The 144,179-nt window shown below is 39.8% G+C and overlaps 2 protein-coding genes across 6 annotated transcripts in view; both read left to right on the top strand.

The window, feature by feature from the left end:
- Positions 1-31,183: 31,183 nt before the first annotated feature.
- On the top strand, positions 31,184-121,369 carry CHST9 (carbohydrate sulfotransferase 9). 4 transcript variants are annotated; one of them, XM_065668168.1, is made up of 6 exons: positions 31,184-31,389; positions 32,081-32,217; positions 37,372-37,431; positions 39,354-39,559; positions 101,019-101,056; positions 116,442-121,369. In XM_065668168.1, exons 4-6 carry the CDS (start codon positions 39,463-39,465, stop codon positions 117,537-117,539), a joined length of 1,233 nt encoding a protein of 410 aa, XP_065524240.1. In that variant the 5' UTR covers positions 31,184-31,389; positions 32,081-32,217; positions 37,372-37,431; positions 39,354-39,462; the 3' UTR covers positions 117,540-121,369. The 4 variants fall into 4 exon arrangements, with proteins under 4 accessions (XP_065524240.1, XP_065524243.1, XP_065524241.1 ...); XM_065668171.1 differs by lacking the exon at positions 31,184-31,389 and adding an exon at positions 31,519-31,586; XM_065668169.1 differs by lacking the exon at positions 31,184-31,389 and adding an exon at positions 31,533-31,612.
- A 13,413-nt stretch (positions 121,370-134,782) lies between these two features.
- AQP4 (aquaporin 4) overlaps positions 134,783-144,179 on the top strand; it is a 13,941-nt gene continuing 4,544 nt past the window's right edge. Inside the window, exons 1-4 of one of the 2 annotated variants that reach the window (XM_065669350.1) lie at positions 134,783-134,814; positions 140,013-140,427; positions 141,357-141,521; positions 141,891-141,971. In XM_065669350.1, coding sequence (XP_065525422.1) covers positions 134,783-134,814; positions 140,013-140,427; positions 141,357-141,521; positions 141,891-141,971 — 693 coding nt within the window. Of the gene's footprint in view, positions 134,815-136,857; positions 136,928-140,012; positions 140,428-141,356; positions 141,522-141,890; positions 141,972-144,179 lie in introns of those variants that run through there. The other variant, XM_065669351.1, reaches the window with a different exon arrangement.

Genomic DNA, 144,179 nt, shown 5'->3' with positions numbered 1-144,179 from the left:
ATGCTATTTAAGAAAGTAGGTGGCAGAGGTAAACAAGAGATATTTCATCAGTTGCTCCCACAAAATTTCCATACCCGGGCTGTATGCGTCTTGCTCAATTTAATTTACTATTTTAGACCATTTGGCTATATATGACATGCAGTCATTTTTGAGGGAAAGGATTGCTCCCATGCTGGCAATCATGCAAAACAGAATAAATCTGAATATTTGAGGGAATTCCTCTTTCTCCTTTTTCTCTTCCCAAGTGGAATGGTCTTCAAAGTTCAGAGATACACTATCAAACAGACAGAAAATGCATATTTAATATGCCTTATTTGGAATTTAAGAGAATGGAAAATGGGTCATCATCTTTAACAGCATACCTAAAAATTTCCACAATACTGAGTTACTTAACTGAAGTTCTCAAATACAGCTGTATTTCTTTTAGTTGTCAAAGACAGCCATACTGAATGATTTTGTATGCTGTTCCAAGAGAAAGTGATCGTGTCCTTCTCTTGAGAAAAACTTGTCCTGACAGAGGTGTCAGGGACAATCTACTTCACTCAGCTCAGTACTCAGCTCTCTATCCCTGAAGCCATTTGCTCAGCGGAGACAGATAACTCCAAGATGCTTCTCAAGAAAACTGAGCTCAAAGACTGTGAGATTGGCAACAGACCTGTCCTAGAATCATATTTGGGATGAAACCCTGCTCACCTTTACATGAATTGTTCTTAGGGCTTAAATAGGTAGTGTGAGCAAAGCTTAGACCTAGAAGGTATCACCTGAACGAAGGGTCCACGCTGTGTCGCTTTTGCAGACCGAGTTCACTATCCAAACACATGGGAGCAGAGGCTCTCAGGGACTTGCAATCACCAGTCACACTTCTCTGTCATTTTCATGCTTGCTCTGGTTGCAACACTATCTCTTCCCTCCCTGTGACTGTCTCAAAGGAAAGGAGGAGTGTTTGATTTCAGGCAGGCTGGGTTTCAGAGCTTTAGGTTGCTCAATTGTTCTGGATATTACAGTCTGCAGAAATTCTCCCTTCCTGCCAGCAAACACTCTACCATGTAACCCTCACTGACTTATTTTCATGAGTTACAGAAGAGCAGAATGACTGCATAGATAACTATATGTGGATATGGTTGTATAAATCCACCATTCAAATGCAAGTACCCAAGTAATGCCAGGGCTTATCAGGTAAACCCTCAAAACTCATTATTTGATTCTGACCCAGTAGGTGTCTTGAAACATTTATAAGTTTCAGGGTGCCAACTTCAAGAAGCTGAACTGAGTTAGACACACAGCCTCCTTCTACAGTCAATGAAAATGAGAAGCTACCCCCCCGAGAAGCTATCTCAAACCCTAACAGCACTGTTTGAGATAGGTCTGCAGGTGAGAATTATTCTTACATTACCTTCTCTATATTAGAAAGGACTTATGGAGATCAGCTGTATGGGCTTGTGTTGGAGTAACACAGAGTGATTACCCACAACAGCAAGGAGGAGCAGTCAGTGCAACAAAACCAAGGGCTAAGCACAAACACCCAGTAGCCCCCAGTGTCCCCAGGTTGCAGCTGGTGAGCTCTTGTCTTGGAAGAGGGCAGGTTGCAGGCTCAGCAAGGATGTGTAAGCTGTGAAGTGAAACAGGTGCTTGCCTGTCATTTGACCTGCAGAACACGCTTCACTTTACAGTGCTCATTAGGGGGAACTACAGTTTCCTCTGCCAGCTTGGTAAATCTGCTTTCACTCAGACTGCATGCTTGATAAATTTATTTGTCCTGTAATGAATACCAATTTAAACTTCTCATGCAAACTTTTGTATTGCAAACACATCCTACTGCATGGCTATTTTATGTGCCGTGTGGAAAGCATCTCTTTGCATTTGTGTTTGTGCAGCACCAAGAGCTAAAGTACTCTTGGGCTGGAAGTAGGGTTCTTGGCCCTGCAATAATGAAATGAAATTGACATTATTTGTTTTGTGGTGCTGCCTTTAGGCCTCAATCAAAACTGACACAAGACAACAGATGGATGCAAGTACGCAGGGGAAACACAAGACAAAACATTTATTCATTTAGTAAGCATCAGCCACAGTGCACCACCTGCTTTGGTATTAAATATTTTGTAGGCAGCATTGTATAGATATAAAAATCATAATAATTGTTGTTATAACCTAGCATATATGAGAGAAAGAAACAGTTTTTTATACTGTTGTATCATGGGACTGGAAAATGTGGCCATTAAAAGCAAACACCTCTGTAAGTATAAGCAGTCATTCTTCTGCTGTAAATATTACATTATCCTAGACTGAATCACAGCTGATAGTTGTGTTCTCATTTAGAACTGATAAATATCATATTGGAATTTTCTGACAAGTTTGCAGTATACAACTGGTTATACTCTGCACTACTGGCTAATTTTACATCTGTTCAGATATTTAAGCTATTCTGAAAATAAAATTTACCTCTTCCAAAACGCTCCGGAACATATTAAAGTGGCACTGGTATATGAAACACATAAAAAGGAAAAGTGGATGACAAGTTTCATTGTAGACAATTAAATTAGAACAATATTTTAAAGATAAACTTATGAAAATACAGAGATCATGACTGTAGATGTTATTATTTCAGTAAACACGTATTAACTCTTTTTGAAGCCTGGCTGAAATGGGAAAATGTTAGACCCCAAGCTTATCACTCATTTACCTTCTGAATGGCTTGGTTGTTTTGCTGAACCCATGGAACCCCTGTGAAGTTTTTTTTGACCACTGTGAAAGTTTTTCTTGTTTTTTCAGTTGGAAAAATCAAAGCTATAGTTTCTCAGGACAATGTCCCAAGAACGATTAAACTTTGCTCAGGATAATTTTCTCAGACTTTTAACATTATTCATGCTAGAGCTGAGTGGGAAGAATTAGGCTTGCCTAATTTCCATGTGTCTTTTGGTGACAAAGTTACATGCTGCATGCTGCGGGTGGCCCTTCAGATATTACTATTGTGTATTATTCCCATATAAAATCATAGAATCACAGAATAGTTAGGGTTGGAAAGGACCTCAAGATCATCTAGTTCCAAACCCCCTGCCATGAGCAGGGACACCTCACACTAAACCATTTCACCCAAGGCTTCATCCAACCTGGCCTTGAACACTGCCAGGGATGGAGCACTCACAACCTCCCTGGGCAGCCCATTCCAGTGCCTCACCACCCTAACAGGAAAGAACTTCTTCCTTATATCCAATCTAAACTTCCCCTGTTTAAGTTTGAACCCGTTACCCCTCGTCCTGTCACTACAGTCCCTAATGAAGAGTCCATCCCCAGCATCCCTATAGGCCCCCTTCAGACACTGGAAGGCTGCTCTGAGGTCTCCATGCAGCCTTCTCTTCTCCAGGCTGAACAGCCCCAACTTTCTCACCCTATCTTCATAAGGGAGGTGCTCCAGTCCCCTGATCATCCTCGTGGCCCTTCTCTGGACTTGTTCCAACAGTTCCATGTCCTTTTTCTATTGAGGACACCAGAACTGCACACAATACTCCAGGTGAGGTCTCACAAGAGCAGAGTAGAGGGGCAGGATCACCTCCTTCAACCTGCTGGTCACGCTCCTTTTGATACAGCCCAGGATATGGTTGGCTTTCTGGGCTACAAGCGCACACTGAAGCCGGCTCATATTTATTTTCTCATATCCAAAAGTTAACATGAAAGATGCTTCTCAAGAGCACATAGGGAAAGACAAGGAGATTTAGTTCAGGACAGATTCATTTAGGTCTAAAGTAAATATGTTTTCCCAGCTGCTTTTACTGCCAAGTTATTTTATTTGAAGCTTAAAAGCTCTGTTTACTTGCTATCAAATTTTATAACTAATTTTTTCATCTAAGATAGCTCTTGTTCCCATTTTTGTTTGGTTCTAAGAGACCCCAAAAATTTATGGAAATTCTTCCCCCCTTACTTTTCAGCAACAACCTAAAGCAATTTTACAGGAAGCATACAAAACAAATAAAAACATATGGAGAAAGGAGTTTATGTATGTAGCACATTGTATACTTAGACAACATATAGAATATTTCTTCTTAGTTCCAACTATTTCTTTCTTTTTTTTTTTTTTTTTTAAAAAAAGGGGAAGAATGACATCAATACTGACTGAGTCCACTGAATTGGTTCCATGTGTGTTAAATAGTCTGGAACTCATTCTCAACCAAAAGAACTAACCACCAACTCTAGAGAAGGCATGTCAGATAAGGAAGCAGACCTCAAATTTTTCCAGACACTAGAGAAACATGACATGAGATTTGTAGCTGCTTAGGCTGAGTTTTTTTCTCTCATCAATAAACAATAACTATCTTTCAGGTATTCGTTATGTGTTTTGACAGCTGACAGAATCTGTAAAATACAATTCCTTGGTATTTGGAATTTATGAGGTTCGGATGTACACTTTCTGTGAAACCAAATTGTACCCTTTGCTACACACTCTTTAATATTCCCATTAGCTCTTTTTTCTTCTGAAAGTGGTTATATTGCTAGGACAAATGGAAGTAGCGAGAACCTTGGCTGGTTCCCAATTGAAGGAATGTTTGTGTAACAAGTATGCAATTTATAAAGCATTTATAAGTACTTGAGACAGAGCATATATTATGATAAATCTTTTTTTCCAGTAAACCTTTTTTAAACTTCTTGTCTTACAGCTAGATTTAATATGTATTTTAGAAAACCTAAAGATGTAATATCTTAAGCTATCCCTCTTACAGTTTGTCTTGTCTCTCCTTCTGGTTAAAATCTAAACTAAATTACCCACCATAATGGCAATACCTTTCTTTGAATAATTGTTGAGAGAGCTGGGGTTGTTCAGCCTGGAGAAAAGAAGGCTCCAGGGAGACCTTCTAGCAGCCTCCCAGTACCTAAAGAAAGCTGGAGAGGGACTTTTTACAGGGTCATGTAGTGATAGGATAAGGGGGAATGGTTTTAGACTAGAAAAGAGTAGATTTAGATTAGATATTAGGAAGAAATTCTTCACTGTGAGGGTGGCGAGACACTGGAACAAGTTGCCCAAAGGAGCTGTGGCTGCCCCATCCCTGGCAGTTCTCAAGGCCAGGTTTGACAGGACTTTGAGCAACCTGGTCTAGTGGAAGGTTCCCCTGCCCATGGCAGAGGGTTGGAACTAGGTGATCTTTAAGGTCCCTTCCAACCCAAACCATTCTATGATTCTATGAATTGTCTTACTTAGTGCTGAACTTTCAGTTTGGAAAGACATTTCTGTAGACAATTGTATTCCCCATTAGTACAAACTGAAAGTTACACAAACTAACCTCTAATTTCCTCATGGGGTTTTTATGAACAGAGTTAATTAGTTGAATTACAGCCTCATGGTTTAGGATGTCACTACAACATGTCGTACAGAACTACAGACTCCTTGTATACCAAGAAGAGTGTACTATTGCTTATAGTCTGATATCTTCCAGTCATGGACTAAGAGCAGCTTTTGAATTTTGACCATCTTCTCTTCTCTGCTCTTGACAGCCTAAGATATCATACTCTTAGGAAGTCATTGAGATAGTCAGAGTCAGCTCTTAAGACCTTTGCTGCCCATGGTGGACACTTTCTTCAATCAGGAAGTCATTCTTCAGCAATGCTGCTCAGTTTAGTTTACCACAAGGGGTCAGTAGAAATCAGTGAGAGGTATTCCCTCCATCTCCACCCCAGAAACTATGAAATGCTCACAGCCACAATGCCATTCCCTATTAATTTCAGGAATTCGGTGAGGGAAAAACAGACGTAATTGTTTTTCTTTACAACCAGACAGCTTTCAATACTAAAATATATGAGTGGTTTCCTAATATTGCATAGAAGGTTTCTTTTTATCAAAGCCAGTTGGGGTTCAAAAGCTTGTGTTCATTTATTTTTCCAGGAAAATTTTGTCTCTATACTTCTTTATTACATTTGCTAAAATGAGTACTTTGAATGTGGCATAGATTTATGATCAGGAAGCAGATTTTTGTTTCTTCCGAACTATTCATGGAATTGTTTTTCTTTTAAAATTAATAGAATTAAATTGAAAATAATTTTAAAACTAAATCAAATCATGTGTTCTACTAAGCTCTGTGCAATTAAGCAAGAAGTTGGGAGCAGTTGCATATATTTTCTCTTCAAATGCTTATGTAACTAATTTCTATTTTATTCATGATTGCCCCATGAAGACTATTCATCACACTTGTACTGTTCTCTCTGTATCACATTGTTTTTGTCCTAGAGGATACTGGAGAAAAAAGATCACTGGCTTTAAGTTTGATTCTCTGTCACTTTTCTGACAAAGCAGTATGCCTAGGGACCCTTCCAGACATAAATTACTGCAAATTAAAGACCTGTATACACCACAGAGGGAACTGGCATCTCATAAACTGTACCAAATGTTATCTGACTAGTTTCCTTTAGGCAGGTAGTGGGTCAAGCTGATGTCAGTTAATCTTAAACAGAAGCAGTGCATTAGGTAGTGTTCCCAGAGACCTTGAAATTCCTTACTTTTTCTTGCCATAGCCTTTCATCCTGAACAGTTCAGATGTAAGGAAATGAAAATAATGCTGAGAATTAGATTGGGAAATATTTCTATTTTAATTTATTCAGACTGCTGCATCAAAGTGGTCAAAATACTGGTAAAAAATAAGTCCAGTTGTTGAAACTATCAGGAAATTATGGGATCATAGATTGAGTCACTTACTAGAAGTATTATTACACTTTGGTTCATTTTTATGATATGGACAGCATAAATGGTCGAAGATGGAACTAGATGGGATTTTTTTGCCTCCAACAAATCAGAGTTTGGCCAATCCTATTGACGCTTGAGAAAAAAAATCCATTGGTATCACTGTACATTGACTTCACTGTGCTTTGTTCAGAGCTGGGGTATAATGAATGTGTGTTCATCATGGCATGCAGAAAGAGTATGCACAGTGAAAAAGGTTGATTTTTCATGTATATTGCAAAACCAAAGCCACATTACTCTTAGCTCAGGCAGTGACATTCTTTAAGACTCTCACTGCTAATATGTAAGGCAAGGCAGAGCCTCTGAAACACCACTTTTCTTTTGCAACATTCACAATTCATTATGACTATAAAATGCATACTCATCAAAAATTGTTGAAAGAATCTCATTTCAATTGTAGAGCTAAAAACCAGTAGAGTTGGAGTTGCATTCTGTTCTGCGCATGGAATGTCACAGGAAATCCTCCTGAATATGTAGTATGAACCGGTCTCACTCTATGTTGGATACAGTAACCAGGGCACAGAGTGTCTGCTACTGCTGCACAGACTGCAAGATGCATATTAGCTGATGTCAGGTGAAAGTGGGATAATGGCATTGAGATGTTGGTGACACATGCTACATCCAGCTGAAATCTGCAAGACCTCTCTTCATTTCCTGTTTCCTAGGGAACCTGTAGAGTCACTGCTATGGATGGTGAGAAAAGAAAAGCAAAAATGAAACTAAGAGGCCCAGAGTTATTTGTGATGAGGGAAACCAGTGCTGCTCCTGCTCCTTGTCACCCAGAGAGGGGTACAGGCAACAGAATCTATGCCTTGGATTCAGAAGACAAACATCATCTGGCATTCAGTGCAAAGTGGCAAAAGCTATGTCACCACCAGTGTAAACCTGGAACATTTATGTGTTTCTTTGTTATCCTGATATGCAGCCAAACTCCAAAGAATAAAAATAAAATGTTTCAAACTGTAATTTCACTCCTTTTTTTTTTTTTTTTTTTAACATGATATCTTGGCAAACTCAAACCCAGAATTTTTGAGGTACTAGAACTCATTTCCTCCACTGTGCAGTGTCACTCTTACTTTGTTAGGAAGGTCTGACCAAAGTCATAAGGCTCAAAGAGCTTTTTTGAGTAATGGTTGTGTCTGAACACCTAAAGTGAGAATGGACCCTAGATGTGGCACATGCTGTAAATAAATATTGTTAGTGTACTGAATAAGCAAGGCAGAGATAAACTGCTACTATCCCCATGCAGACTTGGAGAGCTGAGATACTGGTAATGACTAAATGACTTGCCTCAAGTCACATCAGAGCTAGAAACTGAACTTCAATGTCCTGAATACCCTTTCTGACCTTTAAACATCCTTTCTTTATCTACTTACTCCTGCAGCCATGATCCAAAGTGACACATGGGGCCTGACAGATGTACCTTATTGTGGATGGGCACTGTGCCATGTCCTCAGGAATAAAGGTGGAAAAGGGCTTCTGGAATTGAGCTCCAACATGCCAGGTGCTCAGAAAAGAGCTCAGGTTGAAAGCTTCATAGGAGCTATGAGGAAAAGTTTATACTCAGTAGTGAGGAGAAAGGAAACTCACTTGATAAACACAAACTCAAGACATACTTAGAATCTGCGTATGCAAGCTGAACTTTCCCTGGGGCTAATTGCTGTAATGGCATGTTAAATAAATCCTCACTAAACTTGGTTGTACAACAGGAATGCTGTTTAAATAATGAAGTGCTCATGGACAAATTCTCAAAAGTATTAGGCAGAAACAGGCTCTTATTTAACTGGAATTGTAATACACAGGTTTGGGGTGTTTTTTTTCCATCTAGTTACTGTGACCATCACAAATCAGATAATTTTTTTTCTGTTCATCTGGGGCTGTCACATCCTTTGGCTATCCTGGGCACCTATGAATATAATACATGCTCCTCCTCTTCACTTTTCTGCATTGTTCCATGACAGACACAGGAATCTTCTTAGTCCATTACTGAGCAGTTGGTAACTTCTGGGCTTTTCCTTTTCCATTATGCATGTGCTCAAGACAAGATCAAGCTGCTGGGAAATGGAAGATATTTATGAAGCAACAGTCTCCACGGCCAAGCCTCTTGAAGAAGGGTGCTTCAGCTGATGAGTTAGAATGGGCTGTGCCTCATTAAATCTGAATGATGCTAGTCCACTCTAAGGAAATAGAGGAAAAAAAACAGAGGAGTAAAGGATTTTGCTAAAATCTAACACTCTTAAATCTGAGAAGTTGCTCTCAGTCTATGTATATAGAAACAGGTAGATACAGTCATAGATTTCCTGATATGTTGATCATAATGGACAAATTACTGTAAGAAGGAGTGGAAGGGCTCAAATGGCTAATTGAACTGGAAAAATATTTCAGAATATTATTTAGGGTTTTGACAGATTCTCCACCCAGAGGGCTGGAAACATGCCAGTATCATCATTCTGTGGTATTTTGGGCATTTCTCCTTCTTGTTGCATTAACTGGGATGAACATCCTCATAGACAACTAACATACTGCTAATAAAATTCCAAAACCTTTAGAAGGTTTCCCTTCCCAAGGAAATTAAAGCAATGGTTAACCTAATGAGACACCCCAAAGTGTCAGCTGCAAGACCACTCCGGTAAAAGAAGGTGCTTTGTACCTGATTCATCCCTATTCCTTATCTCTTCCGTGATCACTTGTGTGCTGTAAAGCAGCAGAATCACCATTTTAAATACATAGCACAGGTGGTCTTTGCAAGAGGTAAGCAGGAGAACCTTTTCTGAAATCCAGCCTCATGACTGGACAAAATGCAATCATATTGAAGTAACCTTGCAGACTCCTGCCTTTTAGTGTTCAGAGATGCCTTTTATTCAAATAAATATAAGATAAAGACAGGAGTTTAGATGTCAATTATGTGAAAAAGGTGCATTACATATTTGGTGGCTTTTTCTTTTCAGGGAAAGTACACGACATTTTATTTTATCCTTTTGATAAAATATTTCCTTCAAGTGTTTTCAGAAGAGAGCAGAAATAAAAGTACATGATTCTTCTAAGCCTTAGAATACTGTGTTTACATATTAGGGAATCTATTTCATAGAAATCAATATATTTTCATTTCATCTGGGGAAGAATAATATTAGACACTTGTTGGTTCTTGGCATTCTTAACGCTCTGTTTGCAAAGGGAAACAAAGAATTTTACAGCTGCTTCCAAGAGAGCACATTATTAGATCTTAATACTTAACTGCATTTCCTCACAAACATTGATTTGCTGCTGTTATTGTTGTGACTGCATCCAGGTGGTCATATAGTTTGAAAGAAATACACAATTAAATTGGTATCACAAAATTATACTCGGTATATTTGTGTCTGCCTACGTCTTTGACTCCAAAGCAAGTAATTTGATTTTTCTTCAGAAATGGAAAACTCAATTTCCTCTTATGAACTCCTCAAGTGCTAACAACCACCAAGAGTGATAGAGAGGGAGGCTTCTTCTAACCAAGAAGCTTGCCAGAGGTGTGGGAGGCTGTTGTGGTTTAAGCCCGGATCTTCCCACTCTTCAGCAGCTGTCAATAGTCTGGGAGACATCCCTTTTTAGATTCCCACACACATTCCAGAGAAGTGCCATGATCACGAGGTGGTGTTTGGGCTGGATTGGGGGAGAGAAGGGAGTGTGAGGCAGAGGAGCTGGAGGAAGGCACTGACCCACTCTGAATGGTACCCTCAAAGTGCTTCCCATTGAGCTATAGCAAGGACCTGAACCTTTTTATTCCTCCACACCAGTAGGGTTAGAGACCAATGGATAACTGGTGGTACATGTACTCTGATCAGAAATCCTTTACACACTGAAATTGTACATAAAGTATTGATAAGCTTTCTTTCACAAACTGATTTTTCTGTCTGAAAAATGTTTTCCTCTAAACATGCACAGCCAGCTCCGTTATGTATTTGCTAAAGACATGAATACATAATCATTTTGCTTCATTATTATTGTTTTTTCTTTCTGTTGACCTTTATTCTGTCTGTTTAACATCAGAATTATAAAGACCATGTGAAGTGAATATTAAAGTATCCTATCTAGAATACATTAAAAGACCCTGATTTTCAGAACAGCTGGTCCATGGTTTCCCAGCATCAGCCATATTTAAAAGTCTTGCTGTTTGTTTGAGCTTTTAGGCAACTAAACACTTCATGTATGTTTACATGTGCTGCAGCAAGGACATGAATTCTAATTTTCTCTAAATATCCCTGTGGATTTTAATTGCACAGTAGTAGGATCATGATATTCTGTCTTCTGAAAGGTTTGTTCTTACATATTAAAATTTATCATAGTCAGCAGAAGCCTTGTCCAAGAAACAATCATTTAACCCAAGCCTTAGCTCTGTGGTCTCTGAACGACAAGTCTGCTCAGGTGTATGGTTATTGCATCTTGTCTTTCATCTGTTAGTGGAAGGGATCTCCACTAGTGCTGAAAGGCATCAGGAGAAGATCAGTGTTGGCAGAATGAAAACTGTGCAAACTCTTTACTTGGTTGTTACTGTGGGATTATGCCCCTGCTTATAGTCCATGATCTGTAGTGTCACAGTGAATACTTAAGAGTCCATGATCAGGGATGGCTTACAATGAACAGCTGTGTTGGTACTACCCTCAGTTGTCCATCCTGACCATGGCTGCTGCTTGCCACCTGGGCCACTCACTAAAACAAGCTTCATGAGCACAGGCAGGTCACATGAGCTGAGGTATTGATGGCTGGGCAGGCAGATGGACAGGAAAGTTGATCACTCCTGCCCGTGAGCCTGGGCATGCAGCGAGCACACTTGCAGCTAGCTGGAGTACATCATGATTCCTGGCAGGGCTTCAACTTGCAAAGTTAACTTTACTCAAAAGAAAACTGTGCCAGATTCTGGTCTTTGAAGATTTCGGTAAGCTTCTTTTTGAGGGAAAAAGGATTGCCAACTGGGATTTTTCATGAGTTGACTGCTTTTCAAAGATCTCTGTGAAAGGGGCTTGGTTAAGGGCATTGCTGGGGGAAACCAATTATAATTTTCAAATATGTTAGACTTAAATAAACATTTAATTAAAATAAGACCAGCTCTTTCAGCCATTGCTTGTCTTCTCCTGTTTGTAGAGTTGGGGAGTTCTGGGGAATTCCTGATACTACATATTTTTTGACAGCGTCAGCAAACTTTCCAAACTAACCTTCAGTATTTTCTTTCCCTTCCTCCCAACTTCTTTTCTCAGATGCTTTAACCTACTTTTTAGTCTCTTATTTTTTCCTGGTTTTCCCTACTTCTTGCAACCTCCAGTTTTCTTTTAATCATTCTCTCCTTGCCCATTTATTCCCTGGTCCCTTTTCCATACTTTTTTCCCTGCTCTTTCTTTCCCCAGCCCAACTGTACCTCACCACAACCCAGGTTATCTCCACAATAGCCTCTGCCTAATGATGGAGAGAATACCCTGAAACATCAACTTTCAGCAGCTGGGAGTCAGGAGGGTATATGGGATATGGCTTTTCATCCCCTTGCTGGTTTGCATCACTCTTCTTCAAATGCCCATCTACCTTTGGAGGCAGCAAGAGATGTACCTGGGCTAGCAAGAGGCAGAATGGAAAAAGATTATATTTTTTACTTGTTTAGCAGCTCCAGCTGCTGCCAGGCAGCCCAAGAAGACCCATGGGGAGTAGAAGTGTGGCAGAGGGCCACAGCAAGGGCTGTGGGAGGGGGGGCTCCACCTGAATGACATGCAGCACACAGAAATCTGTTTCCACTAAGGTACAGTGCTCTATTCAGCATTATAACCACAACAGCACATGCAACATTGAATGCTGAGTGTGAATCTTTGAAGTTACTAAAGCCTATAAATATCTTCAATAAAAGCAAAGGGAAAGTGTTGGCCACACCGCGTTTTTATTTCAAAAACATCCAACTGATAGTAGTCTGCCCCAGGTTTAAAGTTCTCCCACCTCCAATATAATTTGATTTTAAATAGTCCTGCTTTTTCTTTTCCCTTTTTGCCCTTTTCCTCAAGGACATCCAATGCTTAAGTATGTTTTCTTGGTAAGAAATTATTAAGGAGCATGATATTGCATTGAGATACAGTAAATGTAAACAGTATTATCATCCCTATTTTGCAGAGGGACAAAGAAGGTATTGTGCAGTAGCTGGTGACACTGGCTGCTATTAGACATGCATTAATGCGATAAATTGTGACTCTTTTCTACACGTCTTCAACAATACAAAATATGCAGCTTAGCAAACAAGGGCAGCAAACAGACGTGTACCAACTTCAAACAAATAAACAAAACATAGCCTTAGCCATTCCTACAGCTTTGTTAGAACTATGGCATTATTTGCAAAATAAAAAATAATAATTAGTATAATCCAGTAAAAAGCTCCAATTCTGTTTAAAAGAATGTGACTGAATTCTTAAATAAGGCTCCTATGCATGTTTCTGCTCAGGCTTGTCTTTCTACTGCTCCATGCTAACTATAAAACATGATTTTTATTTGCTGTTTTAAACTATGCAAAATGCACAACAAAATCCTGTAAACTTTGCCTGTCAACCTTAATTTCTAGGCTTTTCTAGCTTTTAAATGTTTGATCTTATAAATCTTGTTTGTCAGTAACATCAGCATTCTTTGTCCTTTTACTGTAATGAAAGTTTTGGAGATATTCTGCTTTACATCTGTGAGTACTATGTGAAGAACTATCACCTTCTTCACTTATCAACTCATTCTCAAAAGCAGAAGAGCTTTTTAAATTTTCATAGTGTAGCAAAGTTAATCCAGGAAGATTCAACAGACTGGGGAGTCTAAATTAATCTGGATCAGGTGAGGAGATATTTCCAGAGTCACACCATGATACCCAGCCTACTTACAAACTCTGTTTCAGCTGTGAGCAGGCTTTTCAGACTAGAGGCATTTCAAAAGAAAGGAAAATATTTAGATCCTACTGAAGTTTAACAATTTCTAACAGTCCAGAAAAAAGTAAAAACATATTCACAGTAACAGGTTCCTCTGCCAGTTAAAGTTTTTAAACAGCACTGGAAAGATAAGCCTACGTGTAGATCACAGTCAATATCTTTTGTGTCATGGGTTTGATAATGGTGCTCTGAATTTTGGAAAACAGAGTTACTCAGAGATTTGACTGCAAGCACCTTTCTCTGCATTCTCATACAAAGAGTCAGTAAAAAAGTATAATTTTATTATAATCTTCTAGTAGATACATGTTTAGCTATAGTAAAGAAAACCAAAATACGATAGTTGCCATTACTCTTGTCCACACCATGGGACAACTACCAGTTTCTTCATAACTCCTGTCCCTCTGATAAGGATTAAATTCTGCCATCTGTTAAAATACAAAATGCAATGTGGTTTAAATCCTCATAAAGAACAAGACATGGAGCATAACTCCTGTTTTTCAGTTTCAAAGGTAAATTGATCTGTAATCAATGTGGAGATTTTAGTCACATTCATGGCTTTTCAATTGAATGAAAACAATCAGTCCAATTTTCTCTGCTTTCTAAACACCACTAAAATACAGATTTGGTGTTCTGTAAATACAATAAAATTTTATATTATACCCATTAATATACATATGCATTATCTTGACTTGCATGCATCAGTTATTCTATAGTACAGATGAATCACTAAATCCTTAATGTGTTTTCACCTACGGAAAATAATCCAGTGCATGACATTTACCGAACTACAGACATTTGACATACTAAGCATGTCTGAAAGCATCTCTCCTGTCTGACCAAATCACTAAATTAATGGTGCAATCATGTAAAACATCTCTTTCTACATAAAATGTTCATCATATCTTAATCGTCATTTGATACGTCAGGTCCATCATTTAGAGAGAATAATTTCCATGCAGGCATGAAGAAGAAAAAAATTCAAAACAAAGCCAAACATTTCTCCTGTATTTAACAATATATATAAAATAATATATATAATATTATATGTATATATAATTCATCTCACAGGGTCTACTTCTTGCTACTAGGAATTCATGCATGTGAGTAAAGAATGGCAACCTTACCATAATTTTAAAACTCTAAATGTCTTTCCCATGTAAGGAATTAATAGCCAATGGGATTTGCTATATCTTGAAATATGAATAAAGACACAGAGCTCTATCTGAGGAATTAGATCCTGTAAACCATGTATTTCTCTGATGTTTATATCATTCAGGTTTGTCATGAAAGTTCATAGAATGTTATATACATCTCTGAGGACGTGTTTTGTTTAGTTCTGCAGTATCTGCATTCATATTTCCCCTACAGCACTTTTGAAAAATACTGCCTTCAGCAATCTGACAGCTGAAGCGACCTTGCAGTGGCAGCTCCAATGGCAGCAACAGGAGTTTATTATGACTATCCCATGACTGCATTTCAATCCTCATCAGTCAGGAGATACCCCCTCTCCTGCCCTGCAACATTTTTGATGTGTTTTGCAAAGCTGTAAATGACACTACTATTTGTGAGTCAGGGCTTTTAGATGGCGAACACTCTGTTAAGAATTACAAAGGTATCTTTATCTATTAATGGCTCCACTGTTTGCCAAGCTGCATTAAATTTAATTTAAAACTAGATTCTGCCTGCTGGCAGCAAAACATCTCAGCCAGGGCTCATATGAGGCTAGGATTTTGTCCTTAAAAGAAAAGCTGATGTTGGTTACGTTTTGTCTTAAGCATGTACAGTAGTGGCAGATGTTCTTGGCAATTGTTAAATGAGCTCCAGATGGTAGCTTAGAAGTTTGACCTTAAATATTTTCTAACCTTCAGCTGTAATTATTAAATAAAGAGATGTATAGATGCATGGCTTGTTCAGTTTTTCCTCTGGATTTAGACAGAAGATAAAATGATGAGGTTCATCAAGAAGATGGATGATGATATTACCTTGTCTTGAATTCATTGAAAGTGAAGTTTGATAGAATCATCTGTTCACCATTATCTATAAAAAAGATTTTAAGGGGAAAGAAATAGCCTACTAATTTTACTCTTTTTAGTCCTCATAAAAACAAAAGAAAACCAGTTTTCTGGTTGAACCTTTTATTCATTGTTTGATAAAATTTCATCCATTTATGCAGATTGTTTCCTGCTAGGCTGCTCAGAGTAAAGCCTAACTTGATGTGTTTATCCTAAGAGAGAACAAATGACTCAGCTCTCAGGTTTAAACAACTCTTTTAATTTGCTTTGTTCTTCAATATGATGTGCGTATTTTTAGATCATTTACTACTCTTAGCAGAGTAATCACCACATAGTTTGCCAGAGACTGTAAGAAAGACCATCTCTATGGGAAGCTTTATAATTTTGAAAATAACATCTAAAATCACTGAAATCTCTTGCCTACTAGAATTATTATTTACATGCAGAGATAAAGGAGGATAACTCATTGTTCATTTCCTCATTAGAAAATAAAACAACCTGTCATTGCAGTAAAACTTCTGTATGCCACTTCCAGAATGGGTACATGTAGCAAGTAGGTGATTCTGAATGCACAATAGGCATATACTTAACACCACTGTCTGATTTTAAATTAATTGGTTTTCTCCATTAATTTCCTTTTTCTTTAATACACCCACTATTTTACCATTTACACATTTATTCTGAAGATGTATTCCTTCCAGCAGAGAGCAGGTAAACGTCCATCTCAGAATGGCATCAGGCACAGGACAGGAGCCAGGTCCTTTCAGGGCACAGGGCAAAGGCAGACCAGTGGGGGCACACCACAGCTGGGCTCTGCACACCGCACTTCCCTTCTGGGGAAGTTTTGGCAGTGGGAACGGACAGGGCTGTGCTCATGTCTCACCCCAACATGGGCTTGAAATAACAGGTTAAATGTGATGCATCCATGAACAGGACACCAAGAGTACTATTGCATCTGGTAATTTAGACATAGTCATAATAATAAAAACATCAGATATGGTCTGGTCCTGTAGACCTGCTTGACTGACCTGATGTCCTTCTATGACAAGGGGACCCACTTAATGGATGAGGGAAAGGCTGTGGATGTTGTCTGTCTAGACTTTAGATTTTGACACCGTTTCCCGCAGCATTTGCTTAGAGAAACTGGCTGCTTGTGGCTCATACTCTTCGCTGTGTAAAAAGCTGTTTGCATGGCTGGGCACAAAGAGTGGTGGTCAACGGAGTTCAATCCAGCTGGCAACCAGTCACAAGTGGTGTTCTCCAGGGCTCAGTACTGAGGCCAGTTCTGTTTAATATCTCTAGTGATGATCTGGAAAAGGGGATCAAGGACACCTTCAGCAAGTTTGCAGATTACACGTCTGGGAGTGTTGATCTTCAATACCACAGGCGTGGGGAAAAGCTTCTGGAAAGATGCCTGGTGGGAAAGGACTTAAGGGTGCTGGTCCACAGCTGGCTGAACATGAGCCAGCTTGTGCCCATGTGGCCAAGGCAGCCAGCAGCATCCTGGCCTGTATCAGAACTAGTGTGGCCAGCAGGACCAGGGAAGTGGTTGTCTCTCTGTACTCGGGACTGCTGAGGCTGCACCTTGAATCTTGTGTTCAGTTTTGGAACCCTCACTACAAGACAGACACTGAGGTGCTGGACAGGGTCCAGGGAAAGGCAACAAAGCTGCTGGAGGGTGTAGAGCACAGGTCCTCAGAGTAACAGCTGAGGGAACCGGGGTTGTTTAGCCTGAAGGAAAGGAGGCTCAGGGGGAACCTTATCACTCTCTACAACTACCTGAACGGAGGTTGCAATGAGGCGGGTGTCAGTCTTTTCTCCAAATAAGCAACAGTACATGAGAAAATGGCCTCAGTTTGCTCTAGTGGAGATTTAGACTGGATATTAGGAAACATTTCTTCAACAAAAAGGTTTTCAAGCATTGGAACAGGCTGCCCAGGGAAGTGGCTGGGTCACCATCTGTGGATGTTTTAAAAGATGTGTACGTGTGGCACTGACATAATTTAGTGGTAGACTTGGCAGTGTTAGGTTAATAGATGGACTCAATGATCTCAAACGTCTTTTCCAACCTAAATGATTCGACGATTCTATATCCTACTGCTTCAACCACATTTCGCACCAGAACTGCTGCACCGAAACTAATGAAATTTAGAAGGCAAAAAATAAGTCTAAAGAAAGCCTGAAAGTACAATCTGATCCTTCTAGTAGCAAAACACTTCTTTCTTTTTGAAGGAAAACAACTCTGGAAATATTGACTTGGAAATATTTAAAGGTTGCCATCGATCATATCTTTGATCCATAGATAAATTAAGAAAATAAGATCTAATAACATATCTTATTAAAGCTGATGAATGTAATCAGCAGCTTTCAGCCTGACTGAATATTGAATACTCCTTTATATAGCAATAATTCAAAAAAGTAGGAAGCCATTGCCTAAGGTAAATGGAAATAAAACCATGAGGCCAAAAAGGGTTCCCTAAAATTAACTGCAAAGCAGTCAGGCCGTGATACTGATTTATGCAAATGTGCCAGCAGGCAGGCAGGAGGACCCATCATTTAGGGACTGACCCTGGAGCAGGCAGAGAGGTTTGGGGACAGCCCTGGGTTGCTGAAACGGGCACCTCGCTGCCCGTGCCTATGCCCCATGGCTTGAGGGTATAAAGGCAGACCCACAATGCCCAAGCAGCACCTGGATGTATAATCTGTGTCTCTACCCCACAGACTCACATACCGGGCTGCAGCCAAATATTTCCAAAGTGCACAGATCTAAAAGCTATAATTAATCTTTCTGCTGTTAGTTTTTACTACACTTCACACATTGCCTGCTTCCTGCTGGAGCACTGTGCCCCATACACAAAGTAAAAGGTTCCTTACACAAGTATATAATCAGCACTGATATGATGTACCTATCTTTCATACCCATTACTCATATTTTGCAGAGTGCAGATTGATTTTCTTGTCTTTGATTAAATATATGGAAAGCAATTGAATTTTGATTTAAAAATACTAACAGTTTGCTATAGACTTATTTATCATTGTGTTCAGACAAACAAAACCAACTGTTCTTTTCTGCATTTTCTCCCCAGGGGGACATCATGGAGTGAAGCCTCAGTCCAGCTGACCACTCGGAGTGAGTGTGGTACAAGCTTATGTCAAGTTTGGGCTCTGAAGAAGGGAGGAAAAACAGTTTCTTTCTTTTTTAAGTTGCTGTAGAATAGAAGTTTTTATCTTGATAATCACAATGAATTCATTAAGTGTAATTTGAAACCAGCCTGATACAAAATTGTTCAGAAGTCTGTTAAAATCAATGTAACTATGGAGTGAGTAATTAGAATTCAGTCAACAGGGGAAGTTGCTGACTCTTAAGACAGAGAAATCAATATATATTTTGGCAGAAATCATAAATTGCAAGGGCTACATTCAGAAGGCAACTTGTTTTATACTTTAAAGATTACCAATTAGTTACATCTTTCACTTGTACTTCCTTTGTGGGACTCTACCCAGTGCCCACAGAGCTCTTTCAAGCCATACTGAGATCTTTTTCCTTAATCATGGAAATCTGGTTCATGATTAGCAATTTTAATGTTCTGATCAACTTAGGAAAAATGTCAATTTAAAACAAAGAAGAAGAGAGACAGAGACAATTTTGTTCATGGCATCAAAAAATTCACTCAGGCAGATTGCTTTAATACTCATGCTAATCATTAAGGTAAATACAAAGAGTTAGTCTGAAGATGTCATCTCACAAAAATTGTTTTGTTGGTATATCTGGGATTTGGAGCCTGGTCTAGAATAAAGCTGCATAAGGTTCTGTAACAGACCTAGAGGTGTGGAGAAGGTAGCTGAAGTGGTTACCACCTCACGGTACAAACTTGGGTGTTTGAAGAAAGAGGTTAGAATTTAAGTACAAAGTGTGCAACTTCCAAAGCTGTTAAGGTGGCTTCACAGTAAAGCTTTGACACAAACTTTGACACAAGCTTCTGTGTTTTATTTTTAGTTTTGTTGTTTGCTTTTAATACCAAATCCCACTTACAATAAAAGCACAGAAAAACAATGTTAAATTGAATGCAAAAATATTTTATTACCTGGCTCAAGCCTCCTCATCAAAAATTAGCATTAACAATTATAATAAAAGCATAGAAAAACAGTGAAACCACACGCAGATATACTGTGCTACCTGTCCTAAGCCATCTCATCAAAGATGAGTATTAATAAATTTAGCAAGCTTTCTGAGCAAGGCCCACCAATTTCAGTTGCTGGATTTCACCTCTGAAGCATGAGATAAAAGCAAGCAAACAACTTTCCAGAGTAAAATAAACAGGAAAGAGATGAGAGAAGAGAATGACATGCAGTATGTTGACCTAGAAAAAATGCTAAGTAATAGATTTTTTTTCTGTGATCTGTAGGAGATTCTCAGTTCATCTGCACATGGTCTTGCTTATAAAACAAAAAATCCTTTTCTCAATCCTGCAAGCTAAGCTTAGCAACTACCCCATCTGTTGAGCTATAGTAGCAGGCAGGGGCCATACTCTGTCACTGGGTGTTATTTGTACAAAGGGTACAGTGTAAGGTTGTTTTGCAGCAAGCAGTGACCTCCTTTTCAGCTGCCTGTTTGGGGATTTGTACTAGGCACCTCCAGACCAAGACAACATTTGTGTAGCTGCGCACTGACATCATTCATTTGTTCCCTGAGGACACCAAAAAAAAAGATCAGTGGGTTGCAAGTGGGTCCTGTATTTCTGTCCTGGGCTGGTCAAGTCTTGCTTCCCTTTAGGCCAGAGTACAAAACCTCACCTCTTTGCAACTCCTCTGTCCCATATTCAGGTCAGCTCTGTGACTAGAGGCTGGTCTGTGCAATCACGGGAACTTATTGCTGATCCCAGCATGCCCTGGTTTGGCGTTAAGAGTAAACCATTTTAATAATCTAGTGTAAATCTCAGTTTTGTGCACGTCTTCAGCTCCATCCTGCAGAGAAGCTCTTAAACTGTTTGGGAGCCTCTGCCATTTCATATTATGCTAGGTAGGCTCAGCTTGCAAAAAGGAAAGTACATTGGCAGCAGGCTTTCTTTTTTTATCACCGCTAAATATCAGGCTGACAAGACCGATAATCTTCCTTGATTACTTCCTTCACGTTTTATTAGAACATGTTCCTGCATTCATTCAGATATTTAATTTCACTATTGATGGCTGCTTCCTAAAACACAAACAATTCTGTCTTGGTTTGAAAGAACGTTTATATGATATCCAATAATTGCCTTAAGTGACAGCAACCACCAGTACTAGCTCAATCCATTCTCCAAGGTTGCTGGACTCAAGAGCATTTTCAACTACTAATTGTTTTTCTTCATGCTTCTTTGTTTTTCCCTTAGTCTGGTAATTAATTTCTTCATTCCTCCCTCAGGTTTTCATGTTCACACACTAATTTTCTTCCTCAAGCTCCTGAAATGTTTTTGTGTACCTTAACCTCCGGATAGAGCTGCTGCCCTCCTGAGCATGCACCTACTTCTTACATGGGGCTCTGCTAAATGAGGTAACTCAAGATCTGCCCTCAGAAGAGTCCCTGCAGATTTATGCAGGTATGGCTAAATGTGGGGTTAGTTATTTACAGATAAAATACCTTTTCTCTTGCAGGTCCTCCAAGCATGAAACATTTGACTGCTACATGTAGTGGGAAGGTCTAGACTTTTTGCACTGGCTTCCTGGCTGGGAACTGTCTTGTCAGAGAGATCCTGAGGAGCTGCTCTTTTGCTGCTTGATCCAGGGACAGACAACACCTAAAGGGATTTTCTAAATAGTCATAGCATCACCAGGAGTTACACAGATAAAGACCTAGATGGGCTCAAAGGGAAAGCAGCAAGGAATTGCTATGGTTGTCAGACTCTGTGGAAACAATGACTCAGCCTCTGTGAATACCGAGGAGGGTACTGGCTTGGGTGATGACAGTGAGCTGTCATTATCTTCAGCACTCTCAACCCAAAGCTTTTGGCAGCACTTGTATGAAAATTACTCATGCTCAAGCAGCAGAGCTCAGACATGCCAGAACAAAATGTGTTACACGTGCCCGTTATAAACTGTTAGTTAGCAGTAGGATCTCAGTCACTCAGCCCTATGACTATTTTTGCCGTGACATGCATTCCCCATAGATCTTGCAATAGTTGTGTGTAAATACTTTCAAATATTTACACTGATTTACAAGATCACTGTATGCAGTGGAAATCAGAAATGTGAAATTTGTTGACCTGCTCTGATCAAGTGATTAATATAATCTCAAATGAGAAAGTACGCATTCTTGGAATACAGGATCTTTCACTATCTCATTTAAAGGAAAATTTTGTGTTATGAAGCATGTAGGCCTGTTAAGTTACGGGAAAGATATTCTGTCTGACTGTTCAACCTACCCATATATGCAAAGCTACTATACATTAAAAAGATGGAGAACATATATGTATGCTTCAAGACATTAAATTGCATGTACTTGATATTACAGCTTTTCTTGTCAAAATATTCCATCTTTTGGTTGTGATGGTGATAGAGATAATAGTGGCAGTTCTGGCTTTCTAAGACTAAGATGGGGGAAAAAAGACCTTGCTAAAGCAGAAAGTGTGATCATAACAATGCAGAAATGAAAAAGGACGCTCAGGGGCAAATGTAATATCTGAAAGGAGCTGCAACTCATTTATTGGAAATTACTGGGTTTCATACTAGCCTCATCATCTTAAAGGATCACATTCAGTCCTCTCTGATGGCTTAAAAGTCTCTTTCCCTATATAATGTAATCTTTACAGACAGCTGCTAGAGAATGCAGCATAACGAAGGCAGGTGCTGAATATAAGATACATTTATGTTATAAGGTGAATTTCATACATTTTAGTTGAAGTTGATCCATCAGTTGCACACCATGATCTGATGTAGCTAAATGAGAGGCCCCATTTTGCTGCTAGGGTCGCAGAACGGAAATCATATGTATAGCCTGTAGCCCCAGCATAGTATTTCAGCACTATGCATACACTTGCAGGGGACAAGGAGACCTGAGCAAACACTGCTAACTCATTCACTCTGACCTTCTGTAGAGGATACCATAGCCTTATATTAAAAACACTAGTCTAAAAGCATGTTTGCAGATACTTGGAAAGAAAATATTATCTCAAGGCAAACTGCCTCTATCTCATTTGCTAAATATAACATAATTACTTTATTAAAGCATCTCTCTTGTCCCCCTCCCTCCACCCCACCATGTAAATCTGCAGTTGGTGATGGTAAGACTGGTGATTCAATGAGAGCCCGAATTTTTTTCCATCTTGTTAGTCCCTGCTGATAGTTTTGAGGCAGTCCTCCATAAAATCTGTTGTTTCGCAGTTGGCAGCTAGCAGCTGGCTATTTAGTCCACCTGGAAGAAAGGATGTGGCAGTAATTTTCTGCAGGTCCTGGGGTGTGAGAAGAGCAATCACAGGTGAAAACTCTAGAGTAGTCCAGGCTGCAGGCACAATGGGAGCCGAGTTTCAGGTTGTGAGGGTCTGGACTTCTAGGTTAATAAATCCGAACTGCAGCGAGAGAATGTATTTGGTTCTGTGTGGTGTACAGACCTCTGACAGCAGGGTGTCAATGGGATTTGCTGATAATGGTTTCCCTGTGAGCTACCTAACATACAGGATTTTTTTACAGCAGACAATCCTGAAAATACTATTTCAATTTATTTGCTTTTGAAAACACAGCTTGGCAGTTGGTTTTATTACACTGACACAAGCAGCAACTGTGTACCTAACACCAATTTGATGTCTGTGAAAGAGATAAAGGAAAATAAACAAAAAATTCCTGTTACTTTAATTCACTGCTGGAAGTTTCAATTGGTTTCATAAGCTTAGCTCTTTTCAGATAACCTGCAAATTTGAAACAAAGGAACATACAAATATATCTATAAATCAAAAGAGCATACAACATCACATATGCACATAAACTTACATGTCTTGACCTTACATATACAATCAAAAAATAGCTTAAGACAGCTGTAGATGGAAAATGTGGTTGATGACAACCCAAAAATGTCAGGTTAAGGATGTAAGTGTGTACAGGGCCCACATTCCCTGCAGTTTCTTCTCCTAACATTGAAATAAAAAAAACTTTAGTCACAACTGACAGAGAGCTTTGCAGTTTATAAACAACACAATAAATAATTTTATCTGTGCTTTACTTTTACTGACAAATATTTGCCTTGATGATTGTAAAGCTTTCCTAAACAATATATTTTGTACCTAAGCATTTAGCTTTAAAGGGGTAATTATGAAGCAGAGCACTTATTTGTAAAGCAAACAAAAGAATAACAGGCTGCTTTGTTTCTTCTTTAGCTGTTTTCCCATAGTAATTAGGATAACCCCCAAAATCACAAAACAGCAAAAACAGTTAAGTTTTTCCATTGCCAAAATTTTGTTAAATTCCTAAATACACATTAAAAAAAAAACACCAAACCCACAAAACAAACAAAAAACCCCAAACAAACAAAGAACCAACCAAAAAAACCCCACCAAAATTAAAAAAAGTATAAACAATCATCCTACTTGTGAAGCCCAGATGAGGTGTGTATTAGTGTACTAGGAAAGGCACTTGAGAATAGGCTACATTTCATTTGTTGTTAGCAAGTGCTTGATTGCGCATAGAGATGTTTTCCTACATAAAGGTGAGCCCTAAAATTATTTCAGATTCTCTCATGGAAGCGGTGTTAGATCACATTCCTCTCTCCAGATGTGGAATAAGTCTATAGCAATGAAAGCACTGCAAGAACGCACTTGAAGAAGTCCATAGTCTGTCTCAAGTTACTTATTGAGTATTCTTAAAGTTCATTCCAGAGATGGAGAGAGGGAAAATAACGACACCATCTAGAAATGGTGAACTGAATAGTCACAAATCTAAAGAAAGCCCTGGCCAGGAGAGTGGGTCATTTAAAGCATCCTTGAGAAAACTACTGTTATTCATCAGGTTTACAATGACATAGAGACAGAAAGAAGTTGGCTTACACTGAATTAATGAGTGAAAGAGATAAATTCACTGCAGAATTCAAACACAGGGTAAAGGATGATTGCTTCCTATTAAGGAAGGAAACTGCTCTAGGTCTTGGTTTCCTTAGGAGGAAGCAATGATTTACCATGTAAGAGCTTACCACAAAGAAGGCAGTAAGCTATTCTGTGTCCTTTGGGAGAAAATAAAGGGCATGAAATCAATGAGGGAAAACTAGATTGGTTATGAGGAAAAGTTTCCTAAAAATAAAGAAAAACCTTCCTGGGAAACCTAATTACTAGAGAGAAAGTAAGCCAAATCCTGGAGAGCATGGTTTATACACAATCGAGCTGAGCCGAGCCAAGGGAAATTAGCAGGAAACCTGTGAGATATGTTAGATTTTATGATTCCATGGCTCCATCATGGCATTCACTTGCACTTTCTTCTACAGCATTTTGCAGCAGTGGATCCTGAAGGCAGGAAAACCAGCTGTAGGTATGAGACAGGAGAGAAATCCCTGTAGCTGGAGAACTCTCTGCCATCACCCCTGTTTCCAGAATAGCTCTAAGCCTAGTTACCAGCCTGAGCTAAAATAATGCTTCCAGATCTCCTCTTTGAACAGTCAAATATTAGAAGCATACTTAGTTTTCCCAGGCTACTGTTGATTTTCGTGTGCAAAGTTATGCACTTTAGTGTTTGGAAAGCTTTATTATGCTACTATGAAGATACAAAGTTTAATTGCCCATGCATGCTGCTAGCTCCCAAATCCATCTCATCTCCCAGTCTTACCTAAAAGCTCTTAGTATGTGAGGTTGTTCCCAGAACAAGGAGCACACATAATTCCAAGTAATGATCCAGCTAGGAGGAGGGATAAGACAATGAGATGTGCAGTTTCATCCACCCTGCTAGATCCTATGCAAATCAGCACCACATAATAGTCACCTCCATCAAATACTGCCAACAGATCTAGCTACATTAGCATAGTAATTAAACTAAAAGTTTATAGATAAAAAAACATGGCCTAGCAGAGCAGTTACCATTGTCTCGGTGTAATATCTCCATCTAAAAACCCAGCTGTGTTGCCTGCAAACAGCAGGCAACAATAGGTTAACCTCTTGGTTATGCCCCCTCAAAAGCTATCTATTGTTTTATATGTATCTCAACCTCTTGCTAAGGGGAAGTGTGTAAAGAGCAGTGAAATTGCTTCCAAATCTCAGGCTAGCCAGCACACAACAAACTACACTCAGTACAGAGCATCTGACATTGTTTTCCTTAGACTGCCCTTGTAATGGTACTTTATGGAGCTACAAGGCATAGTACAATACTGACACTGTGGCCATATGTGAATTATTATATGATGACCAAACACTTGGGATTAATGCCCACACTAGATTAAAATAAATACATAAATAAAATGTAGTTCTTTTTCTGTCTCTTTCCTACTATACAGTGATTGATTGTCAGTCTGCCTAGTCCTTATTCTACTTTCTACCCTCATGTGCCCTAGAATTTCTCAGTAACTTTTTTTTCCTGGCACATATGAATACCATAATGTCATCGTTTGCTCAGTGTTTGAATTCAGGCTGTCAGAATGGGTTCAAAATATGTCCACTGGTTCTAGTAAGCAATGCAGACATTCAACATGTAGCACAATGCTGGCACTGGCTAAGAAAATTCTACACTGTTTTATTTCAATCTTCCTTTATCTGTGCTTCAGGGTGGCTGCCAGATTGTCATGTCACCGTATTTCTGTTTTTTATTCCAGGTATTTTAGGCTGGAAGAGAAACTAGAATACTGGAATTACATATTTAATGGTATGGTGTCTTGTTTCAACAGATTGTGAATCACTTTGGAGGCACACTCAGTTTCATGTATCAGTTCATTTCTCTGTCGATTTATATAGACAGCTTGTCAACAGATGTTGAATCAGTGCAGAACTTTCTACTACCAGGAGTGCTGTTGGGAGTAAGAGAATTTTGTTTGTCTCACATTCAGGGGATGTGTAGAGACCAGAGCACAATATTCAGATTTTACTTCTCTGACATTTAGTAGTTATGTAAAAGACGGTAAAATTGGTCTAAGAGGGGTTGGGGGGCAGAAGAGGAGTTCAGTCTGTGTATTGCCTAAGAGCAGTCAGTCTTAGCTGAGAAATACAGACTCCACAGTAAGGAGGGAGATGATCTGCTAAGATCTCTTCAATCAAAACTGAAAGACAAGCATGAAGAACATATCTTTCAAGATCTTTATGAATGCCTTTAAAGTATTTAAATCAAACAAGAAATTCACAATTAATTTTGTGGTGAACACTGTGATACCAATAACTGAAACACCAAAGAAATTGTCTCCCAGCTAGGCATTCTAATACAATAGGCTTTTCTTTTCCAGGAGGTATCATAATCTAGCATTATTTGGCAGAAAAAAAGAGAAATGTTTCCCCTTCTCTAGACCTAGGCAAACTAGAAATTACAATGTTACACAGATTTTACAAACACTGTTCAAAAGCCCTGGAAAAACAGACCTCTTTCAGAATCTTCTCATGGAAGTGATGAAGGTTTTCAGAGGAATTTCCTCCTTGCTTTACAAAACACATTTCAACAGAATCCTTCTGATGGTAGTTAAGGACTCATTCATCTGTGGCAGGGTAGCAGTCTTCAGATCTCATTTTTGGAGATGAGACATTTCTGGTAAAAGCATGACATCCTGATTTTTAGATGTCCTATCTAGGGAGACAGCACAGGGTAACTCACAAAGGATGCTATCACAGGAAACCCTTAGTCCGATCTGCAGCACACAGCTGGTCAGCCATGGAGTCAGGCCAGGTTGCTCAGGGCTTTATCAAGCATTGTCTGGAAAACCTCCCTGCATGGAGCCTGCAAATCTAGTACTTTGATCTAAGACGTAAATGCAGCATATAACAGCATGAGAACATACATACACCCTGATTATCCAGTGTTAGAGAAGAGGGAGTAAGAGAAGAGGAGCTAAGAGAAGGGGAGCTAAGAGAAGGGGAGCTAATCTTAACCTCCCATTCATATCTGTGGCTGGAAGACCTCACCAGACTTTTAAACACAGAATGAATTCACTTTTTCAGAAAATCAATTTTTAGGACATCCTGAGGCATTTTCCATCCCTGCAGCTCTTGACAGAGTAGTGGCTGCCATTTGAAGAACATTTTAGAATTGCAGTAAGATAATACACAAACCTTCAGAAAAAAAATACTGCAGCTACTGTTTTCTTTTGGCTATTTTTTGAGACAGGAGTCCATTAGAATAAAATAGCTTCACAGTTAACTCACTGAAGTCCTTAAGTCAAGTTGAGTTTGTTTTTAGGGACTTAAAAACAAAACTTTGTAATAGCTGAAGAACAACAGATACTCTGAATTGCCTAATATTTCTGAATGAGCACACAACTTGCTTCGAAAGGCTTTGATAATTACCCCAGTATGCCAGTTACTGAGCAAATGAATTTTATACTAAGTTGCTTGCAGTTTTTTTAAAGAAACAAGCAAATGCCCCATAGCAATGCTTAGTAGAGGCAAATTTTATCCTCCTAACTGGGAAAAGAAGCATGTTGTAGGCGGTGTATTTCTAGCTAATTAGCTGAAAATTAAAAAAGCTCAAGGAAATAAGATGAAACTACTTGCTGAATGGTTTATGCCCTGCAGCAAAAGACACCTTCATAATGATAAAATGCTTTTAATCACCAAAGGTTTGTCTGATCGGGTCTATATTGATATACAACACACAGCACTGAAACTGTGCCAGTGTGGCCCGTCCCAAAATTCACTGCAGTAAATGATAATGGTACTTGGAATGAATTTCACTAATCTAAAAAACCCTCTGAAGGTCTAATCCTTCCCATTTGGAATAGGATCAGGCCAAACAGGCACAGTTTTGTCCCAGCTGCTACCCAAGTCATGGTTTTCATATTAAATTATTCTTTAAACATAAGAATCACAGTTTCTGACTCTTTGAATGTGTGTATGTGTGTGGGTGGCTGAGCTAGCTTTGCTGTAAACTTTGTAAAATCTCAGATGGAAACCTGGGCTGTGTAGAAAGCTGAGCAAGAGCAAGAGGTTTCCTAATAGCTCACAGCAATGGCTCATGTGGTTTCCATCCCACCTCACACCAGGGAAAGGTCCGAGTGCCAACGGAGCATTTAGGGGACTGACACAGTGTGCACTAGCAGTCGCTAGAGAAGCACTTGCAAGCATCGGTAGCTGTAAGCTACTCTCCAAGCCAAACTTTCCTCCATGGCTGTTGCTGCTAAGCTGAGCTGGAAATCTACACAGAAAATGTGCTTAAGGAGCTTTAATTGGTCTTGCTGTAAAGTGGTTTTATTTCTACAAATTGACCTGTAATTTTTGTCAGGTTTCAGTTTCAATTCATGGCCTCTTACCTTTCTTCTCCAACTGCGCCTACTGCTCCTGTCACTGCAAGGAGGCATCACCACCCAGGCGCTGCCTCACTGCTTGCAAAAGGTGACGCTGCTAACTTTAACCATTGAGCTGCTTGTCTACCATGAGAAGCCATGAGAAACATGCAGAAACCTGCCAAGAATAGGGTTTCTGATGCAGGCGCTGGCTCTGTACCAACCCCCTGACACAGACAGACTGCCGCCGCCTTTTCGTAATTCATTTCTTCTTCGCTCCACGTCAGGCTTCAGAAGGTGCTGATTACATTTACGTAGCTGATGAGCTTCCTAACCCAGTGTCCAATTTCACCTGCATGTTGAATTTTTAATCTTGCAAAGAACTTAAATCCATAGCTGGAATATGCCCTCTGTGCTGGAAGAACCTGTGGTGGAACAAGTATTATACAAGCTAAATGCACAGAGGGGAGGAAATTGGAGGGGGACGGTATTTATCAAGTTGTAAAACAAGATTTGGCTTTATCCCAAAGCAATTAATTTATTCCTTTAACTGGAAAAAAAAAATATCAAGAAATCTGATCTTTTCACTGTTATATATAACCTCAATCAGTCCATGGGTACAGCCTGAGCAGATCAATCTGAAGAAATATGTTTGCAGCATGTACTTATTGAGTGAAATTAAATCTACAACACTCAGAAGGTTAATCTGTATACCCTTATTAGAAGCTTCAGTGACTTTCATTACAATCTTCTGAGTGTATTACCTCAGGAAACTAAAATTCAGTAGGCATGTTGTTTTTCTCTAAAATCTCACTGGCCATCAGGGACTAGTAGATCTGTAATTTGAATACGAGGGTGCATTATTTTTGTGAGGGCATATGGTTATCATAGTATCACATGCCTGCCAGGCTGTCTAAAAAGGGAAGCATGCTCAAATCTTTTGAAATAGCAAACAACTCGCATATTCTGCTGTTAAACTTACTTCCCTCCCTCCTTCCTCCCCTTTTACTTCTAATAGGGAGCCAGACAAGCTACAGATGTGAGGGGAGTAGTCTTTTCTCACCAGAACTTTAGAAGCAGATCCATGGGTGGCTTTAAATGAAAATAAGGAAAAATCTTTGTTCTCTGGGTCTTTTCTCAGCTGATGACCTCTATAATGAACTGCGATTAGGGAGATACTCAAGTGAGATAAAAGAGAGAAAATTTATAGCGCCACAGTGAAACTATACATACTCACACAACCCAACAAAAACTGGAGCAGGATGGTTTAGCGCTTGGATTGGAAACCCACAGGAACTCCCTTGTGCACAGGTCTTGCCTGCCCATGGCTGCTGCAGATCCTGGGGCACTTTTCAATGAACATGTCTTATCTCCAATGTCTAAGCTCTGGTGGGGATAATTACACTCTGCTTGGTTAAACCCCCTGGAAAGCAGAGCAGCACACAGCTTTCTGCTCTGCTCTGAAACACCGTCTTAAGCTGGTTGGCAGTGTTAAGCTTCACACTGAAAGTGACTGTTTTGCTGGCTGGAGAAGTGATCACTGTGTGCTGGCTATAACAGTGCGTGAGACGCTTTGAGACCTGTTAGGGTAGAATATGTAAAAAACATGAAGTGTTATGTTACTGTTATTCCAAGAAAGGCCTTTTGCGGTAAGTGAGCAATGGGGCAGTGACTTGAAGCATGTCAGAAGTGTGTATTGGGGTAATTCTAGGCATGTAGCACTGCAGTGAAATGCCTGAAGGGGAAGGGCTCGATAGAAGTGGTTTGAGCACAGCTCTGGAAAGTCCAGACTCCTCTGTGCTTACCCCATTTTAGCAAGAGCAAGAGATGCTTCTTCCAGGACTTCCTTGAAGAAACATAAGCGAAGCAATATGCCCGTTAGAGATAACATTATTTATCTACATGGCTAGTCTATTGTCAGAATAAGCTGGTAACGTTTGCAAGGCACATACGAAGTGCTAATAAACACTAATTAAGTATTTTTTCTATGCATCCCTTTTCCCACAGACGACAATAAAGTTTTTATGCCACCTGTTTCAGCAGCTAATTTACAGCTACGACTTGCCTTTACCTGGTAGCTTAGACACATTTGTTTGCTCGCACAGGGAGAGGCTACCTCCGGATCTGTAACGGCAAACAAAACCTGTTAGCAAAGCGCTTAATCTCCGGGGCGCTCAGAGACAAGGAGCGGCGAGCAGCAACCCGCGCCGCCGTCACACGAGCTCTGCAGCCACCGCGCCGCCGGGCAAACCCTCCCTTCACCTGCCCGGCAGGAAGGGACGTCCCCCCCCGCCAGGCCTCGGTGGGGGCTCTCGTTCAGGCCGGGGCCCCAAAAGTTTCGCGGTGAAAGTTTGAGCGCCGGCGCCTCCCGGGAGCGGTGGGCAGGTGAGGGGCTGCCGCGGGGGCCCCCACCCGGGGCGGAGGGAGGATGGGGGGGAGCGTGTGCGGAGCGCTGGGGGTTGCTGCGGGGTTGCTGCGGGATGTCCTCCCGGCCCCGCAAGCGGCGGCTCCCCGGGTGCAGCGCCCCGCCGGCACCGCCCAGCGCCGGGAGTTCCCCCAGCGGAGGCAGCGCCGCCGCCCCAGTACGTTTGTCGGGGACCGCCCGCAGGTAGACGGATCGAGGGGGTGAGGGGGGTAAAGCGGGGCCCGGTCCGGCTGTCTGCGGCAAGGGGCTCTCAGCCCCCGGGAGCCGCCGCCGAGGGTCGTCCCCTCTCGCAGAGGGCGGGCGGGGGGGGGGGGTGCCGGTCGTCCCCAAAAGTTTCGGGTAATACTGAGCCCCCCCGCCGCTCTGCAGAGCCACCAACTTTTCTGCTGACTCCTCGACCGCCCCACGCACCGTCATACTGCGGGAGTCGGGAATTCGGGGCATGTCTTCACAATTAAAAAACTGTCTAGTGCTGCCCGTGCGTTTTCAAGCAGTAGAGTGAGCGGCTGGGGCGGGCTGCAAGTCTGCTTGGCATGCTGATAACAGTTCTGTTCGCTGCAGTCTATAAACAACATCATATAAATGCACCAGTTTAAAAAATGTAAGATCTTGCCTTGACACAGGCCTTTTCTTACTCTCCCCTATCCTAAGAGGAGGAAGAAAGTCCACCTGCAACCCTGCCAGAAGATTGAGAGCTATCAAATTGCCTTCCTGTTAGCTCCAGCTTCCCAAAACACAGGTGACTTCCGTGGGGACTACTTGCTGACTTCTAGCAGTGCTTCAGGCAGGTAAGAGCTGTGTATGCCAATCTTTGCTGAGGTGCAGTGGGGTCCCCAGTCCTCACCGGGAGCTGTTACACAGAATAATAATGCTTTTTCCTTTTTTCAAAGCAAGATGTCCTGCAGCTGTAGAACGAAACCCTTGGTATGGAATAGTCTGGTAAACTGGTGAAGTTCCAAACCCAGCACTTTTAGTGCTGGAGTGTCTTCTCTGTTCTCTTTATATAAGCAAAACTTTTAATGACCCTGATGTGTTAACCTATGTACCCATGGACAGGACAACTCTGCATTTAGCTGTTGTTAAGACAAGCATACTTTTGTTTGTTTCTTTCTAAAGAATAATTAGTAGAACTTCAGCTTTAAATTAACCCACAAGTGGCTGAAAGTTGACATGTGTATTAAACTGTACAGCCTGAAGTCCAATAGAATTTATGGTTGAGGAGCAGGACCAGGTAAGTGGTTGTATTTGTGCATGTTCTCAGAAGCAGTGCATGTGCTATTGACCACTTTCAGTCACCTAGTATGAGCCCTATAGAAAAATTTAATGGCATCAGAAATTGACATATGCTTCTTTACTAAAATAAACCTTGTTTGAGTCCATTGTTTTGTTGAAAGGAGTTTTTTTCCTTTGTAAATATATTGAAAGGATAATGAGGAACTAGTGACTTTAATGGCCAAATCAAATGCAAACCATATTTTCTTTGCCACATTAATAATTTTGTATAGCATGTTGTGTGCTTTAAAGTGCATTAATAACAAAACATAATTGCTGTAACAACATTGTGGTCTGCAACATAACAAGGGAGAGTGAAGTCGAAATATGTTAAATATATGCAACTTGGCTGGGTGGGAAGTTACTTTGATGGTGTTGGTGTTTGGAATTTCCTGACTGCTCTTGAAATTTTAAATTTTTAAGCTCTATTTTTTTAGAGGGGTTTTACTGTTTCAGGATTTTCAGTGGGTGAGTGAAGGATGCTCGTTTTGTTTAAACAGTTCTCTCCTTTGACAAGAAATCCCTACCTATTAATACAAAATACTTAATTATTTTTTTTCTTACGGAATGCTAACAAGATTCTCTTAACTTGATTTGCAAGGTTGGTAGGTAATAATCTTCCATTACTGCTAGTGATAAAAGTTGTGCAGGCCAGATGGTGTCTTCCGTTACATCTTGACACAACCTTCTTATAAGCATTTCTTCAGGTGAAGAAGTTGCTGAGGTATCAGCAGCACTGATGTACCAGTGGGCCTGGATGCTCTGTATCTCCCTCTTTGTCACCAGGTACTGAAACACTGTCATGGGTTGAGAGAGAAGCTCATCGCTACATTGCGCTGTCTGTACTCAGTCCTGTTGTACTGAGGCCTGCCAGATTTTTTACCATACCCTGATCCGCCTCAGTAGATTCCTATGGACAGGAAGGGCTACATTATGGGAAGTTTGGTTTTTATTATTTTTATTTCAACAAATTTTCTCAGCAGCACTGAGTTTGGTTATCTTGATCTGGTTGCGCACTTAATTCAAACTTCTGGAAGGACTTTGACTTCACCCAATCATAATACTCAGTGTAACTTGCTGGACAAATTAAATGGCAAATATTGTATGTTTATTCCTAGAAAGCATTGGAATAAACTAGAATGAAGAGCAGCACTGCCTGACAAGAGGAACTGTGCAAGCATTGTCGAGAGCTGGAGCTGTGCCTTGTGTTAGTTGTTGTGAAGCCAGAAAGTTGAGATGTGGACAGTGGAAAGGTGATCCTGGAGGATCACTTATGCGTGAAGTAGGACAGAAGCTAACAGATGAGAAGTGAGGAAGGAGGGGGAGCGTTCAAGTGAGAAGATATCTGTGCCTTATTCTGCTGACTGAGCTAAAGTAGCATGGGCCAGTGTCCAGCAGGACATTCCTCGGTACAAAATTTTCTTGCTGTGATGCTCCAGTGGAGGCATCAGAAAACGTGTTCCTTCTTGAGGTGAGGAAGGAAAGAGGGGAGAAAAAAAAAGTGTGGGATTGCGGTGTCCTTTTCCTCCTTTTGCTTTCATTAATTCAGTTGCGTCTAAGGAGATGCTGAGAGGGTTTGAATTTGTGTAATATGAATGCTTTGACCATTATAAAGAACATCTGTTTTTTTCCCATTAGTACTCTGCTGGCTAAGACACGTATCTTGATCATCACTTTTTTTGCAGGTGAAGGAAGAAAGGTGGAGGGGGTATTAACAAAAATGTTTCTAAATTGTTTGAGGCAATCTAATGTTTTGCTTTTATATGGTTTTGATTTTGTGACTAAGTGATGGTGTGGGTAACAGTAACAAGGAAATCTTAAGTTAGCCAAGCATACTGCAAACAGATGCCATTGGTTTTGTGTAGTCTCGAATATGAAAAAGCCAGTAATGGTACCTCAGTACTGGAGGTGCCTCTCCTCAGCTACAGGTGTGTTTGCTTGCCAGGAAGAGAAGGGTGGATGATGTACTGAAATTAGGAATCATACCAAAAGCGGGAGATGCACTGTTCCCCATTTTTGGGTGGCTGTGCTACTTCAATTGCTTGTGTTGGCCCTGTTGAGGAATGTGAGTCTTCCAGCTGGACCCAAAACAGGCTTGGAAAAATGCAGGGGGTTTACATTAGAGGAATGTGGATTCCTGAAACTGTTAAATTTGACAGTGGCATTAAACAATTTGGCCTCAGAAGTTGTTGTGGTTTAAACCCAACCACAAACCTCTTTTACTCACTCCCCCCCTTCTTGCCCTCCCCCTGCTTCTGGAGGGACGGAGAGGAGAATCAAAAAGAATGCAACTCCCATGGGTTGAGATAAGAACAGTTTAGTAACTAAGGTATAACACAAATCACTACTGCTACCTCCAATAATAATAATGCTAAAGGAAATAACAAGAGGAAAGAATACAACACCTCAACACCAGCCAACCAATAACTCGCCCCACTCCCTCCAGCTGAGCACCGACCGATACCTTCTCCAACCCTGCAGACCCAACCCTTCCGGGTAACTCCAAGTTACATCCTGGGCATGACGTGCTGTGGTATGGAATACCTCTTTGGCTAGTTTGGGTCAGGTGTCCTGTCTCTGCTTCCTCCCAGCCCCCCCTCCTCCCTGGCAGAGCATGAGGCTCAGAAAGTCCTTGGCCAGACCAAACATTCGAGCAGCAACTGAAAACATCGGCGTTATCACCACTGTTCCAAGGCCAAAAGATCAAAACACAGCACTGTACTAGCTCCTAAGAAGGAGAAAAATGACTGCTGCTGCTCAACCCAGGACAGAAGTGAATGAATATAAATGTATCAAGCTTCTAAAATTTTGGGGCAAAGAGGTCTGTGTTGTCACCTAAGGCATGTAGTGGTTTTATCTGCCAAATTGACCATTTCTCCGTGATAAATAAGAACAATAGACAGTAATCTCTTTCCAGTACTCCAAAAGGACTTGAAGTTTTGGGGTGTTTGGGCCACTATGACATTTTCTGTGAAGGCTTGAGTTGAAACATGTGAGACATTGGGGTCCATACTTCCAAAAGAGATGGGAGGGAAGTCAGGCTAAAGTAAGAATCGAGTTCAGAATGTGTGAGAGGGATACAGCAGTTTCTTAGGCTACATTAGTTTCCCCATTGCAAGCATCCTATTCAGCAGGATGGTCAAGTCATCACGCCGTGGAGCCATGTTGCCCAGAACTGGAGGCAAGGAGAGATTTTCATCTTAACTAGGGATGCTGAACCTATGTCTGGATACAGCTGATCTCTTCTGAAAATACTTAGGTTGAAAGTAATTGCTTGTTGTCTCTTCCTTCACAGCCACAAGAGAGCATTCATCTTGATTAAAGAATATTTGCAGGATGCTAGAGTGTTATTCATGACCTTTGCTTTTTAATACTGAAGGAGCAAATTTGTCAGTGTTGTGCTGCCATTTTTCAAGTCCTACTAGAAGACTGCTAGACACAGACTTTTCTTAATGTCGCTATCGTTTTTTCATACGTGGGTTACAAATCACTACCTTAAATAAACTACTTATTCAAGCTGAAAAGCCTGAAAAAATCTGATAAGGTAGCAGAATAGCTTCAGATTTTGGATGGGTTTGATGTATTTAGAATAACCTGTGCTAAAATAGGTAGTCTTAATTAAAACTGATGTTACTCCTGTTTAAAATTAATCTTAAAACTTAGAGAACACAAAAACAAATAGTGCAGTTTCATATAAATTAAATTTAAATAAATTAATTGCAAGCAGCATGAAAACTCTTGATACAAAGATAATTGCTGTGACTGTGGTGGTGGAGTAAATTGGCTGTAGGGTTTTTGATAGTTAAAAAATGCATCATAAACTGCTGTTGCCCTCTAGGAATTTCTATCCACACAAAACTGAAACTACCCTAGTAGAGGAAACATCTGTTTTCTTACCCACAGATTAAATTTCTTGGAAGTGCTCTTAATTTTACTATGCATCTGATGATGCAGGGCTAATACATGGTGCTGCGTGCAACCATGATGGTGTTTGCTCAAGGTCAGCTGTATATTATGTGCTGTAGATGCATGTGATAGCTGGTATAGGTAAAGGAAGACCCATCAGCACTGTTCCTTAGGTAAATCCTTTGTGGACTGTAGTTTGATTAAACCAGCATTTTCTCACTTCCTGAGGTGGTAAGGTACACATTCCTTCTTCTGGGAACAGTTTTTAGCTGAATGTTACATGGCAGGTGTATGAGCCCTCCTGGTGGTAACAAGAGCTGGACAATAACGGATGAGGAGAGCAAGTGGCTGGGGAGAGCAGCAATGCCTGCCTGTACGTGTTGGAAAAGTTCATGCTTCATGGAGATGTGGTATGAGATACTTTGTTTTCCGCATCATCCGTGTGGCCTGAGAACAGTGTTCTTGCCCAGGCAAGGACACTAGTTCTCAGAAAGGAGGACTGATAATGCGACAGCTTTGTGTAGTCAGAGATGGAAACAAATGATAAAATCACAAAAGTGGGCTTATTCGGAAGAATGCCACTATTCATGGTTTGTGTCTGGATCACTAGCTTTTTTATTATGAGAATGTTATGAATCCCAAACAACTTTTCCAAAAGAAACTGATTCCTGCTTTCTAGTACCTCCAGTTTGATTAATTTCTGTCAAAGATACTCATTCAGACATCCATGTCTTATTTATTTGGCTTTTTTGTTTCTATTCCAGATGCTGTCAATGTCCTTCTACATGAACAGCACAGCTTTTGTCTGGGGGAAAACAGAAGAGGTTTGTATTTGTTGGTCCTTTGACTAATGGTTCTTGAAGCATTGCTTATGCTGGGAAGTGTCTGTCTTGTCAGACATTTCTAAAGACATGCAAACAGTGCATTTGCTGCATGACTGAAGTTAGGTGCAAAGACCTAAGTAAACCTTTTGGCATAAAAAAGGAAGACTGCAAATCTGAGCGTGCTGAGAGCATTGTATTAGAAGATACAAGAGATAACAGGAAGTGAAGAGCATTTTCTTTGGTTTTGCCCAGTCTTCACTGCTTCCTTCCAACCCTGTGCATCATCACAGTAGCTGCAAACAGGTACATGTATATAACACATAGGTAATGCCATCTCTGCAGAATCAAGACAGTAGCCGTCTTCCTTCCATGGTCCAGATTGAATCCAGATACTTCATGGCCATACAAAAAACTTCAGACAGAACATTTACATTCTGTTAATGTCTAGCTGTCTTCTACAGAACAATTATGTATAAAAGCATTAATATTTAAACTCTGGTTTACAGTTTTTGCAGGCTAGTGTATTGCTTTAGAGCAGCGTATAGTCTTAATGGCACAGAACTGGGGAAAAAAAAACCCACTTAAAAGCTCTGAATGCAGTTTTGTTGTTCTTGAAATCTTTTGTCTTTTGAACGCAGTTACTTTGTTCATTCAACAGCTATTTTTTAATGGGAGTTTCTGCTAAGCCTTATGTGTGTGTGTGTGAAACACAGCAATTATAGATGTAACAGTGCTGAGTTACTTAAAAATACAAATTTACAGAACATGCAGGACTTGTACTCTTCAGAATAACTCTTAGATGACTGCATTTTTCTTTTTCTGTTTATTTGGATGCTCATGTACTTTAGCTCTGTTAAGAGATTTCTCTTGCAAATATTTTTCAGTAAACTGTCTTCCTTTAAAAGCTTGAGTTTGTCTTTGCATTCTTTGTGTGAGTTTACCAGACACTTCTATCCAATATGCACTTATAAGGGTTTCCATTTTGTTCAATTTTAACACTTTTCCTTTTGCTGACCAGGTCAGTTTCAACAGCTGCTTTTCAGCTTCTAGTAACATCCTTTCAGCATTCTGATTCAGGTTAAGGTGTTGGCTTTTTTATGACCCACAGTGTTTTCTAAGTTCTGTTGTTATAAACTTCATTTTATAGCCTTTTTTCTGGCAGGTGCAGGGCATCAGGCGTGCTACTTCCTTTTTCTGAGCCCTCTGCTCTGCAAGGAAGTAATCTTTTTGGTGAGGTTTCATATTCAGTCTCATTTCTGTTGAACTTGGTGGTGAGAATTGGGTTTTTGCAAGTCCTCCCCAGGTTGCAAAGTAGCTGAGTAAAAAGTTGATCCATTCATTTCCTTTCTGCAGCATTACTGATATCATCTTACAGTGACATCTGCAAAACTCAACTTAGATTCATGTTTGAGGGTAAATATAAACATATGACTCCCTGAACTGATACCAAGGCACTGTGATTAGAATTGTGTTATGGGGGTGACTGCAGACATCCTTCCTTGGGCACACAGGGTCATGCAGTCCAGAAGCAGAGGCGCTGGGTTGCCCATCACAACTGGCAGCACCAGCTGGCCACCCAGGATGCCTCCAGCTGCTGCTGTAGCTGCTCATCTGTGATAGTTGGTGGGTACTGGTTGACTGGTGTGACACCTGGGCATCTCACTGTGGGTGTCACCTCCCTCCATTAACAACAGCAGGTGATGTTTGGTGGTGTGGAGGTGGAATGTTTTCTGCAGCCACCTTGAGAAACACTTGGACCTCATCCAGGGGTAGCAGGAGCATTGAGATTGTGAGCAGAAATCTAAGCATTGAAAGCAATAGCTTGTAAAAGTTCCAGTTTGTATATAGTATGATGTTTGCACAGTCTCTGATGAAGAATTAAAATGTAACACAAGAACTAGCTCCATTTCTTGTTGTTCCAGGTTGGTGTCTCAGGGGAAGATGCTGAAGAAGATGCAGGCATGCTGAAGATTTCAGGGAAGTGAGACATGTGTCCCTCTGAAAGCTGAAAAGTAGCTCCCTGCTAGGGTCATGAACCTAAGACAAGTTTTTGTGTCTGTACTGATGTTTGGAGTAGCTGGTCTACTCCTTTTCATGTATCTGCAAGTTTGGATTGAAGAACATACAGGTACAGTAGACTTTCTCACTTTCTCTTTTTTTTTTTTTTTTTTTTTAATGTAGTTGTGTCTTTTTATTTAAAAGATGACTGTAATGTCTGTTGAATGCATGTGGGCAGTTGGGGGATTCCCCGCATTTGTCAGTGGAATGGCACTGGAAACAAACTTGTCTTAGTTTGCACACTTCATAAGCATTAAGAGACTTCTTGAGTCACATAAGATGCCCCCAGCTACCGGATCATATTGTATCAGCTTCATTTGCAAAGGCAAGTGATGCAAAAAGCATACTGTGTATGTGTGAAGCCAAGCAAGTCCAGTTTAGAAATAGTTCTGTATGATGATTTCTGTGGGTCTTGTACGTTTACTGTGGCAAAGCAATTCTTTGAGAATTACTGCTATGTCTTGTAGACAAAAGTGGTCTTTACAGCAACAATGCTCATGTGGAATCATCCTATCCCATTTTTTCTGTTATTTGAGACAGAGTTAGATACTTAACTTACAAGAGTTTTTTTATATATAGCAGCAGAGTCATATTGCAACTTCCGGTAAATCTGTGCTAGTACTCAGAATTATGCTTCCGAGTTGAATTTCTGTTATTGCCCATTTACCGGTTTTCGGTTTGCACCACAGCTTGATCTGATTCCTTTATGGATGAAACTAAACTATGCTATTTATCTCAGCCTCTAGCAGATGGTTAGTTCACAGGGTCAGCCTAAAGTTAGTCTGAAGTAACCCCCCTGGAAATGTGAGTAGGATGGATGTCAGTAAGGTCCTTAACACCCATTGTTTTGCTCTGCAGGTCTACTTAGTTTGTGCTGTGTTTCTTGATGTCCTATCCTTGATTTTAGTTGCATACTTTTTTTTGTTCTGGGGTTGTTAGGGTTTGGCTTTTTGTTTGTTTGTTGTTTGTTTGTTTTCCCACATTAACAATCCAGAATATTCCCAACTTGTTAAGAAGTCCTGACATTTATGTCCTTTTGTCTCTGCTCAGCTTCCATTTCCTCTGTAAAACTCTGTAGTATGCTGATACCATTGTGAAGAAATACATCTCTAAAACCACATTAGTCTTCTGGCTTTATTGATCTGTGTTTTTATTCTATATGAGCTGCTAGGCTCCAGGATGTTTTAGAGAGCAGCAGTGAGGGGGAAAACCTAGTGCATCGCTCTCGCAATTGTTTGACAATGACCTTGAGGTTTTTTTTCAACTAAACTGCAACGTTAATTTCAGATCGTTAATGTTTCTGGGCTGGTCCAAGATATTTGCAATCTTGTGCTTTGTTAATGTATGTTAATTCTGTTAATCTGTTAAAAGAGGTAGCACAGACTCCCCTGGGAAAGGTTCTCTTGTAATCAGCTGTTGACACCAGGGTGCTGGCAGAAAGAGCCTGCTGCTCTTGGGGGGAGGCTTCCTTGAAAATCTCTACTCTTGTCAGGAATGTAAAGGGCAGATATCCTTGCTTTCAAGGTAGTTCAGGAATGTAGATGATAACTGTAGATTATTGATTTATTTACTTGCTGACATTCTTCACATTCCATGCATCTTTTCTTGGGCTGCAATTAACCTTTTTTTCCTTGAAGTGCTCCTTGTTCCTATTTCTCACTGTTTTTTCCTTTCTTTTTGTCTGTATCTATCTACCATTAGAAAGAAACAGGGAAAAAATATAATAAAAGGGGAGTTAGAACACAGAGTATTCTTTTGGGCAACCAGATGCTTTCTTTGGGGTTTTCTTTGATGTATTGCCATAATCTTCAGGAGAGAGGCTTCTCCTAGTACACATAAGTCATTTCCATGTGAAAACATTTCTGTAATAAAACGGAAACCTATGGAGAACAACAGAATGGTTAGAGAGCTTAAAGTGTGGCTGCAATTTTGTGTGTCCTTTTATCCTACTGGACTGCTGCTGGGACAGCACTTCAGCAAGATCCAAAAAGAAGAATTTTGGCATTGTCTACAGTTGCTAAGTCCTGCACGTCAGAAAGATTATGGTGAAAAATCATTCTTTGGTGTCTGCTCTTGCCTCTTCTTGCAATTTACCATGAAGAGAGCCATTCTTTTTTATTTCAAACACCTGTATCTCCTCTACACCTTCTGCAGCTCAGTTCTCTAATGTTGCCCCCTGTATGCTGCTTAAGAGCTGATATGAAATAAACCATATTTGCGTATTCACAATATATGTTAGTTCAGTTACGGGCATTTTGCAATTTTTATGTTTTTTCCCCTCTTCTGCTGTGTTTTTCATATTGCCATGTGTTGTGCACTGTGGCTTTTTTGGGATGAGCTGTGTCTAGAAAATCCCAAACTGACAAGTATCTTTACAAGGATTTTATGTGTTCCTATAATCGTATCACTAGTCACACAGCTGTAAGACAGCAAGATTTAATCTGCAAGTGGCTGAGCATGTGATTTGATGTTCTATTAAGAAATGGAAACTGTGCCTCACGCTTCTCAACTGCCATGCTATGAGCCTGTAGAGACAAGTGTGTGTTGTAGGCAGAACTATATTTATCTTCCACAGTGCCCTGCTCAAGACTTACAGCATTCGTGTTTGTATTTAGTTGCAGAAGGATGGAAAGTTGGATGTGTTCAAGTTCAGGAAAGTGTATGAGTGAGGTGCTGCTGTTTGCCAGGCAATTCTCTGAATATCTGACTTGGAGCGTTTATAAATCTAGAAGAGAGAGTACATTTTACTTGATTGTTGTTTGTAATGTTCATATTTCTCAGGCTTTCCTAGCTGTGGTGGGAATGATTCCCAGTCAGACGCAGATGTTGTAGGGAATCGGAAAATTGTATGGTAATTTACGATTTCCTTATTAGGGTTTGTTCTACTATATTAAAGTCAGACTTTTGCTTCCACATTCACCATTCTCTTTGCTACCTTTTCTCTTTCTAGCTTTTTATCATTTTTCCCACTAGACCTAATGCCACTTTTTTTTCATAGTTTGATTCCTTTCTCTATCTCTCTCTTTTTTTCTCTTTGCTCTTCATACCTCTGAGATCCTAACTGTGATTTGATTCCCCCATTTACCTTATTTTCTTCTAGACCTTATTTCATCTAAGCATGTTTTTTTTCCTCATTTACTTTTGCAAACTACTTCCCTCATCATTCAAGTTATCCAGCCCAGGAACACCTTCCTTAATCTTTCATCCTGTCTGTGTACTTCAGATGCACCTGCAGGCTCAGCAGCTGGATGCGCCTCTCAGCACAGCCACGTCTTTTGCTCCCTCCCACTGTGCTTGGACCCTTCAGATTATTTCTAATCATGTTCATAATCCCTATAAATTAAAAAAGAGAAAAATCCTTCATTTTACAGGTGTCTAAGAAACAGCTGGTTATCTGCACCTTGGTCCTCTCTGATGGCTTTTCAGAGACATTAGCAGACTGAGAGAACAGGCGAGTTTCTTGGTTTGGCTCTGTGCATGGAGTTTATGAAGACAGGATGATTTATCCTTACTCAGATGCAGAAGAGCCCTTCTGTGGGTGTCTTCCGTTCACCTCAGTGGAGCAGTGTGGAACAGACTTGTCAAGAAGAGTCCGGCATGAGTGTCAACACATACAGACTTCATCTGTCTGAAAAATTCATTGACATAAGAGCTGATAATGCAATATATATGGAGCACTTCAGGTTCTGCATATATAAATATATTCACTTACATAGAAACTCATATACATAGATAAAGCCTGATGTGAATTCACCTAAATCTCAAAGCTTTACTTGACAGTCCTCTATATGATCTTGCATTCTTTGGTGAAAGCATCAGATATTGCGGCACTGATTAGAAAGCAATTACTATTTATTGCATGCTTAGTAATTTCCAGGACTGTTAATCTTACACAGGGGAAGCGAACTGTTGGGTCTTCCAGAACTGATGTGGAGTTTTATACCATGAATCACCTGAATTAGGGGGGTGTGAGGTGCAAGGGACCCTTGCATTTTAATCCTGCTGTGTTATAGATGTGAAATTGATTTTACGTTAGGGATTCTGATTTTGTACTTTAAACCTCTTCTTTTTTTGGGTTGTCTGATGTGATTTAGTGTGACTGATTACTACAAAATAATCTGTAAAATCTTTGCTGTTTGTGTGGGTTGATTTTTATTTAAACCTTGCCTGAGCAGAGCAACATGAATGTGGCTTAAAGTTCACACATAATGCAATTGCAAAGGCAACTGTTTACACAGAAGACATAGTTTTCCTAGGCAGTCTTCAGTAAATACATTAAACTAACATGTTTGTAGAACCCAGGTTTGTAAGTAAAGGAGAAAAGGATACTTCTCAATAGTAATTATTAATCATGAATAATTAGTTCTTTTAGTAACCTTGAAATATTTATGTTGTCGAAGTCTTGTGTAGTTTATGGGAAGCTTCTCTGCTGGAGAATGCTAATATGCAAACTTATCTTCCTGGTTTGCAACGTCCAGCTACTAATGAAGCTGTTCTAATGAGGCTGGGTGTGTTTAGGTTTTACCCTTCTGGTTCAGAATATGCTGTCTTCTGTGTCAAAAAGTGTTTTTGTTTCTTCGCTTTTTTAGAAAGCTGCCTCCTTATTGGATTGAAGCAAAAAACAAACAAAAGCAAACAAAAAAAAAAAAAAGAAAAAAGGAGGATTCAGTAGGATCAATGAATGCTGCTTGGTGACCAGTTATAAAGTTGTTGAAGTCCCGGAAATACTGGGTGAATTTCACTATGTAATGAGTTTCCTTCCCCCTCTCTCCACCTCTCGCCTTTAAGCAGTAGCGAGAGAACAGTTGTCTGCATAAAAAAAAACTCTATTAAAAAACAGGTAGAGATTGATACTTTGTCAAACCATAATGATCTAAAACCATAAATAAAAACTAAATATAAGAAATTCCGGTTTTCAGAGCTAGTGATTGTAGAGTCTCGCACCATCTTTAGCAGCTGCAAAACCCAGAAGCTTTAAGAAAAATAATTTAAATTTTCATACTTAATTTTCTTCATACATACTTCATACATAATATTCTGTTTCTGAGGATGTTCTTCCTGGATCTGTCTGTTTAGCAGCCCTCAGTCTTGCATCTCCTTCACTTTACTTTTATCATTCCTGAAGCTAAATTGCATCTAATTTTAGAAATCCTTCTTTTTTAAAAGAAATTCTTGCCATGTTGGTTTTTTGAGGGCATTGAGGAAGAGCATGTCTAAGTTGGTGGTTATGTTTTAATCATTTGGTATTTAGCTTCTGTGTTCTAGTGGTATTTAAAAAAAAGAAAACTAAATGGGATGAATTTTCTGAGGCTCCTCTCAGCTATGGATTCAATGACATGTTTCTGCAGAAGAACGTAACATTTTACTTGTTATTGTGTATAAGCTTTTGACAACCCCCTCAGCCTTGTTCATATCTAGACCACAGAGATCTACTTCTAGAAAAGTGTAGCGCATACCTTAAATGTACTGGGGACACCTAAACATACTTTTTCTTGCGTATTTTCAAAATACAAATTTTGAAAGGGGCTACTATAACTTTATTATATCTATAGGTATGTAGCTGGTCTCACTTTAGAATTTGTATTGTAACTACTGCTGGAGGGTTTTGGGTCTTGGTATTGGAACACTTACATAGTTGGGTGCCCTCTTCCCTGGGAAGGTTGAGTGTTAGTCGTGCTGTCTTCAAAATGCTGGTTTGAGTTGGATATGAAACATGTATTTTCCAGTTATTCAGATCCTTGGAGCAGAACATCTATATGACATTTGTAAATGCAATTTTACATGGAGCTTTTAGCAATCATTCTTTCTATTTTGCAGCTATGCTTTGTTTTACATGTATATGTTATTCAACTTCTGTTTGATTTTCTAGCAGATGTGCTGTCAATGAGTGGTCAGTTTTCAGTTATTGTCCACCAGTGTTGTTGCTTTTAATAACTTTCAGTTCACAGCACCTCTTCAGTTCCAGAAAGTCCTTTGCTTAAAAGCTGATCATTCAGGCAATGAAGCCCTGCAGTCTTGTCTCTTCAGTGTGCTGACTGTATGACGCAGTACCGCTTAAGACATATATCTAGCTTTACACAGCAAGAATACCATAGAGGAAATTTTTACCTGGCAGGTCACTTAGAAGTAATGGTAGAAAAACTCTGAGGTGAAAGTTTCTCTGCTCCTGACTTGTTCCATTTTCCTTAAGTGTACAGGATGTTTTTAGAATAGCAAGTGGTTGCTGCTGGAGTACATTTAAGGCTGCTTACCTGTCTGATGTTGAACTGCTTTGGTATGTTACTTGATTACAAACAGTCCTGATAGAGCATGTGATTTGGTCTCTGCCAAAAACCTTTGTCTTCTTAACTACAATTAAATTAGAAATTCTGGTATTTGTTTTTAGTGTGAGTAAATGCATATATGTATGCATGCATGCTTACTTTTAGTATCCTCTTTATTTCCCTTCTTTGTGTGGGAGTAGGGACTGCTGGTGGGAGAAATATTTTGAAGAGAAATCTCCTCATGGCTGTCAGGTATTTGGTTACATGAAGATCAGTTTATATGGAAGAATTGTTTTGGTGTTCAGCCTCAAGGGCCTTCGCTTCTGTCATTTTACTTCCATTTTACTCATTTGGTGTTACTATAAACAGGTTATTGCTATAAATTAGGGATAATTCTTGATCATCTTGCAACATCTGTGAAATAAACACTTCAAGAGGCTGACAGGTTACAAGTAATGGGAGCCATTTCAGTATAAAAGGGATTAATGTCCTACAAATGACGTGTATGATTTAGCTGAAAACAATGTGATGTACATCTCGGAGAAAAAGGTTCAGGGAGGAAAAAAATAAGATTTCCTTAGAAAAAAATGAGTTGTTTATCTTTTTCCTGGTTGTTTGAGGTTTTTTGTTTGCTTGCTTTTATTTTTAATTTAAAGGTAAACATTATTGCATGGCAATACGGAGATTGGCTTTCAAGTTTGGGTTTCTGCTGCCTCAACTATCTCACTTAAATTTTTTTTGGGGGGGGGGTGTATTTATGTTAATGGCATATTCAAAGAAAAAGAATGTTTCTGCATTTTTACAGTATTTCTGTGGAAGGCATTTCACGACTGCCAGTTTGAAACTGGGAAGATTCATGTCACATCAGCATATAGTGTTTTCCTTTCCAGCTCCTCCAACTTTGAGCCTGGTGGCTGTATCTGTAGGAGTGAATGCTACTGTCCTCGGTTACAAAGGAGAATTAGTTGAGTATTATCAAATGCTATGTTTAAACAACAACAAAAAGCACCTAAGAAATGTTCCAAAGTTTGTTCACGTCTGTCCAAAGTCGGGGTGAATTACTGAGTCAGCTTAAAGGCTCTTCTTTTTGTAAAACTGTAAATATTCATTACTCAAGAAAAACTGCAAAATATGCTGTATTTTAAGCATTGCCCTGTATAAAGATGAAACTGTTCCCAGGCATGTATGAGTCTCACTTGATATAAAATGTTGGGGAATAAAATAGCACACATTCTGTTTGCTTTGGATTTTGATTGGTTTGATCTTGATTTAGCAAAGATGTGCATCAGTATCCTGTGCTGCCGTAGTTGGCAGCAAGTGGTAACAGTATTTTGTAACCTATAAAATATTACTCCCTACAGTTGTTCTTTAGGAACTCCCACTCTTTCTAGTCCCACTCATATCCACTAAAAATGATTGTTTCCTTACTACATTGAGAGCCTCCCCACGGTAACAACATCCAGCACTATCATTGACCTCTATTAAACCTGTGTGATACCTGCTAGCAAATACAATTTGTTCGTTGCAGCTTTGCTGTTTCAAATGATTTTGTTTATATTATAACCATGAAGCTTTCTATCACACAGTTCCTGGCAGAAATTCACAGGGCATAGCTCTAGCAAAATCAGTCTGAGTAGGCACAGTTTTTGTCTCTTAATCCTCTGGCTTCTTAGGAGCTATGCTTAGCAATATCTACAAGGGATGATGACATGAGTTATCAAAATGTCTGAGTAATGATAAAAGTCTCCTTTGGTTGGTTTTTTTTTTGGGGGGGGGGTGACTAAGAATGATAAGCGAAGAAAATTCAAGTCTTCACCTATTGAATAATAATAATTTTCCTGTTTCCATTTCCATTATATTCTAGAAATAAAAGCAAGGCATGGTCAAAGCTGGCCTTTTCCAAACTAATACTTTTGATTTGATTTGGGGATTTTTGTTGGCTCAAGGATGCTGCAGTGCTGAAGCTCCTGTAAAGGCAGGAGCAGGATATGGGGGTAACTGGTGTGAGGCAGTGGTTGTAAGGAGTTCAGTTCACATGCAGAAACCTGCTGTGAGCCAAGTAGACAACGGGATGGAAAACTTGAAGAAAGTTGTTGGCATTGGAAAATTGAGCTTCTTGAGAAACAGACATTACAAGGCACTACTTGTCTCCTGGCAGAGAATTTCATTGCCCTCAAATGTAATGAATGATGGCCTAATAGCCACGATATTTGACATGCACCTCGGGGTATGTCTTCTGCGTGTCATGGACACTGGGTAACATCCAGAAAAGTAACTGAAGATCAGCAGCCTAAGGTTAAGAATAATCAGAATCAATATTAAATTTCACTGTGAGCAAATGCCAGGTGAAAGAAGAGATGTTAACTGATTTTTATATTTAATGTGATTGGAATGGAGCAGGTCATTTCAGTACCAATTATGATTTAGCAATAGAAGAACTTGCCCAGCTGTATGTATGTGTGTAAGAGCATAGATGGAGGAAAAAGCTGTTAAAGGTTTATAATACTTTCTGCTACAGATATATTATACTCTAGGCTTAATACAAGCATGCACTTAGAAACAGCTCAAGTGAACTTGGGGTTTCTTAGAGTCTTGCAGTACCCTAGGTATGGGAATATTGCCTCTTGGTAAATTATCTGCAAGAGAAAAGAGGGTTTGGGGATTTTGGGGTTTGATTATGATCAACTAGGGAGATGTGGTACGTGAGTTCTGGTAGCTGCAGCTGGAAGCACTCAGTTGTATTAAATAGAAACGGGGAAAATAGCAATGCCTGATGCTTTGACATTCATCCACAAAATAGCTCTGTTAGGGGAAGAAAATATGTCCAATAGGAAATAATAAATGTAGTAAACATTGCTTACAAAAGCAATTTTCTCTCTGACTTTTGATCATACTTGATGTTCTTGCTTTAACTTTTGAAAAGAGCAGACACAGTTGTTCCTGCATTGCTGACAAAACCTCGTACTTTTTCTGTTGTTCAGATGTGTATGCCGTGAGAAGTTACTTTGACATAACCACACTGTGTTTTCAGAGAATGGTATAGATAGGAGATAATGTTATGTTTAAAAAGAAAAGAACGTTCCTGCTCTCATGTAGGATGGTTCCCAAACACACATATGTGCAAGTCTTAATGTGAGCATGTCTTGCTTTCTTGCTTTGGGATGGGAGCCATGGATATCCAGTGACATCCATTTGCTGTGATGTGCAATGTTTTCCCTGCATATCTGAGAATTGCGGCATGATTCCCACTGTTTTGGTTTGCTTGGAAAGCTGTCTGTTGTGGCTATTCTTGGCAGCATTCCAGTAGGACTGAAAATAGAGTGTCATGCACACTATGCAAACTTTGTGTGAGGTTCAGCTACTCCACTGTGCTCCACTGAAGGGGCCACAACATCAAGTTCATGCTCATGAGGGACACAAACTGTGTGAAGAAGCTGTTGTTGATGGGGATTGTCAGGGGAAAGGCAACCATACATGTCCTTTGTTGAGGGCATTGCAGGCAACTATGGAGTAAGAAAAAACTGTAGCTCTTTTGATAAAGGATGGCTGCTGGTCATGGAAGCTTTTGGTTCCTTCCACCAAATATCCTTATGCCCTATTACTTTTCAGATTTATTCTTCCCGACTTTGGACTCACAACAGTGGCAGCTAAAGGAGAGACTTTAGTTAGAAAAAGGTTAAAGTTGGGTCAATAGAATTTTACTTTTTGCTCTACTAATCTATGCAAAATTATGTCTTTATTCCTTGAAAAATGTTTAATGGCCAAATAATGCAATGGAATCTATGTTGCAATAATGTTATTGTATTAAAAAAAAACCCCTACTACAGCATATTAAAATATTACAGTACACTGTTCAGCCTGGAGAAGAGAAGGCTGCGTGGGGACCTCATAGCAGCCTTCCAGTATCTGAAGGGGGCCTATAGGGATGCTGGGGAGGGACTCTTCATCAGGGACTGTAGTGACAGGACAAGGGGTAATGGGTTCAAACTTAAACAGGGGAAGTTTAAATTGGATATAAGGAGGAAATTCTTTCCAGTTAGGGTGGTGAGACACTGGAATGGGTTGCCCAGGGAGGTTGTGAGTGCTCCATCCCTGGCGGTGTTCAAGGCCAGGTTGGATGAAGCCTTGGGTGAGATGGTTTAGTGTGAGGTGTCCCTGTCCATGGCAGGGGGGTTGGAACTAGATGATCTTGAGGTCCTTTCCAACCCTAACTATTCTATGATTCTATGACTTTTCAAGTGAAATATGGCAAGAAAAGTGAAAACACATACATGCGTTAATTTTTCTATTTTTCTGTCTCTTTCTTGCTCTCATTAAAGATTCATTAGTGCACAGTATGCCTTGTCCACTACTGAGAACTAATGGGATGCAGGCTGTTGACACAGGTCATCACACTTGAATTCTGTGTAAAATGCAACCTGTTACTTTAAGCATGTTATATGTACATAATTCATTAAATGTCGTTGCTTTAAGATGATGCTGTAATTATGGTCAAGAACTATGGTACACTTCCGAGAAAGGTCCTCATCTCTGTTGTTGATGTAGGGCCAAAGAATCAAGACTTCTCGTAAATTTCAACTTGATTTATAAGCTATTTAGAAACACTCAAGCTGAGTAACTCCACTGAACAGTTATTAATAAAGGCAGCACAAATCTGTTTTCCTTAGAAACTGAAATTTCCACAGGAATATAAGATCCTCAAGATGTCTATACTATTCTGTCTAAAGGCAATCTCTAAGAGGTCATTGAATACATAAAATACTGACACTGGTGAAGAAACAAATCTATCATGTTCTGTGATTGGAGGGAAAGAAACAGGGCAGGCACGTTGGTAGAGGGACTGGAATTTACTTGGATGTGGTTTTCTCTTTTTTACACTTTTGCTATGGCAGATGCTGAATTATTATGCAATAATAGAATCCATTTGATATGAATAGACTCCTAATCACTAAAGAAATTACTTGTAGGAGCAAAATCATTAGAGTGAGAGCTGGCTGACTGGCCCCTGATTAAATGATATCCAGTGAAGTGGCAAAATTTTTAAAATATGTATTTTTACAAGAATTATTTGATGATTTTTTTTTCTTCCTCTCTGTGATCTTATGTTAATGATTTGCTATTGCAGTCTGGGGACTGCTGGCAGAGAAAAAGAGATGATTAAAAAAAAAAGACCTCTCAAAAAACCCTGGGTTTTTGCCTGACTTTCAATTTAGTTTCACTGGACTAGGGGAGGCAATGCAACGTAACTCTGCAATATAAGAAATAATACAGGCATGAATATTATACTTTCTGGCTTTTTTTTTTTTTAATTTGCTTTATCCTCTTGCAGATGGCAAAATTAATTTCACCCTACTTCTTTTCTGTTACAATTTTTCACTTCAGTGTGTCTGTGTTGAAGATGAACAGGCAGATGAAACTGGGCTTATGTAGGCTGAAGTAGTTGCAGTGAGGTATAAATACTTCATGATTTATTTAACCTTTGAGCAGAAATTCCTTTCTGGTAGAATTAATCTGCAAATAGCTGTGGTGTGCTACCTCTTAAGTTATGATTGATCATGCAATATAACAAACCTCTATTGGCATCAGGTTTAGGACTGATGTACATATAAATATAACCCAGATAAAACTGCCAGATGCTGTTACTGACGGGTGGGTTCAAGGTATTCTAGGCAAGCAGAGTCAGCCTTGCCTCTCCTGATACCAAAATATGTATAGTATTGTACAGCCAGCATTAATATGCTGTGAATAAAACACGCTTGAGCCACAGCTGGGAGTCAATTTAAGTGAGGACCAGTCTGGCATGGCAAATGCCGTACACCAAATAACTAATGGACTTTCTTGAAAGTTAGAAGTTAATCTTGGTATTTTAAATGGGCTAATACATATTGACTAATATCAGCTTAAGGCAATCATATTAATTATTTGGGGAGGTCAGCTGTTTATTTTGCAAATTTTTGCCATCCTTTCAGCATTCATTTGTGCCTGAAGACCAGGTAGTTCCACTGGGTCAGAGGACTGCCAGAATATCTAATCAGAGAGCTGGTAGCACAGCACCTTTTTGGTTTCATCCCCCCTACAGGGGACAAAGATCCAAGGATCAAAAAAGGCTAGTTCAGTCTGTTCAGTAATGTGTTTCTTGAAGTTGACACATTCACTAACAAATGTGCTTTGCAAATGTTTACCACCTGAGGAAAGCCAGACAAAAAAAGATTCAAAAAACGGCAGAGAAAAGTGAATGCTTTCCTGATCCTCAATGGGAAAGGAGGGTAAGGCAGGTATAGCAGTTCTTTAATTCTAACTTCTGTTACAAGAAATGTGCTAAATGCATATTTATTGTACATGTTCATGTTTTTCGTGATTATGCCTTACTTTGGTCCAACATTTTTTGGTAGCTCCTATCACTGAAATATTTTTGCCCTTCGACAATGCTGTTTCTCACATAGCAATAATTAGTTAAATTCTCTATCATTAAACCATATTCCAGTGACACTGTTAAAAGACAGCTGTCATCACACAGCCGTTCTGAAAGGCAGGAATTAAAGAATTAATTTTGCAGGTACCTTAACCTGGACTAACTAACCCGAACAAAACTTTTTTTTTTTGCTTTGAGGAAACTTATGATAGTTCAGATTTTTCTAGAACTCCAGTTCTCCCTGCTGTTTCTTTTCCTGTCCTCCAAATATCAGGAAGACGCTAATGCAGCTGCAGTTTGTAAAGGCTTAGAATGAGTGGGTGAATGGGTAGGAGCATCACCTTTTCTTTATAGTGAGAAGTAAAAATATATTCCTCATGGGAAGATCACTCTGCGCTTCCAAGAATGATGATTCTTTTGCTGATCATTCAAGTCATCAGTAGAATTAACAAAGAATTTTTTCATGTGAGGAACACTGAAGTTTGACCACTTGAAAGTACATAAGTGTCTGTTCCTGCTCTCTTTCTAAATACTCTTTTTCTTTGGTTCTTGTTTTCTTTCCTCTGATGTGATAGTGCACTTGTGCACCAAATAGAGGCAATGCTTCAGGTAGTTATATTGCTACAGTCACATTTTGCTCTTAAATAAATAACAATAAAACTGAACAAATAAATATGTTTGCATTTCATGTAACATCAAATACTCTATCATGAAAATGTTAGCTCGAAACTGCGCCTCTCTAGGAGTGTTTTCCAGCTACTAATAAAACAAAATATTTGTTGTGGGGGAAGAAGTCCTAGCCTGTTGTCTAAACATATAATGGGAAGTAACAGGAAGCATTTTTATGTGGAGGCATTGCTTTGCAAAGTTGCTGTGAGATGGGGAATGAGGAATGATGGAAGGGAGGGACAGCAGAGCCTGAAAAGGAGGTAAAATAAGTTTGGTGGTGTGACATTCAGGAAAACACATGCCTGGGAGGGACAAGCTAGGTGGGTTCAAAAAACAAAACAAAATTCCCAAATCAGAGTCCTTTGAGTTTTCTTTTCTGAACAGGAAAGTTTAATCAAGTGGATCTGTAAGTAGTCTTTTAAATGAGGAATGCGTATAGGGCATAATGACTTAGCCTTAGACTGACATGAATTCCAGTGAGGGGAAGCATTCAGACTGCTACAAAACTGAAAGCTGTAAGTTTCAGAGAAATGCTACTTGAGCTAAGCAGAGGGTAGTAGTGTAGTGATGTGATCACCATCTGCCATATAAGATGTGTCACATAACCTCTAGCTTCAAGTATCTCAAGCAGAGGCTTGTGAAACCTCCCACACGTATAAATAAACTGGCTTTCAAGGAGTGAAATTTTGATAAGAGCAGGTCAGAGATCTGATAGACATTTAAGGGGAGAGCAGGTTGTGTCTAAAGCATTTTTTCCATAAAAGGAAGATAAGCATTTTTAAAAAGTCAGTAACAGGTAGAACTGCATTTCCCTGCCAACGAGGGACTGAAATAATGATTAGGTTTTGATTAGAAGGATATTTTTCCATGCTTTTAACAAAACATGCATCTCCTAGTGCTTAAGATTGAGAGGGAGAAAGAAAGAAGTGAGGATTTCTGTGGGTTTTATATGAAACATCGTGTCCTGAATGCTACATTTGCTTAATGTTGCTTCTACAGTGATTAGAAATGGAGCTGACAGTATGAGTCGGGCAAAACGCTTGCTGTGTATGGATAACAAATAGAATAGTAGGATAGCTTGGTTTTTTTTATCACCACGTAGAATGAAAGTTTAGTATATCAATCAGCTGCAGCACCTTTGGGAGCAGAATAATGATTAAACAGTGTTTGTGAAGCTATTGCCATCACCCTTGTGACTGCTTAGAGGAACTGATCTGCTGCCATTTCATCTCTGAAGAACTGTCTATCATTAGTGGAGATAGGTGCGCCAATTTGCTTCTTCAGCTTAGAGAAACTGAGTATATGACAGCATTGGAGGGTGTGCTAGCTATGAAACTGCTGGCTAAACTTTAGCAGACAAAAATTCAGTTTTCTTCTCTTAGCTGACAATTAATGAGGAAGGTGACAGTAGAGTCAAATGGTTTCTGCTCAATGAAATTATTCAGATGTGAGGAATGCATGAATGGAAAAAAGTAACTTTAATAATTTGAAGCAACTTAACTAAACACCAATAACCATCTTTTCTTTTTTTTTTTTTTTTTTTGAGGAAAAAAGCCCACAAGCTTGGTTGGGTCAAAGACAGGCTCTAAGAAAAATAATGCTAAATACTAAATAGATGTAAGTAACTACAGTAACTTTCATAAACATTTTCACTTGTTTTCTTGACAAGAGTTTACACTTGAAAACATAATAACTGGAAAATGAAATTATAAAACCTTTTTCATATTCTTGTGAGGAATATTTTTGTTTGCATCCCAGAAGAATAAGGATTAAGTAAATTAAGATTAAGGTTATGTGGAAAACTTTTAGAATAAAATTTACTGTGAAGTATCATTTTATCAAAGAAGGAAATAAATACCAATGAAAAATAGAGGCTTGTTTATTTTAAAGAAAAATGTAATAAAAATAAAAATTACATTATTTAATCTCTGGGTTTGCTTTTTAAGAAACTGTCTGATTCAAAGCAATTTATAGTGTATAGCTTAAATTCACTATCCTGTTAAACAGGGAAAAAAACTAGAATGTCAGGCTTTCCTTAAGAAGAGTAATTGAAGTTTCTACTAGCTGTAACAAAGGCCCCTTAAATTTATGCTGATATATTGGAGATGTATTATAGATTGCAATATTTGAATTTAACAGTGAGAAAACAAATTATAGGGTATCTATTTATTTGACAAAAGTACTTTGTTTAATTAGGTACGGTACTGCATAGACTATTAGCAAACATTTTGCAGACTGTCCTCTAAAAAATGATTTCTCATAAAAAGACCTTGCAACAGCAATAGATTAAGTTTTGATCTGAGATGAAGGGATCTCAGAATTTTGTGAGCAAAGTCTGCCTGTGCAGTTTGTTGAGGAATGAGTTGGAGAGTCTGATAGAGAAATCATTTTTTTCTGTCCTTCCTTGAACTTGTGGGGAGCTTATTTTAATTATACTAAATTACATTCTCTGATAGAAACTGTACTGTTTTGTTGGTACTGTTAGATAAAGGCTACATTCCTTTTTAATCGAATTCCTGAAGTGAAAATAAAAGGCAACATTCAGTCACAGATTAAATAATCTCCAAAACTGATCTGATCTAACATTTGAAAGCTTTCAGAAACTAATAAAAGCCCTCTCACTCTATAATTCCTTTCTTTTATGCAGTTTTTGTTCAGAGAAACCTTGTGTTTGTAAACAAAATATATCCTTCTTAAAGAGTAAATTTTCTTGGGGAAGAAGCCCTCAAGAAGTCTGGTTTTAGTAGCTGTCCAGTTAGGAGAGACAAGAATATGTATCTTACATTGCTGAAACTCTGCTGAAGAAGTTCAAACACTTTGTTCAGTTAAAAAGAAAATAAAATTATAGCCGCTGCCTGAGCACATGGCAACTGTTTTGGGCACATGACTTCTAACCTGATAGTTTCTATCAGCCTGTCCTAATGCATGCTATCCTGAAACAGTAAAGGCTCACTGTTGAATATAAAACAGCATTTGAGAAGGATGCAGAGCATCATGCCTTCTATATGTATAATGCAAATGGATAGGAGAAAGTGACATCTGCACTTGCTTTTCACTGATACAGTGACAAGCAATAGATGCGACTGCAGGTTTATGCATGCTTTGTACGTTGTTTTGGTTTTTTTTTTTGCCCGACAGTAGAAATGCCAGTATAGATTTGACTCCTCTCTTGCTTAAATTGCAGAGTGTCAGTCAGTAGTTGCAGTGGTTTATGGAAATGGGGGTAATGTCAGCTTACTTCAGTGTTACACTTTTCGCGCTTTAAGCAAATAAGACCAATATCATAGTTTACTTTTAGACTGAGAAGTTTTATCTGTTTTGGATTTGAGCAGTAATGCATTATAACGTGTTTCCCACATGGTACTGAACATGACATGACTGTTGTCACCAAGACACCTGAATGCTTTCAGCTCTTAATTTTAGAATCCCCAAATGAGCATCTCAAGATGCCTTTGCGTGTAAACCCGGGACGTTAGTATGTTATAGTTGTGGAGTCTTTTGACCCCCAATTTAGTTGAAGAAGACCAAGATTTTCCATTTCTCTGTTAAACCATGGCGATGACACAGGCATAAGGGGATTAGGAAAGGCTTTGTGAATTGTGCATAGAGATTCCTCAAGAAAGATGTAAAGAGATTTCAAGGCATAAATTGTATCTTAAGCCTAGGTACATGAGTCATGAAATACAACAGAAAGAAGGAGACATGATCTGAAAGAGGGAGTTTGAAAATAAATGTTAGGCTCAGTAGGCTGATCTTGACCACTGCAGTTGGTGGAGAAGGGGATGCTTCCCTTTGCCCTCCAAGATAACTTCAGATCTATTTCTCTCCTGTGGTGTAGTGCCACTAAGGCTGGTGTCACACACACTGGTTTGGACTAAGGCTGGCCAGAGAGTTGGTAATATTTGTTTGGAACATGGGCAGACTGGGGGGAATAGGAACATTTGTCTGGATAAAACTGAAAATGGATTGAGAGCAGACAGGTACAGTTGCAGTCAAGTTACTGGTTTGTTGTTTCAAAATAACAACGCTTTTTTCTTTTTTCTTGGGGTTTTTTTTTCTTCCTTTTTTTTTCTTTTGGTTGTAATTACAAATCAAGTTTAATTATCCTTTTCTGAACACCTCCTGTGGAGCTGCTGTCTTTCCTGGGGCTTAGGAGAGAGTCTAGAAAGAGGCTGATTTCCTCTGCCTAAAATTAGCCTTGTGAATACCCCTTAGAGGTACTACAGTTTGTGTTCTCTATATATAAACATCTTAAAGAAGGTATGCAAAGGAAACACAGCCATGAATAGAAAGAGGTTTCATGTTGCTAGGTTATATAAAACTGCAAAGGTTTGCCAGATTCTTCCTTGGTTATTTAGCTTAGTTAACGCTTTGTATGTTGTATAGTTCTGTCATGGTTTAATCCCAGCCAGCAGCTAAGGCACCCCATTGCTGCTTGTTCACTATCCCCACCCCCAGGAGGATGGGGGAGAGAACTGGAAGAGTAAAAGTGAGAAAACTCCTGGTTTGAGATAAACACAGTCTAATGGGGCAGGAAAGGAAGAAAATAATAATAACAATAAAAGAATTAGAATATGCAAAACAGGTGATGCACAATGCGATTTGTCTCCGCTTGCCAACCAGTGCCCAGCCAGTTCTTGAGCACCTTATGAACACTACTTAGCAACAATTAAAAAATTCAGTATGTTATCAACATTAATCTCATACTAAATCCGAACCACAGCACTGTACCAGCTACTAGGAACAAAATTAATTCTATCTAAACCAAAACCAGGGCAAGTTCAAGTTAACATATTAAAGATCCTTTTTAGAGATGAGTTCGGGTGATAATCAGTGAAGTGCGGATGCTCCTCTGTGAATATGGGAGGGTAACAATAATGCAAAATAGATCTGCAACATAAAATTATGCGGGGAGAAGGATTATTTTGTGTGCTGCACCTTTTTGCAGCAATTATACATTCAGGAAGCTTCTTTCTGTTTTATTAAGGTAGGTGGCTTTCATAGGAGAGGTGCTCCAGCCCCCTGAACATCTCCATGGCCTCCTCTAGAGTCACCTCAACAGGTCGACGTCCCTCTTTCCCTCTTGTGTTGACCTCAGAGCTGAACACTGTACTGCAGGTGGGGTCTCACGAGAGTGGGGTGGGGAGGCAGAATCAGCTCCCTTAATCTGCTGCTCACAGTTCTTTTACTTTCTTGTTTATCCTAGTTTAGGAACTGTCAGTAACTGGTATGTCAGTATGAATATTTAGTTTATTGCATTTAGAAAGCAATTCTGTTACTTGTCTCAAATTTTCTGGTTTTGTATGTCCTTTTATGTTTGGCCCAATGAAGCAAAATAAGAAGGAAAAAAAGAAAATGGCAAAACACCCCCAAGAAATATATATGCTTGGTTTAAAATAGTAAATGTTTAATTAAACTAATAAAACAAATTAAAAAACTCACATCTAATGAATTCACAATTGGACTTTCAATAAATATTATGTCATTATCTATAAGCAGCTGTCTATAACTTGAGTATTCACATATTAAACAGCCAAAAGGAGAGGAAAAATAAGATTTATAGTTCACTAACCTAATTTAAACTAGAAACACATATGAAGATTAGTCTTGTATTTCAGCATCCACTTCGTCCAAAGGAGTGGTGATAGAAGGTGTTTCAGAGTGGTTTACATTACTGTTATTAATGCTGATCACGGTGGTCTAACAAGGGTTGTTTCATAAGCCAGATATTTCATAAGCTACTTTAAACATCATAGATCTGTATTGCATGCTTACTTTGGGGAGAGAAGGTTAATGTTAATATTTAAACATTTTGCATCAGGTAGAATAAGTCTTGATACAGTCTGAATATTTCTGCATATAATAAGTTTTTACCGTGTTCTATTTCCCTTTCTGTTGCCTCTCATTATCGGAAGCACAGTGGGCGTATTTTTGGTGGGTTTTTCTGAGCCTAATACAGAAAAATTTACGGATCCATACTTGAGCTGTAAACTGTTTGCTTGAATAAAGATTTGTTATAAAGTGGCAAATATTGGAGCAAAGACAGTGGAAAATGCATCTGGCAGTGGTAGAGATGGTAATTTGTGGTGTTTAACACCTCAACTGGACAGATACTTCTTATTATCAAGGACGCACTTTCTCAAGACAAAGTTGTTAAATTTTATGTGCAGTGCCCAAACTATCACCCATATTTCTTTGAGAATTCTTTTTATCTGAGCTTGACAGATTCACTGTTTCTTTTTGTTCTCCAATTTCTTTTGCAACTCCTCAGGCAGAATATTCTTTTCTTATGATTTTAATTTCAACAGCTATATATGATAAGCTATATTAAAGAAGGCAAAAAAAAAAAATCAGAACCAATAAATAAAGAAGAGCAAGTTAGCTTAAGCACCTTAACGTCCTTTGCTTTTATGATCTGCACACAAAAGCCTCAAACTACCTCCTCCTTTTGCATAAATGTTGTAATATTTTGTTGCTATGGTGTTCAATTATTTAAAAAAAATGTTTATAACATAAGCTGAAGTGAAAAATGAGTCCAGTTGTACCAGTAATCAGAGTAGGGTAAAACTGTTCTTACTTGTAGTAAAAAATACAAAGCATGGCTATTTGTGGTTCATTTTTTCTCTGGTGGATCCATAATTTAGTGCTGTTCAATGATTTGTTTTATTTGTACTGGTTTTATATACAAGTGGATATAGTTCATTATCTTGCCATGCTTACTGAAGGAAAGTCTTTATTCCTTACCAAGAGTTAAATAGCTTCACCCATGCTTTTAACGTAGGAAGTGTTGCAAGTGATGTATGAGTTAGAGGTTGGCAGACAACACCCTCCTACACCCTTGCTTTATATGTGGAGCAGGAAGAACTGAATCTAAGAAGACACTTGTAATATTAAAAGATTAAACTTCAGATAGTTCAGTGCTTGTTTGGCTGACATAAAAAAATAGAGTACACTTTGCTCATAGGTGCTATGAAAATAATGAAGTATAAAATATTTTTGTGACTCTTATAAAATAAAGAGCAAAAAAATGGAAAAAGACTCATCCGCAGATGCTTTGTTATATTATACTGCATTCTTCATGGATAACTGATCTTCCCTGCAACTTCATATGAGCGTGAGTGTGAGGGGACACAGAAACAAGGAAATTGAAGTGCTATTCTTATTCTTTTTGTGATTCCAAATATAAATCGTTTATGCATTCAGTATTTTGGCATCTTAAAAATATGTAAATTGGGTAAAACATGTTAGTAGTGATTCGAGTTTTCCATGACATTTGATATCTAAATCATCTTAAAGACCATCCCCAGGTTTAAAAGAAACCTGAGAGGCAAAACCAACATAGTTCATGTTTTCCTATATATGGAACATAAAGTTGTTGGATTGCAAAATTCCTCACTGGATGTTGAAACCTCAGAATACAAATGAGATTTTAAGTCTCCCTCTTTTCTTCCTTTAGAAGATGGTGGCACACCCCTTTCTGGGGAACAGCTAAGCCATAGTAGAAAAGGTGGCTTCCTTGATGTTCAGTTAGTTGTTTTTCTAATTTTATTGTGTGTCCCCCTTACTTATTGACATGGTTTTGATAGTCTATAGGGGACTACGTATATTGGAAAATTTGCTTCTAATTTATATATATAATTGTTTTATAGCTGTCTTTTTGCAGTACTTTATTTTTTCAAAGCTGTTTTTTTCTGCTTCTAGGTCTTTGGGATTTTTTTCTGTAGTAGCAGTAAAAGCTCTTGTCTTGGCAGAATCTGCAGGACACTAAGAGTTTGATAACATCTACCCACAACTGATATATTTGATTTTCAGCAGAGTTTCAAACGTTACCTTAGGGCGGGTATTAACAATTCTTGATTCTTGAAATTTGCTTTAAAAGGCACTTTTAATCAGACTGAATCCTATTTTGATGTTTTTCACTTAATAGCTGCACTGATGGTTGGATGTTATTATAGCCTAGTACTTTCTACAGAAAAAAAAAAAAAAAGAAGGAAGTGAAATCTTTTGCTCTTTCTGTGTTGTCATTTCTCTTAATGAGTTATAGAATTGCTACAGAGGAATACTGTGAATTTGAAAAGCTCTGGAGAGAGAAAATAGTGGGAGAAAAACAGTGCTGCAGATAATAACCAATTAAGTTAGTGATCAGTGCTACTTTAATAAACATTTTGGGGATATATAGTCTGTACTATGACCTTCATGTTTTTCAGTTAACAATAATTGGATCTAAAGCTTGTTTCAAAGCATGTCCTAAAACTTGTAGAGTACTCCAGAGATAAAAATCTTTTTTGCATTCATTTTCCAGTGCAGGAGAGATCTGTTATATTTCTCTGCCTCTTAATAATGAATATTTGTGGCTTAAATTATTATCGTCAGTTGAGACTGCAATTATTCTGTTATGAACAGAATAATTAATATCTGGTGGTACATGGCAACCAGATATCAAATGCAGTATCTTGAGGCCAGATCTCTGGAGCCAGAGGAACAGGGGTTGTTTGGACAGATAGTACAGAAGGATGCTGTCAGGTGGAACCAGAGTGGAATTCAAGTGGAATGAGTTTTCCAGATGATGAGACATATTTTATGAGGGATGAAGATAACAAAGGTTGGGAAAGACAAACTGTATTTAAGAGAAATTGTTTTCCATTAAGGTAGAAGAAAAGAACCACTTCTCAAACTTGGAAGTCTGAGCAACACCAAGACATCTGGATGGTGCTGTAAGATAGGCATAGACTGTAGCTCTTGAAAATACACTTGTGTGTATTAGCTGAAATTTTACTCCTGTTGCAGGAACCTGGAACTTCTTGAGATGTTCATCTGCATGCACAGAACTAGCAAGACAAGATATGTTTGGGCTCTTTTGTATACCTGATTAAAAAGTGAAGGGAACAGACCTGAAGTATACTATATGAGAAGTGAGAATCTTTCAGACAAAGCCTAGATATAAAGAAAAGACTTCACTGCATGCATTGTTACTGGAAGCAGATTTTGTTTGATTGGTTAAATGGGGAGTATTGTAGTAAGCGTGGGTAAAGCCCTTCCCAAACCTTTGTTCGCGAAGCCAAGCCAAGCCATCAATCAATCAATCAATAAAGAGCAATGAAGTCAGAAAGATGTCTTGGTGATGTCTGTGAAACAAAAACTGTTAGCACTTAAAAAAGGGCAAGTCAGCATTTTAAGCTGAACATCAAAAAGTCAAATAGAAGTTGTAAAATGAGAAGTGCGTCATGAAAATAAGGCATCATTACTCTGAGAGGTGAAGAACCTCAGTGCAATAGGTGTTACCACAAAATTTACTTGCGGTTAGGACATTAAACTGTAGAAGTGGGCACTAAACCTGCATGCTGAGCATAGTAGTATAAGGAGGTTCATACTGCATAGATAAGTTTCTAGAAATTCAAGTCAAGTCTGGTCATCTAAAATACCAGCAGTAGGGGGATTACTCATTAAACACATTCGTGAATCATCCGATTAGGTCAAATAGTAGGTGTGGTGTTACAGGTTCATGAAGAAATAGCTGCTCATTAGGAAAGTAATTTCAGTTAGCTTTAAATCACCCTCACAGACACTTGATTGACAGATGTATTTTTTTTTTTTTTTGAGGAGCTGCTGGCTATAAACTGGGCAGTGCTGGAGAGCTGTACTCCAAAACTGTACTGTAATGTTCATGGGCTACAGGAGGCTCCATGCAGATGCTGTCTACAGCAGTGCTTCACTGCTGTGGTCCCCGTGTTGGGGACTGCCGGATGAGAGGAGCTTATCTTCTAAATGGGGAGGAAACTATCCACTACTTCTCGCTATTGTATTTGGAGATGCTGAGGCTACATCAAACATGACTTTTACTGAATTTGCCCTGCCTGGTTTAGTTAAGGTTCCTTACAACAAGATGCTACCTATTTAAAATACAGCCACAGTTCCAAATGCTGTCATAGAAATGATAGGAGGGACAGATGGCAATTAGGTTTTGGTTAGGATTTTTTTTCAAGCATTTAAAGAAGAACAGCTATGAAATAGAACAGAATCCATGTCTCTCTGCTTTGATCCCTTGCCCCTTTGACAGTGCTGCCTCTTGACAGAGTGATGCTTCCTTGGAAAACAGCTTGGGTATCACTGCATGTACTCTTTGAAGTGCTCATATCATCTCTATCTCTGCCATCCTAATAACTTGTTGCTGAGACAGCTACCAGCAGTTATAGGAAAGCATGGTAGCAGGAAACCTAAATTTAGTGAATGAGATATAAATCTGCATGCAAAATCTGAGGGTTCCTTTCTCCAAACTAGTAAATCTTTTCCAATAAAAGCCATGTTTAGCTCTTCCCACCCAAATAAGCACAGTGCGACTGAAGTGTGGAAGAGCAGCCACTAACTCACAAAGTTTTAGCCTGGATCCGGGTAGGTGTCCCACTGTAGTGGTAAGAAGACTGAATTGTTCTTCGGATTTTAAAGCTCAGCTGATCTGTGTAGTGGGAAAAATGGATGAGGCAATTCAGAAAAGAAAGAACAGGCCGAAAAGGAGGGGTAAGCTATCAAGTAGTTTTCTCTAAGGACAAAGTGGGAGTGGAAACTCTTGAATGATTGATCTTCTAAATGAAACTGAACTCCATCTTCCTTGAATGAATTTTAAACAAATGCTGTAGTGTCAGAGCAATTTATTTGTAAGATTTTAAACCAAATAATTCTTCATTGATGACATAGCTATGTGGTACACCATAAAAGAGAATGTCAGAGGTACAGGCCTTCATCAGTATGACTTCTAGTACAATGTCAGTAATGATGTATGTAAGTGTTTAATCAATAAAGTATTTTGAGGTTGCCATATTCCACTTTTAAAACCAAATCTAACATTTTTTTTTCAGTCTAACTGGTGGTAACTTTATATAATTGTATGTAAAATAGTTTTTCTATGGCACAAGTCACTTATGTGATTTGTATACATTTATGTTACTTCAGGCTGCAGAACTTATTTAAATACATATGAAGGGTGCAAAGCAACAGCCATGTTGTTTGGAACTAGATACTTGGCAATTACTGCATGCTCTAAATTGCATCTATAAATAGCAACGTCACTGTGTTGGAGACGCCTTGGGCTAGCTTCAAGCCAGGTAATTTGTGTATAAGTAGCAGTCTTGCTGCAGCATGAAATAATTCAGGGCTCATGACTTAGCCTACTTCCCTAAGTTGTAGTCATGATTCAACTTCAGTGTAATCTTTCAGTCTTAAGAAATTGCTGCTCTGTCTCTGTATATTCCAAGTAGGATTTTTGAGCTGCCAGAACTTTTTCCCCTGTTCAAGACAACCAACTTGTAAGTTGTTGAGCCCGTATTACATCCTCTTCGTCTTTTCCTAAAAAACTTAACAGGACATTGTTAAGTCTCCTTCACTAAACTGGCATGGCTTCTGTCCTGCTGGCCACATCTTCAGTGTGGAAGAGAAGCAGTACCTCACTATTCATGTCAGGCAGCCAGTCTTAGCTTTGTGCAAATGTGGCATGCTTTCACTCAACATTTTTGAATGTCAGTATCCAAAGTAAAAAATATTTCCTTTTTGTGTGTTTTTCATGCTATTTGCATCTGAGAATTTGACCATGGGATGATGTGAATACCTGTCTAACATTAGTCACTAAACATAGCCTAGGACAACAGATGAGTTCTTGCTGTGAATAAGACACCAGGCTAATGATTTTGATGCTCAATTTGCATATCTGGAAACTGGCCCAGGTTTCTAAAATTCTCCTTCCCTTAGGCTAGAGATTTTATAGTGTCATGAGCAGGACATTCTCTTCCTAGGTTTGTTTGCTATGGTTCTCCTTATTCTGCAAGAGCAGCTGCATTTGTGTTTAGGGATTCTCCAAAAAGTAGGAGAAGGCTTCTTCCCCCTTATGACAAGTTCTCATCTGACTTGTCCTCATATTTGCTTGCTGTTAAAAGCATGAAATAATTTTCTCATGCTCAAACAGTCAGAAATCTTATAACATCACCAGCACTAGCTTAGTCCCTGGCATTGCCTCTTTGGCTTCATCTGAGCCTTCACAAGGGAAAACATGACTACAATTAGGAATCATACACCAGAATTAGTGCCCAAAACATGCCTGCAGGCTTTCAGGTTTGTTGTGGACAACAACATTTTCATGTCTTTTTCCATGAAGAGTAAATAGAATTGAATATCAATTGAAACAAACTCATTTGAAACTAACCAGTAGATATTTCAAAACTCAAATGACTTAACACAACTGAAAAAAAAATCTATCTACTTAGACACTTAAGATTCCAGTGCTTAGTACTTCTGAAAATGCTGAATGCAAACTTCTCTAAGCCTGTAATTTTAAAGCAGAAACGAAAGGTAATTGGAAATTATTTCTTTTTAAAAGGAAACTGTCAAATCATTCTTCCATAAAACAGACATTTTTGTATTGTTTTCTGGCAAGACATGAATGCACTGCAATAATGTCTTCCAGAAGGATTTTGCATCCATTTTTCACACGAAGAATCAGGAAGAGAACTGTTTGCCGTTGTTATTTGGAAGGCACCAAAACATAAGGTAGCAGGAGTTTAAAAAAAAAAAAAAAAGAGTCCAATGTCATTGCTGGTCTCTGGAGGTCATTTTTTGGTTTCTTAATTCTAGAGATGGTGAAAACTACTTCCATTATGGGGCTGTTGATGGTACTGATCACAGCCATGTGTGTTTCCTGTGATAACCACTATCCAAGCCAGGAATCTGTATTGAAAATTCTGTAGCGCTGTTTACTGTCACTTTGTCAAAGCTCTGTGTTTGCTTTGGGCAAAACTTCAGGAAAAGGCTTACATTCCCCAGACACAGAGAAGATTTGGCACGGTACACTGACATTCAGAATTTTTGCATTTCAACAGAATGGATGAATTAGGATGTTGAGTGCCCGCTGTGTTGAGTGGGTGCTGCTGCTTCTGTTTATAAGGGCTACCACCCAAATTTCTAGATAAGCAAATATATCAGAAGTTGATACTCTCAAAGCTGATGCTTTCTGTCTTCAGTGATGGAAAGGGATCCTACAGAGATGGAATTTATTCTCATCCATTTGAACACCAGTGGGTATCAATACTCCAAAATTCTTGGAAAGTCATTCAAGAAGGTCATTTTTTTAGGCCATCCTCTAAGTAAGAGTGATGTATTTCAGCTGTGTATACCAGCTTCGTGTTGTTAAGTTAGTTTACGTTCAACTACGTGCAGACAAACTGGGGCAGAGTGGAAGGGAAACAATGTGGACTGTCTTCCTTCAGTTGATTAAGGTGATTTAAGCTGTAACACAGACAAGGTCTTTTGCAGAGTTTTAAATGAGGGAGCAGGTTGTATTAAAGAACTTGAGAGAGTCAGAGAACTTAGTCATGCTATCATGCAGTACAATTATACAGGGCCTTGTCTGTGTTAGAATTTTGCTTCATGTTTTCCAATTCACCTGAATGACTGCTTCTCACTACATGAAAAGAGCCATTTAAGTCACATCCCACTCTTGTGCTCCTCAACACCTTTTGTTACACAGAACTTTGTAACATGTAACTTAAACCCTAGACAAGTCATTGGTAACTCATCCTAAACATAGCAGATACGCTAGTAAGATATCTGCAGGAATGAGCGGCTACATGGTACCCCTCAGTGGGTGCATGTGGACTGGTGGGTATGGCCGGTGGGATTTCATCAAGTTGTTTTACTTCACAAAATGTGTTTGTGAAATGTGTATCTTGTGTTACTATGTCAGAAAGGCAGAATGAATACAAATTTATATGTACATAAACTTACATCAATAAACTTGTAAACAGTATGTTAATTTACTTCATAGATAGGGTATTTTTCTTCAAATTATATGTAGCATGTTTCTGTTCATTTCACTGAATATTAGATAGTACTCTCATCGCTAAATTATTTTAATAAAAGTCATGTCTTTAAAGCTCGTCCAGCAATTATGAGACTGAACTTTGGTTTTAATCATTATTGTATATCTTAGTTATCCAAAAGGTCCATGTTCCAAACGAAACTGTACTATGCAAGCTGTAGAATATGTTGGGGTTTTTAACATTATTTTTCTTGTTGATGCATATTCTGAAAGTCTCGATTTTATTTTTTGTTTTTAAATCGGTTTCTACAAGGTAGTTTTCTTGTCTCAGATTTGTGTGTTCCTCATGGCACTTTTTAACAAAGAGAAACATTAAGCTTAAATGAACATCTCAAGGTAGCCTAGCAACAGGATATGATTAATAATACCTTTCACCTAACTGTATGCAGATAAATGTCTGAAAGTGAAAGAAAATTCAGAATTGGTTGGCCAGAGCCTGGCAGTGAAGTGAGAGAGAAAAAGTAATATGATAATATCTTGTGATCTTTGTTAAAAAAAGGAGAGAAAATTAAAGATATATTTAATGGGTTGGATCTGCCTTACGGAGTAAAATACAGGGCATAATGGGTTTTTTAATAACAATTAAATGGTGTACTAAGAGAAAGTATAAATGCCCTTGCTTCTCATTATTGGTTATCATCACTAATTTTCCAGCCATGCTTTTTCATATGTGAGAGATAAGAAACAAATCCGTAGTAATTATGGGGCCATCACAGCTAAAATGAAATCTAGTATAAATGAAATGTAGTATAATTTAATAAACAGTCAATGGCTTTATAGTACCTTACCAGTGTTTTTAGGCCTGAAATGGACTTTCGTACTAAGTGCTGTACTTAAAAAATATACTAAATATTGGATATGGCATTAAATTTATAATTAAAGTTTTCTAGCAGAGAAAAGAAAAGGAAGCTGCTCTGGACTTTCTGTCTGAAATTACACTACATTATTAGGTTTTCCTTAAAATTTTGTGTATGTATGTATTAAAAAAAAAAGGGAATCTGAATTTTATTACTATATTTGAATTTTATATATTTATAAAAGATTGGAGATATTCAATTTTCAAGCACTCAGGAAGCATTGGAACGTGAGTTGGCCACACAAGCTTAATTCATTCCCATTTTGTATCCATTCTGTACAAAGAAGAGATGCTGTGGGAGTAGGGTGAATATGGGATTCATTGTATGCTCATTTTGTAATAGTGGAAAGTTGCTGTTTGTATAGAAATAAAATGGAGTAATGCATTTCTGTGCTGAATGTAGAAGATCTAGTTATCTTGAGACAATCCCATGGACTGGCATAAAATCATAAATATTTGCCTTTAGAGAAATAACCTATTGCAATGCAGAAATGACCTATTACAATGCAGAAGCACAGATTTCTGTCCTGCTCTTCAAAACCTGCAGAGCCCGCTTTTTTCTGTTTTCAAGTTACTTAATTATACTGATTGTGCTTTGTCTTCTGTGTGAAATCAGTAGAGATGTTTTTTTGAGTTCATCAGATGGTATACTTTTGTATTTGCAGCTCAATGACAAAGCAAACCTTTCAGTGTATGACAGAAGTTGCAGGGGAAATGCTGTGAAAGGTTAGGTGTTGATTGTGCTCCTTGTAACTCTCTTGACACATTTTCATGGGCTAACATCCACCAGCGATCATTCCAGTCTTCGCTTATTTTTTCTTTACACAGTGTAATTCTTTAGTGCCTGGTGGAATTCCAGGTTTTGTTGCTGAAACAGAGAGGGCAGATTTTCTGCGTTTAAGAGGAAATTTACTTTTTTGTTCAAATTCACTGTCCTACTGTCAAAATATCATTGTTCTTCTGAATTAGCGAGTAGGTCTATTTAAGCCTTGACTTTTCAAGGGAAAGTTGCTGCTATTTTCTGTAACAGCTGCAAACCCCAGTTATTCAAAGTTGTTGTCATAGGCATATTATGGTGTTTTAGGGGTGCAGTGGGGGAACCATTACCTCATACCTAAGAGGATTGCCCCTCGTTAGCTGAAATGCCCTCCTGTAACATGCCAGGCCCCAGTATTAGGCTTCTGTTAATTCTTTGCTGGAAATCTCCTGTAAGATTTCCAAAAAAACCCTGGCTGTGGCCTTATCTTACACTCCTTCCTTAGTTAACTGATGTTCCCTCTTTCATCTTTTAGTTGTCACCTGAATCCATTTGGCACTTAGCTGAGACCAGCAGCAGTAGCCTTTCCTGTACTGCCTGCTACATCTCCTCCTGTGAACATGTCAGTGGCTCTGCAGCTCCTCAGCCATCACGGCTGGTGTGGTCACAGGAGCATGGCAGACCCTTGTGGAAGAGTAGGTCTGTTTGCCTTTGGTTTGACACCGTCAGGTTTGCAGCTGCTAGCTGTCAAATTACATCACAGGACTACACAATGGGGCAAAAGACTATTAAATACTGCCTAGTATTATTCCTTGTGTCCATTTGAGTATGGAACTGGAAAACAGTGATCCTTTTATCGGTCACCTACAGCTACCTGTTGCATGGCAAACACTAATTTTGTTGCAGATCGTATGCAAGGATGTGGGCTGACTGCATGGTGATGACACAGGCTTAAAGGCACATCTTTAGTTTTTCTTTCTTTGCTTAAATAATGCCAAACCCATCAGTGTTGAGGGACTTCTCTAACATGTCTCTCTAGTATTAGTAGAGAGAATAATTCCTGGTTAGGAAACAAATACCATCCTTAATCTTGAAATCTGAGACTTCTATTTTTGAAATTACTGTTATGTTGTGCCACTGACTTATGTGAGATAAGATAGTGCCCTTATTTTGCAGTTCTGTTGAATGAAATCTTTTTAGATCTCTTCTTGTAACCTAACTAACTGGTTATGCAAACAACTCTTAGTGCTTTTACTTCTTTAAAGCAGCATTCAGCAAAGACTGTTCACAGAACTAGTTTGACTTGTTTATCGGGTAATTATATATTTTCTGAGAATTACAGTTTCTAGTCAGTGCAAGATACTCGTGCAGCTGTTCTTCAGCTTTACTGACCCTCTGTTTCGAGTCAGCTGTGTTTGCTTGGGTTTTCTACTCTGAAATATATTTGTAAGTTTTTGGTTGAAAACCAACAAACAAGAAAAGAATGAAGCTGAAATCCCCCTTTCTTCCTGGACTGCAGTTTCAGGATAGCATTTATTTTGCTGGTAAATCATATTTTCAGCTGAAAGAAGAGGGGCTTTCATAGGCAGTTCTGTAAACTTAAATGATATCCAAGGTGATTGTTTTCAGACAAACTTCATTTTCCAACCAGTCAATTTTAAGATGGAGTATAAGTAAGAAAACAGCTGCACGCTACAATTTTGCAAATGAATAGGATTTTGTTGTATAATGCAACTCTGAAATATAGGACAACTAAACAAGCAAAACAGTTCTGAAATTAAAAATTACTAATGCTTTAAAAAAAAAGATACGTAGCTTCACATTGACTAAAGCCAGATACAAAAATGTTTCCTTCTACTGTATTTGAAGAGGTGGATGCAATAACCATCAATGAAATAGGCTGTAATTAAACTGTATGCCCCCCGCGTAATTACTAATGAAAGAGTAATTACTTGTTTATTACACATTACCAAGTCTAAATTTTCAGAAGTTACGTGCAACCTGGAATGTCTCTGTCTTCTGTAACTCAACCAAGATACCTCATAGGAGCCTCCTTTTGCAAGTACTGGATGTTGAGGTAAAGTGGTAAGTGTGTGAAGCTGCATCCATTCTGTCTTTTCATGTGAATCATACTTGTGAGCCTCTTTTCCCTAGAGAACTGAAGAGGGTGAGGAGACCTGTTTGGCTTAGAAATGCAGAGGGAATTCTAAATGGATTTTTTTACATTCTCGGAGTGTGTGCATGTGTGTGTTTTGCCCCTCCTGCCCTCTACCTGAGCTGCCAAAACACATTAGCATGTATCTCTGCCTAGCACTAAAGTGCTCTGTACTTCCATCAGGGAAACAGGTGTCCCTGTGTTTCAATTGGCAACTGCTGTGTTACAAAACGCCCTCAAGATCCCTCTGCTGTTGACAAGGTCTTGCACCAGCCAGGATATCCACCGCCTAAATTGCTTGTTACCAGTTAGCATCACCCCACACTCCATGTGTCTTGAGTAGCGGGAGACAGAATTAGAGCTGCTCCTCTCTTTAATATCTCTCAAGGGTCCACTGGATCTATTTGATGGTGTAATATTTACAATGCAATCATTAATATTAATATTTTCATTCTTGTGGAGGTCAGTGACATTCACAGAAGTCTGAGCAAATCCATTTGTTCACTGAATCCTGTTCAGCATATCCACAGTGTTTCTAGATGGCCTTGCAGAGTTTTCAGTTTCACAGATGTCTGAAATGTTGAATATTTTATTTATTTTTCCTTGGAGTAAGCAGAATTGGTTTATTTAATGAACAAATGGGAAAAAAAAAAAAAAGAGAGGAAGTAAATACATTGGTTCAAATTGCTTCTGCGTCCAGTTCAGGCTGAATGCTGCTCTTTTGTTACTGCTTCTTCATCATCATTTGCTTTAGTATTCCTTGATTTCAACTGTTTCTGCACTTTATTCTCTTATATTTGGGTCTGTTTTCTTCTAGATCAATCCCTATCGTGATTATTTTTAATATAGTAATTTTTTTTAATGTCTTACTGTTAAGAGTCACGTCTCTTTTGACTTCATCTCTTCACTCTTCCTTCTCCTTTTCCTTTCCCAGCTGTGTTCACACATTTCTTGTGGTGAACATTTCCAGTCATTTTCTCTTGTTGCTGAAAATCCAGCTCTTGGTCAGAGATCCTCTAACTGTCCTGCAACAACATCATCCTTCCACTGCCAAAAGGAGAAGCTATCTTTTCACGGGAAAATGAATTAGCAAATGTTGTTACCTTTTAAGCCTATAACAAGTGATTTATTCCACTTATTTTTCTTGGCCATTTGAGAAGCTGCATCATGGTACTTCAGTGTGGTGGTGGTGGGTTGATCCTGTCTTGGACTATTGGGCTGGGGTGGGGATTTTAGTGGGTTTGAGGGTTTTGTTTGGAGGTAGCTTGTTTTTTGTTGAGAAGATACATTTTGGATCAAGGAAAATATACTTAAGAAAAAATGCTATAGGTGTACTCAGTAAGTCTCAATGTCTAATGGGACCTGCAAAGTAACATATGAAAAATGTAGTTCTTAACTATCACCCCATTTGACTGAATAAAGTTTTGTGGACAAAGTGGACATGCCTATTTAAAACAGAGCCCCCCAGTTCCTTTTTCTCTTTTTGATCTTTTTTTGGTGACTGCAGAACCTCTGGTCTGCCATGTACGGGATAACATCTCAAACCGTTTCTACCATTTGCAGGTGCAGAGGGGGATTGTGTGCATGTCAACTTAGTAGCAAGGGGAGAGTATAACAGGGAGGTTATAAAACAGGTCCTACCAGAGAATGGCAAAAATAAAGCTCAAGAACCCAAAAGTAAATAATAAAGAGAATGAGGAATCTGAGTGAATGCTGGTCTACAGCAGTGACAGAAAAGGGCATGAGAAGAACTGGCTTGTGCAGAGGGAGGACCTCAGAGCTCCTCAGCAGCACCAACATCCATGCTTTATATTCCCACTTCCTCCCTCTGCAGGAGGTAAGCCCTCAGAGCTAATAAATGAGGCTTGTGATTTACTGTAGTTGATTTTTTCCTTCTGTAAAGCTTGTGCTTAGCTTGTAACACTTGAGTAGACCCTGAAGTCAAGAGAGACTTTTCATGTGGTTAAAGCTAAGGGAGTGCTGAAGTGCTCTGCCTGGTTGATTTGTGCTCCTTGCTGCAGAACTGAGTTTTAGCACGCACAGTTTATTAAGGTCAGAGGAGGCAGATTTAGGAACAAAAGTTGCTGTACCTTAGGTTCTATTTCTGTGCTTCTTTCCACAAACCTTATCCCCACCATGCAGTGCTTCTTTTACCATGGCAGGGTCCATTTTTGCAAGTGTTTTGTGACTATAACTGGAAGAGCTAGTGAAATTAGAACCGTAAAAAACAGGCAAACAGTAAATGCATTGAGAGGTGGAGTAAAGAAGATTATTTTTCCTCAGCTTTAATAGTGGAACCATAAGCAGTAAGACAAATAGGCTTAGAAAGGATAAATCTAGCCAGATTGCTTTTTTTTTACCTTTCTGATAAGATTACAAAATAAGCAGATAAAAGGCAAGTGATATAATGCATGCATTTTAGTAAACCTTTTGATACCATCTTGCCAAAGCATACACAAATAACTAATACATATTGGCTTGGATAGAAACATGGTCATACAGACTGCAGATGAGTTGAAGGACTGTAAATAATGAGCAGTGATGAATAGTGATTAATTGAAACAGGGTGAATTGTACTAATGAGGCTCTGCAGGTGTCAGGATTTAAGCTTAAGTTTTTATTCTGTAACATCTTTATTATAGCATCTTTTCTGCATGCTGTTGATTTTGCCCTTGTCAAAATTACCAGTGAGACTGCTAAGTAAAATATTGGTACCTACATGGATTAGCCCTGGACAGAAGGCAAAATCAAGTAGTAAGGAAGCTAAGCAAAACTTTTCTTTTTTTAAATTTCATAAGGAGGGACTGAACTTGCTACTACTATTGATAGCCATAGAAAGGTGTAATGAATAGTGGATTAAAAAAGTGGGCATTCAGCTGGGTTCCAGGAATCCTTAAAGGGAATTTAGTTTTCTGTCAGCGATGTATTGCAAGTTACTTAAAGCTTTGCTGGTTGATTTGTCACATTCTGCAGTGGTAGAAAGCCATAAAATATGTCGAAGGCAGATGGTGTGAATAACTTCTCTCTCTGTAGTCTTTGTCTGTACGTGTAACCCCCCAGATAGCTGGCCAGCAGTATCCTATATAGAAAATGCTACCCCACCCCAGCTACCACCCCCGAAAGTCCCATCCTCCATATAGGAAAAAATTCTTTACAATGAGGGTGGTAAAATACTGTAACGTGGTGTTGCCCAGAGTTGTGATGGATGCACCATCCCTGAAGAGATTCAAGGCCAGGCTGGATGTGGTTCTGGGCAACCTGATCTAGTTGAAGGTGTCCCTGTTCATTGCAGGGGGATTGGACTAGGTGACCTTTGAAGGTCCCTTCCAACCCAAACTATTCTATGAGTCTATGACTCAATGTCACAGTCTGACAGTCTATAGCAGAGAGGTATTTGATGGTGTTCCCCTGGCGTTTACACCTTCTTTCTTGAAAACATGGAATGAAACTGAAAATGTCAGCATGTAGTTAGCAGTTCATACACGCTCTCTGCAGCGTAGCAAAAGTGTTCAGCTGTGTTATGAAGAATGACCAGGAAATAGCTTAGGCTAAATAACCGGTTTTAGAGTGCTGTTGCTTAAAGATGTTAACAAAAGTAATGTAGCAGAACATCTACAAAATGATGCCATACTAAATACCATCAAAACAGGCAGAAATGGACTAAATCCTCTCTGAATTATTTTGTCGTTATTTTCATAGAATCATAGAATAGTTAGGGTTGGAAAGGACCTTAGGATCATCTAGTTCCAAACCCCCTGCCATGGGCAGGGACACCTCGCACTAAACCGTGCCACGCAAGGTTTCGTCCAAACTGGCCTTGAACACTGCCAGGGATGGAGCATTCACAACCTCCCTGGCAACAACATGTTACAGTATTTTACTACCCTCATTGTAAAGGATTTTCAGTGGAAAGTGTTCTTTTTAAAATCAGCACGACTGGAAAAATATTTGAGGGGTTTTTTTTTAACAGATTGCCACCAAGTGATAATGATAATGATTTGAATTTTTCTGGAACTTGTTTGTATTTTCAAAATATTATTAGGTGATAGGTAATAATTCCCTTACAAATGACTTGACGTATCACATAAGGGGAACACATAAATGGTGTGTTACAAGTGGTCTAGGTCTGTGTGAATCTGTCAATGATACAATAATCAACACAGTACTGGCTTTTTTTTCACTTAAATCTGTCCCTCTGAGATTTTAATGACCAGTTATCACTTGCACCTAAACGTGAGATTGAGATGTCATGAAATAATGGAAATTTTAAATTGGCAATAAAAATTTTCTTTAAATTGTCATATGGAGTACTGTGGATATATGGGGGTTTGGGTGTTTTGTTTTGTTTTGTTTTTTCATTTATCCTCATTTTCCATGCCCAGAAGCCACCTTGTTTAAAGTTTTCTCTGTGGATGAAATTGTGTATTTCAACTAGTTCTGAAATGGCTGTTTTACTTTAGTTGGCATACAGAATATCTTGTCTATGTATTGGGAATTAAACAAGGATATCAAACGATATAACAACAGCAATGTTTTATATCAACAATGAATTTGAAGAAAAGAAAAAAAAAGAAAGGGAGAAACAATTACAGTTGCTGCAGAAATCCGAACTTGTAAACGCAGACTTTCAATTCCCTAACCATTTTGAGGAAATTCTACCTTTGTTATTACAAAATACATCAAACTAATTTTGCTATCCATTTCATGTGGCAGTTGTGATAAGTATATGAGCCTGAATAGCAAATATGAATCCTGTATGCAGGCAGTAAACAATTAATAGCATTTCTAAAAGTTTGGGAAACATGGTTGATAAATTTTCCCTACCCATGAAATGTTGCAGGTTCTTTCTGCCACTTCGTGTAATTAAACCTGTATGAGACGTAATTAAGCCCTGTTACATTTCTCATGTTGCTGCTGCTGTTTGTCTTCTTAAATCTAAGCTAAAAGAACAACAAAACTGTTTTCCTCTGCATCTTTTAGGTTGAGTTGGTGCAGACTTATCATAAATGATTATGAAATTAATCAGATGTGAAAGTATAGTTTTAGTCGTGTGTATAGGATGAATTTAGAAAAGGAAGAAAACACAATTAGAGTAGTAAAAGATGTGAATTGGATATAGATTTTTCATCACTATAATGGCACAAGGAAACTAAATACTTAGTTTGAAAGACTGGCAAACAGTGACAACTGTTTTGTATTTGAAGTATATCTGATAGTACTGTACACTTCTACCATTTCAGTTGTGAAACAAATTATTTGTTTTGTGATAATTTACATCTGCACCATTAGAAATAGTTTTTCAATGACTTTGTAATGCAAACAGCTTTGTGACTAATCCAATAAATCAGCATGAACATTTTGCTTTATTTTTAATGGATATTATGTGAATTATCATCCACTGTCATACCAACAGCAGAGTGTAACTGATGGAGTCCAGTTGTATATCTAACCCTTGCATCTTTCTGAATTCAGAAGAAAATTGCTTCTGTCTCATCCAAAGCTGGTACTGCAGTGTGTTGCCTATGATCCTATTCAAGCAAATGAAGCCCTGTCTTTATAGTTTCTGAACAATCTGAACTATACATTGATGCATAGGCTAGTTCTTTATTTCTCTAAGGCTAGAGAGGATTGTGAATGAGATGCCATGGCTCCGATGTACACCCTTCACCTGATCTGCTTTTGGTCATCCGGAAGGTGCCCTGGACATCCTTGAAGTATCTGCTTCTTTGCAGAACATGCTGCAGGGCCCTGACCAGGAACAGCATCTTCCATTCAGATCCACAAACTGTGCTGTCCCAGCTAAACCTGGATGTCTCGTGACCTGAACTGAGTGGTGGCAATCGACCCATTTGCCCATCCTGCCTATCTTCACTTATATTAAATCGGGTTTGGAAATTACAGGTTTATGTGGTCACCAGTAGGTTTTCCTAAAGGAAAAAAGAGTTTATTCAGAAAAGAGAAAACATGTTATAAATACGCTACGTGTATGCTTAGTTGAGAGCAGGTCACCTGTCTCCTACAGTGGGAGAGTTAATTAATACGTATTAATGCATATTAATTAATACATACAGAATACTATTCTGGGTATGGTATAGAACCCGCCTTTTCTGGTATTGGTATCCACAGCCTCCACTGATCACTTGTTCCTGCAGTAACTTGTCTTCTAGCCACTTACACAATAATGCAATCACTAACAAGCTCATATGTGTAACACTTTTCATAAAATTAATCCAGTAATCTTCAAATGTCTGGTGATTCCACAACATCTTGCATATAGTGCCGCTAGCCACACTGTAGTGTAGGTGCTTGAAAATAGTGCTGGAGAATGTGTTTTATCAGGAAGCCACAAGATGTACAGATTTACCATAATTCATTCTAAGCTATGAAGTGAAGATACAGGGCAAAGAATGCAGTAAAACGGGAATAACTAGGTAAAATTAGAGCCTTGATACATAGAAGCATAAAGCTAAAAAATTAACTATGATACCAAAAGATTGTTTCAGGGTAATACTTAATGCTGTTTTATATGTTCATATGTAGTGAATATCTGTTTTAGCAGTGGGAAATGAGTTCAGCTTATGCAGATGAATTAATACTTTGGATTATAACTAATCTTTTGCTACAGTCAGTTTGGTTGTCTATTTTATGTATTTTCTTTTTAAATACTCATTAATTCAGGAAATGAGAGAACGGAAAGAAGCAGGTAAGATGCTGTATTTTAATTCCACTCCCCTAAGTATTTTATACCTTTTCATGTCAAAGATTTTCGTCTCGAAGCCTGTATCAGCATCCACCCTCAGCTCAAGAACTGTACCTCTGTCTGCTTTGCCAGTCTTATCTTGCATGGCTCTAGCCCGTGTACTTTCTCACATCCTTGCCTCACAACTTTTAGTGGTTTTCTCAGAAATCTGAGCCAAGGTAGCACAGTTTTGCAACGCCGGCCTTGGGCCTGGGATCACAGGCAGCTGGATCCCAAGGAGCAGTGTTGCAGTACTTATGTAGAAAAACATCTTTTCAGGCCTTGATTCTCCTGGTGCTAAAATACAAGTAAGCACAGCGCCCTAGAGCAAGTCAGGGGTGTTTCTGACAGAATATTCTCCTTGAGAAAGAAATGCTGATCCAGTGCAATTGTGAAACAGTGTGTGGGGAAGAAAGTTTCAAATTAATTTTTTATTTAAATTCATTTCTTTGGAGAACTGTGTTGACATTATTGTTTTGACATCTTCTGAATAAAAGAATCCTTTCTTGGTTATTCCGAATTTGTCAGTCTCCAGCCTAAGAAAAAGGACAAAATGTTTTGAAACTATTTGGAATTTTCAGCTAGTCAAAAGTGGGGGTTTTGTTATAAAATGTGAGCTTAGACTCTTCTTCCTGATTTGAAACAGAAAAGCTTTTGAAAAACACCAAATATTTTTCCAGGATAAGAAAAATTACTCTTAGCTGTCTGGGTAACCTATAATTAGGAACATTCTTGATAATAATACTTTTATATATATATATATATATAGTTTTATATATATATATTTATATATATATAAATGAAGACATTGGATTTTTTTGTTGTTGTTGTTGTCTAGCAGATGAGGAGGCTATTAGTGATTAGAGATTCCTCTTATCTTAAAGAGGAAGAAGATGCAGCATGTATATGTAAATTCCAGAGGTAGGAGGCTCAGAAAGAGAGGGGTCTTCTTACGGTGATTGAAAGACAAAAGGCCAGCCATGGCTGTGCTCATTTTCATATTATAACTTCATCCCAGATCATTTCTGTCCAGCATCCTGTCTTTATTAATGGGTTTGGGTATGTATTCTCTTTTTGAAAATTAAGTTATGCTTTCAGGCTCACTTACATAAGGAAAAAGAATAACATGGGGCAAAGTGGGTTACCATGAGCCTATTTGTGACACAGAGACTGAAAATTGAGGAGATAAAAATAGGCCAAAAAAAAAAAGAACTAGCAGATTTCAATCTAGTCATGCCTGTCATTTCCCATGTGAGTGTGTGGGACTGTCTGGGCTTGTTTGTGCTGGACTGACCCAGCAAGGCTCATGGCCAGAAACATGACTCCAAAGAGGTATTTGCAAATGGAAGTGTGTTATCTATGACGGGGCTGTTGATGCGCAGGTAAAATCACTTAGCACAGTGTCTAAAGCCACTATCCTTTCACAGAAAAAAATCAAACCCTTTGTGGTTACATGAATATTGTAAGATCTATCCTAGATTATGAATGAAGTCTATGTAGACTGCAGGTGAGACCTGAGGCAGGGCTGTGGTATCATGCCTGTACAGAGAACTTGGCATTTACACATGCGTGTTTCTTGAAAGGATATCCTGTTATTACCTTTTCCAAAAAAACCAAAATGGGTCATTTTTCCAGAGGTCTTCAAAATCAATGAATTACGTATTTAGTCTTCAAAAGCTGAAAGTCTATACACCTTCAATGGAAAAATACACCCCATTTACTAACCTTTGGAAGAGTTACCAACCCAGCTGCAATCCTGACAAGTTAGAAAATGGGTCTTTAAAGCTATCCTCATAGTTTTACAATCCATGTGCATTGAAAGCTACCTATCAAGGAGTCTGCCTCTTAAGTTGGAGATGCATTTATGCTAATGCAATTTACTTCTGTCTAAAATAAATCTACAGGAATTTTGATTGTGATTTAATAAGAATATTTTCTTGGAAAGGTATGCATTAAAGGTCAAGTGCTAGAGTGTTTGAAAGAAACCAGAACCATTTGCATTAGCTTCAAAACAGTTTCTTGCAATACCTTGTGTGCTCTCTGCACCCTTTCTGAGCTTTCTAATTGGAAAAGGCACTTATTCCTGATATTAGGACATCAAATTTCTCATATTCTTTCTACCTTTGGCCCCAAAATTATGCCCCAATAAGGGATGTGCTCAGGATAGTGTCAGAGAACATTAGTTACACTGCTTGGGCATAGTGGGGCAAGCTACTCTGTCATGCAAGTCCTGAAGTCCTGAGATTGGACACCAGCTCAATTTTATCTGCCGGCTTTCTGCCAGGTAAAGGAATTAGATGTAATTGGTTTGGGTTGGTGCTAAAGAAGGGAAAGGCACAAAAGGAGGACAAATTGTGCATTTGGGTGCTGCAAGAGGAAAGACTTCATGACTCTTCTGTGAGACTGGTTCCCTGTTAGCAGAGTTTAGGAGGACACAGGCTTGCATGACAGGGCTGGGCAGATCTTCAGACTCCTTTGCCCACACATCCTTGCCTCTGGTCTTGGCAGCTCATACACAGTCTCGCTTGGCTGAACAGCCACTTACTCAGAACGAACCCTGCCTCTAAGAAGCTGAAAACCCATCCTGGGAGGCCCCGGGTAGGTGGTGTAGCCTCTCCTGACTCAGTTGTTCTGTGTCAAGGATGGATGCCACCCTGTGTCCCGCATCTTTTCTGTTACAGAAAAATAAGAAACTGTCCAAGCCAGTCCTGGACTTGACCCCTTCAACATCCATTTATGAGCTCAAAAGTAGGAAATTTGCTGAAACCATTGTTCAGAAACATCAGGAAATCATTGCTGAGACTGTCTGGGTTGTTTGTTGTGTGGAGGTTTTTTTGTCTAGTATTTCCAGCCCTTTTTATCAGATGGAAGGAAAATGTTATATTGCTTTATTGTAACAGCTGTGCTCTGGGATTATAACATACAGGTCTCTGTCTGCCTCTAATGGCCGAAACAGCGCTCTGTAAGTGTACTTTAAGGTAACAGATGTGGATTTTTTTTTGTCAAAAACATGGATCTAGAACACCCTTTGTTGATGTCTTGCCTCCCTGGCATTACATTGGACAAGCAACATCCTAAAATTCTTACACTGGGTGAAGAATTTCTCTACCAGGACAGTAAAAATTACATCTTTTTTTCCCCCCTCGTCAAAATGACCTCTTTCTTCAGTATCCAAATATAACTTCCCTTGCTTTTTTGAGTTAAACTATGCACAATTGCGGCAGAACACTATTCTGAGTTTTGTCATGCATAGTAATTTCACTGTAAGTACTTAGGATGCCTCCACACTTGGGTATTTACACGTTGATTAAATGCCTTGGTTACCTAGTTGCATAGCAGTTGTTACAGAGTTGCAGCACTTTGGAGGGAGGGGCGTTCTTGTTTCTTTCTGAAAACCTCTCTGTGCAGTAGCGAAGGTACGAATTTGGCTGCAGTGATGAACCAGGTGCGAGCAGCAGCTTTTTCTCTCAGCTTTGCTTCTCTAGTCCAGCATTTCCTTGCTTGGGACCTGAGTTTCTCTGCTCCACAGTGGCTGGGCTGTAGGTTGTGTTGGGCAATGCTCAGAGGTATCTATAGCATATGGTAGTATAAGATTGAAAGGGAAAAGTGGGCGCAGTGCAGTGAAGAGGCTCTATCAGTGCTTTCTCTCCTTCTCCTGCTGCGGGGGGAGCTCTGGGACATCCATACCACCCCATGGGCAGGTCTGTGTCTGTGCCACAGCATTTCAAAGGTCAGTGTGCCACCAGTTACAAATGTACTCTTCTGTGAAAGTGCCAGATCAGTTATCTGTCCCAAGTGAAGAAATGCAGGAGTGAAAGCCCGCTGTAAGAAATTTCACCTTCTGCTTTCTCTATCAGGGATTGCAATTCAGGCTTGAGAATGCCCTCCTACCTACTAGCCCCAGCAGTGCCACATCTTTATTTTCTTAGGAAGCGTCTCTCCTTCCCATAGAAACATGTAGTAATTGCTGTTTAAATGGAGAAAATATATTAGAAATAGTTCTCAGGTTTGAGAAGGTTTTATCTTGCTGCCCTGGGGTTTATATTGAGCTGATCTGAGAATCTGTATTTGTGCTGCCACTTTCTTTTCAAAATCAAATAACGCTGTAAGACTCGGGTTTTCTGTTTGTGGATTTTTTTTTTTTTTTTTTTTTTAATTTCTTAGGCTTTCAGTAGAATAAATGTCCCTTCCACTGCCTATACAGCCCGGCATCATTGTTCTATGCATTATTACCTTAATGTCTAGTTTACGATCGCTGAAGACAGAAGTTCTCAAAGTGTTACTACTCCCCTTGCTGGTGTGTTGTAGTCATGGCAGTTAGATGCTTACCCGGCTTGCCAGTGGTAAACTGCTTGCTATTTGGATTCATATGGAGAAATAGAGCAAAATTTAAGAGAATAGGGGTTTGTCACCTTTTTATATCTTCCAACTATTAAATTAGTAGAATTACTTTCACCTGTCTTTTTTATTTATGCAGGCGTGGACCCTTGGACATGTGTAGACTTGTCAGCACATTTTTATTTGTAGTGGGAGCTATCTGGACAATGGCATGATAACTGTTTTATCTGGTTTGGTTTTCAGAATGATTTATTCTCCCGAATAAAAAATCAGAAAGGTTTGTAGACATTTGGGTAAAGATTTACTGATACTGCTATGTTAAGGGATAATAATAGTAATAATAATAATAATACATTTTCCAAACCCTAAAAGATGGAATTGTTTAACCTAGTAGCTGTGAGGTTTTTTTCTGGCCCCGTGTGACTGATGAGATGTAGTGTTACTACAACCCCATTTTCGTGTAAAATCAATTCTTCACCCTGCAAATGGAAAAGTGTATACAGCTCTTTTGCCTCACTGTACAGATCATTAAAATATTTATTTATAGAGAAGAGATGATGAAGAATCTAGACCCGGTTTTTAGGGACATTGGGATATTCACAAAGAACTTGCTGAGGTTTCCCTTCTTTTTTATACCTTGACGAATGGTAACAGAAACAATGCGGAACAGCGTTTCAGGAATCATCAGCTGCAGTGGAATAATGATCTCCTCCTGCATCTGGTGGTATGCTGGAATAGCTTTCAAATTATTTTATATAAGCAGGACATAATTTGGTTGCTTGTTTGCCCCACAATAACAGACCACATAGGGCCGGACAGAAAATCTGCTGACTACAGTTATCTGGTCTCCAGAAGGTAACCAGAAGCAGATTGCAAAAGAAGAATGCAGGAATAAAGGAAAAAATTATGATCCATTCCCCCAGGGCTCTCCCAGTTCCACTTAGGTAATACTCTAATGAGAGTTAAGAATAACTTTAAAAAAAACCCCAAATTATCCTTCTTCCTTGGAGGGCCCACTGTGTAGAAAAGTTCTTGTTTCTGGGAATGGCACTGAAAAATATAGCAGGGCTTTAGGAAGGCTGCAGGCAGCTCCGCCTACGACATGTTGGTGTCCCAGGGCAGTGGATTAAACACACATACTGAGATGAGACAGGCATTGTAGCATCTAGTCTTGCAGGGTGTGCATGCATTTTGCATGGGGTCTATACCTCGGTGTGATTTTTTCCATTTCAGAGAGTGGGTCTGTGTCTGAGGCCAGCAGTGTGGATCCCCAGTGAGCCACTAAAACAGCTCAAGAACAGGGAAATGTGCTTTGTCAGTGCTCATTTCTGTGAATAAAGTCAAATCAGATGTTGCATAACAGTGGACCCAGCTCACAGCTTGTGATGTGTGCACCTCTGGCTTGTGAATATTGAGTCTGAGATGTAAAATCTAAATCTTAGCCATTCATTTTCATTGTAAGAAACCAATCCATTTCACTCAGGGTGCTTTGTCTCCTCTCATATAGGCTGTCCAGTTGTGTTCTGACCATTTAGGGCCTATAGAGGTGTTTGGTAGGGAGCTTTTGTGGTTTAAGTAGGTGAAGGAGTGGGGGAGACTGTCACCCTCATCCTATCATCTGTCACTTCAGTACTATATCCTGCAGGATACACTGTTTTTACCCTGCTTTTTGCTACAAGCAGTAGATTTTCCTCTGTGAGGACTTGACATGAAGTCTGTTCCTTGTGCTTGTTTAAAAGCATTCATATTGAAAGAACAACATTTTTAAGGCATATAGTTAAAATACAAGCTGAGACTTTTTTTCTTTTTTTTCATTGTTTTTCTGCTGGCTTTGTCTGGCATACTGGAAAAACTGTATAAGAGATCTGTGTCTGCAAAGGTTTCTCTTTGAGTGGAGTGGGCTACATTGCCTCTTTTATAAAAAGCCTTTTTTTAATTAAACCCCCCAAGGCTAAATGTGGCTAGTTGAAGGCACTATGGGATTGTAATCCAGAAACACAGAACTAATTTCCTTGTTTTACTTTTAAATTAGGGTGGGTTTTTTTTTTCCTGTTAACTAAAATTGAAATGTTTCAATTATGAATAATGCCAGGAAGAACTAGCACACTTGAGCAGGTTTAATGAATTGCGTGTGTTCTTACTGCTTTGTGAATGTGTGCATGGTGGCAGAGTTTCTGAGGCCTGTCATTTAATATGTACTGAAATGCATGTTTTATTTATGGTGTATTAATTTTAACTATCCTAGCTTTTTGTTTTATGAGCAGGGTTTCTGTAGAGCCCTAAGATCATTTTAATATGTTCAGAAGAAATTTCCACAGACACTGAACTGCAGAGCTTTATGTCTCATGAAAGTGTAAGAGGAGCATGTTTCTTGTCTACTTTTATTAGATTTAAGGCGGCGCTGGATTTTTCTGTCATTATTGAGAAAATGCTAAAAGGTGGTTTATTCCTTTCCCTGAGTAGATAGTTAGTCTGCATTTACAGTCCTTGATATTATATTTCAATTCTAACCAATATTAGCCCATATGGACAAAGAGGCAGAAATGTATGTACTCTTCTAAAACTTGAGAACAGGTACTAACAATAAAACTAACAATAAAACTTCTTGACAGTAATTTGAAAGGTCAAAATGTAATTTAGAGTATCTTAGTACTGCTGTTTGTTGTTTTTAAGGAAGCAGAATTTCCTTAGAAGATTTGAACTTCCTTCAGTGCAGTTTTATGCTGTCTGCATTTGAACAATTTGTCTCTTTGCCATGTCTTTTTTTTTTTTTAGAGCTGTTCTTTATCTTCTGTAAGAAATTGCTCACTGAAAGCTGTATTTTAAGCCTTTGATTTAATGTTCCAGAGGAATATAGGAGTACTTTTGACTAAAACCCCACTTTTGCAGTAATATGGGAGCATGCAGGCTAACTGGTTATCTAGCAAACATCAGTGATTATAATAGTGCAAAGACAGTGAGTGCAGAAACACAAATTAATATGGTAAGGTTATTGCTTCATTAGAAAAACTGGAAAATATAGTTCATGCTCATTAAATGTGGAGACAAATAAATATGTTTTCTGACCAGTATGTCACTGAAGTGACATTCTCTTAAAAAAAAAAAAAAAAACAACCCGCATAGCAGACACCAGTGTTACTTAAATCAGTAATTGTGGGTCTTTTAAAAAATTACCCAGAGCTGTTTTACAAACTGAGGTGTAGTTGTCGGTGTGAGATTCTCCACGTTAAAAAGCCAAAGACAGTATTTGAAAAACATGGAAGAACTACTATTTGCAGAAGAACAATGAATAGTTTTGAAGTGGCATCGACAGATCTGATCACAGATCTGCAGCAGGGGAGCACACACACAGAGTTTTCTTCTGTATTAACAGTTTGAAAGTAGAGTCAGTATATTTTCTGGGACTTCTCTAATTTCACAAATTGAAAATGTTTGAAAGACCAAAAAAAATAGGATCTTTGCTTTTGGAGGTGCTTTTATTTTGTAAGAACTCATTTGTAAGCCAGACTTCCCTAAGTACATGCTTTCCACTTAGATCTTCAGGGACCATAACTCAGCAGATGAAGCTATATGCATGCTCTTTAGACATGTTTGCTCCAAACAAGTCCCTCTAGACATATTTGTTCTGGGGGAGGAATGACTGATTTGTGGTGTGTTTCAGTTTGGGTAGAGAGCTTTGTAGCAAGAGGCAAGAGTTACAGGGCTAGCCGAGTTAATTCTCTACCACTTTTGCAGTATCACCACTCAGTGGCAGACATCTCTAAGTAGTGTATCAGTTTCTTGGATATTGTGGAGTTTAAACAATCCACCACAAAGATGACTATGCATCTCTTTTGAGTGATGGGTAGCATCAAAGTTAATATGAATATTCCTGTACCTACTTTCCTGCTACTTGCAGGAAAAGACTGAAGCATTTGGAGTCATGTTTCAATGTATAAGGCTGTATTTAGGCTAACACAGTGATTTTTTCATTTGTTTGTTTGGGTTTTTTGGTTTGTTGTTTTTTAGATAGGGGTTGTTTGGTTGTTTTGCTTCATTTTCTTGAAAACAAGCAAGCAAACGAAACAAAGCAAAACAAAACAGAGATAACTGAGATACAAAATTGTGTAAGGCATGGAAGTGGCTGTGAAAGTTACTTGAAGTCGGGCTTTATCACTAGGGGGCACTTAGCCACACAAAATTAGCCATGTTTGGGTTCAGGAGTTTTTTGTCAAGGCCTCTTTCTTTAAAATATCTTCTAAAATATCTGTTGATTTCTTTTCCTTTTTTTTCTTTTTTTTTCATTATTGATTCAATATGAGACATGTATAGGCAACCCCCGCCGCAGGGGGGTTGGAACTAGGTGATCTTAAGGTCCTTTCCAACCCTAAGTATTCTATGATTCTACAAATATCTGCAAACACAGAAGAGTTTCAGGGCAGTGATGTGGAGTGAAACATTCACTCTGGGACAGGGGATGAAGGGGTAAGGCTAAGGAGAGGCTACAGTGTACAGGATTTAGCGCAGAACCCACTCAGGCTAAAAATATACTAAAAGGCTGCTCAATTAGTATTAATTAATAAAACCTGAAGTGGAACAAATGAACATATTTAGCAGGGTGGTATTATCACAAACACAGATACATTTCTTGAGTATCAAAATCTCTCTGCTGTAATTTTACAAGTGCAAAACCTCCTGTTGTTAAAAACAAACAAATCACAGCCGTCATTTACACATACCAATCAGGAAGTGCTTAAGATACTAAATGGAGTGCCGTTTTATAAAAGGGTTTAAAGTCCTCGACACTTCATTGCGTACCACCTAGATTCATTATGCTCCAGTGGTTTGTTTTGCCAGACCCCACTGTACTTCAGTGATCTCCTGATGGGATTCTTGAGGTTCACTGGCAGCCTGGCCACACAAAGGCATATTGGCAGCTCCTACTACACCTGTAAAGCTGTCTTTGTGTCAGGAGATAACACATTTTATCTAACAGCTGCGTGGCCAGGAGAGTTTGCCATGGGACCTTTTTTCTCTACACCCCTCTGATGGATAAGCAATCACAGTGGGCTGGAGAGTGAGCCTACGGGGGGTGTGCCAGGCAGATGGAGTTTGCTGTATTTTTTTTTCAGGCTGTTACTGCCAATCACGGAGGGTAAACAAGGTACCGAGGGCCTGTGTCTGCCAGGCCAGCTTAATGCTGAGGCATGCAGAATGCAGGTATTAGTTTACAGATACTTTCAGCAAGCACGGCATGCAGTCGTAGTGTATCTGTTTCTCAGCGTTGTCCTCAGCTTCTGACCAAAGCCTGCCATAGAAGGCCTTGGTCCAGTGTTACCTGTGGTTTTTTAGCTGTCTGAGCAGTCTGACAGGCTAGTTATCAAATTAATTAGCTGTAGTAAGTGGCTGGAGCCAGGGATGAATATTCCAGGGCAATATCACTTCTTACTTTTGTAATTAAAAAGAAACAGACTAGAAATCAGTTAGTCAGAGTGGGTTTGACCAGCTTAATTATAAGACTGAGAATTCTAAAAACTAGAAAGTGGTTTCCTCTGGTTTTGCTATTTAGGCATTTTAAGTGAAGCAGGTAGAGGGCAGTAGGTGCTAACATTCACGGTATCTTCTTCATTGTACTAGTGCTGGACAAATCACTCTGCTTGGTCTTCAGCTGTGATTGTAGGTAACCTGATTTTATAATGAAATAGACTGGGAGGACTCGCAGAGTCTGTTAACACAACTCAGCACTTGGACTTGAAGCATCATAGACGGCTAACAGTGAGCCTTCTGGTAGGACTTAAGAATCACCAATGAAAGTAGTGCAGCAGTTGACGAGGGGGTTCTCCATGCAGGTGAACTTCAAAGCTGACAGCTGATTTTGCCTATAAAATTGTGCCTATGAAACATTCAGTGTGTTGTGCAGATTTTAGTTTTAATTTTTAAATTAAATGAAGTTATAAGCATTATTTTCCATGAAAACAAATCTCTAGAAGAGATTCATTTCCTCCTCTAGAAGGAGAAAAAACATAGGAGGAGTACTATATGAACAAAGCTTAATTAAAATATAGTTGTATTTAATCAATGCAGTATAATTAGAAATAGTGTTTAAGAGCTATGGCTGTTAGGCTATTTATGTTCTTTAAATGAATATCTGCTTTATGAACAAAAATCCAACACAGCTTAGTTCTTAAAAAGGCTTGTTTGTTTTTCCCTAGTGATTTTTGTACAGTCCCAAGGAGGAGCAAAAAGTGAGAACTAACAAACTGACAGGTGGTAGGAAATTCTTGTAATACTTCCTGAACACTTGGTGTTTCCAGCCTGTGGCATGGAAGAATGGTCTGGTATTAGCATGTGGCTTAGAATACTGCAGGTCAATCCCTTGCTTTCAGCACACTTTCTAGGTAGCTTTGGAAGTCACTGATGTAGCTGTGTCCAGACTGTGAACTATTTAAACTTGGACCCTTTTTTTTAGCATCTTGTGTTGCACATAACAACAGCAATACTGGATGAGGCCAGAGCTCTGTCGTGCTCAGTATCCTAGCAGCAAAGTGAAACCTCACGTGACTTTCCCAGACTCCAGCAGTTTGTGTTTCAGGAAGCTCCTGTGCCAGAGGTGGTTTGTGTTTGCTTATAAACCCCCAAAGGATTTCCTATCTCTCAGCTTGTTTGGTTGTCCCCTGAATCCATGTAAAGTTTTAGCAGCCATAACATCCCGTGGCAAAGAGTTCCTGAGTTTCCTTTCTTAGTTGTGTGGAGAGCTGCTTCCTCATGTTTGTTTTGAACATGCCATCTGCCTGCTTCATCAGATGCCTCCAGCCTTGTGATAGAAGAGGCAGCAAACAGTCAGTTCTGATTCACCCCTTCCACCTCACTTATGATTTTACAGATCTTTATCCTCTCTCCTCTGGATCATTGCTTTGCCAGGCTTCATAGCTACTGCTCTTTGTAAGTCAGTCTGTACTTTCAGTCCACCACCTTACCCTCTTTTGTTCTTCTCCAGTTCTGTGCATGAGTAGAAGGATCACAGTTGCATATGATACTTAAGATGCAAATGTGTGTATATACAGAATCAAACTGGTTTCTTTTTGTTTGGTTTTTTTTTTTTCCTCTGTTCTTCAATTTGCTTTCACTTGTGAGCACAGAGATGATGTTTATGCAGAAGTTTTACCACCCCAAGACCTCATTCCTGAGTGGCAGTGTGCTCAGACTTCAGTTCAGAGTCCACAACTTTTGAATTTAAATGAAAAGTTTTCTCCTAAAAGTTTCCTAGCATCACTTGGCATAAGTTGCACTTCATATGTCATTTTATTACCAGCTTACTCTTAGAAAAAGTTCTTTAGCCTCCATCATTTCTACCGCAAATAATATCACCAACATATGTTCCTGTTTGGTCCCTTTCTCAGGTGACTTTAAGAACGTGTTGAGAACACGGATGTCCTCAACATGAACTAGCAGGATTTCACTGGTGACTTTTTTCCACAGCTGACTCTTTTCTCTCGTATTCCTGTGCTGTTTCATGTCTTTTAGACATTTGTTTTTCTAAATCTGCGCAAACATGATCCCTCTAATTCTGTACCTGCTAAGTTTTCTTAAGAAATCTTGTGAGAGAAATGTTATCAAATACCTTTTGAAAAGCCAAATAGATAATATATCTGACTATCAAAAAATTGAGTCCCATACAATTGGAACCCTGAAAGAAAATAACAGGTAGTCAGGAGACTGGTTATTGTTGCTCCTCTGAACTATTCAGTCACTTGTGATATTTCAGTAACAGCTGGGTAGATGAGGGCTCAGATAATGTGGATTTATGGCAAGCTTATGCTGATCCACATGTGAGCTTCCTCAGAAGAGGACTTCCTGCGCCCACTGCTGTTCCCAGCCGTGCATCTCCATTTGCACAGCTAACGTGCCTGATCAGAGCTCATATGGTTGAAAATCAGCCTATTAAGCAAAATGAGAATTTTTAGCTGAATCAGCACTGTGGTGCGTCTTGACCGCATGATGCAGCTGTGCTAGTGCTGGTAGGTGGGAGGAAGAAGAGTATGTCGCTACAACTGCAGCAGGGGCTGAGCTGTCCATTTCTGCCAGCTGTTGAGCAGCTTAAGCGAGCCATGCAACCAAACATGAAACCAAAAGCTGTGGTTCTGTAGCTTGTCTGAAGTGGTATTTTTAGCTAGGATTATTTAGGTGTTGAGTATGAGTAGATGGTTGCATGATCCTATTTGTTTTCCAGCAAAGAAGTAGGAGTCCACAATGCATGAGAATGAAAAACTGAGAATGAAATGAGAATGAAAAGCTTCTTTATGACTTATTTCCTCTGTGTATGTGTGTCTTCCTCCTGTGATCAGTAAGCCTAGCTTCCATTATTCCAGTGGGTTTGTTACTATATTTAAGTTTGGTGCCACACAGTAGCAACTATCGATGTTTCCAATTTTTTGCTGTGATCCTGAGAGCTAGTTATCTGTAATCTAAGGGACAAAAAGTATTGTTGAAAGTGAGGACGTTACTGATATGTTTGTATGGACAGAAGAAATCTGAAACTCCGAGCTGTTTCCACTTCTGCTGTTCCAGAGTCTCTGGCTGTACATATAATTAACCATCCTTTTCAAAATGCTGGCCGCTCCTTCCGCTCCGTGCCAGCAACATCAAGATGTAAAATTCATTTTTCTGAAGATTTGCTTCTCATATACTTGCGGTAATTGGACGTAGCCTTTATATTGTAACCAATTCAATGTACACAAATTGCCTTAATTACAGCAGTAGGTCAATATGTTAGTGATGCCCAAAAGTTGTCATATGGGTGGATACTCAATTATCACATTTTCTTTTTTAGATCCCTCGGAAGGCAGGAAATTCAGTCCTGTCAAATTGGATTTTTTACTCTTCACTAATTATTTAATTAATAGGAATTGGTGTGGCTTTAGTCCAAAACACCTTCTAATCTGAAGAGACTTTTTCCACATTTCCTTTGTGTTTCTTTTCACATTATTTAATTAAATTTCATATAAAGAATTGTGTTCATTATAAATAAATGCTAATAAGCTAAACAGAAATATGCCTTTTCCCTTTAAGCTGTGGAAATGCTTGAAGACCTTACTCCTGAAGTTAGCAAGAAGCCAATAGCAGGATTTGCTGACAATCAGATACAATATTGACTGTGTTCGCCTATCAGAAGAAAAATGACTCATCCTGAGAGCTCAATTCCACCCTGAGTGCGCAATTCAGTAGAAATTAGTAATTACATGTGAGTAAGTGCGCCATATTATGACTATGTCACTTAGCAGTTGCTGAAGCTAACTTGGTTAGTAATTCACTTGCTGATTCGTGTCAGGCACGCAAGATTATTTTTTAATGCCTAAAAATTTACAATTCACAGGGGAAGAAGAAAGAAAGTGGGTTGTTTTGTTTTTTCAGTTACAAGAAACTACTTTTAATTACTTATTGATAAGGACTTTCTCAGAATTCTTTTTTCACCTCTGAAGAAGACACATTAATCTTACCCTCAGTTTGGAGTGTTACCATCGCTACCAGTATTAGTACACACCCATGGTTTGCAAACTGAGACTGGGAAGACTTGTCTCTTAAATCAGTCTGCCAGTCACGAACATGGCTGCGATTTCAGGTGTAAATTGTACCTCTCCTTGCTGTGCTTGGCATGGTATGTCCTGTGGGATGATTACTTAGCTTGTTGACTGAAGGCTGCTATGTATATAGTAGTTGTGTGCTATATGGTCATGTTCTTCTCATAGGTCTCCATAAAACTGCACCTGCACATTTTATGGATGCAAATTGTACCCTAGTACCAGCTTCTGCTGTGTACATATAGTCCTTTGCAAGCAGCAGCAGTATATGTTGTGGGCAGAAAATGCTTGTGTGTACAAAGCCTGCAGGTGTAGCTTAAAAACCCATTTGACAGTTCACCCTCTGTGAAAAGGTGTGCTCTATCTAAGAATGTCTACATAGCCTCTGCCCTAGCGATTGGATTGACGCAGTGCATCATTTACGCTTTTGGTGTTGGGGTGCTTTGTAGTTTCTGGGTCCCGGATAACACCTTACTGCTGTTATTTTCAGTCTCTGTGTAATTATAGAATCATAGAATAGTTAGGGCTGGAAAGGACCTTAAGATCATCTAGTTCCAACCCCCTGCCGTGGGCAGGGACACCTCACACTAAACCATCCCACCCAAGGCTTTGTCCAAACTGAACACCACCAGGGATGGAGCATTCACAACTTCCTTGGGCAACCCATTCCAGTGCCTCACTACCCTTACAGTAAGGAACTTCTTCCTTATGTCCGATCTAACATTTAACCATGTTTTCAGTGACATTTGTGAGTTCAGTTCTCACAATTTCTCCAGTTGAACTTGCTGCATCACCCCTGCCGCTTTCCAGTTTTGAGCAGTGCCAATATCCAAGTTGGCATAGCAAAGATGACAAGCAAAGGGAGGCACAATGGGCATTTCTAAAGCAAGCAAAAGGCTCCTGCCAAAGCAGAGTATCGTGCTGTTTGTGAGGCTTGGAGCATCAGGGCATTTCACCTGCAGGAAAGGTGGCGTTTGCAATTAGCCGCAGTATGTATACTCAGTTGCTGCTCAGCCAGCCAGTTAGTGGTAGGGCAGATGGCAAGCTTGGGCTGCAGATTTGGCTTTAAAGACATTAAGCATACAAGAGTTTGGGTGGGTTTTTTTTTTAAAAAGCTTTCATGTGGTCTCATATAGTGGTCATGAATCCTTTACCGTCTTTCAGAATCAGTTTGGGGTCTTTGTGGAGGAGTTTTCAAAAGATCTTGATTAAATAACTACTGTCAGATCTCTCTTATATGGATTTTCTTTTACTTCTACCCATAAATTATTGTATCCTTTTTTTTTTTCCTAGTCAACTACCTTGTCAGTATGGAGGGTACAGTTTGAATTTTCTGATGTTCAAAGAACACTTTCAGAGAACTTGACTAAAATGCTCTTGTATGTCTCTTGAACTTTTCTTGTTGAGGATTCCTTGTGCATCCTTATAGGCTCTTTTTGTAAGGAATGCCTTAAAATATCACCCATTTAGGACTGTTTTGAAAAAGAAAACAAAAGCAAAACCAAACAAAAACCCTAAAGAAAGAAACAAAACCCCACAAATAAACAGTACTACTGTTCTTAATGCAGGAAGTCAGGTACAGACATTCTATGATTTCGTAGGGTTATAAGCTATATTTACCTGAGAATGTTATTTCTTTATACCAATAAAAACTGAGCATCCTTAATATTTTCTTAGAAGAAACAGTGGGAATAAGAGGTTTTTCCATGCTCTAGATATAAAAATTTGACTCAAATTGCAGCAAGCAAATAAGTAGCCTTATTTGGTCAAATAACCTCCTTTGGTAGCATTTCAGTAATGTAGTCATCAATGACAAATATAAAGGCTATGTGTTCTCTCATAATTCCCATTCGTATATTGGAAATTGATAACTCAGATTAAATACTCTTGTCCAAGATCCAAATCCATTTGAGAATTAAATGGTTGAGCTTCCCACCCCCCATGTCTCTCCCTCTCTCCCCAGTTTCTTTTGAGCGGCACAAACCTGATCCTTGTGCATCTTGGATTTATATTATATTCTCAGTCATGGATGACCTTTTATAAATGACTTCCAATAGCTACAGATGAATTCAAGCACAAGAGTTGGTCGCAAAAGGTCATACTCTAGTTATACAAAATGTAGATAAATTTATACTCCCTGCAGCAATGGATTGCTGTAGGGTTTGGGTTTTTTTTGTATCTGACGAATCTTAATTCAGAGCCATGCATTAGGAAAGGGTATATTCTACCTTTGTTTCTCTCTGCCTTTGTTCTTCTGGTTTTCTTACACCATAAAATTATCCTGGGTTTTGAGCTTTCCAGGTATTAAGGATCTGTTTTAAAGGGTGCCTATTTCATCTTTTTGTTTTCCCCTCTCTTCTTCACTGCTGTATTAATTCCAGAATCTGCTTGTAATATGTGGATAGTGTCTTTCTGTAAGTGTCACATTCTTAATGGGGATATTTTACTTCCAAATGGATTAATTTCAGAGAAGTTACTTGAGGCCAGTCTGCTAAGAGCATGCATGCCTTAGAGGGGCACATTTAGACCTTAAACAAAGAAATGTGGCAGATTCAAACAGTTACAGTTTATTTATGTAGGCATAGTCAGAATGGGTAATAAATTGAAAGAGTATTTGCTCTCATCACCACTGGTCGCTTCCTGGCTTTATGCTGTATAGACAATTCATCTCCTTTTTATTTCTGAAATACAGAAACTGTAAACTGAGGTTTCTGATGGAGACTTTGCTGTGGGACTCTAATTAGTGTCAAGAAGCCTGTATTTTTCCACCCCTTGCTGCATTCTCATCTTTCACACACCTCTCCTACTGATTCACACCGGAGAAGCTTTGTAGCTCAGCTGTTTGTGGTGCAGTTGTCCTAGCAGGTGAGTCAAAATAAGCTTCTGTGGGTCTAATGCTGTAGGAAATTGTGTGGTGCTTCCCATTGGTAATGGGGCCTTCATCTTCATAGGCTATTTCCAGGGTATTCTAATTAAGGTTGTATGGGGACAGTGTGCTTTAGAGCTGGATACAAACTCATCTTCTCTACAAGTGAAAAAACAACAGCTGACCTTCTTTACAATATACTAGTTTGGATGGTCATGACTCCATGAGACTTTACTTTAACATGGTTAAATCTGACAGCAGATTTCAACTGCCATCACATTCCTTATCTGGGTGGGGGTAACCGTATGTTCTTAATATGGACAGAAACCAAGCAGGAACCAAAACCAAAGGCAAACTACTCCAATATTTCAGCCTTACTGTGAGTTCAATACAAATCTTCAGCTGCCTAAGATCATAATAAGGTATATTAAAGATACAGATGTATGTGTACAGCTTTATTTCCACATGGTGTCTGAGTGTGTAGTTTGAAGCTCTAGTTGTTCTCTGTGGTCTTTTCCATCATGACAGCTCTTACCACGCTGTTCTTATAATAAGCGCCAGATAGTTTTCATTCAGAAGAAAAAAATCGGGGTCAGCCATCCTTCATTTAACACACACTAAGAACCTTGATATAGGAAAACGAACCCGCTGACGGGTAGAAACAGCTTCTTCTGTCTCAAAGCCAAGAAACCTATTTTGTGGAAGATAACTGCATAAGCAATTGAGCTTGATACTGGAGCATAGTCAAAAAGACATTTTAACAGATGATGTGACCTATCCTCTAGATGATCATAATATAAAGCACCATAAACCACCATACATAACTAGTAACATGAAAATGGAGCCTGGTGGTCCATGTGATTTCAAATAAAAAAGCAATAGTCCTTGCAATGTGAGAACTGAGGCAATTTCTACCTTAGGATGTCGATCCCATTGTGATTTGGTTTGAGGAAGTGCATCTGCTAAGCTGTAATTAACTGATCTTTGCTGCCTAATTGCAGATGAGTAGAAATCCATGATTCCTCCATTCAGTTTCTTAAGAGAGCAGGAATTTTGAAACAGTCACGAATTAGTTGGATAAAAGGAAAAAGCATTTCAAAGCAGTTGAATAGTGAGCTGTGAAAGAAAATTCAAACAAAATATTCTTGTTGTTAGATACAGGATGAATGCCAAATAGACATTGAAAATATACATCATGTTCAGCTGGAAACCATCCAAACCATGATATGTATCAATATTGTGTTAATGTTAAAGGTAAACACGCTGCCTGGCATGTTTCCATTATATCAAATCTTCCATCCTTAAAGAAAAAAGGTGTCAAATTTTGTATTCTCTTTCCCCAGATATATAAAGCACAACCTTCTAGGAAAAAACTAGGCAAACAAGCCTGCCAACTAACTCTGTTAGTGGAGTCCTGGCAGTTCTGTCTCTTTTGAAAATATTCAGATTTTTAAGCAACTTATATTATAACATCTGCTTGACATAAGTATACTTATATAATGTTAGTCAGTGCAGGATTTGGTCCAGGAATGTATGTGAGTTACACCCCCACCTTCTTTTTACACACAACAGAATTAATGAATGAGTCCTATTAAGACTAATATTTCCTTGTCAGTCCTTTTTTTTTTTTCCTTTGGGGTTTCTTCTTGTTATGACTTTGTTAGGTGGAAATTGAATGGTGTGTGTTAATCAACACAAGACATTTGGCTAGTTGAGCTTTCATAAATGTTTAGTTTCCCAGGGTCCTTTGAACCTCCCAGGGAACAGTTCTGCATCCTTATTAGAGACTGACAATTAAAGGTCTGTTTTCATATCAAAAGTAATAACAAAAAATTAGCTAGGGAGACCTTGGAATGCTGTGAGAGTTTCAGTGTTTTGAGATGGCCAACTTTCCTTCATTTGCTTCAATCAGTATCAACTTGGGTTTCTTTTTATGTTTCCTACTGCCAGGGTGCCTTACTGGTTGGCATTGTGACAACTGAGAAGGATTATGCAATACCGTGAAGATGTGATTAATACATTTTAGGCCACTGTATTCATATTCAGTTGCATAATTATCACAGAGGTGCAAAAGTAAGCCAAACTAGATTTTGAAGGCAGTGCTATAAATGAGCAATTTCAGTTTTCTGAATTCCTTGTTAGAAGAAGGAGGAAATGCTACGCGCTTCTGCAGGAGCTGTATTGCTTACAGATCTTGGAGATTCTGAGGACAATTTATAGGAAATGAATGATTTTGTCCTAAATATTTTAATCTTTGTGTGCCATGTTTCAGGCTTTCATGGAAGATAATCTGTTAGTGTCACACCTTCTCTGTTTTAAGTCTGAAAAACAAATCTGAGTGTTTCTTCTTCAGGCTTTCGTACCATGGAAAATTGCTGCAAAAGTTTGTCATGAATGAGTGCTCTGGTTTCCTTTCACCTCTCAGAATCTGCTCTGGTAGATTAGGAAACCAGCAATGAAAATGGGGTGGGTCATAACCAAAAAGGCTTCATATGTGTTTATTTAGGTCTGTAAAAATAAAGTAACATCCAGAGCTGTTAGTGTTTCTGTCATAAACTGGGAAAACAAAATTAAACTGATACTAGAATATCAAATTCCCTCTTCAAAATTGAGTTCGTAGTAGTGCCATTCCCACTTCCGGTTAAGTGACCTGTGGCTGCTTCAGCCTATGCATATGGCTGTTTCAAAGCAATGCTGAGGGTCCCCTTTGCCCCCTGGGATTCTCCACACATTTTTCTGTCTGCTTGGAAGCCCTTAGACACTTGGGAACAAGGAGACAGACCCAGAATTTCTATTCCGTTCACCTCCTGCCTCGCTGCCATGGCACAAATATTAGTAGAGCTGTCTGAAGACTTTAGGAATAAACTCTTTATTCCAAAGCCTTCATTTTATTGATGTTGATGATGGTTGCTTAAATTGGGATTTGATTTTAGGGAGAAAAAAGAAGAAAAAGAAATCCTTTGTTGCTAGGACGTGTAGCAGTCACGTCACATAAATTGGCAGATCTGAGTATTTAAGGGATTTTACACTCTAATTAAATGCAGTGGTAGTGTTCTGCCTTTTGAAATTAAGCCTCTTTTTTTTTTATTATTCTGCTACATACTTAGGGAGCAAACATGCTGTCAAAATCCTTAACGTATCCAACCATTTGAACATAAGAAACAGCATCAAGCTGTTATTTGTGCTGTTGGAGTGTACTCATATTTCCAATCTGAATCCTTTGTACCTGGTGATCTTAATTATATTTGAGCTGGAAGTAGTTTAACATTAAAAGGAATTACAGCAAATTAATCTGTAAACCTGCACAAGTATCACATTCCTTTGTATGGAGGGAAGCAGGGCATAGTGTGCATTATTTTGTGTTGTTCTCCTGTAGGTCATATGCATAAGGCTGAGAAGTCAGTGTTGCAGATCCTCATGACAGCATTGGTTATGGCATATTCTTGTGTCTTGCAGTGATCAGTTACTTTAGAAAATATACATTATGACTCTCAATAAGTTAATCTTCCATAATAAGAACAAGCAAGAAAAAAATGAAAAAAAACAACTTGCCCTGGAAACAGGAATTAGTGGACTGGTTAGTGTATGGCAGTACAGAGAAATCTTTAAAAGAATATTTGATGTAAGTTTTTTCTTTCTAAAGTGATATAGCTTGAGGTCAACCCAAGAAGACCGTTTATCTCAACCATCTTAACCATCCTTTACACTTTTTGCAACTGGAGAGGCAAGAGAAACTGAATTGGGAGAGGTCTGTTTCTCCAGTCCTGATGCAAAAAAAAATCATCAGTATCCAGTTGCATCAGTTTAGCCTCAGTTAGAGTGGAAGGAGAGCAGTGCCTCAGCAAATCAGAATCGTAGTTTGTACTGGTAAATACATCGTTTGACTCACCAGTAAAGTATACTTGTCTATAATTAAGGTCTTTTGATTTGCTTACACTTTCAAGGCTGGTCGTATGGCACTGTTGAGCTCATTTAGGAACGGTTTTCCAGATGACAAAAAAATTACTGGAGAAATACAGGATAAGAACAAGCCATTCGCATGCGGTCTGAGTTGCAGATGTGTGTCTCTTGGACTATGCTACCTGCTGGACAGCTTCCATATACATGTCCAGATGGCAGGAAATTTCCCAGTTAGTTTGATGCTCATGCACCCATTCATCTTGCATAAACTGCTACCTCATTGCAGTGGCTCTGGGAAAAATGGCTGTAAATTTTGAATTTAGCATGTGTTAGGTCCACTGGTAATGAAACTTCTGTCTCAAGAATTCCGTGCATTTCATAAGATTAATGCAGGTGTTGTCTGTGGGAGTGACAGACATGTTCTGACAGTTCTGGTTTTATCAACATCCCATTGCCTCACGTCTTCTGAATTTGGAGCGCTCTCTCTTGAATCCCCATAGTGAATGCTGATGGTCACCACAAGCGAGCACAAAGTACCTAAAGAGAAACATCCCTCTCAAAACTGAGGTGACATAAAAAAAACCCAGAATAGAGACTAATCATTGCAAGAGAATTCTGGGAAATAAAATAATAATAATAAGAAGAAGAAGAAGAAGAAGAATAAGAAGAAGAAGAAGAAGAAGAAGAAGAAGAAGAAGAAGAAGAAGAAGAAGAAGAAGAAGAAGAAGAAGAAGAAGAAGAGGAAGAAGACCGGGCAAACAAAATTCTGGCTACTTTGAATGACAAAACTTTCTACTGCCCCAGTGTTAGCCATCAGCTGGAAATTGAACCTGCTTTCAGCACTGTTCATGTTTTTTCACTGCTTTTGTAGCTTTTGTCCTAAAACAAAAGTACAGTACACACCAGGACTTTCCTGGCTTCCCCATAAAATGGTGCCAATGTGTTTCCACCTTAATTTGCAGCATCTCTTTTATTACAAACCTTGGTCTCTTCTGAGCACAGCTGCTGACTATGCCAAATTCACATAGTTGTTCTGTGATGAGGACAAGGATCATCTAGTGAATAAATGGAGAACACAGTATTCAATTTGCTGGTGACCTTGAATTTGATCTCTCTTCTGTCCTTAACAGCCTATTCAATCTCTGTCCTGTTTAACCGGTGTCATCATTACTGGTATATCATACAGACACTTCTGCAACTGCCTTTTCCTTGATACTGTAGTATTTAAATCACCAAAAGAAAGAGCTAAGAGTGAACAACGAAAGAACTACCATAAATTCTTCCTCGCCTTTTCCTCAGCAGTGTCAGGAATGGCCACAAAGGTCTTTCCCAGTTTTCTGTTCATTTTTTATATTTGTCTGAGGTAGAAACCACAAGTTTGATTGATAATGCAATTTGCATCTCGAGGCATCACTGGAAATACAATGGCATGAAAGGCTACTCTGGCGGAGCACACTTTTTCCCCAGGGCTGACTTTAGAAGCTCATTGATGTCACTTCCTTCCTCAGTCAGCAAGTGAATTTTCACTAATTCTCAAGACCAGCTGTCCATGCTGTCAACAGAAAGTTATTAAAATTCCTTTAAAGTGAATCAAAATAGCCTAAAAACAAATGTACTGGGAAACAGGAAAGCATCAGTATTCAAAGTCCACAAACCTTTGAGCAAAATAAGGTTGATCTAACCAAAGATTTCAAACACTGCGCTTTCCTGGCAACTTGTATATCATTAGACAATGCTAAAAACACATATTCTTTTAATCTTCTATTACCAACAATTTATCTGGTTAAAATATTAGTTGTAAGAATCAATTCTAATTCTCCCAAAGATGAAGTCAGTGAACAAGGAAATACGTTTTAACAAGTATCCCCTAAATGATAATTTGGCGGGTTTGGGGTGGGTTTTTTTAGCCAAAAAATCACGGGGTTTGTTGTGGGGGTATTTTTGTATATTTAACAAATAAAAGCACAACACAAACATGCAGGAAATAATTATCATAAGAAACAATTTTATAATGTAGCCTAAAGTGATTATTTGAATTATCTATAAAGCTTTCATTGAGAGGAGACGTGTTCTCTGGGACAAGTAAGGAATATAATTTTACTTTAAATAGAGACTTCACACTGTATTTTAACACTTAAAATATTTTCAAGTAATTTTAAAAATTCTGTCTTGTGCCACAAGTATTTGAATGAAAAAATCCTGTTCAAATGGAGTATCGTTCCCAGTGCTGGAGGTGGCAGCCACCCGTGCTGGGCAGGGTCCCCTGACAGTTAATAGTGATACTGACAGGTTGTAAACTGTGTCCTATCATTATTACTCAAAAAAACCCTCTGGGTACATGTAGCCTAGCTGGATAGGTAAGTGTGAAATTCCTGACTTTCCCCAATACATGTGGATGGTCTCCAGTAGCAAAGGGAGGGTAACTGATACCAGCTGCCCCTTTTGGCTACTAGTGCATGGAAACAGTAAATGGGGCAAAATTACTATCCCTTTTGATCTAAAATGAAAGAATAGGTTTCAGGTGTCATTGCTGCTGTGGTCCTGATGGTTGTAGAAAAGCAATGTTCTGTCCAGGCTTTGAGCATGTCTTCAGGAGCACACTGAAGGACACTGCAGAGGGCAGTCAGAATAAGGAAACAAGACCATAATTCAGCTTGCCACTTTGTGAATATTATCAGGATAGAATTTCTCCCTTGAGCCAGCTGGTGCCCAACCTCAGTCTTGACATAGGCATGTAATTTTATTTTAGGGTCATGGCAGAAGCTGCTTTTCTCCTCCAATGGTCAAAACCTGAGCTAGATGCTAAGTCTCTTAGGCACATATGCATGCAGCAGTACATCTCACAACATTGAGATAATTCACAGCACATATTTGAAATCTGTTGTCTTCATTTTGAATGTTGTAATTTCATGTGAGGCTCCAGGTTAGCAAGGTTGTCTACCTGTCTTCTTCTTATCACATATTGATTAAGAGGGGCTTCTGTTTTAGTTTAGGTGGATTTCCAGTTTGAAGTTTCGAGTCATTTGTACATGTTAAATTCTGTTTCTCAATTAGAAGGGTTGATTTTTTTTCCTGAATTCACCGGTTTTTGTTCTGTACGTACACGGTCATATTCATTAAAATAAGTACAAAGTAATTATTTTCTTTTTCTTTCAGAGTCTGGAGAAAAACTGCAACAACTGATAATTAATCAGGTACTTCCATGCTTTTTGTTACTTAACTTTTCTTGCAGAAGAATTGTAGCAGTTAAAGTAGAGAACTTCGCAGGACATAATATTAATTATGTAGGTGTGCTAATGACCATGTATCAGACAAATGCTTGGCTCTGCAGATATGTCGAATTCATAAAAGCAGCCATCATTTTGATTTAAACGTCAGATTTGCCATTTAAGCAATTTAGTTCACCTACTTCCCCATGTGTTGATGGTGAGGACAAAGCCTAGAGATTATTTGTTCATTGGTATCAAATTTTGGAGCGCAGAATTATGTTTTTTCTTTTTTTTTTTTTTTTTTAAAGTAATATTTCTCCTGTTTGCTAGTATTCCTTAAAAAAAAAAAAAAAAAAACAAAAAGCTATCAGTACAAAATACTAGCACAGCACATGTTAGCAGGGTCTTTCAGTGTTGCTTCGGTTTTAATTTCTGCCATGAATTTTCACTGAGGCTTCACTAAACTGTGACATTGGTTGTGGAGGCATTTTCTGTCTTGTCTTTATTACTGTACTAGTTAGGAGTAATTATTTAGGAAAAAAAAACCTTTCTGTATTGCAATTTAACATTTCAGCATCAGGAAAAGGATACAGGAACCGTACTGGAAAAAAAAAAAAAAAATAAAAATTCCCTAAACAGAAAGAAAGGAGAAAACCCAGAGTTTGCTTTCTAAAATTACATGCTTTTCTGGATTGAAAAGACCTGGCTTGTGCAGAAGCTTTGTGCTGCTTCTCATTCTTGGCTGCTTGACCTCTTCTTACTGAATGCTGTTACCCAGATGGCCTATAAATGGGTATGTTGCTTCCAAGCTATAAATTAAGGCCTTGAGATCCTTCCATTACTGTTATCTGTGAATTGATTATCTAGATGGAGGACTGACCCACCAGGTGACTGACCACCTAAAGCAGCCTGGTTTGGGTCTAACAGTGTTTCACTGTCGTGGCAGAGCACAGCACGGGTATCACTGTATCAGTTTCAGTGCCCTGAGCTCGCACCCCTCCTGACTAAGTGAGCCCTTGTGTGTCCAGAGGCTTATGAGAAGCCTGGTCCTGTGACATCAAATAATACCTAGAATTGTTACAACCCTTCTTGAGAAATTGATGGGTGAACATATTTAGCCCAGAATATGGCATTACAGAAGCAAAGGAAAATCCTCACTTTTTCTAAATAAATGTAGATATATTTTGAAACTTAATGGAAGCTCTGTGCTTCAACTGAGAGTTTATATCCCAAAGCAAGTCTAATTAACTTTTATAAATTAAACTGCATTGTAAAATTCACCTGAAATTCGCCTTACAAAGCCACTTTTGGGAGTCTTTGTTGGCCAGAAGGGGGGGCAGTTGTATTTTTAAAACACAACTTGAGGCTACCTTGAAAGGAAAGTGTATGGCTGATTGGAGACATAATTCAGCATATTTTCTGTGTGCCAAAATCAGCTCTTTGGATGACATTGCCCTTTTCTGAGGATGAGTGCATTGTGATAAAAAGGGCATTTGTCACAGCTGCTAAAGGTGAATTAAGGGCCATACCTTGTGTATCCAGTCTTGGTCTTTTCCTGTCACTTTTTCCATGCCGCTGGCTTGCCTTCTTGAATTGCTCGCCTGTTCTGCCTCTCTGCAGTTGACTTAAGAACATCTCACTTTGCAGGAAAATGGCACTGTCTTGGTACATGGAGTGTGTATCTAAATAAAGCTGTAAAAAGTTGGTGACAAATGGTAGACATTCACTTCTAAATGAATACTAGAGAAGCTGGTGATGCTCCATTCCATACAAGTTCCTTGGGACTTCCAAGAAATGGAAAAACATTTCAAATTAGAAATCAATTTCATTTTCAAGTCTATAATTTAGGGCACAGTTGCAGAGGCACTGCGTATTTGATTTGTAGTAATACTACTTCAATAAAAAGATTTGAACTGGGGTTGATCCTAATGGAATATCTTGCATAGAAGGGTTCAGTTTATTTTCAATACTTGAACTTGAAATTTTATATGCAGGATAAGATACGTATCTGGCTTAGGATCCTGTAGTCCCCTTTAAGTCAGTGCAACAACACTGAGTTAAACTGGCTGCCAGAAACTTAAGTGAAGGGAGAAGTGGCTCTGCAGAAGATGAATGATGTTACAGCTTGACAAGAGTAGGAGTGCAAGGGGGCAAATAGCAGGAAATGTCTTGTTGAGAGATGAGTGAAACAGAGAGGGGAAGGGGATACGGTAAAGCTGCTTTCCTAGTGATTTCCTGCTAGGTAAACCCTCACTATCTGTGGGTATCTGGAACCTCTCACATCTTCAAGACCGCTGCTGTTTCTTCATGAGGCTTAGCTCTTTCTAGAGCCTAAGCAAAGTTTGGTGAAATATGACACAGATAAAATACTAAGGTAGCATCTACTTCCAGAAACCTTTGACTATAGTTACCATCTTGACTAGCTCTTCTTTTTTTTTGATCGTAAGGCATTTGCTGTGTTTTCTTAAGCACCTTATCATTTATGTATATAGGTATGCATGTTTATTTAACAGCACCAGTCATTTACCACTCTACCTGAGCAAAGGCATCCAGAAATGCTATGCACTCTGCTTTTCAATACCTGTTTTTAACGACCTTTGCAACTTCCGGGTAAATACTGGAATCAACGTACAGTGTGAGTAGCTGTAGCATGTTAAGTACTGCTAAGGAAAAAGCAAGGAAACAAGAACTTTGTGCTTCTAACTGCTTAGTACTCTTGACTATAAAACATGTTACAGACCACCAATCAAAATGTGTCTGAAGCAATCCTTTTTGTTTCATCTTTACCACTCAGATTTGTCTGTATTGTGGTCTTACGTGTGGTTTTGCCTAGTGCCTCTCTGAATTTCTGAAGGACTAACAAGAATACTTGCATTTAAAAGTTGCTTGCACAGTCAGACTGCTGGTTTAAAATCCCAGCTGTGTTTCAGCTCAGACTTGAGCCTGTCCCTTCCACAGCGAATCTGCCAGTTGGGTCAGGATGCTGGTGATAGCACTCCACAACATCTGCCTTACTGTTCTGTCCCTGAGGAGCTCTTTCCTCAAGGCAGACTCTCTTGCTGTGGCATATACATCTCTTTTTTAGTCTTTTAACATCTGTCAGGGAGCATTTCCCTTTCTGCACATAAGGTTGAGGGAACAGTAACACAGAAAGAACTGTAATGAAGGAATGTACTTGCTAGAGGTAGGTTTGGACCAGAAATAACTCTGATGTACTGTCAGCATGTGCACACCTGCCAAAGTAAAAAAGTGAAAGAATACTCAAACATCTATTTAAATGACAATGTAAGTTTGTTAAACAGACCATGTTCTGGAATGACTTATGACCTGAAGGATGCTTGAAGTACTCACATTGTATAATAAACCTATACTAATATATGCAAAAAATAGGCAGTTCAGCCCAAACTCTCTGGTTTTCCTTGTGCATTGCTGTAGTTTACTTCAGTAGTCTCCTCTGTCCCCTTCACCCTCTCACATCACCTAGCCAGGGGAAGTTTAATCAATGTATGCCAGCTTCTAAGTGCTGCTAGTTTGAGTAGCACTGAGCAGTTACTTAGCCTTTACCTTCTTGGCCACCTCTTGTCTCCCCTCATGTTCAACAGTGTTTAAATTGATATTGTCCAGTTTTTGTACAACAGCCACATGTATGCACAGCAGAGCCTGTTTCCAGCTCTCCACCCATAGCACAGGTTAAGCATGTGCTATCTACTTTATTGCATACACTCCCTTCACCACTCCGTGTACTTCTGTCCCTCTTTTTGCATCTCCTACTACACAAGCCTCACTAAGCTACAAGGCCAGATTACCAGCAGAGCAGCCTCCTTTCTGCACTTAATGGAGGTGGGTGTTCAGCATGTTGTAGACCAGGATCTCATGCTCCCCGATGCTCCATTTCTCTCTGTTAAGCAGGGTAGGAAATGCTCCTTCCAAGAGACTCTGGAAAACTTAGTCTATAATTGCTTGTAAACCACTGAAGTAGTAAGTGATACAGAAATCCAAAGCAGTAATTGTAATAGAGGCTTGAGATGAATTAAAATAAGAATAGCACTTCTGTTTGAGAACCTTTTCAGTAACCTTTGGAAGGAAACCATTTCTCAGGCTGTATAGACAGGAACATACATGCAGTGTGTGAAGGTAAAAATATCTTCAGCTTTATGAATAATGATTCTTCTTGTGAAAAAAAAAAAAAAAAAAAAAAGCCCAAACCTAAACACTGTAGAATTCAACAGACCGGATGCTCAAGTATTAAAAGAAATAGTGTGATGTTCGAGCAATGAAAGGCAGTAGGGGCTGAGAATCTGGGTTGCAATCCTGATTTTCAGATTTCCGAGTGTTCCTTTATCCTGGGTTCAGCAGCAGCAGCCATTTTTCTCCTTCTTAGTAGCTGGTGCAGTGCTGTGTTTTTGACTTTCGGCCTGGGAACGGCACTGATAACACCAACGGTTTTAGTTGATGCCCAGTAATGTTTAGTCTGACCAAGGACTTTCTGAGCCTCATGCTCTGCCAGGGAGGAGGAGAAGCTGGGAGGAAGCAGAGACAGGACACCTGACCCAAACTAGCCAAAGAGGTATTCCATACCACAGCACGTCATGCCCAGTATATAAACTGGGGGCAGTTACCCGGAAGGGTTAGATCACTGCTCGGTCTGGCTGGGTATCAGCTGGCAGGTTGTGAGTGGTTGTATTCTCTCCCCTTGTTACTTCCCTTATCATTGTTATCATTGGTGGTAGCAGCAGTGATCTGTGTTACACCTTAGTTACTGGGCTGTTCTTATCTCAACCTGTGGGAGTTACATTATTTCGATTCTCCTCCCCATCCCTCCGGGAGCGGTAGTGGGGGTGGAAGTGGGGGGAGTGAGCGAGTGGGCTGCGTGGTTTTTTTCTGGGTTGCCAACTGGGCTTAAGCCACAACACCCTTCTTATTCTGTAAAATGGCAAGGGTTTTCTACCAGTGTTAATCAGAACCTAGGCATCACAATATTCGCATGGGGTAGGCAATTATCATCTTTCCTTGTTTTGCAGACATAGGAAAATGAAGTGCGAAGGTCAAAGGAGTTGCTCAAAGTTACAAAACCAAACACTGGTTCTGGCTGGTGCACCTACCCTTAACCATGGCACCATTCTTTCTCATTATTCCTCTGCTTCAAGGGGGGCTGGTGCTTGAGCTAGTTAGTGTTTGGGTGGCACACTGATCATTTGTAGCACTGCTTGCAGATTAATATATACCCACTGTATAGCTGTACAAAAACACTGCTACAGAATAAACTAGGGTATTTTCTTCTATCTGTGATAAATATGAGATAGCCACTATCAGTGAAAATGGGGTATGCTGCCTTTAAATCAGTGTGAGGAGGGAGTGTGCAGTGGATAATCCCCTTTGTAAATTCACTGCCTGTTTCATCCTACAGTAATTTATGAACGCAATCAATTCTCAAGTATTAATTAAAAATATATATAACACATTAATTAGTTTAAAATGTATGAATACAGGCAAACAGATTTGAGATATTTGCTAATCTAGAGTGCATTATACATTTCTGTTTGGTTTTTATTTACCAATAAAGTCATCTAATTTGAATTAAATGCTAATTGTGATTGAGAGGAAAATGCTTTGAGACCTCTAGAGATCTTACTGTCTCTTCCAAAGCAATTTGGGGGAAATTGAATTCTTCATGCCTGAATATACATTTATATTCTTCAGCTGAACCTAGTTTCATTTGAAACTTTTCTTAATATTTCTAAAAGAGCAAGATGTCTTGCTTATGTGAGAAGATAAGTGTGTTTACCTGCAGACAAGATAGAAATGGATTCTGTTTATCAGCAAAAACTCCCTGTGGATCTTACCACAGCCACTAATGCGAGAAATACTGCCATGTATGCAGAAGCACAGCGTTACATTACAGGCCTGTCTTCTCAAAAGGGATGGTGGGGTTTGTGAAGAAGTACAGTTGTTTATCTTCTTCATCTTTACATTTCACTAGTTGTAAATGCCCCAGTGCCCTAGGGAGACCTGTCTAGTCATGCTGCCGGGTCATCTCCCTCTCAATCCTGCTGCAGTAACATTTGAAGCCAGAGACAATTTTAGCCAACTTTGATGCAGTTATAAGAGAAGAGCTCAGCCCACAGCTGCCAGTTGGCTACGGTCAGGAACTGGAAGTGCTAGCTAAGGAGAGGTGGGTGGGGAAATGTGATTGAAACTCCACCAAAACTCGACTACCACTTGTAAGAACACTGTTGAACAGCTTGTTTGTAGCTTGATGTTTGCAGCTGAAATAACTCTTTTAAAGTAATTGAGGAAAGGATTTAGTACCCGACTCAAAACCTTTTGGGCTTAGAATCACATTGTTTCCCTATATAACACATGATTTGTACTATGTTTTATTCCAAATATCTTAATAGGCATTCAAGCCCCACATTTGGCTACTCAGTAAATCAGCAAAGCAACTATTTAAGTAATTATACCTTCATTGTAGTTCATGGGGGGCAGGCTTGGAAAGAAAGTGAAGTACCTAAGTTCAACTCAAGTCCTCTGCTCCTTCAACACCTCCCAAAGGAGGCAGCTGAGCCTCATAGGCTTGTTGCTTTGTGTACAGGTATGACCCAGTGTTGGCAGGACTGATCCAACCCAGGTATTTCTTATCTCAGTGTGGTGGAAAACCACAAATGGCCATCTCACTGGGGAAGTTCACACCTGCCAGATTGGACCATGTGAGTACAGGTGTGCTGGGTGGTTTTCTTAACGTGGTATTGGATGCCTCTGAAAACTACATCAGTGATTCCCTGAAGTAGGGAAGTCCAGATTTGTTTTCTTCCTGAACCCAAGCAGATTTAAGCCTACAGTTTCTACTACCTGTAATATTCATCTTATATCACTCCTGTATGTAAAAGTGAACTAGAGAGAGAGGCTCATGTGATGTTTGGTGGTTATAGCACTCCCTGGAGGATGGGAGCCAGGGTTTCAGTACCAGCATGCAGCCTTAGTTAACCTTCAGGGTTTATTACCAGCAAGTAGATCACCCTCCGAGGAAATATCACACAGATAGGGCAATGGGGACCACATTTTCCTTGTGCAGGGTTGGTGTTGATCAGCAACTGCCAAGTCATGGTCCCTAATACCTCTGGATAAAAAGATGTTGTCATCTAGCCTCAGGCTTCATCCCTTGTCTTTGGAGCAGAAAATAGGTAAAAAGCAAGAGGCATTATCTATTTTCTTCTTCATAAAATGACTGTATATGAATTACCATGCACTTGGAAGTAACAATTTTGAGAATTTTATTTGTCCATAGAGGGAACTTTTTAGGTTATTTGACTTGCTTCTGTGCTTTAAGTTATGAAAAAGTAGGCATGTTAACATTATTTAATGAAGCCAAATAAGAGACCGATATGTAATACACAAATTACCTGAAAGTGTCAGCTTCTGATTAAAATACCTATGCATATAATAAACCTACTAGTCAGTGGAACCCAAGAGTCTTTTTCAAATATTATTCTTCATAAAATGAGTATTGCATGCTTAGTTTGAGTCCATTTTGAATTTCAGGATGCTTAAGCTGCTTTGCTCTGACATCGCTCCGTATAGAAATGGGTGAATGCTGATGAAGATTTATGGCCACTGACTGCAGTGCCTGATTTAGGTTTATTAACAGAGTATACACAGAGGAGGAAGACTGAGCTCAGAATTAAATGTTGTTTAAATATACTGGTTTACCTGTGCCAAAAACGAGTGTGACTGCATAGGAAGGAGGTTGGGCTAAATATTGCCAACTGTTAAGTGGTCTGTGATCTGAAAGTTGCCTTCTATTAACAGTGCACCTTAGCTACACATCTAGAGACAAGCACTCTATGCAAACTGGCAGTAGGCTCTGCCCAGACACAGGCTGTCCGGGCTGCAACGTCTCTGTGCTCATTTACAAGTTTGAATTGAAACAAACCAGTGCCTTGAAACTGTTGTCCAAAAGCTAGAGAAGCAGCATGAGCATTGTACTACCCAGCAGCCAATTTATCATTGCCATTGATTGTCCTTGACAATGACTTCTTTATTAGTAATAAGGAGGTGGGGTGCTTTTTTTTATTTTCAATACTTAGTTGCAGGTGTCTTGGTGAATCTTTAAGATGTCATACAATCTTATGTGTTACTTAGTTTCCGATAATAATAGCATCTTTATTGATACTTTTTCTATTAAGCATGCCTTGATCTTTCTTATCCTTCCCATTCTCAGCATGTTTTGGAGAAACCTAATGTTTTGACTGTGCAGGCGGAAACAGGAGGGAGTTAATTACAGATTTGAACAAGAATTGGCAAGTAAAATTAGAGATTAATTTCCTTCATCCAAGTTGATGACCATACGAATCAGCTTGTGGAAGTGGCTTATGCAGGCTGTCTTGCCTCATTAGCATGGGTGGCTTTGTGCTTTCTGTAGATGAAGGCAGGGGGCAGGGAGAGGAGCATAGGTTTTTTCCCTAACTTGTTTAGCAATTTTAGAGATGCGTGGTACAAGTGCATGTGTTTTGGGGATACATATTTTATAGGAAAATGTGATGTCTGTTACAGTAAGGTTTTGCTTGTCAGGACTGATGGCTCCACACGAAATATTTCTAGATCTTAATCCAGAGGAAAGAGAAGGTTGCTGCTTTTTTATGGTTTGAGAACTTTAGGGGCAGAAAGAATGGTGAAAGTTCAAAGCACAGTTGTTTCATTCTTCCTCTTCCATAACGGAATTGTGTATCAGCCATAAGGTATCTCTGACAGAAGTACCTCCACTGAACTTGCAGCATTCATAAGGAATATATCTGTCAGCTCTGGCTTATGAGGAATGTAGCAGTGATGATTTGCCGTGAATAAATTAGATAAGCCAAATATTCATTACTCCACAGGGAGGTGAGGAGTTAGTGGTACCTGTCTCTGGAGTAGCTCTTTTAAGCACAAGTGATGAATCAAGAGGTTTATCCCTACTGCACAGAAGGTGAAGCACATCATCAGCAAGTATTTCCTGTTACTCATGGCCAGCCTGGATATTCTGTCCATTGGGAGCTCCTGTAGGGGTTTGTTTAGCTCACCAACGTTACACTACACAGCTGCTATGGTATGAGAAAGCTGTGAGCATATTTATATGTTAGCTCATGTAGAATAGTAGTAGAGGAATCTGACCCTTCTGAAATATGCTTTGCAGATAGTCTTCTAACACACACAAAAAAAAAAAAAAAGTTAAGGATAATCACTCTTTTTGACAGGCTAAAGAAAACTTACACATACATGTGTAAGTATAGTTCTACATGGTTTTACAGCTAAAGTGAGGTGGTAATAGCTCCAGGCTTCACTGGCTTGCTGAAGATAGGAGTCACGCAAACTTTTTGTTGTATTTCAACTACATATCAGTTCTGAGCCATCTGCCATAATCGTGGACCTCTGCTGAAGAAATCCTTCTAACTGTGCCAAATTATGTGAATAACTTAATATTTTAAGCAAATAAGGTTTAGGCTGGAACTATATGTTACCTTTTCAAAGGCTCACATGTATCTACAATCCAAGTAAGAGTGTGTTAGTTTTATAGCCCTCCAGTATTAAAAGTGCCTTCATCTGAATACCAAAATTAAGAGACTGATCAATACCAAATCAGAGACTGAATTGGAAAATGAACCTTGTCTCTGAAAAGCCTTTGTCTGTTTTCTACAGATAGATCCTAGTTAAACTAATAAATTTGAAATTATATGGTCATTATAATACAATCCTCACATAAGAAGCAATTTAAAGAATTACATTTATACTGTGAAATACAGCATCTAATGCCTTCAGTTCATGCTGAACTTTAGCACTGCTGAACACATGTAGTACCAAAGGACTGGGGTGTAAGGGAAGATAAAATATACTTCAAGTATGTATTTCAAACTCCTGTCATTTCATCACTGGGGGGCCTGTGCTTCTCATGAATAAGTTTATTTAAGTATGTACTGCAGAACCCCTACCTGGATTGGTCAAAAAATACAAATGCTCTGTCCTTCTAAATAATTATTTTTCATAAATTTCATCTGGATAAAAAAAAATAGAAGATCAACCTGTTGTTGTCTTAACAAATTAAGCTTTTATCATGTTTGCTTATCCATGTGTTTGCAGAGCACCCATATTAGTTATTTAGTATAATAGTGCTGGAGAGGATCCTGAGGGTACTCAATCCTGCAAGAGATAAGTGCAAGCCACAGCAAAAGGCAGAGTGCAGTAGGCTCCCAGGTGATTCATGCAGTTGCTTCTAAGAAGCATTTTAGAGGACTCTTTCAGAAAGCACGTTTGAGGACAGAAAATACTAGCTAGATATCGAAAACCAAACCATACATTACTAGTCCTTACAATGTAGATATTTGGCAGCACAGAAGAGCAGAATAAAACAGAATACTGCTTTCCTCCACTACTCTTTGTCCTACATTTTCTGTTGGGCTTACTTAATTTTATTATCCTTGTTAGTAAAAATGAAGATCCAGCACTAAAGCATTTAGGAAGCACACAACTGTCTGCACTGCAGGCCATTAAATCTTTGTAAATCAGCCCTGGAATATCATCATTTCTGATATATCATTATCTTTTTGCATGGCAGGTTGCTGTAATTGCAGACTGTCTAGATGAGATCCCACCCGTGTATTGTAAAACCATCACAAAGCATAATTGGCTGAGTCTTAACCATTCTTGGCAGTAGTCAATCTCTTCTACCCCAGTGGCTTGTGAAGGTGTTAAAGGAAAGGACAGCTTCAGCGTGTGTAAAAGAAAGTATTGGCTACTTCTTTTTACAGTGAGGAGAAACCCTTTTGTGAATGGGGAGCAGCAGGGAATCCCCAGCAATAAAAATGTCAAAAAAAAAAAAAAAAAGGAAATCTATAAACCTGTTAATGACTCAAAAATGCCTTTTGTTTCAGCAGCTTCACTGAGTTGCCTGCCAGTAGCCAAATACCACGCCAACACTCTTAAATTCTTTTTCCCTTGTACTTGAGCTAATTTTTAAATGTCTTCAGTTCCTGCCTAGCTACAAGGATAAAGAGATGGCATGCATACTCTTCTATATTTGACTCACAGCCATTTCTTTACTTTTTTAAATGTGTTAATGCAAATGGAGAACAGGGCGCTCTGCGTAAATACTGGTGAGGGTGCAACACCTCACTGGGTTTTAATTCTCAGATTAAATGTACACGACCTGCTGCAGAGATTGTCAGCATGTCTCAAGGACAGCCCTGTATCTGTCCAAGGTGACCATGGAGTTCATTCCCCATGCCAGGCAGCAGGCTCCCAAAATTAGCAGCTCTTTGGAAAGCCATGAATGGCCATCCCTGTACTTGGACACTTGGCTCAAAGTGTTTGGTAAGAACTGTTTGCATGGGAAGATCTGGGTTCAGATTTAGTGACTGATAAGGTTTTACCTGCATGCTGCCTGTTGGTGTATGTTCATGTCTTTTCCAAAATAATGGTGCCCAGCAGCTTGTGGGATGGACTGTTAACACACACTGCTACAATGGACAAGGCTTTTTAGCAAAATGTTTACTGCTTTTGCAAGTTTCTTCTTTTCCTGTTCTTACTGTGAAAAAAAAAATAATAAATAAACATAACATGGAGATTTTCAGATCTTTAAAGTAACATAAAATGGGCATTGAAAGGTCAGTGGCATCAAGAGGAAGCCAAAGAAGGCACCTTACTTTGTGTAAGCCTACTACCACAAAAACATTTAAATGCTTTTAGTGTGTGGCTTTCAGCTGTCTCATACACATTAAGAGTGCTAGCAGCTAAATATACCAGACTGTCAAGCAGTTTTGCTCAAGTAATATGTCACTATCTACTCAACAATTTGTTAGTTTCCAAAAAACCCTTTCTAGTTAAACGTTTCTCCTAAAAAATAAAGCTTGATTCATCCCATCTTTCATTGCATCTTTACTAGCTATTAGCCTAGTTACTTAGGCAAACATATAAGAAGGTTTGTTCTCTTTTTTTCTTATCTTGAGTTGGAAAACTTCCATGGCAATGTAACAGCCATTTATGCCTTTGAAAATAACCACTATCCATTCCCATTCTTAGATAAAGTTACAGCCAGCATTTACTGCAAGGACACCATCCGTTGTGGAACTTACAATGACATTTAGTAACCAGTACTGTTGTATTCACTGTGGGATGCGTGTCTCATTGAGAAGGGGAAATGGAGAGGGGAAGCAACTAATAGTATTTTACATATTGAGATAATTTTTTTTGTCTTCAGAACTTCTTGTGTCATTGTTTTTCCCCTAGGTCTCCTTCCCCTCACCCCCTTAAGACTGGGGCTTCTTTTTTCCCTGATAGACTCTTTCTTCTTTTGCCTCATCTCACTTGGAGGAAACTGCTTTCAAGTGATTCCCACTGTGCATATGTTATTCCTTTAGGGTATTACCTGAGATTTCTCTGAATAGTTCTACTCATCCTTCTCTGAAGTCTTTAATCCCATAAAAAATCCTTCAGTAGTACTTCCTACAGCTGAATTCACAGTTCCTGAGACTGAAGTGCAATCTTCCTCTGGCATCTCCTTGGGCTATCCGCTGAGGTTAGTCCTGCATCCCAGGCAGACTGAAATGAAACAAAATCAAGACCACACACCTTTCAGTCTGTCCTTTTTCCTCCTGACTTGGTGAAATCAAGGCATCTTCAAGATGGCAGGCTGAATTCAAAATGCTGAACTTCCTCTGAAATGTAAGGCTCATTTAACAGAATCACAGAATCACAGAATGGTTGAGGTTGGAAGGGGCCGCTGGAGGTCAGCTAATCCAACCTCCCTGCTCAAGCAGGGTCACCTACAGTACATTACTCAGGGTTGTGTCCAGACAGCTCCTGAATATCTCCAGTGAAAGGGACTCCACATCCTCTCTGGGCAGCCTATTCCAATGCTCATCACCCTCACAGTAAAGTTCTTCCTTATATTCAGGTGGAACTTGCTGTGTTTTAGTTTATACCTGTTGCCTTTTGTCCTATCACCTGCCACCACTGAGAAGAGTCTGGCCCCATCCTCCTGACACCCTCCCTTCAGGTGCGTACATATACTGAACAGATGCCCCCCCTTAACCTTCTCTTCTCTAGGGTGAACAGGCCCAGCTCCCTCAGCCCTTTCTCATATGAGAGATGCTCCAGACCCTTAATCATTCTAGCCATCTTAGTGGCTTTGGCTTGAAATTCAGATGGTTCAAGCATCTTTACACTGAAGTCTCTTGAAATAGACACCTAAATTCAGATTACGTATCATACAAAGTCATGAGGTACTGCTGCCCCCCCCCCCCCCTTAATTTTCTCTTCATTTGGGGACACCAGTACAGTCACGTATCACTGGAGACTATCTTCTAAATTATAAATTCCACAGAGCAGCACCAATGAGTTTACAATACTTGGTTACTTTAGCATTGTAGTGTAACTTTATTCCTGCTCCTGTTAAGCCTGCTATTGTGTGGTTGGTTTCTGTGTATCTCATATTTTCCATTTTCACTTTTTTAAGTGTCAGGTTTTCCTTTTAAGGTCAGAGCATTTAATTTATTTGTAAGTCTTTGGTTCTGCAGTAGCACTTGTAAGTCACCATTCACTGTGATGCTGAAATGCCCATTAGGCTCATAGTTATCCCATTTTACTACTATTGCTACATGCTGTTACTACATGCTAGCTATGTTTCTGAATTCTTTCCATCCTAGAGCAGAAGGGATAAATATCTGTGTTTTGAAATACACAAATCTGTGTTTCGTTTGTTTTAAAGAATAAAATGTTAGACAACAGAATTAAAAAAAAACCCAAATTACATTAGAAAAACTGACATCCACACGCCCTCTCTCACAGATGTGCAAGTCCTGCATGGCTTTGTTCCTTTGTTTGCTTTCACCAACACAAAAACCATTTTACTCAGTTCAGTGAAAACAAAGATCTGATCATCTGTGGTTTGCAGCAATACAGAATAGCCTGATTGCCCAGGTTTCTTTATATCATTGGAAATTATTACACTGCAAGACAGGCTAACTTTTCTTGGAACTGCTTGTTTTTCCTTAGGCTTCATTACAAGCTGGAATTTAAATTGTGTCCCATGCATTACCATTTCTTACATTATTCCTCTGAATTTTTAACATATTTGAGTCGGCCTATGAACTTTCCCATCCCCCCCAAATCCAACACTTATGGTCTGCCAGTCCACAAATCAACTTTCCAGTAAATGTTTAATCAGCCTATGGCAGAAGAGTCTTTTTATATAGTTTTCAAAAAAAGCATGACTTACGAAAACAGTCAGGTAGCCTGTGCATGTGTGTCCAATGCGTGTCCATCTGGCTATCTAGTATTTGCAACAGGATGTTTAAAAAACTATTGACGAGCAACCCCCCTCTCCAGAAGTGTAATGAAAATAGACAGCTATATAGATGTCCCAATGCAGCAGGCTTTCCTACTGACAGGAGAAAAAAATCTACAAGCCTTAGCAGACACATGAGAATATACTCAGGAATAAGCTGCAATGCTTAAACTGCAAGAAACTCTTCAATCAACTTGCCTGATACAAGACCCTAAAGAATTTGACGGCAAAACACAGATCCATGCTTTGCCATTTTTGCAGCTTGTAGATTGCACACTGGATGGGGACATTAAAAGAGATGTCTGGGAGAATAGTCTCATCCTTTCACATTCTTTGCAGGGCCACTAGTTGATGTTTAGTTAGTTGATGTAATTGATGTTGAAGTTTAAAAACGTCAAGATGGAATAAGCTCTAAAGACACCAATTTTGCCTTAGTTGTGAAAGCACCTAGCTCAGGTGCAGCTATCTGTGTTGCAAACAGAGGGCAGGAATAGGAGCTTTTTGGAGTGGGGATTTCATCTGTCACTACACCCAGCTCAAAACCACTGCTGTCAGCTATTTAGGAGCCCTGGGTTTATCCCCTACCACTGGGGGACAGGGCCTGCTCCAAGTCACAGTGCTGGAAGCAGATTCAGCAGCTGTTAGTGTGGCTGTGCCAGTATGCTGCAGAGAGCTGATAGCAGCCGTGCAACTCAACCAATGCTGTCGAGGGGGAAAATGTGTTTGGTTGAGAAAAGCACCTGGCTGCCCCTACCAAGACTATCAGCCTCCCTGTGTGAACCTCTTATGGTTTCCTAAAAGGTGTGGTATAAGCTATTTATTTTTGCAGGAAGACCTACTGTGCACTTAGAGGTAAGCTTCAGAAGCATGTATTTCAGTAATTAGCACAGCTTGTTGCTAAATTAGATATATCGATCAATTGGTTCAGGAGAGGCTTTGTAGTAGTACTAAATGTGGCTTCATCACAAGTATGCACTGCCATCCTTGCTGCTGTTGCAATGTGAATGGTCTGGACTGTTGCTGTGTTTTAAGCTCTGATCCTTTCCCTGTTTGCAGGATTTCACACTCCCCACTCTGGGGATGCCGAGGGGAGCAGCATGGAGCAGGAGCACTCCTCCTGGCCTCAGTAAGCATGAGATGGCCATCTTGGGCAGCAAGCACTGGCGGGGCAAGGCTGACCCGTTTGGTGTGGTGGCTGCCTCCTTGGTGAGCCAAGTCTCTGACCAGCAGAAGATGAGTGAGTCACCTCTCAGCTGGCTCAGAGGGGTGTATTTACCTCCTGCACTACACCCTTTAAACAAGACGTTAGTCAAGGATGGCAAGTGGAAGGATGTGGATAGCGCCCAGGAAAAGCGCAGGTCCTTCCTGCATGACTTCTGTAAGAAATACAACAGCAGAAAGAAGCTTCAAACCCACCTCGTGCACCTGGTGTCAAGAATTTATGTGGAGGACAGGCACAAGGTCCTGTACTGTGAAGTGCCTAAAGTAGGCTGCTCCAATTGGAAAAGAGTCCTCATGGTGCTCAATGGACTCGCCGCTTCAGCACACAACATCTCCCATGACGATGTGCACTATGGAAAGCATCTAAGGAAACTAGACAGTTATGACCTAAAAGGGATATACACACGCTTGAATACATACACCAAGGCTATATTTGTACGTGATCCTATGGAAAGATTGGTATCTGCCTTCAGGGATAAGTTTGAACACCCAAACAGCTATTACCACCCAGTATTTGGGAAGGCAATAATTAAGAAGTATAGACATAACCCAAATGAAGAGGCATTGAAATCAGGATCAGGAGTTAAGTTCAGGGAATTTATCCAATATCTCTTAGATTCCCATCGCCCAGTAGGAATGGACATTCATTGGGAGCAAGTCAGTAAGCTTTGCTATCCCTGCCTCATCAACTATGATTTTATAGGAAAGTTTGAAACCCTGGAAGAAGATGCCAATTACTTTTTGCAGCTGGTTGGTGCTCCAGCCGAGCTGAAGTTTCCTAAATTCAAAGACAGACATGCCTCTGACGAGAGAACAAGTGCAGAAGTAGTGAGGCAATACTTGAAGGAATTGTCTAAGGAGGAAAGACAGCTGATCTACGACTTCTATTACTTGGATTACTTAATGTTCAATTATACATCACCAACTGTATAGCACAGAATAGCTTCAGGCTTTTATTAGATATTTATCATTTTGGTATTCAAAACAACTACTTTGATATTAGCCCTGAAAGGAAACAAAGTTGCTGCTAAGTGGAGTTTTCTTGACTTAGTGAGGCTTTTATAAGCTAGAGTGATATCAATTGACATTAAATTATAGGAGAATGTACAAAAAAAGACCTGTAAACAACATAAATTGCACTAAAATGCCTGAAAAAGCTGCTTTTACCGTAATGGATTATACTGTGGAAGTGGTAGTGCAGCCTGCTGTTGCATTAGCTTACCTAATGTTCTTTTAATGGTTTAAGAAAAAAAGTATTCAGAGAAGCATTATTCTTTTTTTGGTGTGCCTGCTTTAGAAATCATTTTCAAAACTATTTTTGAATGTATTTTTTACTTTCTGTCACTTATTAGTAAAGAAGCATTGGCTAATTTTCTAAAATGTTTGCAGTGTTCTCAGTTGCAAGGTTTGGTTTTTTGAATACCATTAGACTGGTACTGGTTTTAGACCTGATTGTTTTTCATTGAAGGATGCTCTTGAATACAAACGCATAAAACTAAAAATAACATGGAAGCTCAACTGCTGAGCAGAGTAAATCTTTGTAAGCCTTGATCTTAAGTCCCTGTCCACTGCCACGTTTTGATTGATGCACTAGAGATGACAAATATGACCCTCCTTTCAGAGAACTGCCACATACATTAAAATTAATGTTTTAATTTGCAGGAGAGTCTACCACATGTTGCATGCATTCCATTGTCCCAGTATTCAACATAGTCTTAATCTTTGGTGATAGGGCAAAGTGTTGGGGTGGTCACTGTGGGATATTATAATGTCTATATTAAGAAGCAACTTCATTGTAGCTGCTGTGACCACTCTTGGTCTGCCAGTGTCCTACCATCAGCCCAGCTCCCACGGTCTGTTACAAGGAAGGTGTATGACCATTGCCTTGCAAACCCATCAGCTGGTTTTTTCTCCCAAAGCTTACTGAAGTCACCCTTTTTGGTGTCCTTATTGCCTTGTCAGCAGCCAGCAAACCCCAGGGTGTAGTGGATACTGCAGTGTTATGTGGTGGGATAGGTATTGGTGATTCATCCAAGAGGCAGTTATGTCCAGAGTCCCACAGTCTTGGCTATAACAGGGAAAGGTGCCTTCTCTCCTCCTCTTCCATCTCCTCCCCTCAACTGCTATCTGACCAATGCGTGTGGTCATTCGTGCAGCCTGCAGTTGCACATGGCATTGTTGGAGGAGTGGCCAGGGTGACCCAGGAGGAGGATAAATCTCTGCAAAATGGTTAGGGAGAAATCCCTATGCCTTTCCTAAATAAAGATGACACTCATACTTTGTTTTCTGGAGTGTTTTGGGGCATCACACATAGTGATATAACAAGTTGTAGAATGAGGAAACAGCCTGGCAGGAAACTGATGCAAGTAAAATGACCTCTTTCTCTAGATCCTTTGCTCTTGTGACTATTGAATCCCACCTCAAGCCTTGAATGAACTCTCTTGCTTTGTAGGGAGGTCATTGAAGATAGTACATAAAAAGTAATGTACACCAACCTTTGGATGTCTACATGTTTTTTGGGTGGCTTGTCTGTTTTAGATGTGTGTTAATTAATTGCTAATTTACAGACAAAAACGTGGCTCATGTACTAATAATTTCCAAAACACGAGGAAAAAAAGTTTAAGATTCTAAAAAATAATAGAGGCCAATTTATAGATGAGTTTTGTATGAATTCTTAAATCCAGACAAATAAATAGTAATAAATAACAAATTCTCTGAAGAACTTAGCCTTCACCTTGAACTTGCAAGTGACAAATTTTCAGCCTATGTGATCAGGGAATAATAGAGATTCAGGAATGGAGGGGACATAACTATTGAAAAAGCTATACAGTCTTGTAAGATTTCATCTACCAGCTGATCTTAGGTAAAGCTATTGTTAGAGTTGGGGAAGGAGAGTGAAAGAAGTTATTAGCGAAATTTTGGCTTCTGTAAATGAGAGGGAAAATGACATTGCTTTGCATGCATCTGTGGACATAGACATCAGGTCCCTGGACTCTCATCTTGAAAATCTGGTATGGTTTGCATTTGTGATTTAAAAAGAGAGGACACTACCTAAGCATGTATGTGCACAGAAGCATAATTGGTTTAGCGGCACTGTTGTTCTACGGCTCTAGTGAAACTAATTTAACTTCTTTGTATGCTCAACTTCAAATTTCATAGGCCCTAACTGCACTTAAAAATTCATTTTTTTTTTTACATCTAACCCAGACTTTTGTAAAGAAGAGCCTCTCCATAGTCATCTCCAGCTACCTAGGGATTCAGATGATCTCAGTAGCAGAATCTAGATTGTACTTTGCCTCATTAACCACATTTTGAAAATCACCAGCCTGCTTTGCCAGGAATTAAGTTACATGATTTCAAATTAACATAAGAGTTTAGCATAATTGAAGTGGGACTGTGATATCTGACTTATGGGATTATAAGAGATAAAGGCATAATTCGCAGTACAAAAGATAACCTCTATTTTTAAAAGTAAATTTTAAAAGGTCAAAGTGTGAGGTTGGGTTGTAACTTCGCTTATGTTTTGTAAGACTGCTAGGCAAATCCAAAAACTGAAGGTCACCCACTGTAAGTAGTATAAAATCCCACCTCCACAACTGTGCACAGATGTTTGTTTTACTCAGAAAATTATATTGAACATATGCAGAAGAAGAATGAAAACATACTCTGCAACATTCGGTGCAATTACACTTATAGTGGAGATCAGCTGTGGCATGCAGAGGGGCTTCATTACAGTAAGTGCTTTTTAGTTATGAACTTTTCTTCATTTGAAGATCTCTAAGCACTTCTCTAATGTAGGTTGGTTGTCAGGGCACATCAAATGTACTATAAAGGCATTACAGTGAGTCCATGGGAGGGCTGGAGCGGGAGGAGAGTGCTCTTTTGTCTGTTCCAAACACCAGGCAGGCATACTTCCCTCCTGAAACAAAAGCTTGACTTTTGGAAACTAATGTTCCGTATTTGCCTTTCTTTTGAAATTTTTCAGTATTAGTAAATAAAACAAATTTTAAATTAAATTAAATTATTTTAACCAAAAAGTAAAAATAAAGATAAAAATAAATCAAAAATAAAAATGCATTAAACTGCATAGGTGTGTATTCTGAAATTATGATATATTTGTCAGCATAAGTCAGCTTCATTTTTCCAGGTAAGGTTTGGCTTGCAAAGCCCCGACACAGCCATTACCCCCATCTCTTCTAAAAACACCAGTAAACTTGCTGAAAAGTCAGAGGTGTGCAGCCAAAGTGCAGTCAAACATGGAACATTGTCTTGAAATGTCCTCTGGTGTAACTCTCCCAAAAGGCCAAATTTATTGGAGCTACTCCTGCCTCAGGCTGTTCTATCTTGGTGATGTGTCATTGGAGATCACCACTTTAATTTTAAACGTAGTTTAAATTTAAATGAAAATTACACTATGACACTATGAGGAAAATATTTTACTAGAGCTTTGTATTATATATATATAGGTTATATAGAAAAGTCTTTGTTGTATGTCCCTGCAGGCTAACGATACATCAGGTAAGTCTTTTTAACTGTAATGTTAATGCCAGTTTATTTTGGCTTCAGACCGTAAATTATGACACTTTATAAAAAAAAACAGATGCACCTGTACTGTATCAGCCAATTCATTTGCAGTTTTAGAGAGCAAGGCAGAAACACAAAGTACTGCGGGGTGCAACTAACTGACTCAGCAAAGGGAAATCTGTCCATAACCCCAGATACCTGGGGCTGATTTGCTTTCTGCAACTTGTGATGTGGATGGGTGGAGGAGACAGTCATATTATTTGTTTTAATAACGATGTTTTAGATTAAATTTGGTATTCCTAAAAATGTCTATTTTGAGGGAGAACTGTGGAGGTCTTGGCACTGTAACTTACTGAAGTGAGTCCCACAAGTTTCTTGCATGTTAGACTGTGTCTGGAGTAGCAGGCTTGGACTTCAGAGACCTGGATCTTCCTCCAAAATCTGCAACTTTATGGATATGTTGGACAAACATGAACTGCTCCCTGCCTCAGTTTCCCTGCTAGTAAAGTGGTCGTGTAAATGAAATGCAGTTATACCATGTGCCTTCTCCTAAAATCATGGAACTATGTGGATGAATAGCTGTGGTTAGAAATTAGGTATTAATACGTAATTTAATTCATAGGATGTTCATGGCCTTTCTTTATGTTTTCCTTCCAATGGTTGGACGAAGCTGGGGACTTCCCAGCTTTGTTCCAGACGAGAAGGGTGGAATATTCAGCTCTGTTCTGGGCAGCCGGCAGCCTTAAGAATGCAAACTCTGTTTCAAAACACTGTGAATCTGCCAAGCCTGCCCAAGCACTGCCTCAACATAAAATGAGTTCCAGGTTGTCTGAACAGGGGAAAATGCCCCTCCAGTTCCTTTTGTACAGAGAAAAGCAGACAGAGACAGGATGAGAATCTTGCTGTCTCATTTTATTGCAAGCGCAAATAAAGGTAAGCTATTTTATTTCTATGCAGTAGCCCTAAATAAAATGATGCTCAAGAGTTCTGCAGAAGAAGTGGATCCCCTACATGTATGCAAACTCCTGCCTTCTCCCAAACACCAGGGCTGCATAAGCCAGCACCGAGGGCTGTGTTCCCCCAGCCCTTCCTGAGGCCCTACCAACCCTTGTGGCAGTGTCCCCCTGCTAGGGATTCCCAGGATTTATCTCCTACTAGCATAGCCACTTTTTCTATGGCTCTATGGAGGCTGCTAATGACAAGGTGACTGTATTGATACAGACTGCATTGCCACCTTCTGTTTGTCTTCAGAAAGTGATGAGTGGAAAGAGTCCTTACAAAAGGAAAAGGGAAAATCTCAAAGTCATGGCAGTAACCTTTTTTCTTTTTTGATATATGTAATTATTGCTTCCTTTCCTCTGTTTTCTCACATACAATTTCCCTCCCTCTTTAAGTATGACGGCACAAATGGGTGAGACCAATTTCCAGTTCGCTCTGAGATGTCAAGTGTAAGTCAGCTGAAGTCCAGCATACCTATGTTAACATGGCACTGAGGCTACGTTAATAAGCCTTCCAGAGAGTGTGGTACTGTCAGTCACCATCTGTGCACACATATCTGTCTTGTTCTTTGCATGAAGAAATTTCTCCTATCTCACAGTTTTTTTCCTCAAATTACTTCCAGAAACCAGTTTCCACAGAGCCTCCCAATTTTCCAAGATTTGCAATTTTGAGATGTCCAATGCAAGTTGCATTCAAGAAACAGCATTATGAGACATAAAGTGTAGGAGCAGAGCGGGTTTATCTGGGCCTTTCAGCACACAAAGATGTAAATCAACACTCAGTGGATTGTAAATACATGTCAGTAGGATATTAAATGCTAAAAGTTTAATTTTCCCAAGCTAGTTACTTGGGTGTACAAACTGGATGTAGGCAGACTAGTACCTGCCTATTAAATTTTCTCATTCTTGATAAAAGCAAACACAGAGACAGATTTTTTAAGTTTTAGGAATTATGAATCACAGTTCATATGATAAACAATGTGTGTTCAGAGACCCAAGTTCAACTACATGGCAGGTCCCTCCCTACAAATTTACATAAATGCATGTATAAATGCATGCACATTTTATGAATGCACACATTCACACACTATATATATATATATGTCTCACAACATTCAGCCAGATGTCTCTCAACAGTGGTAGTGGCAGCTACTTAGGCCTTCATTTGACTTTAAAGATCTTAAATGAGCATTAAGATATATGTTTTCTAAAGAAACAGAGCTCCCACCACTTGAGATGTACAGACAGATTAACTCTGTTTCCATCTCTGGCTATTGCAGAGAATGAATACAGTTGCATATCAGAAATAGGATGGGCAGCAGGGCCAGGGCAGTGATCATCCCCCTGTACGCAGCGCTGGTGGGGCTGCACCTCCAATACTGTGTTCAGTTCTGGGCCCTTCATGGCAAGAGAGACATTGAGGTGATGGCGCGGGTCCAGAGAAGGGCAACAAAGCTGGTGAAAGGCCTAGAGCATGTCTTGTGAGGAACGGCTGAGGGTACTGGGGATGTTCAGTTTGGAGAGGAAGAGGCTCAGGGGGGACCTTACACTCTCCACAGCTACCTGAAAGGAGGTTGTAGTTATGTGAGGGTGAGTCTCTTCTCTCAAGCAACAAGAAATAGGACAAGAGATAACAGCCTCATGTTGGGCCAGGGGAGGTTTAGATTGGATATTAGGGGAAATTTCTTCACAGAGAGGGTGATCAGGCACTGGAACAGGCTGCTCAGGGCAGTGGTGAAATCACCATCCCTGGAAGTGTTCGAAAACCATGTAGATGAGGCCCTCAGTGACACAGTCTGCTGGTGGTCTTGGCAGTCCTGGGGTAATGGTTGGACCTGATGATCTTAAAGGTCTTTTCCAACCCAGTTAACTCAATGATTCTATGATTGTATATGCAAAGGTATCATATGGATTCTATGATTGTATATGCAAAGGTATCATATGCTGTATTGGCAGGTTAACATTTTATTACCGTGTTGTAGAGTCACGATGTTATTCCAAATGAGCCTGAGCTACGTGCAGGAATTGCAAATTTACCTCTTGCAGAGGTTTTCTTTTTGCTCTTTTAGCTTGCCTGGGACAGAATGCTGCCAGGTGTATGGGTCTGCAGTTTGGGCAGCTGGGCCTGCTACATGTTTTATTACCGTGTTGTAGAGTCACGATGTTATTCCAAATGAGCCTGAGCTACGTGCAGGAATTGCAAATTTACCTCTTGCAGAGGTTTTCTTTTTGCTCTTTTAGCTTGCCTGGGACAGAATGCTGCCAGGTGTATGGGTCTGCAGTTTGGGCAGCTGGGCCTGCTACATGTTTTGGGGGGAGGTTCCCTAGTGGGGAACTTGTAGGGGGAGAACTGGGCAAGGGTTGCAGCATCTCTGTGCTTTCAAGTGAGTTAACAGTGTTACCACCTATAACCACCTATAATGCACTCCAAGCCATAGACACCAGCAGTCACCTTTGCTGTGACTTCCATTATTCTCTTTAAAACAAGACAAACACACACACACACAAAAAAACCAAACCAGAAAAGGGACAGAAGGAAAACCTCTAATGAGAAGGGGGAATGTTAATTAGAGCTGGAGGTGACAGTCCACAATAAGAAATTGGTGGTTTGCTATTGTATCCCTGATGAAGTGACCCTAAGACTACATCACAGCAAAAGCTCAGCTCCAAGGGAGGATGGTGTTTCTCGAAATCCTCGTGATCCCTGCAAGTTCTTGTGAATAGCAGGGAAAACACCAACACAGAACCAAAGTTGCATGAAATTGTTCTGGGCTTCGGCCATGCTGCCAACAAATTCCACTCTCCATTTCTCCCTGAATCTTTCTGTCTCTCTCCAGCCAAGTGGCTGCAGTGGGTCCAGGACACCGTGCTGCCTCTGCACACAGAAACCCCCCTAATAGAAGTGCTGAATCTGGCTCACAAGTTATCTCCTGGCTTGCTTTATTTAACAGTGATGCTAAGACCGAAATTTCCATCTTAAGCTGATATACATTAGGATACTCAGTCCACAAGTTGGTAGTTGGAGATAGCAGGCAAAGCTTTGCAGGTAGGCCAGCTACTGCTGCTGCCAGGCACGTCAGTAGGGGCTGCAAGGGCTGCCTCTGAAAAGCGGGCTGTCCCTGAAGAAGACACCTCCTTGTGGCTGAAGAAACCAGTTCTTAGGAAAGTGTGCCTAACATCTTTTCAGTTTAAAAAGAGATCCCTAAACATACTTCAACTGGAAGCGGCAGAGGCTGCTTTGCCAAACCCGTACCTTTCTAAGCAAGCCATGGAGAAGGGGAATATTTTTGAGAGACTCTATAGCACTTTCAGTTTTGCTTTCTGCTCCACACACACACACATTCCCCGCTCCTGCAAACATGGAGGCATTCCTTTAATTTATTGCAGTTTACCAGTGGAAAATAAGCTCTCCCACTGACATCTTTATAGCTGAAATCTGCTTTCTGTGCTGTCATGGTTGCAGAACCAAGCACAGGCTGAATGATTGAAGCTGGCAACTCATTATGTAAAATCTACAGCAAGTGAGCTTTTCTAGTGCTATTATGCCTTGACCCCTTATTTTGGCGCAGTAACAAAACCACTGAGACTGGACAGTTATAGGGTTTCCCAGGCCCTTCTTTTTTTATTCTCTTTTACTTTTTGGCCTCATCACAAACCCAAGTGAACTAATGGTGTGCCCAGACTTCTGAAATCATCTAGGACTTTCAGTATCTTCTACATACAAAGAAACAGTGAGGAAAGATGTATATTTTATTTATTAATTATTTAATCAGGACAAGGTCCTGCCTAAAAATGCCTTGCTCTGGATCATGATAGAAACCTCTGACACATTTTTCTAATTGTTTGATATTTTGGCTACACTGAGATCCCTATTGCTTTACATTCACTTTGTTTTCTGTTTGTGTCTTAAAATCTAAATTTTTCCAGTAAATTACACTTTTCTGTAACTCCAGTGATTATTTTCCCCTCCAAGACTTGACCTTTGTTCTATTTCACCATCCTCATTGAGTAAAAAATAATGATGAATTACAAGTTGCTGACATTGGACAGCAAAAATTGCATTGTAACACTGTGTGGAAGTGCCTTTCTGTGACTTTTGTACCAAACAGGTTTGGTTTAGAAGTAAAAAATAATTTTCAAAGAGCCTATTTTTCAAACTCCACCCTGCAACACTGAGGACCAGGCTGGGTGGTTTTCTGCCCCCTCTTGCACCCCAAGGATCGGCCATGCTGTGGCAGGAGCCCCACAGATAGCAGTGCCAGTGAGGCATGTAGCTGGACAGAATCCCTTTCACTGGCATGTTGGTTCTGCCGCATCGCTGGAAACAAAAATGTGCTCATGTCAGTCAAGTACGCAGGGTGAAACTGAAAATCAATATGTGTTGTAGATATTTAGCTTATACAAAAAGTGTCACGTGAAACTGTAAACCCCTCAGAAATTTCCCTTCCTGTGCATGCACTCTTATAAAGGTAGATCTTTTTTTAACAGGGATCCAAATATCTTGGCTTGTATCATTGAGGAGGTACCATTAATCATATCTGCTTCCTTTATAAACACTAAATTAATATAATAACTATCTTCACGAAAATAATTGTCTCCACAAAACTCATGAAATGCACTAAAAACATCAGGACTATCTGCGATCTACCTAAACCGTGGATGCACGAAAAGGAGAAGAGTGAGGAGTCTAAAGAGGCAACCCATGAAGAATGGTCTCATACTAGCTCATGGAATCATAGAATCGTTTAAGTTGGAAAAGGCCTTTAATAACATCAAGTCCAACCATTAACCTAGCACTACCAAGTCCACCACTAAACCATGTCCCTAAGTGGCATCTACAAGTCTTTTAAATACTTTCAGGGATGGTTACTCTGCCACTTCCCTGAGCAGCCTGTTCCAGTGCTTTATAACCCTTTCAGTGAAGAAATTTTTCCTAATATCAAGTCTAAACCTCCCCTAGAGCAACTTGAGGTCCTATCACTGATTAGCTGCAAAAAGAGACCAACACGACCTTGCTACAACCTCCTTTCGAGTAGTTGCAGAGAGTAATAAGGTCCCTTATGATCCTCCTTTTCTCCAGGCAAAACAACCTCAGCTCCCTCAGCTGCTTCTCATAAGACTTGTTCTCAAGACTTTTCATCAGCTTTATTGCTCTTCTTTAGCCACTAAATGGATTTAACTCCATTCACCACAATTCGTTGGGCTTGGCCATCTAGCCAGTTTTGTACCCAGCAAACAGTACACTCATTCAAGCCATGATCTTGGTTGCTTTGTATTAAGAGGTCTGCAAACAAAGTTTTCTGGAATCAATGTCTTTTGGTGTTGTTTTTAATTATTCACACAGCTCGTGGGGTTTGTTAATTTTTCCCTCGCTTGGCTTTGCTAAAGAGCAGCTTGCCAATCTGTAAGTGACCATAGAAGGCGGTCATGGAGGTTAGATTGCAAAATGTTGTTTATAAAGAAACACAAGATGTGAAAGTAGGAGCAGGAGATTTTTCTGGCCCTGTGCTTGATTCTTCTTCTCAGATTGCATCTTCCACTAGGCCTCCATCACTGTGAGGTGACAACATGTGTGAATGCTGGACTAGAGGGCCTCAAAAGACTGTTTTCTGTGGCTGTATGTGCACCCAGAACATGCTAACTGGACTTCAGTGGCTGAAGACAGAGCATTGTTAACTGATGAGTTCTCATATGTTCACAAACCAACAGTACATCCATCCATGCAGTGGATATAAGCTGGTATCAGTAAAGGTGAAGATGGCAGACAGAAGTGGTTTTTCTTTGTATTAATCTCTACTATCTTTGTTGACAATTGATCCCACACAAAAATCTCTAAAGCAGTACAGCTTCTGCCATAAAAAAGAGACTGAATAACTGCAATTCGCATTTCTGAGTTTAAAGCCTTTCTCCTAGTCCATTAAAAATGAGGCACCTGTATCAAAAGTTATTAGACTTTTTTTTATTTTAAGCTGCAAACATGAAAAACTGTCAGAAATAAAACTGATGTTTTACAAAGGATTTCAAGAATAATGTGCTGTCAGATTTTCTTTAGAAGCTTATGGACAAAAAAGCTTGAACTTGTAAATATTCATAGTCAGACCCTGCTTTTCTGTTAGTTCAATGAAAGATGAACCTTTGCGTAGAAAAAAGATCAACATCTTCATTCCTATGGCCAGAGGTTTTAGCTTTTAGAAGGTATTAATGTTGAGAGGGAAGAAAACCCCTCTAAAATACATAGTGTTAAGAAGACAGTTACTATTGTAATGTACAAAGATAGCCTGAATGGTCGGAAGCAAAATTGTCTTTCTCAAAACATGCCACATAAGCCCATTCATGGCGTGCATTTCCACTAGGCATATAAACCCTATGAATATGAAGCTATATATTTATTCTGTGTATTATTATATTGCATACATCAGATTGCTTGGACAAAACAAATTCTTAGCACTGGACACATGTCAACCATACTAGGCTACTGAGGCTCAGCCTCGCCAAGAAAAAAACAAAACAAGAAAACCACCACCAACACAGGTCAGATATAGTTTTTAAAATTACGCCTGGTTTGACAGAGGTAGCTGTACAGAGCAATGTGTTTGAGAGTTTCTAGGGGCTTTACCACAACACTGAGTGACATTTGCTAAAGCATTACCGCTGTACATTAGCCACGGAGCAGTAAGTGAATTCAGACTTGTTTGATAGATCTCTGAGAGTACTTAATGGACTACTCATGGCAGCAGTTGGGAGGGATCTGAAGGGATCATTGCAAGCCCTCATGTGCTTCAGGGTTTTTATCAGTGAGTAAATCTGGAAGTAAATGTAGAATCACTGCCAATGTAGTTTGGACATGACTTAGTAGGTTGAGAAAAGGATGGCCAAACACAGCAGAATAGATTCTTCTCCAATGTAATCCCTGTCAGACAGAATGTCTCCTAAATTTCGTGTGTCAGAATGAAACAAGACTTACCTACAGAATGACGGCTATATCACAAGAAGGTCTGAGGAGTCACTGTGGAGATGCAAGGAGAAATGCTTCCTCAATGTGATACTGCAGTAAAAATGGATAATTCAGTTCCTAGGTGTGCTATAAGAAATGTTTTTACTTCAGAAAATGACTGCTGGGAGTCAGATATTAAAAATACATTTTAAAAATCATGTTGAAAAAGTGGTGAAGCACAATCAGAACTGAAAAGAAAAAAACTAAAGAGAAATTTCTTTAGAGTGAAAGGCTTCTAGAGCTCAGTCTGCTTAGCTTATCAAAAGATGAAGAGATGACTCGATCACATTATGTAAGTATCCTCATGGGGAGACAGTAGAAGTAAAAGAGGCTTTTAATCTGGGAAAGAACAGTATAATAAGAACCACTACATGGCAGATGACTTCATACAAATTCAGTTTAGAAGCAAAGATCATTTTTGATGATGAAAATTATTAGTCTTGGGAATAAGCTACCAAGGGAATGGGCAGATTGTCTATCCCATGAGTTTTCAAATCAAGCAAGAATGCTTTTTGCAAAATATATTTAACCAAGTATAAATTATTGAACTCATGAAATGTGTCATGAGCTAAAGTCATTAGTGGTCTATAATATATGAAGTTAACTAGAAAATGTTATGTTGCCATCTAGTCTTAAACTCCCTGCTTCTTTGAGCTTTGTTTCTCTAGGAAACTGAAGCAGCAGTGGGGGAAGAGGCTGAGCATGTGGCACTGAGGAGAAACAGCAGAGGGACTGTAACTCAGATTGGTCAGGAAAGCATGGTTAGATGCTAAAAACCATACAACAGTGGTACATCTATCTGGACTACTGCATGCTATGTGGCTGATAAAATCCATGAGCACTTAACTGAATGTCAGTGTCTCACCTAGCAAAGACAGACAAATTTCTTTGGCCCCACTGGCTAAGGCTGCACAGAGACACAGACCACCACCAGGTTGTGCTGGCTGCCCCTTCCTGCACATGCAAAGCCTCCTGCACCCTGCCCTGTGCTGCCTCATTTCATTGTCCCCCTCCACAATAGAGCTACTTCCCTCCCTCATTTCCAATTGATTTGGGATTCTTCCACCAACTCTCCTGTAGCCCTCAGGAGTGCCCAGGGCTGCTTTGCTGATCCACCCCTCCAGTGTATCAGATGCTGGCTGTCTCTGCCACTGATGCAGCTTTTTGCAAGAAGAGTTGGAGCAGTTTTGTGGCAGGAGGGGAGAAAAAAAAAAGACTGTTTTTTTCCTCCCATATTCCCAGCAAAGGGCCTGTCCATGCCATGGTGAAATTAAACTGTTTCTAAAGATGAAAAGCCCCCAGGTGGTTCCTACACTACCGAGGTCTTAATGTGGCTTTTCCAACAATAATTGCTGTCTATTGAGATGGGGGGAGAGAGCAAAGAGAAAGCAGTCAATCCAAATTGTCTCATAAGGGAGGTAATAGAGGGCTAAGGAAGCTCAGCAGTCATCACAGCTTCTTGTAAAACCTTTCTGAAAAGCCTCAATGAATCGCCACATGAATGGCCATTTTGTCCCTTTCAGTTCTCCTTCTCTAGCACAGAACTCAATGTGCAGCTTGTAGACAGACAGATTCCACAATAAATAGGGAAGGAGAGTAAAACTAAACCCGCTGGAGCTTCGCCAGCAGCAATGTCAAATCTCTTGACTGATTTCCCAGGGAATTCTTGCTCTAAATGTCAGGAGAACATAGCCCTGCAGCCAAACCTGGACCAGGCTGATAGCAGGGCGTGACAAAATGAATGACCTAAGTAACAAGATTACAGTGTAGGAAAATTAAAACTTCAGAAATGTGCGAAGATCACATTTCAGTAAGCGGTGTTTTATGTAAGATCCTTTTAGTAGACAAAGCTTAACCCAAACTTATAAAACATAAATTGGTGTGGGGAGGGGGATTTATTAGTGGCAACAGAATGAACCTTTCATTCAGTCAGAAAAAGTCTGAGAGTTTCTGCAAGCGTCAACAGTTTCTGAAAGGCTTACAGCCCGCTCTTGTCGACAGGAGCCAAGGAAGGTCAAAGGAATTTAGTCTCCTTGGAGTCTGCAGTACTCTGAAAACAGCAACTAAGTCCCTCCATCACTCAGGCACTTCTGAAAATCCTCCTGGAGCCTCTCCTGCCAGCAGCAGCAGGAGTCCCTTTTGCTGTGGTTGCCTGCAGCCACTCACACTCCTGGGGCTGGCAGGAGCCTAAACACCTTCGTGATTTCTGATCCTCCATCAGCTGTAGCTGACGCTGGTTGATGGGTTCAAGATCTGGTAGAAAGGGCAGGAATACCCACAGAAAGAGGGAGGAAGAGAGCAAACACATGCATGTAAGCCTCATTGGTTTTGGAAACTGAAAGCCTGAAGTGGTGCTGAGAGAGGAGCCGAACAAACTGAGAAGCTTAGCAACAGTAGGGTAAGGGAGAGCACTCCTGGGTACAAGTGGAAGAGGAGGCACTGGGAAAACACACAGTGCTTCTAAATTATGTCTTTTTTTTTCGATTTTGATCTTTCTTTTCTCTGTTTCAGTCTTGTCTGACAAACCCTGTAGTCTGACAGAGTTGCCAGAGTGAATATCCAAGAGGCTCGCCATAGAAGTGAAGGGACTCTTCCCACACTGTTATTCAGTGAGGTGACAGAATCTAGTGCAGGGAGTTTTTCTGCCTCTCGCCCTCATATTGTTTTAACTGGAATTAGCTGCTTGCACATTCCTCTCCAACTTTGGCAGCATGCCCTCTCCTCCATAACAGACCAAACTGAATTCCCAGATCCAACACGCTTCAACTGTCTGTGAAGTCCTTGCTCAGAATGAGGATGTGTCTTACGTGTTGCAGCATCTTCTTACCATGGCTTGTGTTCCTACAGAGACCTTTAATTCATGATGTCCTAAAAACTACTGTAGAAACTCAGATTTAATATTCAGTGCAGGAGAAGCAGAGGCACATGGAGACTCCACTGTACATATCCATGCTGTCTGCCCTTCTGCACCATGACTGTGCTTTAAAACCAGTTTTAAATTTTTCATATATATTCTTTTGTAAGTTATTTTCCTAACTGTGTTGAGCACAGCAGCAGAAGAAATATTGCAGCCTTGCACAGAAATCCAAACTGAATCAACCCAGGTTTTACAAAGATGAAAACATACAACTAAAAACTAGCAACCTTGTATATTTCCAACTCCCCAAATCAACAAATTTATCCCTAGACAAACTGGGGCAGCTTTCCTCCAGTTTTCAGTGCCATCTCAAGGGCTGTCTTCCTTGCCTTCTCTGTTTTCAACAGAACATAGTCTGTTTGTTTGATCAGAGCTGGCACAGTGCAGTTTGCTGCAGGTTTGTGCCTGAAGCATTGCCTTTCTCTGTTTATGTGGCCACAACCTTTGTCTAATCCTCCAGAAGATCTATCACAATAAGAATGGTAGCAGTGACAGAAGCTATTAATGTTCTTGCTTCTCCATGTGGCAGTGATCTGCTCTATGGACCAAAAAGAGCATATATATGCTATCTGCAAGAAAAGGAAAAGCAATTATTAGCTTTGCTAAGTGAATTTTGTTTGTGAACAAACAATTGAGCTGCAGGAGCAGAGTCCACAAAGTACCAAAGAATAATCATGTTGTCAGGGCAGAGCTATGAAAGCAAACTCAGAGCTGATTTGAAACGGCCAGCTCCAAAACTGGAAAGAAATTTGAGGTTTATATAGGCGCCTTTTGTAGTTTTTAGAAAAACAGAGGAAAGGATTTGTATGGCAGAGGTAGCTATGGCATAAAAGGTTGAAATGCTCGGATAATGACGTTACAAAATGCAGGTGGAGAAAGATGTGTCACATTCAAGCTACATCAAGGGAAGCCACAGGTGTTTAAAACAGAGCACTGAAAATGAGCTTTTTATACAGTAGTAGCAGAAGGGGAAAAGGGAATAGGGTAAAAAAAATATGCAGAAGAACATCTTAACTGAAATCCTTTAATTGTGAGGAACTGCTCAGGCAGCTTTGATGGAAGAAGTTGGTCTGTGAGTATATGAAAGATTCAATGGCTTTATGTGTCATTAAGACAGTGTTAGGAGTCGAAGTTTCTTGATTCACTGTAGCAGGTGGTGAAGGGCATAGATGGAAAAGACAAATGCACCAACTGAAAGAGCAGAGCTGCGCAATGATGACTGCACCTCCTGTGAATGTCAGTTTTTTACATTTTGTCCTTTATGACATGGCTTTAGGGGAAGAGAAGGCAAACGTGAGAGAAACACCTACACTTGTACTTTATAATCACCTGCATTTAGCACAAATTGTGATTGGTAAGTATTTAACACATGAGCTTCACTTTTTTTATTGCTGTGTGTACAAATTTGTCCAGGGCATCCTGAACTGACAGTGTTATACATTATACTTGCTTTTCCCTGGTGTAAATTATTACCTACAATCCCCTAACAGATGAAGACCTTCTGTCCATGGTTTCCATGGCCAAAGTAGTTCTTCGGATCTTGCACTGTTTTCTAGTGGTCTGGAAGATTATATGTTACAGTCTGTCCTGTACAGGCTGGCTGACCATTATGCCAAACTTTGATTCTTTCTCTGTTGCTGCATGAACGCACAGTAGATGTAGTTTCTCTGTGTGTGCTATTTTAACCTCATTTAACACCCGAACATGTAGCTTACAATATTTTTATATAACTTATGCAAAGATTCTTTTACTGCATACAAAGGTCTAAGCCAATGGGGAAAAAAAGAAAAAACCTAGATACTTTGTTCCATCTTCACCCCTGTCTCCTTCAAGTGACCATTTCTACGCATTCTCTAATGAAATAATTGTGCCTGGAAACTTGGGCAACTTTGCTTTTTTCCTTTTATGTGAAAGGTTGTTTTTTCATTGGATTGTTTGGGTGCTGTAGAGTCATAGAATCATAGAACCATAGAATGGTTTGGGTTAGAAGGGGCCTTAAAGCTCATCCAGTTCCAACCCCCCTGCCATGGTCAGAGACACCTTCCACTAGACCAGATTACTCAAAACACCACTGTCCAACCTGGTCTTGAACACTGCTAGGGATGGGGCAGCCATCCTGTGCCAGTCCCTCACCATCCTCACAGTTAAAGAACTTCTTCCTAGTAGCTAATCTAAATCTACCCGATTTGAGTTTAAAGTCATTACTCCCTCTGCTATCACTACATGACCTTACAAAAAGTCTCTCTCAATGTGGGAACCATCTGAGTTTCCTCGCTGTCTAATTTCAACATCTCTTCAGTGGCCTCCCTTGGCTTTCTTCAGTAGGCAAAACTTTATTGAATTTAGCAGCTTCCAACAAATAGAACCACTTTGTCTCTTCTGCAGCCAGTAGAGTTCTAGTAATGTTCTAATAGGCATTTCAGATGGAGAAAGCTCCCTGGCTGCAGAGTTCTTTAGACTTTTTTCACACACAGTGCTTGGCAGAGAAAAAAAATGAGAAACCGAGGAATGCTTCCCCGTGCTGCAGAAGCACAGTGGGCTCGCTTCGGGCTTCTTTTAAGCCCCTGAATCAATCTGCATATCCACATGATCGCAGATGACCCGCGGCCGGGGCTGCGGCGGCAGTTTCTAAGGCAGCCTTGGCCCGCCCGGAGCAGCAGGTAGGGGAGGGCCGCATGGTCGGGAGCCGTGCCACCCTCCCGCCCCGCGCCCCGAGCAGCGCACCCGCGCCCGCCGGGGAGGCATGAGCGACGGAGCGGCCGCTCCGCGCCGCGGGTGAGTGCGCGGCCCTCCGCGGGGCGAGGCGGGAGGAGGGAGGGGACGCAGGCAGGGAGGCAGGCACCCAAACCGAAGATGACTTTATGGGAAAGCTTCGGGAGGGGGGAGCGGGATGCTCAAGGAGGGACCTTCTCTGCGCCAGTGGGGACCCCTTCGTTGTCCGGGCTCGGGAAGATCGCGCTGCCGGGAGTGCTTTGCCCCGGCGTTTTGCATCCAGGGGCGGCTCCCAGGGTACTGGGCTCCCCTCTCCGAAGGCACCGCCGGAGCCTTTCTGTCGTCCTTAGAGCCTTTCTTTCATGAAGGGGGGCAGAGGGTTGTAAATCGCTCTCTTTCTCCACACCCTAAAACTTTGTTTTATTCGCTGCTTGCTGTCCTGCAACGAACAGACGTGTGTACAAAAAGCCCAGCACCTGCACCGCCAAAAAACTGAGGTACCATGCTCCCAAGGCTCCCCTTCCCACCTCCTGTAGATACCCACGACAGTCACCCATTCAACATTGTATTGGAAAATGAGGCAGAATGGTTATAAGCAAGTTCTGCGATCGTGTATTTATTTTGCAACTGTAGCCTCTCCCTCTCCTCCACACAAGCTGGCAAGCTAGTGCTCAATGTCCATTTGAGCTACAGCCGGCTGTGCCAGCACAGGTCGGGGAGTATGTGAGTTTGCTGTGGAGATGCCGCTGCAAATAGCTGCGGCATGGTCAAACCTTCAGTGTGACAGTAGTGCCGTGTGGAGGGGCTGGCTGCAAGCCACATCCAGGCTGTTTGCTCCACTCCTGGAAATGATACCAGTTAGAAAAGGAAGACTTTTTAGAACATTGCCTGACTTGTGTGCTGAAGACTTTTTTATTACTTTTATTGTTAGGGCTCTGAGGCCACGATCATGCCTGCAGCCCTGATGGTAACCTGACCTGTAAAAAACCACCTTGCACGCAATTAAACACACTATGTAATCTTTTAGTCCAGATCAGAGAATTTCAAGCGTGGCCACATGTGAAATTAATGTGTGACCATAACATGAAAGTGTCTTTCTGGTTTTGTGTTGTATTTAAGGCAACCTTGAGCAACTACTGCAAAAAAAAAAAATCATTTTGCAATTTCACTGGAAAATCTTATCTGCTGGGAAGTCCCATTTTGGTTTCAGACCTGGCACAGCCCTCACACTCTCTCTGTCTCAAGCCTTTGAATTAACTGCATGCTAAAATATTGGATGTTGGAAATGGTGTTGATTTCTGAATTGCTGAAAGCCTCTAGATGTAAGTGAAAACCTGGACTCAGGGCTCAAACACAACTATTAAGCTTTTGTTAACATTTGTAAGGGAGGTTGCTGTGGGGAAGAAAGGTGTGCAGTTCGAAAGAAAAGTTTGGCCACGATATCAGTACATTTTGCTGGGTGTTGAAATCATAGAAAAACAGACTGCTTCAAAAAACGTGTATGCATTAAAAATAGATGTTCAGCTCATTAACTGTCAAAGTACGGCTGAGGGTGTAGCTCTGCCATTTTGATTTTTTTCCGTGTAGTATGCTGTTTCAGAAGAACAGAACCTTTCTTTATGTTGATGAGCAGGATTCTGTGTTTGAGTTACCCATTTGGCTTGCATGCAGCACTTTTGCATTTTCAGGGATATAAATAATATTGGCTGAGTTCACTGGACATCATCTCAGCTCAATAAACAGTGTGAGATCTGCCCTTTGTTAGTGGTAGTCTCCTGCTAGACAGGCCCATCAACAGCTCAAAAGATGGTGTGATCTTCGGGGTCCCCTTTCCCTCTCTTGTACATGTGTGTGCGTGTGCACACACACACTCACTCTTAATGTGTTCTTTCATGATGCTCCATAACTAACTCAAAATATAATATCAAACAGAAAACCCATTTTCTGTCCACTTCCACAGGATGAAGGTGTGTAAGTAATTTGCCGATCTCACTCTTCTCTGTATACAGAAGGAGATGGTCAGGCATACTCAAAGAAGTCAAGAGTCACCATGTGCCTCTATCCCATGCTCCAAAAACCTGCATTCCCCCCATAGAGCCTTTGGTGGTTGGGAACTTTGCAGAAGTCTGCAGTATAACTCCAGAGCTTGCATTTTGCTTAGCAAGTGAATGTTCAGGTAAATCCAGGTTGTGTCCGACTGAGCTGAGGCTGAAAGAATAGATGAGTGCTGTTTTCCTTGTGTGTCTGGGTTTCTTTTCCATGAGCTTCAGGACATGCTTCATCCCTGTATAAAATGTTCACTTGGGATATACCCTGGGAAAAATTAACTTTTGTCAGTATGGATATAGTACCTGTGTCTTAAGCCACTAAAACAAATTGTTAGTGAGGAAGTAGTAAGGGTGTGAGAGGTAAGTAAGCCTTTAGGTTTCAGTAAGAATCTGGGTGTAAAGTTCAAAGGTAAGGCTGACCAAATACCTGTGAGCTTCAGCATTGGGGAAGGCAATGATTTTGGAGCCATTTTGAGCAAAAAGTCTAGTCTACATAGTTGGCCATTAACTTACTGTTAATATGAGATCTTACAGAAACATCTTTCGGTTGATATGCTGGAGGGAAGGGATGCCATCCAGAAGGACCTCGACACGCTTGTTAGGCGGGCTGATACCAACCTTATGAAGTTCAACCATGACAAATGCAAGGTCCTACACCTGGGTTGGAGCAATCCCAGGCACGGCTACAGGTTGGGCAGAGAAGAGATTTAGAGCGGCCCTGCAGAGAAGGACTTGGGGGTGTTGGTCGATGAGAAACTGAACATGAGCCAGCTTCAGTGTGCGCTTGCAGCCCAGAAAGCCAACCATATCCTGGGCTGCGTCAAAAGGAGCGTGACCAGCAGGTCGAAAGAGGTGATCCTGCCCCTCTACTCTGCTCCCGTGAGACCTCACTTGGAGTATTGTGTGCAGTTCCGGTGTCCTCAACATAAAAAGGACATGGAACTGCTGGAACAAGTCCAGAGGAGGGCCACGAGGATGATCAGGGGACTGGAGCACCTCCCGTATGAAGATAGGCTGAGGAAGTTGGGGCTGTTCAGCCTGGAGAAGAGAAGGCTGCGTGGGGACCTAATAGCAGCCTTCCAGCATCTGAAGGGGGCCTATAGGGATGCTGGGGAGGGACTCTTCGTCAGGGACTGTAGTGACAGGACAAGGGGTAATGGGTTAAAACTTAAACAGGGGAAGTTTAGATTGGATATAAGGAGGAAATTCTTTCCTGTTAGGGTGGTGAGACACTGGAATGGGTTGCCCAGGGAGGTTGTGAGTGCTCCATCCCTGGCAGTGTTCAAGGCCAGGTTGGAAGAAGCCTTGTGTTGGATGGTTTAGTGAGAGGTGTCCCTGCCCATGGCCAGGGGGGTTGGAACTAGATGATCTTGAGGTCCTTTCCAACTGTAACTATTCTGTGATTCTATAGGGATGCTGGGGAGGGACTCTTCATTAGGGACTGTAGTGACAGGACAAGGGGTAACGGGTTAAAACTTGAACAGGGGAAGTTTAGATTGGATATAAGGAGGAAATTCTTTACTGTAAGGGTGATGAGGCACTGGTATGGGTTGCCCAGGGAGGTTGTGAATGCTCCATCCCTGGCAGTGTTCAAGGCCAGGCTGGATGAAGCCTTGTGTGGGATGGTTTAGTGTGAGGTGTCCCTGCCCATGGCAGCAGGGTTGGAACTAGATGATCTTGAGGTCCTTTCCAACCCTAACTATTCTATGATTCTATTCTATCATTCTGTTTGTCTTGAGTATGACCCAAAATCAAAAGATTTTGGGGATGATTTTGTTGTCTTTTGAGGTTCTAGCTTCAATTCTTCTCTAAGAAAGCAAGTCCTGCTCAGGTCTCTCAGGTCACTTCACAAGCACTTTACAACAGCCATTTGTAGGAGAAAATGTAATTCTTGTTCTCATATGAGAGTCTAGAGAACTGAGATAGAGTTCAAACGACCTATCCAAAACACACAGTAAATTAGCATAAGAAATGAGACAGAAAAACAAATTATTTGCTTCAGTCACAGGATTAAATTGCCTTTCCCTAACTCACTGCAACTGTTAAGAAATTCATGGGCCATTCCTCTTGCAATAGCTTGAAAAGGGCAGACATGCTTTTATGCTTCTTTCTTATCTAAGTGGTATTAAATATGCATTTTAGCTCAGTTACCTTAGATAACTGAGCATAAATTCATCCATCTTCCATTTGAAATTCAGTTCCCAAATGTAGCAGCTGAATATTCTTTCCTTTGTTTTCTACTTTTTGGAGGGTTTGGAGGTTTTTTGCTTTTGTTTTTAGAGAAGAATCTTGTTAGCATTCCTTAGAAACTCATTAAAATGCTTCCCTTTTGGCTTATTCTCCTAATTTATTAATACCACAAATAACTTTTCTTTGGTGACCCACTTTCATAGGTATCTGAACATCTAGCAATATTGTAACTCGTCAGGAAGGCAGTGTAGACTAACAAAAAGCATCTCCAGGCTGAGAGAAAAATCAAGACACTTCTTTCTTTGCCACATAGAGTTCTACACACCACACATACAGAAAATACTGGATCTATTCCACAGCTTGGCACCCTCAGCCCAAAGGGAAGCACTTTATTGATTGCACGATTGATTTCAAGGTCAGAATTTAGGACTGCATCTATTCTCCTGGCTGTATTCAATTTTTACCCCACATCCACAGGGAAGAAACTGCTCTTTGCATAAGTATAAACTGAAATACTGGTCTGCGTGAGTGTTCAAACAAATAGAGTTTCTCTTATAGCTCCAAGGACAAGCTCCCAACATCACACTGTTACCAAAACCATTAGGGTTTGATTAAGATACTCCTTTTTTTTTTTTTTTAATTATCATACCTGCTTTGTGAATAGTACAGATTTGCTTAGAAAAAGGGAGCACGTACTAATTTAATGAGCATGATGGTTGACAGGCCACTGAAAGTGGTAGGGCTGTACAGCCTCTAAGGCGAAAGTCAGCTATTGTGGAAGAATACACTTTTACACATACTCATTTATTTCAAAAGATACAGAGGGGTTTTTTTGTGAACTGAAGCTGCAGACACTCAGTGGTCACATTCTAAGGGCAATCTGCTCCTATAGTGCAGTCTGTAGTTGTCTCAGCCTAAGGATGCTCAATATGTTCTCTTCAAAGTCTGTTGGATAGCAGCCCTTAACAGGAGCACATAGGGCTTATTTGGTGACTCCTGATACATCTTTGTTTTCCTTTTCAGTAAGTGTGGTCGTCTCTGTAAGTGTGAGAGCATCATGGTGGCATTTAAGGGAGTCTGGACTCAGCCATTCTGGAAAGCAGTTTCAGCGGAATTTTTGGCCATGCTCATTTTTGTCCTCCTCAGCCTCGGCTCCACGATCAACTGGGGTGGAGCAGAGAAGCCCCTGCCTGTAGACATGGTCCTTATCTCCCTCTGCTTTGGACTCAGCATTGCAACCATGGTGCAGTGCTTTGGACACATCAGCGGAGGCCACATTAACCCTGCTGTGACAGTGGCAATGGTCTGCACGAGGAAGATCAGCCTCGCCAAGTCCGTCTTCTACATTCTTGCCCAGTGCCTGGGAGCCATCGTAGGCGCAGGCATCCTTTACCTCATCACACCACCAAGCGTGGTAGGAGGCCTGGGAGTCACTGCGGTAATCACTTCTCCTCTGACTCGTAAACTAGACTAGCTTAGAGCCTAAGAAAATGCAATCAGTGTCATGGAGAATAAAGAGAGCTCAAGCAGAGATTTTGAGAGCTTGCTGGTTTATTTACAGCATCTAGACAGGGCTTAAATCTCTTCTTAGGATGGGTTTATGCAGCGTAATATCTATAGCTGTTCTTTTTATAGAAGTTCTCTTTCCTAGAACTTCCCCAAATCTGATGACAGCAGGTAATGTTAATTTACATACAGAATTTAAATAATATATGCGTGAAATGCCTTTTTTTATGGGCTGGGGAGGGGGAAATGGATTCTATGCCGTTATGATGGGGATTGAAAAAACATCAATTTAAAATGACATACTTCTGAAATAGATTGTGGCTTAGATTTCGGCTTTGTTCTAAACTAATAAGGAATGCCATCAGTTAGCCCTGTTGCAGGACTTATTAAAAATGCACTTGAGCCACACACTGCTTAATTTTTAATTGAAATTTAAATTAATTAATTCAGGGCTAATTAATGAATTTATAATTGAATAGTAAATTACAGTGCTCCCAAGAAAAAAACTGGTGAAGGGGAAGTGCAGCATTTGCAAATCCCTGTGTAAAAATAAACTATACTTCTGCAGTCTAACTTTGAAGTTCTTTTTGGATGTTACTGTGAAGCCTTCTGTTCTCAGTCCAGCAGCAATTTTCCATGGCTCACAAAATAAAAAAAAAAAAACAACAATTTTTTTAAAAAAGGTATAAAGGGGGGAAGGGATGGGGGTGGGATGACCTGTACCTTTAAAAGTTCAGCGGTGTCTTTCACTGTGTACCATTAGAAATACCTTTAATTGAAATACAATTAATGTACGTAGTGGCTTTTTGATTTGCAATATCACCTTTCCTTCATTTCGGCTGTTTCTTTCCCTTCTTCCAGGTACACGGAGATCTTTCCGCTGGCCATGGACTCCTGGTGGAGTTGATAATTACATTCCAGCTGGTTTTTACTATTTTTGCCAGCTGTGATTCAAAACGAAGTGATGTCACTGGTTCAGTAGCTTTAGCAATTGGATTTTCTGTTGCAATTGGACATTTATTTGCTGTAAGTTAATGGCTTCTCTTTAAAAAAATAGAACTATTTTCTCTTTATGGCTACTTCAGAAGTAGATGCAAACTTCTATGGCCTTTTTAGATGCTATAGCTATATAGCTCCTATATTCTTTTTGGATCCACACCAAAACACTTTGAAGTAGCATGGGGGTCTCCTTGGGTAGGGTGTTGCATCAGAACTTTTCTACTTGTTTATGTAATGACTTTGTTAATTTTGTGATAAGACTAATGAGAGTGACAATACCCACTGTCAGGATGAGAAGCCAAATAAATAGGAGTTTCCCATAGTGCAAGGACTAACAGAAATTAAATAACTCCCTTCAAGACTTTAATAACAGGTAACATTTTGTCTCTACTTTAGATCAATTACACCGGCGCCAGTATGAACCCTGCCCGATCGTTTGGTCCTGCTGTCATCATGGGGAAATGGGAAAACCAATGGGTAACACAGCTTTCATGATTCCTTCACTATAGTGACAGATATCAGGATTTTCCATACGTCATTTGCTCTTAGTTAAATATCCCAGTACACCCCATAGAGACCGTCCCTGAGGAAGACAGGTGCTGACCTGCCACAAGCTTAGGTGTAATTATACGCCTCTGCTAGGACTGCAGTGCAGTATACAGCACATTGGAACAGCATCTTGCTGTTCAGAGGCCATTTTGCGGAGGCAGTAGCTGAGGTAGAAAGGAAATCATATAAAAAGTTCAAAACAGAAAAAACCACAACCCAGGGAGAGACTGAAAGAATTGAACTATTAGAGAGAAAAATCCTCCGAGGCAGATTGTAAGCCCCCTGGTCACACTGGTGGGAAGTTATGGAAGTAGTTCTGTCGGCTTCACGTTTCACCTGGTTCTGCAGCAAATTGAGGCAGACGTATAAAATGAGAGCAGGGACCCTCTGCGATCTGCTTCCCAGGGGACAAGCTGTCTCAGCAAATGCTTGCAGTCAGAGATGAAGGGGTTGCAGTCTGGTCTTTGCAGACCAGACCAGATGCTACCTGCTTCAATTTGAAAGCATCAGCTTAACTAGGAGTATTTGTGGAGGAAACGATTTGATAAACAGATTCTAAATGATGCAGTCATTTTCTATAGCATGCCACTATTAAACTTATTAAAATCCAATTCACATATTCACATCTTATAAGGGAGAGATGGATTGCAGCTCAGCCTCACCTAATTATACACAGGGAAATCACTTCTAGGGACACTTTCAATACTAACTGTAAGAGCTGCATATTACCGTGCATATATGGATTTCCTTGATTTTTAAAGTATGAAGCCCACATTGCTCCCACTGCAGCTAATAACAGAAATAGCATTGTCTTCAGGCCCTAAGGCTCCAATTCTGTTACCATGTGTAACTTTGTTCCCAAGAGTTATCCTATTGAGGCAGATTTCCCTAGTTATCAGTGAATGGCTTGTTCATATGAAACACTGCTGTAGTTTTTCACAAGATTAATTATCCATACTCTGAGGGAGCCTGTAATTTATAACTAAAGCTATAAATAATAAACAAATGTACCATGGAGAAACTTGTAGGAGAAGCTTAGCTACTGTCCTGGCCACTTAGAAAGATGGCCTTTTCTCCTCCAGGGCACTGACATTAGCATGCCATTGACGGAAGCTTCTGCACCTACTAATGTTACCAAACTGCTGCGTGTCATGCTGAAATAGATAGGTACCTTACAAAGTTGTGCATGTCAGTTGTATTTGCTTATTCAGATTAGCTAATCAGGTAGCCGACTGCCTGTTGGATTCTGCAGGATCAGAAGCCAAATTTGGATTATTTAGGAAATGTAATGAACCAAATCTGTGTATACACTAGGAAAGGTTTTGTTTCCTTAAAAGTTCATTGCCACCTTGAGTGAAAATGCAGAAAGAAAATCACTTGTCTACATTGGTGTTTATTTTGTGTGTGATCTTGCAAACAGTCCATTCATGCTGTCTACAGCTGTCAATGAGCGACAAAAATTTAGAGGAGGCCTCTTAGAAAGGGATGGATCAATAAAACTTGAAAAAACTATTTATCTTTGGAGCTGTGCACCTGCTTCTCAATCTTCTTACCCTGTTAGTTTAAAAGCAAAGCTATGCCAGAGCAACTATATGTTGTATGTGAATACAGAGCTTTATTTGACAAGTCACACATGATCCCACCAGGACCTGTGGCCTTTTTTTATCTCAAGAAATGTTACAGCTATCATTGATCCAAATGATAATGAAAGACCTGTACTTTTGCTTTACTGGACAAAGTTTAAAGACGGGAAAAAAGCTACTTTCTATTAACAGGAGAAGGTAGGGCAGCCTGAAAGGATGCCTGTGTGTCTATCCATGGGAGACGTCCGTAGCTCCACTGCCACTCAGCCAGTCTGCGCCATAACTTTCGTACCCAGACATGTAGACTGAAATCCTTTTCAGACATCAGAGAAGTAGGAACTGTACCTCACTGGCATATTAGCATAGGTCCCTCTTCTCCTGTGATCTGTGGGCTCCAGTGATTCGCTAAACTCTGGCATGAGAGGATTTTTCAGAGAAGAGCCAGACCCAGGGATGTGAGGTATTTTGCATGACTGGATTTAAACTGACTAAGGAGTATTTCTAAAGGGGATAAAATGAGAGGGAGAGACTGGGATGAAGCAGAAAAAAATAA

Source organism: Lathamus discolor, chromosome 2 (assembly GCF_037157495.1).
Source record: "Lathamus discolor isolate bLatDis1 chromosome 2, bLatDis1.hap1, whole genome shotgun sequence".
Lineage (NCBI taxonomy): Eukaryota > Metazoa > Chordata > Aves > Psittaciformes > Psittacidae > Lathamus > Lathamus discolor.
The sequence above is the reverse complement of the archived record's forward strand: the minus strand, read 5'-3'. Positions and strand labels throughout refer to the sequence as shown.

Bases quoted from the DNA above. Each gene is read 5' to 3' on its own strand.
- CHST9 (XM_065668168.1), top strand. From the start codon at position 39,463: ATGAACCTAAGACAAGTTTTTGTGTCTGTACTGATGTTTGGAGTAGCT. The intron at 39,560-101,018 runs GTACAGTAGACT...TTTTTCTTTCAG, and splicing joins TTGGATTGAAGAACATACAG to AGTCTGGAGAAAAACTGCAA. The intron at 101,057-116,441 runs GTACTTCCATGC...CCCTGTTTGCAG, and splicing joins AACAACTGATAATTAATCAG to GATTTCACACTCCCCACTCT.